Source organism: Phoca vitulina, unplaced genomic scaffold, assembly GCF_004348235.1.
Source record: "Phoca vitulina isolate PV1807 unplaced genomic scaffold, GSC_HSeal_1.0 scaffold39, whole genome shotgun sequence".
Taxonomy (NCBI): domain Eukaryota; kingdom Metazoa; phylum Chordata; class Mammalia; order Carnivora; family Phocidae; genus Phoca; species Phoca vitulina.
In genome coordinates this window covers 15,541,822-15,683,256 of record NW_022589742.1, presented here as the reverse complement: position 1 = coordinate 15,683,256, position 141,435 = coordinate 15,541,822, and the positions used below count along the sequence as shown (strand labels likewise).

At 50.2% G+C, this 141,435-nt stretch overlaps 3 protein-coding genes and 1 long non-coding RNA gene across 5 annotated transcripts; 2 read left to right on the top strand and 2 right to left on the bottom strand.

Moving 5' to 3' along the window:
• Positions 1–7,132: 7,132 nt before the first annotated feature.
• Positions 7,133–16,936, bottom strand: APLN (apelin). Its single transcript, XM_032428299.1, has 3 exons — positions 16,838–16,936; positions 10,411–10,582; positions 7,133–9,719 (listed from the first exon to the last, which is right to left on the bottom strand). The coding sequence occupies exons 1-2, from the start codon at positions 16,902–16,904 to the stop codon at positions 10,416–10,418; spliced, it is 234 nt and encodes a 77-aa protein (XP_032284190.1). The 5' UTR covers positions 16,905–16,936; the 3' UTR covers positions 7,133–9,719; positions 10,411–10,415.
• A 56,452-nt stretch (positions 16,937–73,388) lies between these two features.
• LOC116647146 lies at positions 73,389–88,501 on the bottom strand. 2 transcript variants are annotated; one of them, XR_004302288.1, is made up of 3 exons: positions 88,340–88,501; positions 78,258–78,365; positions 73,389–73,869 (listed from the first exon to the last, which is right to left on the bottom strand). It is a non-coding gene; the product is annotated as an uncharacterized LOC116647146 (long non-coding RNA). The 2 variants fall into 2 exon arrangements; XR_004302289.1 differs by lacking the exon at positions 88,340–88,501 and adding an exon at positions 83,304–83,386.
• Positions 88,502–88,834: 333 nt separating this feature from the next.
• XPNPEP2 (X-prolyl aminopeptidase 2) lies at positions 88,835–114,575 on the top strand. The gene is made up of 21 exons (XM_032428369.1): positions 88,835–88,956; positions 91,392–91,468; positions 93,419–93,529; positions 94,645–94,708; positions 95,611–95,715; positions 95,964–96,050; positions 96,953–97,099; positions 99,791–99,892; positions 100,763–100,844; positions 101,151–101,346; positions 102,106–102,195; positions 103,346–103,455; positions 104,150–104,227; positions 105,365–105,436; positions 107,443–107,503; positions 108,797–108,866; positions 109,383–109,487; positions 109,930–109,989; positions 110,465–110,541; positions 113,639–113,728; positions 114,343–114,575. Exons 1-21 carry the CDS (start codon positions 88,908–88,910, stop codon positions 114,535–114,537), a joined length of 2,028 nt encoding a protein of 675 aa, XP_032284260.1. The 5' UTR covers positions 88,835–88,907; the 3' UTR covers positions 114,538–114,575.
• Positions 114,576–123,901: 9,326 nt separating this feature from the next.
• On the top strand, positions 123,902–137,262 carry SASH3 (SAM and SH3 domain containing 3). The gene is made up of 8 exons (XM_032428300.1): positions 123,902–124,119; positions 130,826–130,921; positions 131,588–131,734; positions 133,117–133,258; positions 134,440–134,588; positions 134,739–134,948; positions 135,087–135,237; positions 135,796–137,262. The coding sequence occupies exons 1-8, from the start codon at positions 124,063–124,065 to the stop codon at positions 135,984–135,986; spliced, it is 1,143 nt and encodes a 380-aa protein (XP_032284191.1). The 5' UTR covers positions 123,902–124,062; the 3' UTR covers positions 135,987–137,262.
• The last annotated feature ends 4,173 nt before the right edge of the window (positions 137,263–141,435 follow it).

Here is a 141,435-nt window from a genome sequence, read left to right as displayed (position 1 = left end):
ATCAGAATGTTTGCAGGCCAGAAACACCCAGGAAGGCCGCACTAGCCCGCAGAGAAAAAGAGCAGAGGCCTCACAGAGGGCCTTGGCAGCGGTGGGGTGCTCCTTTAGGGCTCTCCCATGAGCACACGCAGCAATCAGATTTGCTTATCGCCTCCGGGGGCTATGAGATTTCCCCCAGTAGCTGTGAGGGTACAGGTGTACAGACTTGCTGAATAGAGTATTCTTGCCTGCAGATTTTTCCCCGCCCACGGTTAGCATGCACACAGACTCATGCAGTGCACACCTTGGAGCAAGTATACACACCTGCCCCAGTCAGTGTTCACACACACACACAGCCCGCTACACTCATGACCTGTAGACGCACCCTTGCACCCTCACACTCTCTTTCGTCATGGGACACACATTCACACCCACGAAATCATTCACAGACTCTCATTCGTGCAGCGGAGGCAACTTAGAGTCAGCTTTGACCAACTTCGATCAGCCTCCCCCCCACACCCACCTTGGTCTGCTCTCCCTCACACCTCCTGCTGAACGGGACAGATGAGGGGACCTCAAAAGCTTCCTCCCCCTTCAATGGTCTGGGCCAAGGCGGGGCTCAGGCAGTAAGAAGTTCCTGCAGTCCCCCGGATGCGCCAGCAGGGGGCAGCCTCTCACGCCACAGTGCATTTCACCCAGAGACTAAGGGACGTGGAGGAGGAGGGGAGGCAGAGCAAAACGAAAGTGGAGCATCTGAGTTTTCAAAGTGCCTCTCCAGCCTGCAAGCCGGCCCAGGGCACCCAGCGCCCCGCTCCGGTGGGTGGGAGCCTCGGTCCCTCCCACACAGCTGGTGAAACCGATAGAGCATCGGACAAGTTATCGGAAGAGGATGTCTTAGGTACCATGGCAGGGCCCAGCTCTAGCGCTGCCCAGCCAAGAGCCTGGAAGAGAATCAGCCAGCACACAGGAGTTGAATGGAACCTCTCATCCGGCAGGTCACAGCCCCTCTCGGGGTCCATGCCCCGTCTGTGAAATGGGTTTAAGAATAAATCACACCTGCGGGGCACCTGGATGGCTCAGTTGGTTAAACGTCTGCCTTCGGCTCAGGTCACAATCCCGGGGTCCTGGGATGGAGCCCCACATCGGGCTCCCTGCTCCTCCCTCTCCCTCTGCTTGCCACTCCCCCTGCTTGTGCTCTCTCTCTCTCTCTCTCTCTCTCTGTCAAATAAATAAATAATCTTTAAAAAAAAAAACACAGAATAAATCACACCCGCTCTCTCCCCTCTTGGCGCTTGGACTCAAGCAGCATGCTCCCTCTGCCAGGAATTAATTCCCTTTGTCCTGCTTAACCTCTACTCACCTTGAGGTCTCAGCTCCCACTTCTCCTCAAGGAAGCGTCTCCGAACCCCCTCCCCAACAAGTCTTTGAGCTCTCTCTGTGAGAAACTTCCTAGAGTCCTGTGCTTTCCCCCAGAGCCTTTACCACAGTCACAGTCAGACATTCCTTGTGGTTTTTGAATGACATCGGGTCTCCCTCACCAGGTTGGAAGCAATGTGGCACATAGTAGGCCCTCAACCATTTGTTGAATGTTGGGAAATGAATTTCTATGGCACTTTGCTGATGACAAAGCGTTTTCCCGGGGCAAGCTGGAAGGTAGGCATTTTCCTCCCCGTTCACACAAGCGTGGCACTCTTTAGTGTACCAAGCATTTTAACTTCAAAAACATTTTAACTCCATTTTCACTTCACTTGAGCCTTACTACAAGCCTGTGAGGAAGCTACAAATTATGATTTCTATTGTAGATACAATAAACCTGAGGCCTAGATGGGTGGGGTGACCCAGGCTTAGTACTTAGAGGAGCCAGGGTTTTTTCCCAGATCCCACGCGGGGAGGCGCAATCATTATATTCCCTGGTCATCATCACTGTGGGCATTGTCACCGCCACTGTGGTTACAGCCATGCTCAGTGTGGCAAGAAAGCGTGCGGTTGGCAAGCACACAGGCTTAGGAGGGAGACAAACCTAGGTTCCCATCCGGGCATCTGCTGCCATGACCTTCAGGGTAGAGGAGCATCCTGTAAGATTTCCTGGGGGAGGCCGACTGGGCTGGCACTTGAAGGACTGGGAGAATTTGGAGAGGCCGAGAGCCAAGGGAGGGAAGTCTGGGTAGACTAGAAGAGTACCGGGAAAAGGGGGGTGGGGGGACTTCGGCTGATGCCTTCGCAGTTTCTGCTTCCTGAAAGCTGTGTGTGAAGCTCTCTCCCGCACAGCTCCCGCTGGGGCCAGGGGCGCAGCCAGGGGTACAGAGGGCACTGTGGAAGCCACAGGCAGCAAGGGCTGTCCCACTGTCCCTGCACACCTTTCCCTTCAGCCTCCCAGAGGCGAGGCAGGGAGCAAGTCTTCTCCACTGTGCCTCCTCCACTGTGGCTCACGCTCACGCGGGGTAGGGGCAGGCAAAACGGGCTTTTCTTACGCTTGGGTTCGGAAAATGTTAGCATAAGTGGAAGGGAAACTTGCACAAGACATGGGACCTGAAGCTTGACAGGCAGTTTGGGAGAGGGGATGGGGTGAAGAGGGCTGTGGAGCTGAGCTGGGAGGTGGTCCACAGTCGGGTGGGGAAGGAGGGAAATCAGACTGGAACTCCTGGCCAAACCAGGGTCTGAGATCTCTGAGTGATGGAGGCGAAGGGGCTGAGTGGTGAGTCTTCCCTCACGAGACCCCCTCCTCCTGCCGCTCTGTACCCCTGTGTGATCCTTCCCTCTGCTTTGTGGATCTTTCCGTATCTTTCCACCCAGCCCACACCTGAGGAGTTGGGAGTTCTCTGAGGGAGGTGAGAGAACTCTAGGCTCTGAGAAAGGTTGGGAGCCTACACACAGGGGGATGAAACCTCATAGCTCTGCCCCAGTCACCGGCCCCTGTCCCCACACTTGCTGGGGAGGGAGCCAGAGACTGCCTTTAGGGAAACCTGAGCTTCTTGTGGGGAGGAGGGGGGAGGCGGACCTCCCCTGGTCCCGCACACGCAGCGCTTCTGCTGTCCCGGGCCTGGGGGCGCTCGAGTGAAGCTCTCCCCGCAGCCAGAGGAGACAGCCGCCCTTGACTGAAGGCTTTGCATTTCAACACTGCCTTGGCCTTCCTCTGAAGTGCCTTCTCTTTCGCTTTTTCACACCACAGGGCATCCTCAGACGGACCTAGCTTCTCCGCGCCTCAGGTTCCTCAGCTAGAGAATGGGCTTGCAATGGAGACGAAGTCAGGAGGGGTGATGTGCCAACAACGCTTGGCCTGGCACGTTTGCTAGCACCATCAGGCTGTGCCCCTTAGAGTGGGCCCCTTTCCTCTACGGAGTCCCGCTTTCTTCATCGAAAATCAAAGGGGTTTGGGGGACTGAATGACCTCCCAGTTGCCTGCCAGCTTTCTTCTTCTAGGATTCTCTATGTCTGAGGTGGGGAGAGCAGAGATTGTTGGGCTATGATGATAGGTGATGAGGGGGGACTGGGAGCCCCCCAAAAGATGAACTAACCTGCCGAGGGTCACACAGCCAGTTACTGGCCAAGCTGAGGTGAGGCTCCAGAGTGCCAAACCTCTAGTTTCAGGCCACTGGGCTGGCTAGGCTGCAGCCTGCCCGTTCTTTAGCACCCATGGGGGCATCAGAAAGCATATTTTTTTTAAAGATTTTATTTATTTATTTGACAGAGAGAGACACAGCGAGAGAGGGAACACAAGCAGGGGGAGTGGGAGAGGGAGAAGCAGGCTTCCTGCCGAGCAGGGAGCCTGATGTGGGGCTCAATCCTAGGACGCTGGGACCATGACCTGAGCCGAAGGCAGACGCTTAACAACTGAGCCACCCAGGCGCCCCCAGAAAGCATTTTGTTTGCACAATGAGGGAAGTATGAAATGGAGGTTATGGCAGCCTCTGGGACCAAGGGAAGCTTGTGCAGACCCACAAAACCCAGTGGTGGCCTTCCTCACTGGCCAAGGTTCCCATTTCCTGCTATATGCCTATTTCTTCTCCCAGAGCTCCTCCCTACAGGTCCCTGTGGCAGGCCCTGGACTCCTTCTGGAGGGTGGCCCAAAGCATCCTCACTGTTCGCTGGGAACCCCAACAAGGCCTTATTCACAAGCGGGTGCTTCTCACTCACCCACCCCTTCAAAGAGGCCTGGGCAGGTGAGGAGGCAGAGGCCCAGAAAGGGCCAAGGAGAGACTTTGCCAAGCTACCCAGCAAGCCCTGGGCGGAAACAGATTCAGGACTGGAACTCAGGTTTCTGGGCTCCCGGTTTTGTGTAGAGAAGAACCCAAGGGCCAGGCGAGTCTCCTAGAGCATGAGCCTGGCTTTGAAATCCTAGCCCAGGTGCTTCCCAAACTAATCCTGCCACAAAGGAAAATGCTGAGGGCCTGGTCTGTCCCTGGGGAGGCCCTAAGTGTTGTCTGGGACACTGGAAGTTTCTAGGGGCCAAGGCACACTCATGGTGGGGAAGCAGACCCCTAGCGAGGGCATGGCAGCTGACCCCAGCTGAAGACAGAACCAGGTGGCTCTGTGAATTTGAGCAAGCGCCTTGACCTCCCTGAGCCTGTTTCCCCATCTAGAAATTGGGGATAATGATGGCTGCCCTGTCCACTTCTCAGGGTTAGGGTGAAGCTTAGCAGAGATAACATTAACTCCCACTAGTAAGCTTGTGCCACGGGCTGGGTGCAGTGCCCAACGCTTTCCCTGCATCGTTTCATTCAACCTTGACCACTGTGCTGAAAAGTGGGCATAGCATCCTGCCAGATTTGGAAACAGGGCTCACTGAGATCAAGACACTGCCTTTAAGTTCTCACAGATAAGTGAAGAGTGGTGCTGGGATTTGAACCCTGATCTGACCCAGACTTCCCCCTTCCACTGAAAGCCCTTTGTCAGTATGATTATTATCAGATTAGCATGGCACGGAGGCCAGCTCATAATCAGTTTATTAAATTCCCTTCATTCTAGACCGTACTGTAGAATGTAAGTCTTCTCTTCGGGCCCCAGGCAAGGGTTCAAGGGCTGAGTTGAGACCGGGTTCGGCAAACTGAGACCTGCCACCTGTTTTTATAAATAAAGTTTGGTTGAAACACAGCCACACCCATTCATTTACACTTTGTCTAGGGCTGCTTTTGCAGCAGCTGACTGGGGGAGTCGAGACAGAGACGGAAAGGCCCCGCAAAGTCGAAAATACTATCTGGCCCTTTGCAGAAAAAGTTTGCTGACCCCTGATTTGAAACATTCAAGGAAATATTCTGGATGCGGCTCTGGCTTTTGGCTCAAGTCCACGGGAGCAATGAGGGGAGCTCCTTGCCGGGCTCCCTCTGTGAGCACTGGCCAGTTACATCAGGAATACCAGCTTGTCAAAGGAGCCCTGGAGAGGCCTCCCATTTGGAGGTTCCAGAGTAAGGCTGGCTGAGTCTGCAGCCCCTTCTAGGGCTGGGAGCAGAAGATAGTAAGTCTTCTCTGCTATTCCCTTTCACCGTTAGCTGGCCTGAACTCACTCTGGTCAGAAAGAAACCGTGGATTGAGAAATTTCAGCTGAGTAACCTTTAGGCCTGAAAAAGAAAGTTATACAAGCACTTCCGAATGGCTGCTTGGGCCAGGCCCCATAGTTCCCTCCACAGTGGAGGAGCCCAGCCCCAGTTGGTGGTACCAAGTCAACCAGGGCTTGTGGGAGAGTCTGAAACGTTAGGCTTCGGAGGGCTAGGGCTCGTTTTATACCACACCTGGGGGCCTGAGAAGCCATGTGTCTGGGCCTGGGTCTCTTTGCCTCCCTCATCTCTGTCATTTCGGAGGCTGCCTACTTTCCAGGTGGATTTGAAGCACTGTTGTTTTTCGAGTTCTCTGTCGCCTACCCCCAGCCTTCAACCTCTTGCTCTAGGACTTATGGGCCAGAAACAGTTAAGTGAACCCCTTTTTCTTTTTACCTCTGTGTTTGCAAAAACCACCCCCTACTCTGATCCTACTGTATTTATTTGGTTAAGATATCACCAAAGGGTGGCAACCCATATGTCCTGCCTTCTTTTGGTTTGATGTCTAATTATCTAATTATCTTTCCCTCATTCTCTGCCCCAGGGTCAGACTCGCAGTCACCCACTAGCCTCCAGTTGGTTAGATACACCTGGAGGACACAGGTGGCCGCTCCCCTTCCTGCCCCTACCTCCACTGCCCGCCAGCCTCCTGCCAACTTAACCAAATGTGATCGGGCTGTGGGGGCCGGTGTTAGCGATCCCACCAGTCCACACCATGCCATCCATTTCTTCTGCACTTACTGAGAATACCGAACACGCTTTGTACTTAAGTCTTCCCTCTAATTAGGGGAACGTTCAAAGGACCAGAGAAAGGATTTGCATTCTAGAATTTGAAGTCCAGATTCTAGATTCACTTATTAGCTTCACTTCTCTGAGCCCCTTGTCTCATTTCTCACTGGTAAAACGGGGCTCGGGGACTGTGTCACCTAGTCGTTAGAATGACAAAAGGAGTTATTTTTATAAGGAGCTCTGAAAGCTGCACACTTCTGGGTGGGTATTAAGTTCCCTGGCCCTGCCACCACCCCCTTCTCCTTGGTTTCATGTAAAATTAGAGCTTTGGGGGTGATTAGGGAGGTAACAGACCAATCAGCATAAAGCCAGCCCACCTAAACCTCTTTGCCTAACCAGTTACTCTGACGACCAGTTTGCCTAAAAGTCAAAGTAGTAATTTTGAAAGAAGGCATTTTGTACCAATTTTCTTAAGAGGCACTTCCAGCATAATGTCGTATTTTTAAATCACTGTGTCGCAATCGGCAGCATTTTGTCAATGATGAGATTATTTTGTATGCTTGTGCATGGCTTTTTCTATTTTGTCTCCTACTGAGCAGTTTCATGGCTTTTTAGCAAGTTTGTCTGCAGACCCTTTCTTAAAATTATGTATTTCTAGCACCAAATACCCATCAAATCTGTAGAATATCCCACAAGATTTATTGAACGCGCCTTTTTGATCACTCCTGTCTCCTTCTCGCTGGGTTGTACTCTGCACTGTGTCTGTCTGTGTGCCCCTGATGAGTTGATTAACCAAATTAGCGTGTACCCATGCTCCTTTCTGTTCTGCAAGATATTGGCGTTTCGACAGCAAGCGTGAAGAAGTGAGACAGATGGGGCAGAATTGTATTGAACTCCTTGCATTTTATTTTTCAGCCTTTCTCATTCATCAAGCAGCTCTATTTTGTGGAACATAAAACGATACATACAAAGTCATTACCAAGTGTACTTATTGCAGGAAACAACCATTTTCAGGAAAGGCAAACTGGCTAAAAAGTCCTGAAAGTGTTCAAAAGTAGATAAAATTAGAAGACACCCACCAAGGATATAAAACAAATTTGAGTAGGAATCCCACCTTTAACCAGAATGTCCTTAAATCAATTGCTTTGTAAAAAGCTTTAAATGACACCGAAGGGAGAAAAAAAAAGGACACCCAAACAGATGCCAAAACACTTAAAAGCGGACTGAATGTTATGTGAACCGGTCATTAAGCACAGAGGTTCCTTTTGCGAGTTTGCGGCAAATTGGTTCAAGGCCATTTGACCTGGAATTGATTTGGGATGCAGGCACTTACCTCCGTGCAAGTGCAATATGTGGGCACAGGGACAACCATGGACCTCAGGGGACAGGAATGCCCCTCCTGAACATGACCTCCAAGAGTAAGGGTGAATTGTCAGCTTTTAACTCTTTATTATAAAGACATATTTACACAGAACAATTTTTACAAACACAGTGAACACAATTATGGGAAAGGGACAATTTCTTAATGAAAAGGGCTTTAATATCTTTGTATAAATTAGTATAAGAATCATACACAACCATTTTAAATAAGACAAGCCCCCAGCCCCCCACTGCTCTCTTCTGCCCTGTGCCTCTGGACTTGACCAGCTTTCTCCCCCTACCCCACGGGGCTGGCTGGGCAGCTGATGAGGCAGGAGATGCAGAGAGGAGGAGGGGAAAGAAGGCCCGATCCCTGGTGGGGGCATCAGTGGCAGAAGGGGCTTCCTGGACCCTGGCCAGCCCCCACTCCCAGCCCAAAGGGGGTGGGGGAAGCGGGTGCCCAGCCCGGCTCCTCAGGGTGGGCCTTGAAGCAGCAGTGGAAGTGAGGGGGGAGAGGCGGTTAGGCAATGTCGGGGTTACTGTGGGACTCGGAGGGCCCTGACTCCCCCTGTCCCCACACATACATAGGTGGGCCATCAGGCTCTTGTCTCCCCCTTCCTCCCTCCTGGGAGGCCTCTGGGAAGGAAGCCTGCTCAGACCTGTACTTCCTCCCATCTTTCCTTCCTTCCTTCCTTCTCTCCTTCCTTCCCTCCCTTCCTTCTTCTCCCCCTTGCCACTCCCCTAAGGAAAGGCCACTGGGAAAGAAGGTCCAGTCCACATGAAGGGAAGGCTACCAAGGCCAATTACTTAAGGCTACCTCTGGCTCCCGAAAACCAGTGTTGGGGTTCGAGCAGGAGCCTCAGAACCTGAGCTGCCTCTGCGAGAACACTTGGGCCCTGGAAGTGCTGCAGGAATGGGGGCCACTGGCCAGGGACGGGCCCTTTCAGCCCAGGTCGGGGCGGGGGGGGGAGGCAGGATGGACCAGCAGGGCCAAGCCAGGGAGGCGGGAGCAGCTGCGCCCCCACACCACCGCGGGGCACTTCACAGCCGGCCTGCGCCTCCCTTCCCCGCCACCCCCAGCCCCAACCGTGCGCGGGCAAGGCACTTAGTGTGTTTTGAAAAGATATCATCAAGAGGGAAGAGGACATCATCAAGTGGGAGTGGGGAGACCTGGGTCCTCATTCTGGCTCTGCAGTGACCCCGAATAGGTCCGCTGTCCCTCTCCAAGCCTGGTTTTGCAGGAGTTTGCCTAAGGAGGCGGAGCTAAGTGATCGCCAAGATTCCTTTTGGCTCTGACATTCTGTGATTCTTGGCAAAAAAAAAAAAACCCACTCCTCCTGTTTGGCTTTTGCTGCTGGGAGGGTACAGAGCCATCTCCTGAGCGAGAGCTTGAACTAGCGGGCAAGGGAGGGTTGGAGCGAGTTGGGGGTGAGGTGGGGGGCAGTGTTAGGAGACACAGAGAGGTGACGAAGTACTTCATGGCCCCTCTCCTTCCCCTCTTCGGTAAGCCAAACACGGCAGGAGGAAAAGCCTCCAGCAGCTATTCCTCTTCTCCAATGCTTTCCCTCTCCCCTTCACCAGAGGACCGAGCCCCGTTCCGATACCCCGCAAGGCGCCTGGTCCGCATCCCAATCGATGCCCCAGCCCGTCTAACCAGGGCCTCCTTGCCGGGTGAAGGGTCCGCGTGACTTGAAAGCCTGGGACCTGCCGGAGCCCACTGAAGAAGGGAGTGTTTCCCCTCCAGCCCCCAGGGCACCAGTGAGGTGAGGAAGGAAGGGCTGGGCGAAGCTTGGACTGTTGGACTGGGGGTGGGGGAAGACGACTAAAGGAAGGGGAAGGCCAGGGAGAAGTCCAGCCTTCCAGTGCTGGGTCTCCAAAGTCAGTCCAGGGATGGGCCAGGAAGAGGGGCTGAATGGATCCGTGGGAGAGAAAGGGAATCATCCGAACTAGGGGCAGGATCATGTCATTCGGGGAAGCTGGTGGGTGAGAAGAGCCGGGACCGTCAGCAGCGAGGACAGGTGCGAGAAGAGAGGCGAATGGAAGTGAGGGCTCCAGAGAAGCAGACCAATCTATGGAGTAGCCAGAGTCGCAGGGGGTGGGCACTCAGGGGCCCCTTCCATCCTAAAGAGACAAAAATGACCAGCGAGAAGTCACGGACATGTCTTAGGTCAAAGGAACCAGCCAGGAAAGCAAAGGAGACAGCCTTCGTTCCCCTCTCCCCACAACCCTGAACCTAAAGCCCAAGGTCCCTGAGTTGGTGCCACCTTGTCCAGGCTACAGGGGCGAGACAGCAGGCCAGGCCTCAGGGGCAAGCTTAGGCCTTGCTTTCTCTGCTACTGCCTTGGATTTTTCTTTCTTTCTCATGGCTCTGGGCAACTCTCTTCCTTGTCTCTGCCTGCTGCCCCCCAAGGCTCTCTGCCTCCCTCCCCTTCTCTGGTGAAGATCCACCCTGCACACCGGTAGGATACCCTGAGGCACCCCTCTCCAGCTCAGCAAGGCCCCTCCGGGACTTCTAGAACTCTCCAACTGGGCCAGCCTGCCCAAGCCCGGGCAGCAGAGTGGAGGGGAGCTGACACCCCACTCCTGGGGAGTCAGGAGATTGGCTCCAGGTGTCAAGCCCCTCTCTGGGCCTTGGTCTCCATGTCTGTAAAATGAAGGGGTAAGATGGGTGCTCTGTAAGCACCTACGTTGCGTGCGGGGCCGGAAGGGCTCGGTGCAGGTGTCTGGCCAGCAAGAAGCAGCAGGGTCCCCCAGCTTCCAGGCTGTCCCTCCCCAGCTCCTTCCGCTGCCCACTGACCAAAGGCTCAAGTACCTGCTTCAGAAAGGCATGGGGCCCTTGTGCGAGAGGCGCGGCCGCTGGCGGCGGAATTTCCTCCGACCGCCCTGCCAGGGCCCCGGTCCATTCCTCGATCCTCTGGGCTGCACCAGGTGGCGGACATTGCCCTCCTCCAGCCCCTTGCCATCGGAAGGCTGCAGCAGGGGCCCTGCAGGAAGAGGAAAGCCTGTTAGCCAGGAGGGCTGATGCGGACGGGCAGGGGGCTGCGGGCTCGTGGTAGGGGGCCAAGTCTCCACGAGGTAGTATTCATCAAAGCTTCTCTTTGGTTTTATCTTCCATCTTGGTGAACAGTTTGCAATTTTTACACTGGCCTGGGCCAAAACCTACTACTCACATCTTGCAATTTATGGAGCTGACTTTAGGTCCTTTTGGCAGTTCTACCATGTTTCTGGCAGGCGCAAACATGTTCCCCGTTTAGAACATCGGTGGGGGGTACAGTGTGGGGCATACGTCTGTACTTGGTCAGGGCACAGCAAGCGATAACTCCCCATTGCACCCTTGCAACGGATACACTGAAAACAGTTCACACATACAAGGAAATGAATCCCCGTACCACCATGTACCCAGCACCCGGATTCAACCGTTATCCAGGTGGAGTCCCATAGGCTTTAGTTATCCCTTTTCTTTTTTTCTTTGTGGAAGTATTTTACAGCAAATCCAGAACACCATGTCACTGGACTCTGACATCCTTCAGTATGCAGGTGACCCACTTTTGAGTACTTGAGATCTCATACCTCACCCCTGGGCATCTCCCCGGTGTTTAGGCGTCCCTGAGGCTCCCGTGCTCCTCGTGATCTCCCAGTGGGTGTGGCTGTGCTGGGGGGTTGTAGAGACTCTGTGCGCCTTAAGCTGGGCTCTATCCAGCCTGTGACCACATTTAGAGGCCAGTAAATATTATCTGGATGAATGAGTGAACCAATGAGTGATTGGGCACTTGAGGCGGCAAGTCTGTGCGTCAGGAGGGGCGCGGGCTGCCGCAGCCGGCACCTCCCCACCGCATGCCCTACCTCCTTTCATCCCCACATCACAGCCCGAGCCTGTGTCTGATGTAAATTCCTCCCACTTACATCCCAGGTGGCTTCTCCTCGGCTCTCTGGGGCTCTGCTCTACATCTGCCCACACCTGGTGTAGAGCAGGAGCCTCCTGATGCCAGGCCAAGCCCTGACAATGGAAGCCGAGTGGTGCTGGGTGTTCTGGGGTGCAGTGAGGGAGAAGGCACCTGGGCTGGCTCTCACCAAGGCTGCAGCACAGCCAGGGGAGGGGAGCTTGCACTCCAGAAACAAGCCTGGCCTCTGGAAGCAGGCAGAACAGGGAGACGAGACGGTGCTGGGCAGAAGGCGGACTGCAGGGCACTTGAGCCATGCCCAGTCCAGGGCTGGGCTGGCCTGCAGAAATACGGCTTCTGAGGTCAGCGATCACAAATCCCAGTCTCTCTCCTCCCACACCACCGGATTTGCCTTCAGTTATATCCCTGCCCCTGAAGCTCCATTTCCATCCATCCAGGCATCCCCACAACTAGCTCAGAGTTTCCATATCACCACCCGTTGGCTGCTAGCCCCCCAGTCATACCCCTGGCTGATCTTCCTTTCCCTCCTCCTGCCTCCAGCACCCCCATGCTCTGGGTCCTCTGTTGGCTCCTTGGCTCTAGTGATTCTTCCTCCAGTTGCACACAATTTCCAGGCATTTCTCCTCCTCTTGGGCCAAAAGTAGGCATTTCTCCTCCTCTTGGGCCAAAAGTAGACAAGGTTTGTTCTTCGGGCCCTCCCCACCCAGGCTCCCGGGGCCTGCTGCTCTCTCAAGACATGCAAGCCCTGGGGCGCCTGGGTGGCTCAGTCGTTAGGCATCTGCCTTCGGCTCAGGTCGTAATCCTGGGGTCCTGGGATTGAGCCCCGCATCAGGCTCCCTGCTCAGCGGGGGAGTCTGCTTCTCCCTCTCTCACTCTCCCTGCTTGTGTTCCCTCTCTCACTGTGTCTCTCTCTCTGTCAAATAAATAAATAAAATCTTAAAAAAAAAAGACACACAAGCCCACTGCGCATATGCGCACACTCTAGTCCTCCACCCGCCTTCCCCAAGAAAAGTCATAGGCCGGGCAGGACCCCACTGTTGACCAGCCACATTTCTGTGCTTCTGGTTGGGGTGGGTTAATGTGTCAGCTCCCTCCCCAGTGAGAATTAAAACCCATCATCTAACGAGAATGAAAACACAAATTATATTCACACTTTGGGGCCGTGGGGCAGGAAGCCACTTCTGTCTGTCATAAAGCCATTTGCAAAAGGGCTGGGCCAGGGAAGGAGAGAGGAGGGAAGGACCTTCACTAAGCCCCCACCCCCACCCCTGACCTCAGCTGCTGCAGCTTCTGCCCTGTGTTTCGGGGTCCTCTCAAGGCTCTCCCTGACCACTGAGGGGGCAGGAATGATGCTGATGAGGAGTCCGTATGAGAGGCGCACTCGGGGCGGGAAGGACTGTGCTGAGGGTGTGCCCAGGCACAGGGAAGGACCCTCCTGGGGCCTTGATCCTGCGAGGCCTTGTTCTTGAGGCCGTGCCCTCCACTACTGGGGGTGGAGTGGGAGTGGGCCGATGGCACAGGTTACGGCCCCAGCGGTAGAGTGGGCATGGAGAGGAGAGACATGGTACCCAGATGGGGAGGGCATCACCTCCACATATTCAGCACCCAGGACTGTGAGTGTTGGTGGCAGTAAGGGAGGGAGGACTAGGGGTGAAAGGCCCTAAGTAGGGGGAGGCCGAGAACCAGGATGGGGAACGGGGATGGTAGCTCAGACTCCAGCCAGGGAGACATCTCGACTCCAAGCCAGCAGAGAAGAACTGCCTTGAGCCGACTGAGCACTCAGCCAGGCCCTAGAGAACGGCCACCCAGGAGCCCCTGGCACATTGCATCCCGTTGGGTGGGGGGCTCACTGTCTTCTTTGCAGCCGGAAGTCTGCAGCTCCTCCCACATCCTGATGCCATCACCCTCCTGGCTCCTCCGACTTTGGATTCTGAGTCCGGCTCACCCTCAGATAAGCTGACACCTGAAACCTGGGCTTTATGCCGTCCAGTTTAGAGGCTGTTGATGCGCATCACTGCAGAGGTCCTGGCCGTACAAAAGAATTCCCCTTTCAGAAACGGGGGCCGTCCTCAGTGCACTTAAATATTTTCTTCTAATTCATTCGCTACTTAAAGGAGGCTGGGGGCAATCCCCCCAAAGAATCTGAAGCCTAGAGGGACTGGAGCCTCTGCTCTCTGAAGCGCCGTCGGAATGAAGCCTCAGCGTCTCTACGCTGAGAACGGCAGTCAGGGGTGAACAGGGTTTGACTTTCGTGCAGCCCGAGCTCCAACCCTGCCGGTGCACAAAGAGGTGTGTGTGACTTTTCAGGAACATGCCAACCTCACCAGGAGTGACGCGTCTGCCTCTCGCCTTGCCATCCAGTCTATCTTGTGACTGCTTTAAAAGCCCAGCTCCGGTGGGGCCCCCCGCTGGCTACGCCCCCTCCCGGTATTGCAGGTCTCTCCCCGCTGAGGCACCCGTCCTTGGTCCGCTCAGCCCTCCACCCCAGAGCCCGGAGCTACCTTCCCGGGCCAGTCTTGCTGCCCTTGCACACGTCACGCTCTGGCAGCCTGGCCCTCCACTTCACTTGCATTAGTCTTTTGCCAGAGAGAGGCCGGACTCAGGTTACAAGAGCGCTTAGCACTTAGGGACTGGGGATGGAGTAGAGGTACCCGCTCCCCGAGAGGGTGACATACAGTAGGCTGGCCTCATGCTGTCACTGTAACTGCAGGCTCTGAGCTAGGGCCGAGGAGGGGGAGGAGGAGGAGGAGAGAGGTGCTCAGACAAGACCAAGAGGCACTCGGGCCTGGCCCAGCAGCTCTCAGACTCAGAAGAGCAAGGTCAGGAAGCAGTGGAGGAGTTCGTGTGTGTTCAGTGAACGGGGGGAGGGGCACGGACATTCCAAGTCAGGACAGAGTGTATTGTGGAGGAAGCAAGGTTTTCAGGCCTGGGAATTTTTTTTAATGATTTATTTATTTGAGAGAGAGAGAGAGCAGGAACGGGAGGGGCAGAGGGAGAGGGAGAGAGAATCTCAAGCAGACTTCCCTCTGAGCGCAGAGCCTGATTGGTGGGGGGGGGGGAGCTCAATCTCACGACTCTGAGATCACGACGTGAGCAGAAACCAAGAGTTGGCCACAAAGCCAACTGTGCCACCCAAGCGCCCCTGGGCCTGGGACTTTGACTGGAGACTCTGGCTGGGGAGAGCATGCAAGTCTGGGCCAAGGGCAAGGCGGTTCTGGGGGCCCTGTTTCTGACCCAGGATAGGAGGCAGGAGGAGCAGGACATGAGTACCTGGACCCTTGGCTGGTGGCCACCCACACGGAAGAGGCCCTCCTTGGCTCCTAGAGATGTCATGGGGGTGGAGAAGGCAGTGAGAGCCTAGTGTCCAGTGCTAGGCTTAAGCAAAATGTGAGGGCAACAAATTTACCCAAATAAGGGCACAAAGGTAGATGGCCTAATGAAGAAGGGCAGATTAAAGCAAGAGGTGACAGGGTCTGCACCGAACACAGTGTTCCCTCCCCTTGAAACTAGCTGTCCCCTTTCCCAGCTGGACCCCTAAAGGGTCCTAGTGCTGGTCAGTTGCCCAAGGGTCTCCCCACAGCCTCTGGGGGAGCACCAAGTATGCAGATCAGGAAGCCCCAGCTTCCTCCGGGACACCCTCTCTGTACCCACTCTTTCTCCCCCGACGGTACCACTTTGGACCGTTTGCCAGTGGTGGCGTCCTGCGGGTGTCCTGTCTTGCCGACTGCACCGGATGGTAGGTGCCTGCAGGACAGGCCCATGAGGTGTCCTTCATCCCTGTCTTTTGCTCTCTGTTCGCCTGCCTGACAGGAGTTTCTGAGGAAAAGCCTGCTCCCTTCTTACCGCCCTGCAGGCCGCCCTGGGGCCCTGAGGAAGAAGACCCCTGGACAGCTAGCTGAAGGCAGGGGGTGCCAGAGCTAACTGATGCACCCTCCTGAGAAGCCAGGCGGCGCTCCCAGGGCGAGGGCAGTGCCAAAAGGCAAGAGCAGAGAGAGAAGGCAGCCTCCAAAGAGAGAGAGGTGGAGCCCCGCCGGGCCCCTCAGAGGCTCCTGGGCTGCAGGCCCCCCTCCTGCTCTGGAGGGTCTGGAACTAAGTAGGGCCCCATGCCCTTCATCTAGGAAACCTGCTGCCCTGCCCTCTCCTTCCCTCTGCTCCCACCTTTCTGCGTCTCCAGCCCTGGCACTGGCATTCGTCCACCTGGTCTTGGCCTTGCCCTTCTGTGGTGCCAGGCAGGCAGCAGTGACAGCCAGATCACAGGACTGTGGCAGCTGGAGGCAGGAGGTGACAGCCCCAGGAGACACTGACGCACGGGGGACAGGCAGCCTGCGCTGAGGCTGCCAGGGCATCTGCGGGGACCGGGGCTGGGGAGGGCAAGGGAGCACTGGTGCCAAATATGCCAGGTGGGGGGTGTGGTGCAGGTGGGGCAGAAAGGGGTCCCCCTCCCAGAATTGCATGGAGGTGTCCAGTCAGGCGCACGTTTCCCGGTTTGGCGCCTGGAGACAGCCTGTGCCTGGGGCTCATGAGTAAAGGCCGGAGCCAGGATATCGAAGAACGAGGCCCTGGGCGGGGGGCGCGGGGCGCGGAGTGCGTGGGGCGGGCCTGCTGTGCGGGAGCAGGAGAGCAGACCAGATCGGAGCTCGGGGAAGAGAAGACCAGCCCGGCCCGGCGCTGCCCGGCTCGGCCCGGCTCGGCCCGGGGAAGGCTGCCTCCGCTCACACGCAGGCTGAACCGAGCAACAGCCGGGCTCCACGCCGCCGCCCCCGCCGCGCGCTCCTGCCTATGCAACAAGTGTCACGTCTGCATCTTGGCACATCATCCCGAGTGGCCGGCGCCCCGGCACCCGCGCGCGGCCCCTAACGTCCAGGGGCCGGAAAACCTTCAACTCGGGAGGCCAGGCCACCAGGCTCAGGTCAGGCTCCCTCCACTGATCCACGGGGAGCGGGACATGCTCCCCCCCCGCCCCGCCACACACATACCCTCCACCACGTGGGGTACAGGGCGCGGGACCCTGGACGCACGCCCGCGGCCCTGAGCTCTTCGGACTTCGAGGGGCCGCCGGGAGGGGCAGGGCGCCGGGCGGATGACGCCCGAGACCGAGGCGAGCGCCTTTCCCGGAGGAGGCGGTGGCCCCGGGCCGGCCGGGTCCCCGGCCCAAGGCGCCCTGTCAGTCAGTCGGCGGCCCGGCGCGGCCGGCGCGTGGCTGCTCCCGCTCGGCTCGCGCCCGGGTCCCGGGAGGCGGAGAGCGCGCGAGCTGGGGGCGGAGGGAAGGGAGCGCGTCGGCTGCGGTCCAGGAGGGCTGCGAGGGGCGCGCGGGCGAGCGGCGGGGCACGCACTCACCTCCACACGCCGCAGTCAGGGAGAGCCAGAGCAGCAGGAGCGCCTGCACGCAGCGCCGCAGATCCATGCTGCTCCTCGGCCGCGCCGCAGCGGCCCCGGGGCCGGGGGGCGGGGGAGGCCGGGCGCCCCGAGGCGGGGAAAGGCGCGAGCCGCGGACCGTGCGTGCGTGCGTGCGGGCGCGGAGCTCGCGTGGCTCCCCGGCTGCGCCGCGCGGGCTGGCCGCCTGCCGCGCTCGCTCGCCGCCTCCTCTCCGGCAGCCTCCCTCTCCTGCCGCGGGGCAGCGCCGCCAAGCTGGCCTCCGCGGGCGGCTCCGGGGACGGCGGCGAGCTCTTTCCAGGAGGCTGGCTGCTCGGCAGAGTCTCCGAGTGCCCGTGGCCCAGGCTGCCAGCGAGAATGCTCCCCGCTCACTCCAGGGGCTGCATTTTGTAGCTTGTGGCTTGGCCGCGAGCCCACTTGGTCATGTGGTCATCGGGAGGGCTGGAGTGGGGGGGGGGCAGGAAGAGGGAGAGGGAGCGAGCCTCCCGCACCGCCCCCCTCCCGGCACGCATTCTGCAGCCCCAGCCCGGGCGCGAGAGGGAACCTCGAGGTGGCCCCACAACAAAGGCGGCACGGCCGCTCCGACAACCCACAACCGCTCCCAGGACAATGCCCGCCTGGCCGGGGGCCAGAGGGTTTGGGAGACCTGAAGGATTTCAAACACAGGAAGCATTTGGGGCGGTGGAGGGGCACACTTAACTCTTTCTCACCTCGCTTTCTTAACGGCTGTCAAGGAACCTGGGCGCCCCACTCATCCCCTCCGCCTCTGACCTGCTCCTTCCCGCTGCCACTCCCCAGCCAAGACCCACCCCCCCACTAGCCCTTCTTTCTCCTCTGCATCTTCAACTGGGTTTGTATTGGGGCGTGACTGTCTAGGTTTGTGCCCAAGACTGCTTAACTGTCCGGGGGGCGGGTCCCCAGGAGGCACCCTCTACCTGGAATGCCCACCCCCCCATCCTGCCTCCCAGTTCTTCATTCTTGCAATAGCACCTCGAATCCCATCTCATTCAGAAGACTTGCCGGGGTAACAGTAATCCAGGAAGGGCTGCCCCCCCTATGGGGGGGGGCGCTCCTCCTCGCCTTTGGGACAAGCAGCAACTTCTAGGGTGTTCCCTTTCTTGTTCCCCATCATCATGAGGGGGACAGTTTACCCAACTCTGAACAGTCTAGGCTGGATTCATTTTGCCCCTACTTGGGATTCCCCTTTGTAAGTGGGTCCTGAAGTTTTTTGCCTTCCCAAGCTAGACTGTCAGCTCTTACAGGCTGGGAGCTCCTAAGGCAAGGGACTGCCTCTTTCACCGGGCTGGGAACCCCCTAAGACAGGACCTTGTCTTCTCATTCTTCTGCATCTTTCCAAAGTCCCCAGTATCGGACTCTGCACATAGGTGGCACTCAACACATGTCAAAAGACTACTTCGAAAGGTGTTTCCACATTTCAACTAGCCAGGCAGATTCTTGAAGTGCAGGTCCAGCTTTACACACAAAAATACATTGGACAGTGTGTATGTGTGCCACAAACGATGTGAGAGGCCCTGGTATATTTGAAATGTTTCCGAAATGTTGAAACAATCCAGTATATACACAATTTATTTATTGTCAGTCTCCCCCCCCACAAAACTGTCAGCTCCACAAGAGAGGGAGCTCTGCTTCGTTCACAGCTGTAGCCCCAGACTAGAACGCTGACTGGAACAGGGTTGGTGCTCAGTACATAATTTTGAATATATAAATGGACTTTTCAAAAATATCTCTATTGCCTCAATCAAGGCAGTGGGGAGGGAGTAAAATAAGAGTTCCTGTTACTTGTCTATGGCCCCGTTAGCCACAGTCCAGTAGATAAAAGGCAGACATGTGAAGCAGAGCACCTCTCATCATCCATAATGCCTCGGCCGTGAGCACTGGGCATTTATAATACGACATCATTTCCCCTGGTGCTGCCCCCTGGAAAGGGTCTTCCAATCAGGAGGAAAAACGCCTGGCCTCTGGTCTCTACCCTTCTGTGCTGTAGGACCTTGCTAGTGTCACCTACTTACTGGATTTCATGAGGATGATCATTTCTACCCTCCCCTCTTCAGGGTTGTTATGTGGTTAAATGAGATAACGTACCTGAAGGCACTGTACAAATGGGGAATAAACCCTTGTAGGATCGTTTTTAGGAACCGTGACCCTCCAGCCCCTGATTGATCAAGCCTGTGCAAACCCAAAAGCGGTTTGCCCCCAACACTAGGTTAATAGAAGCATTTATATTTAATCGCACCTTTACCAGGGTGTGTATGAGCTATTTGCTAAGCGGTTAGACCTGCGCTTTCCTATACGGTAGATATGAATAACATTTAAAATAAATTGAAAAAGTCATTTCCTCCGTGGCACCGGCCTCATTTCAATTGCTTAGTAGCAACTTGTGGCCAGTGGCTACTGAACTGGACAGCACAGAACAGAAGCTTCCAATCATGGCAGAAAATGCTATCAGACAGTGCCGGGTTAAAGCACCTCATTCATTCTCCCTTTTTCTGCAATCCTTTTTCCCACTTTACCTAATCTTCAAAATGTGCAAGGGAAAAAAAATACGAAAGCAAACCAATAGTGTTTAAGGCAAGCAGCATTCAGTAAATAGAAGGCATGCATTTAAAAGCAAGACTTAAAGAGCTGAACACATGGGAGAATCATGTCTTAATCTAACCCTTCTCACCATTTAACCAAACTGCATCTATTTTTCCAGTCCCGGATCCAAGATCTCATCTTCCTCCTTTCTCAGGCCACTCTCACCCGCCGAGACTGTGCCCTCTTCGTAACAGCTGTGGCTGTGCCTTTCATTGGCAGTCGCTCCTGCAATGAGTTGGGAGCACTTTTGTATTTGCGTGCCCTGCTTTGCGGGGCTGTGAAGAGGGTCCACCACCAGCACACACCTTCTGGAATTGAGGCACATGAGGCAAGGAATGCAACTCCGATTGCTCACTCTGAAACCCCCACGGGCTCCCATATATCTTAATGTCATATTCAAAGGACGGGTTTTCATATCTGTCTCCACTCACCGGACTTTAAGGTCACGGGGATGATTGTACCTAAGACAGTGCCTAGCATGCAGCTGGTACTTGGAAACTGCTGGTCGAAGACATAAACTGTTGGCATAACTCTGTGCTGCCTTTGTTCATTTGCTCAGGAAGATGAGACTATTGAGTTAATATCAGCAAATAAATGTTTTAAGGTGTTTCTTCAGGGGTGTGGGGAGGTACGTGAAACCAGCCCCACTCCCCTGCCCCGAGGCAGCAAATAGCTGCGACATGCTTTGTTGCACGTAAGGATTGGGTCAGGGCCAAGATTCAGTTTCCAATCAAAGTCAGGGGCAATCCTGGGGGCAGGGGTAGGACTCAGTGTATTACTGGGCACAGAGATGAGATAACTGACCTATGCAAAGCCATTCTGTGACTTGTCACCTTCATCACTGCTGTGCACAAGCTGTTCAGCATTGCTTAGTGTCCTATGTCGTCACCACCACCACCATCGGTTGCTGCCGTTCCGTTGCCTCATCCAGGTCTCTGTCCTCTGGGTTTGAGCGAGCACTGTGCTCTATTAGAAAGAACTCAGCTTTTGGAATTTCAAATAACTGAATTCAAATTCCGCCTCCCCAATCTCATTTGTTAACTGTGTAACTTTGGGAAAGTTATTTAACCTCTCTGAGACTCCGTTTCTTCAGCTGTTAAATGAGGGTAGTAATAGTACCTACCTTATTATGCTTGCGAGATTAAATGAGATAATGCAAGTAAAGAACTTAGCAGCATGGTCCCCTTCCACAGTAATTGCTCCTTCAATGTTAGTTTTCTCTTCTTCCCGAAATGCCCCTCCCACTTAGGGCTCTGGCCTCTGGCCTCTTGAAACTGATCAAGAAGGAAAGGTTCTGTCTTTGCTCTGCTCCATCCACACCTGTCTTTTTAGTAGCCATCACAGCTGCTCACTGTCTTATTCCCCCAAAGCACCAATCTCTGCTGGAGCCAATCTGATGAATGCACTTGACTCAGGGAGTTAATGTGTGATAGTGGTTTGAGGTTTTGCCTCCTAAGTATGGTATTCATTTTAATGGGGGCCTTCGGGAGACAATGTCCTACCCTAGGGTAATATCAAGCTTAGCCCTTTTTAAAAAAAGATTTTATTTATTTATTTGAGGGAGAGAGAAAGCACGACCTGGGCGGGGGGGGGGGGGGGGTTGCGGAGCAGAGGGAGAGGGAGAAGCAGACTCCCCGCTGAGCAGGGAGTCCGATGCCCCCGATCCCAGGACCCTGATATCATGACCTGAACGAAAGGCAGACGCTTAAGCCACCCAGGCGCCCCAAGTTTCACCCTTTTGAGCAAGGGGACACTTTAGTGACTTTTGTTTAGCTGCTCTAAATAGAGCTCATCCTGCTTCAAAGTCAACACAAAAAGGGATTACCTTTGGCAACTTACAACCCAACTTTTAACCTGTAGGTCCAGCCTGTGAAACCAGAGTGCAATCCTGTTGCAGCCCATTCCTCTCTGCCTGTCCCCACAGATGATGATGATGACGATGATAATGATATAGCTAAAATTTATTGACCATGTGCCATGTGTCAAGCACTGTTCTGAATGCTTTACATGTGTTAATTTATTTAAATGAATGAATCACACCTATGAAGTAGCCCTATTCCTTATCATCCCCATTTTACAGATGAGGCATCTGAGGCTTACAGAGGCTAAGTAATTTTCCCAGGCCTGCCTAACCTCAAAGCCCTCACTGAAGGCTCTTCCCTCACTGAGCTTTGAGAAGCAAATTCTCACATTTCTAGCCCCATATATCACTTTATTTGTACTTTTAAAAAAATATATTACAAGTAAAAATGTATTGACCTTGAGAAAGAGTGCTTGTATATTTAATATTGCTTCTAATTTATCACAGGAATTACTTCCCAAAGATGTTAATCACAGCTAGATTGAAAGAGTATTTGGGAGATGTGGCACTGTTGTTTATATAAGTATACCACATTATAAATCTACTGGAGATCCAAAGGGATTTGCCTCTGTGGAATTTGGAACAAAAGAACAAGCAGCAACAGCTATTGAGGTAGGTCTAGAACCTTTGGAAAGAAAGTTTTTCTTAACCTTTCTGAATTGTACTCTCCAAGTGTCCTGTTCTCCTCTTGGAGGCTCACTTTATTTGCACGTATAACACTGAACTCATACTGTCTTGAATCAAGGAAGCAGTGAAGCATAAGGGTTAAGCGTATGGGTTCTGGAGTAAGACAGCTCTGTCACTAAATAGGTAACTTGGGGCAAATTATTTGCTCTTTCTGAGTCTTAGGTTCCTCGTCTGAAAAAAGGGCCAGTGCCTAGCTCCCTGAGTTACTGGAAGGATTAAATAAATCTATAGCTATAAAGTACTTGGTACAGTGCTCAGGTCTCCTAGTAAGGCAAACATTATATAAATGTTATATATTCTCATAGATATTTGTGTCTATGTCTTACCAATACTATGAGATAGTAACACTGTGTCTTACTCATTTTTGTGTTCTCACCAGCAGTGCTGGTGTCCAAAGTAAATACTCAATAAATGTTCACTGAGTGCAGAAAGGAACTGTATAGTCATATTAATAATCACTCTGGGTTTCTGATATATATCAAGTCCTGATTTGGATACTTTCATTTGGGCAAAATCATCACGACTTGTCCAGTGGGTTCTTAGACGGATCAATACCAACAGCAGCAATAACAAAAAGATATGAATGTCCCCCACCCCCAATCGTGTAGTGGTTGTCAGTACTGGAGTAATGTAAAAAGTGCAGTGGGGAGAAGACATCTGGAGAATGATGAGCCTGGCCAGTAATCAATCAGAGGAATCTCATAACAGAAAAAGCCCCAACCTCCTCATTATGCAAATGGAAGGCCCACAAGGGAATAGTGACTTGCCCAGGGCTACCAGAAAGCTGATGGCTAAGTCAGGATGAGGATCTAGGTCCAACCAACTCCTGTCTCCTGCTTTTCCCTCCAAGCCCTCCCAGCAGAGCTCCCACTCACTGGCTGAGCAGAGCCCCAGCTGGCTGTGGAGGCTCTCCGAACTCTGTGGTTCAGCACAGGACCCTCCTTCCACAACCCAGCCCTTCTGGAGCACTCATCGTGCTGTGTCTTTTCAATATCGCTCATCCAGTTTTTTCCCTAAGACAAAAGCTAAATTAATGAGCAAAGAAATTCAGTAGCAGCAACAGTAAAAGGTATTTAAGAAGAGCCTCAAAGCTGCCCCTGTCTCTAGAGCTACTTAATGGGAACTTGAAAAACAGCAGAAGAGGTTGGCGGCTACTTGATGCCTCACTAACTAGCTCCATGACAAACGATTTTTGATTGGTTAAGCACCAGCAGAGAACATGAATGTTCACTGTCTCGTTACTAAGTCTCTGACTTTCGAATTCTATTGGCCAGAGTTGAGCTTTCTAACTCTTCTATATCCACGAGAGCAACCAGCACAGTGCTTGCCACAGAGGAGATGCTTAAGACATATTCAGCGATTAACTTACCCATTGTGGGGGTGAGACCATTTTACTCAGAGAGCATGGTGTTAATTATGCGGAACCTAGCCTGGAACCTACTCTATAAAACAAAAGACCTTCATGACCTTTTGGAGGAAAAAACCCTGGTTGTTGGGATTTGTTGGACTTTGCTATGATTTCTTCTGCATCCACCTGAGTGATTCTCCTCTCACCTTGGTGTCCAACACCTCCTAATCCTGATCATCAGCGGATCCTAACTCTTCCCATAGGCGGAAAGCTTGTCTCTCACACTTGCCCTTTCCCCAAGGGCACAGAGTCAAATACTATTATAAGTTATCACTTTTGCAAAAGTGAGAGAAGTAGCCATGTTGCCGTGTAACTGCCCTACCTGTGTTTCCATCCCCAGTATTTATCACTGCATCTGAGCCCCACTGCGTGCTAAACCCTTCCACAGGGCACCTTGTAGCCACTCCCAAAGGGGCTCCAAATGTCCCAGAAATGCTTATTCCACTTACAGGTGTCTTCCAACTTCTTTGCAAACTACATACATTCTCCAGGTCTCTTAAGAGACAACAGAAGTTCCCTCACAGACACACCTCATTCGACACAATAATCATGTTCCTGAAAAATATGGCAATGGAATTTAGATAATCAGCCATGTCTTTCAAATGTCTCCAAAGGGATCACTGTTTACTAGTGGAATAGGTCCTAATAGAGATCCTCCAAGAAGGTGAAGAACTACTGCTCTGCCCCTGCAGCTGACCCAGCCCCACAGGGTTGCCCCGTTTTCCTTGTCTCCTGCCCAATTCCCTCTGATCCTTTGGCCTGTCCCAGAGCCACACAGGTCCCTGTTCCTCCTGTTGGTCTTTCAGAGCAATTTCATTTCCTCTGCACATCCTCTATGACGTCTCCCAGGGGCCTCCATCCTTCCTCCCCTCCAGGGTCTATAAATACTCTAGGCTCCCAGGGGAACCATGCAAATTCCTTCCTCAGGCAGTAAGGCCCTTGCGAGTGGTCCTAGGATAGCCACTCCTGAACGAGCGGGTTTATCTCCAGGGCTCAGTAGGCCATCGGACCTTTCTTCCTCTTACTTTGCCAGCTAATCTTATTTGGACTTAAATCAGGTGGGATGGTAACTGATCGCACATCTTGTGTACTGAGCCAGAGCAAAGACAGTTAGGGACTAGGTGCTGAGTCTGTGCTGGTTTGGTTATGGGTTTAGAGCTCTGAAATAATGAGGTTAAAGTCAGAGGGACAATCTGGGTCAACTTTGCTCCACCTCAAATCCAAGTTTGTACCCCTAAAGTGATCAGAGAGTGGTACCAATCATCACATGGGTCCTAAACCTAGTCACAGACTGAGATTTTCTTGGCTTCTCTCTTCTTTGCCTTTCATACATTTCCTGAACACGTAAAGAGAGGGTACAATAGTGTACCAACCTTTAAAAAGTAACACGTCAGGGGGAAAAAAAGGAAGAAAAAGAAAAGTAGCCATTTTAAAGAAAAATCCCATGTATTAGTTTCCCAAGACCGCCATAACAAATTACCAAAAATCTTGGTGCCTTAACACAGCAGAAATGTACTCTTTCTCAGTCTTGGAGGCCAGAATTCTGAAATCAGGAGGTCTCTGGGGGAGAATCTTTCCTTGCCTCTTTCAGCTTCTGATGGCTCCAGGCATTCCTTGGCTTGGGGCTGCATCATCATCCCACAACCTTCTCCTCTTCTGGCTGTGTGATCTCCCTTTGCCTCACTCTTATAAAGACACTTATCATTAAATTTAGGGCCCACCTGGATAATTCAGGATGATCTCCTTTTGAGATCCTTAACTTGGTTACATCTGCAAAGACCTTTTTCCAAATAAGATGACATTCACAGGTTCCAGGGTTTATTACGTGGACATATTTCTGGGGGGCCACCAATCAACCCACTATGCCCCACTACCTCCGTTCACATCCCCGGCATGTTGGAATCGAAAGAGCATGAACTTTCTGTCAATTTTACCTATAAATCTCTCTCAAGTCTGTACACTCATCTAGGTTGCTGCTGCCCCATCCTCATTCAGTCTTCGTCATTTCTCACGCATCACTGTCCACAGCAACCAGAATGGTCATGCTGGTCTCGCACTGCTTGTAAACCTTCTGTGGACCCCCATGGCTCTGAGGATCAAGGCCCAATTCTTGGCCGTGGTCTGCAAGGCCCTGCATAATCTAGCCCCTGCCCACCTTGCCAGACTCCTCTCTTACTTCTCACTCTCTCTCTGTCTGTAGTGCCATGTCCCTTCCTGTCACAAAGCCTTCCCAGTACTCTCCCCTCCTCTCAGAAAACTCTCTACCCCACCCTATCATCTCCTGGCTAACACCCATCATCCATCAGCTCGGCTCTAAGGTCAAATAACTCTTCCTCAAGAGATGCTTTCTGGCCTCCAGACTGGTTGAGAGTCCCCTGTAATAGCATCTCTCAGAGTCTGCAATTAGATTTGTGTTGCATTAATGTCTCTCTGCCCCCTCCCCAGCTTAACTAAACTGAGCCTCACAAGGGCAAGGACTGTGGCTGTCTGGCTCCATCACTATGTCTTCAGCCTTTAATCAGTGTCTGATGTGTAGTAGGTGTTCAGTCATGATTTGAATGAATATATGAATGGATGAGTGAATGGATTCGTCTGCACATCTCTGTTCTGATCCCTCAAGTTCCTCTACTAAAAAATGAGAGAAACAATGCCTATCTCATGGGGTTGAATAAGAATCAAAATGAAATAATGGAGAAGGGGCTTTATACACCATGAGATACCTTACTAACTTAAGGAATCGTTATGATATTGGCTGGTGTAACCAGTTTTGGGGGGGGACGGGAAGGTGCAGTGCACATGGTGTAGATGCAGCAGGAGAAATGAGGGTGGAGATGAGGTATGATACTTGATGTCTACATTCCTCTGAATAGCAAGGGTTTTTGTGGCTTTGCTGTGTAAAGCTTGTAAAATTACAAGAACACTCAATTCCCCTGCTCCAGACTTGAAGCTCATAACTTATCACCCCCTGGGATCAAAAGAAAATGCCACTCTCCTCCAGTGTAAACGTTGCCTGGAGTCACCTTGGGTCTTTGGGGTTTTGGTTGTCTTCCTTTCAAGTATCTGCTCCAGGTGCAGTCCGAGGATTGGGCAACAGAGCCTCCTGGGCTGAGTCCATCTTCACCGGGGCTTCCCACGAGGTGATCTATCAGCCATAGCACTGGCTTCAGGAGCTGCCCAGCTGACAAATGACTTTGAAGTGTGCCCCTTGGCTTTCCATTCTTTTCCTTCTTTGCCTTCTTGGCTTTCACTGCTAACAGGGGGCGGGGGAGAGTAGAACCCCCTTCCTTCTGCTCCTCTAGCACGTCCATCTGAAAGGCATCCCTGGAGGCTTGACATTCCAGGTCTTTAGTTTCTTACATTTGATTTCCCCAGACCGCATCAAATCATAATCTCCTTTCCTGCAGGGAAGGGACACTTCCACCTCTTCCTCCATATCCTCTCAGCTCCTTGCATTTGGGTCAAGAGACCTAAAAAGGCCATTTCTCATTTCCATCTTGTCTTCCATTGTTTTCTCCCATGGGATGTCTATGCATTCAAGGACCTGAGATACCTCACTGGTCTGGAATGTCCACGGCGAGCCGATCCTCTGAATCATAGACTTAAAGAAATTGGAAAGAGCAGAGCTCATTAGGCTGTCATTTCCCCAGTTTCCTCCTCTGACTTGCATGCCTTCCCACTGGTTTGCCGGTGTGCTTCCCTGCTCTGTCACTCCACTGGGCTTTGAGGCTCTGTCTACACCATCCGAGAAAGGTGAAGAACAAAGGCATGTTTCTGAATAAACCAAGAAAAAAACCCCAGTTTGGTCTCAATGATTTGGGCATTTTAGCACGAAGCGTTATTTTGATACAGAGCTTCAAGATAATTCCCTCTAATAGGTGCCACAGAACTGGAGCTGGAAAGGACCTTGCAGATCATCTGTTCAAAGGCCTGCTCCTTTTTTATTTATAGCTTTATTGAGGTATAATTGACATAGAGTAACCTGCACACTTTACATGCCATGTACAAAAAGTGTATAATTTGCTAAGTTTTGACATATATATACCTCCGGGAAACCATCGCCCACCATCAAGTTTCCACCATTCCCTATAATTTCCCTTTGGCTCTTTGTAATCCATCTCTTCATCCACTCCCCAGGCCCCCATCCCCAGGCAACCACTGATGGGCTTTCTGTTACTATATAGCTTGCATTTTCTACAATTTTATATAAATGGAATAACACAATAGGCATTTTTATTTTTTTGCTCGCTTCTTTCACTTAGCAAAATTATTTTGAGATTCATTCACATTGTTGTATGTATTAATAGTGTCAATGCATCAGTAGGTTGTTTCTAATTTTTGACCATTGCAAAAGAAAATGCTGCTATGAACACTCATGTACAAATTTTTGTGTATATGAATGCCTTCAGTTTTCTTGGGGATTTGCCTATAAGTATTTACCTGAGTCATATGGTAACTCTATGTTTAACCACCTTTTTAATTTTTTTTAAAGATTTTATCTATTTGACAGAGAGAGAGAGATAGCGAGAGCAGGAACACAAGCAGGGGGAGTAGGAGAGGGAGAAGCAGGCTTCCCGCCGAGCAGGAAGCCTGATGCGGGGCTCGATACCTGTATCCTGGGATCATGACCTGAGCCGAAGGCAGACGCGTAACGACTGAGCCACCCAGGCGCCCCTGGAGAGAGTCTTAAGCCGATTCTGCGTTGAACATGAAGCCCAATGTGGGGCTCCATGCAGGGCTTAAGCTCACAACCCTGAGATCACGACCATGAGATCACCACCTGAGCCAAAACCAAGAGTCTGACGCTTAAATGACTGCACCACCCAGGCACCCCTGTTTAAGTTTTTGAGGAACCACCAAACTATTTTCCAAATCAGCTGTACCATTTTACAATCCCACCAGCAACATACGAGGTTCCTATTTTTCCACATCTTACCAACACTTGTTATTGTCTGTCTTTTTAATTTTAGCCATCCTAGGGATGTGAAGTGATACTGTGGTTTTGATTTGTATTTTCCTAATGACTACCGATATTGAGTATCTTTCAATGTGCTTATTGGCCTTTTATACATCTTCTTTGCAGAAATATCCATTCAAATCGTTTGCCCATTTTAAAAATTGAGATGTAATTCTTTTTTTTTTTTTTAAGATTTTATTTATTTATTTGAGAGAGATAATGAGACAGAGAGAGAGAGCATGAGATGGGGGAGGATCAGAGGGAGAAGCAGACTCCCTGCCGAGCAGGGAGCCCGATGTGGGACTCTATCCCGGGACTCCAGGATCATGACCTGAGCCGAAGGCAGTCGCTTAACCAACTGAGCCACCCAGGCGCCCCGAGATATAATTCTTATAGCATAAAATTCACCATTTTAGGGGCACCTGGCTGGCTCAGCTGGTAGAGCATGTGACCCTTGATCTTGGGGTCGTGAGTTCAAGCCCCACATTGGGTATAGAGATTATATTTTTAAAAATTCACCATTTTAATGTGTACAACTCAGTGGCTATTAGTATATTCACTAAATTGTGCAACCATCTAATTCTAGAACATTTCCATCACCCCCAAAAGAAACTCCATATCTATAAGCAGTCAGTTCCAATTCACCCCTTCTTCTAGCCCCTGGCAACCACTAACCTCCTTTATATCTCTATGGATTTGCCTTTTCCGTACATTTTATATAAATGGAATCCTATAATATGTGACCTTCTATGAATGGCTTCTTTCATTTAGCATAATGTTTCAAGGTTAATCCATGTAGCAGCATGTTCCAGTATTTTGCTAATTTTTACAGCTGAATAATATTCCATCATGTGGATATACTACATTTGTTTACCCGTGCTTCAGTTGATGGACATTTGAGTTGCTACTGTTGTTGGACTGTTATAAATAATGCTGCTATGAGCCTTATGTACAAATTTTTGTGTGAAAGTGTTTCAATTCTCCTGGGATGTATATCCTGAGGAACGGAATTGTTGGGTCATATGGTAAGTCTATGATTAACCTTGTGAGGAATCACTGAAGTGTTTTTTATAGCAGCTGCACCATTTTACAACCCCACCAGGAATGTAGGAGGGTTCTAATCTCTCCACATCCTCCCCCAAACACTTCTTTTCCATTTTTGTTTTTATTATAGCCATTGTAGTAGGTGTGAAGTATTATCTCATTGTGGTTTTGATTTGCATTTTCCTAATGACTAATCATGTTTCATGTGCTGGTTGGCCATTTGTATATTTTCTTTGGAGAAATGTCTATTCAGATCCTTTGCCCATTTTTCACTTGAGGTATTTGTCTTTTTATTGTTAAGTTGTAAGAGTTCTTTATATATTGTGGGATGGTAGAACCTTATCAGACATAAGATTTGCAAATATTTTCTTCCATTCTGTGCATTGTCTTTTCACTGTCTTGATAGTGTCCTTTGATGCACAAAAGTTTTTAATTTTGATGAAGTCCAAATTTATCTATATTTTTTTGGTTGCTTTTGCTTTTGGTGTCATATCTAAGAGACAATTGTCTAATCCAAGGGCATACAGATATACACCTATGTTTCCTTCTAAGAATTTTATAGTGTTACTTCTTACATTTAGATCTATGATCTATTTTGAGTTAATTTTATATATGCTGTAAGAAAGGAGACCAACTTCACTCTTTTGCATGTGGCTGTGCATTTGTCTCAGCACCATTTGTTGAAAATACTTCCAGTAAAATGTTGAATGAGGGCAGACATCTTTGTCTTGCTCCTGATCTTAGGGAGAAAGAATTCCGTAATTGACCATTAAATGTTATGTTACCTGTAGGCTTTTCATAATACCCCTCATCAAGGTGAGGAAGTTTCCTTCTATTTCTAGCTTGCTGAGAGTTTTCCTTAGGAATGGATGCTGGATTTTATCAAATCCTTTTTCTGAATCTATTGAGATAATTATATGATGTTTTTCTTTTTTTAAAATTTATTATTATGGTGAATTACATTGCTTGATTTTCTAAAGGTAAATGAACCCTGTCTTCCTGGGATAAAGCCCACTTGATCATGGATGTAGTCTCCTTTTAATATATTGCTAGATTTGATTTATTAAAATTTTTGTATCCATGAGAGACATTAATCTGTAGTTTTCTTGTTATGAGTTTTTTTGGTTTTGTTATCAGGGTAATGCTGATAACAAACATGGAATTAATGCGGAAGTATTCCATCCTCAAGTTTCTGGAAGACTTTGTATAGAATCGGTATTACTTCTTTAAGTGTTTCATAGAATTCACCAGTGAAGTCATCTGGCCTTGAAGTTATCTTTGTAGTAAGGTGGTTAACTATAAATCCAATTTCCTTAATAGAGGGCTATTCACGTACCTGTTTCTTCTTGAGTGAGCTTTTGTATTTTATGTCTCTTAAGAAGTCTGTCCATTTCATCTAAGTTGTCAAGTTCAGTGTCAGAAAGTTGTTCATAATATTCCCTTAGTATCCTTTTAATATCTGTAGAATCTGTAGTTCTATCACCTCTGCCATTCCTCATATTAGTAATTTGTGTCTTCTTTCTTCTTTTCCTGATGTTCCCTGGCTAGAGATTTATCAATTTTATTGATCTTCTCCAAGAACCAGCTTTGGGTTTCATTTATTTTCTCTATTGTTTATTTCTTGTATAGTTCCTTGATTTCTGCTCTGATCTTTATTATTTCCTTTCTTCTACTTACTTTGGGCTTAATTTGTTCATCTTTCTCTCTAGCCTCTTATGGTAGAAGCTGAAAATCATTGGTTTGAGACCTTTCCTCTTTTCTAATACAGGCACTTAGTGGCGTCCCACAAATTCTGTTATATTGTCTTGTAATTTTCATCCATTTCAAAATACTTTCTAAATTTCCTTTTGATTTTTTCTTTACCCCAAGGATTATTTAGAAGCATATTACTTAGTTTCCAGATATTTGGGAAATTTCCCGAGATCCTTCTCTTATTGGTTTCCAGATTAAATTCACTGTAGTCAGAGAATATACTTTGTGTGACTTGGACTCTTAAAATTTTTGAGACTTGTTTTATGCCCCAGAATATGGCCTGCCAGCCTTAGTAAATGTGCTTTATGCTTTTGGAAAGGATGTATATTCTGCTCTCGTTGAACAGAATGCTCTCATTGAGTCCTATAAATGTTAAGTAGGGTCAAGTTGGTTGATAGTGTTCCTATCTTCTATATCCTTGCTGATTTTCTGCCTACTTATTCTGTCTATCAATTACTGAGAGATGAGTGTTGAAATCTCCAATCACAATTGTGGACTTTTCTGTTTATATTTGAGGTTCTGTCAGCTTTTGCTTCATGTATTTTGAAGCTCTGTTATTAAGGGCATACACATTTAGGATTGTTATATCCTCTTGTTGAATCGAACCCTTTTTCCCTATGAAAGAACCTTCTTTATCTCTGGTAATGATTTTTGCTTTAAAATATACTTCATCTCATATTAATATAACTGTTCCACATCTGAGATCATGACTTGAGCTTAAACCAAGAGTCAGACACTTAACCAACTGTGCCACCCAGGCGCCCCTACTTTTTTAACGTATTTTTAACTTTAGAGTTAAAATACTTTACTTGTAGGGCGCCTGGGTGGCTCAGATGGTTAAGCGTCTGCCTTCGGCTCAGGTCATGATCCCAGGGTCCTGGGATCAAGTCCCACATCGGGCTCCCTGCTAGGTGGGGAGCCTGCTTCTCTCTCTGCCTCTGCCTCTCTGTCTCTCTGACTCTCATGAATAAATAAATAAAATAAAATATTAAAAAAAAAAAAAAAAATACTTTACTTGTAGGTAGCATATGCTTGATTCTTGCTTTCATAACCAATCTGATATAGTTAGGTTTAAATCTGTCATTTTGTTATTTGTTTCTATTTACCCCATCTGTTCTTTGTTTCCTTTTTTCTTCGTTTCTGTCTTTTTTGTGACTAACTGAATTTTTTTATATTTCATTTTGTCTCATTTTTTGGTTTATCAGCTGTAACTCTGTTTTGTTATTCTAGTGGTTACTTTCAGGTTTATAGTAAACATCTTTAACTTAGTCAATCTTCAAGTGATATACCAGATCACATATACTATAAAGACTTCACAATAGTGCATGCCCCTTTCTCACCTCCCCAACCTTTGTGCTATTGTCGTCATATGTTTTATATTTACATATTTATAGACCACACACGTTTTTTCGCTTAAACAGTCCATTATCAAAGATATTTAAATAATTTTTTAAAAATCTTATGTATTTACCCGTGTAGTTGTGATTTTTAGTGTTCTTTCTTCCTTTGTGTAAATCTGTTTTCATCTGTTATCATCTTCCTCCCATTTCTTCTAGTGTGGGTCTGCTTGTGATGAATTCTCTCAGCTTTTGTATGACTGAAATGTCTTTACTTGGACTTCCTTTTTTTTTAAGATTTTATTTATTTATTTGACAGAGAGAGACACAGCGAGAGAGGGAACACAAGCAGGGGGAGTGGGAGAGGGAGAAGCAGGCTTCCCACTGAGCAGGGAGCCCAATGCGGGGCTCGATCCCAGGACCCTGGGATCATGACCTGAGCCGAAGGCAGATGCTTAACCGACTGAGCCACCCAGGAACCCCCCTTTTTTTAAAATAGGCTCCACGCCCAGCGCAGTGCCCAGTGTGTGTGTGTGGTGGGGGGGCTTGAACTCACGACCCTGAGATCAAGACCTGAGTTGAGATCAAGAGTCAGGCGCTTAACTGACTGAGCCACCCCAGCGCCCCTGGCCTTCCCTTTTGAAAGATATATTTGCCTGACATAGAATCCTTGGTTGACGGTTCTTTTCTTTCAGTACTTTAAACATTTTGCTCCTCAGTCTCCTCACTTGCATTGTTTACAATGAGAAATCTTATCTTTGTTTCTCTGTATCTAACATGTCTTTTTTTCAGGCCGCTGTTAGAAAATATTCTCTTTAACACTGGTTTTGAGCGATTTGATTATGATGTGCCTTGATGTAGTTTTCTTCATGTTTCTTGCACTTGGACTTTGCTGAGTTCCTTGGATCTCTGAGTTTCTAATTTGCATCTCATTTGGAAATGTGGGGGGTATCATTTCTTCAAACATTTCTTCCCACTTGTCTCTTTTTCAGGGACTCCAATTATATTTATATTAGGCCACTTGAGTTTTTCCTACAGCTCAATGACGCTCTGTTCATTTCTTTTCATTCTCTTTTTGGTGTGTGTTTCATTTTGAATCATTTCTATTGCTAAGTATTCAAGTTCACTAGTGTTTTTCTCTGCAATGTCTAATCTGTCATTAATCCCACTGAAGGTACTTTCCACCCCACATGTTGGCGTTTTCATCTTTATTAGTTCGATTCAGGCATTTCAAAATATCTTCCATTGTCTCCATTTAATTTTGAGCATGTGGGGATACAGTTATAATAACTTGTAATATCTTTGTTTATTAATTCTACCATCGGGGCCAGTTCTGGTTTAGATTTCAATTAATTGATTTATCTACTCCTTATGGGACATAGTTAACTGCTCTGTCCATGTCGAATAATTTTTTTTGGATGCCAGATATTATGAATTCTACCTTGTTGGGTTCTTTATATGCCTGTATTCCTTTATCAGTGCGATTTTGTTTGTCTGGAAACATTCTTGGTTGTTACAACTGGAGGGTGCTATGGGTATCCAATGCATGGAGGCCAGGCATGATGGTAAACATCCTACAATGTTCAGGACAGCCCCTGCAACGTTTATTATTAAGCTCAAAATGTCAGTTGTTCTGAGGTTGAGAAACTCTGCTATAAATATTCTTGAACTTTGTTCTGGGACTCAATTAAGTTTTTTGGAAATTGTTTGATCCCATTGGGTGTTGCTGTTAAGCTGCGTTAGAAGAACCAGAGTGGTGCTTGGTCTGGGGCTAATGATTCCCCAATACCGAGGTAAGACCCTTCTGTGTACTCTACCCAATGCCCCAGTTTCAGCTGATTGGGAACTGGCCCTATTCTCAGCCTTGTGTGAATTCTGAGCAATCATTTCATATAGTTTTCTCCCCAGTATCAGACAGTGTCCTCATGCATGCTCATGAAAATACATAGAGTTTGTTCCATCCCTTTTTCACCCCCAGCACCCAGCTGATCTCCTCCAGATGTCCTAGAGATACTTCACATTCACTATTTCTGCTCTTACTCGCACCTCAGATCTAATCCTCCTTTTATAGGGGCCAGTGAATGGTGCCAGTCCCCTAAGCTTGAACTCCAAGAGTCACCCTCCACTCCTGTCTCGTCATCACCCCACCATGTAATCAATCAATGTGGTTTTGCCAATGTCGCCTGCATTCTGTTCTTACTTTCCACTTCCACCTTCTCTGCCCTAGCTTCGGCCATTATCATCATAGGAAGGCCCCAAATTGCCCCTCCAGCATTCCCTGCTATTCCTCCTATACCCGTTCACCTCCAGTACCACAGAGATCGTTGCTACTGATCAAGCAGGCCAGGCCCTTTCACAACTCTAAGCTTTTGTACGTGCTATTCTCTTTGCCTGAAATATAGTTCCTCTCTTCTTTGGCCCAAAAACTCCTTCTTGTCCTTCAAGAGCCAGCTCAAAAGACACCTCTCCTTGAGTCATTTATTCACTCCTGCTCCTCTGTTCTCCTACTGAGTTCTGTTCACACTTTGTTCACAGTGCTGATCACATCAGTTTACACTACCGTCTATCTCCCCCACTGGATTCCCCCTAGGAATCTAGTAATCCCTGCAGGTGCTTGCTATGGATGGAATTGTGTCCCTCCCCCAAATTCATATGATGAATCTCTAACCCCCAATGTGACTGTATCTGGAGATAGGGTCTTTAGAAGGTAATTAAGATTAAAGGATGTCATGTGGGTAGGCCCTAAACCCTTAGGACTGTGCCCTCATAAGAGGAAAAGGTATGTGAAAACACAGTGGGAAAGTGGCTGTCTGCAGGCCAGAAAGAGAGGCTCACCAGAATCTGACCATGCTGGCACCCTGATCTTGGACTTCCAGTATCCAGACTGTGATAAAATAAATTACTGTTGTTTAAGCCACCGAGACCATGGCATTTTGTTATGGCAGCCAGGCTGGCTACTACACTGCTTAATACATGATCAATGCATTTTTGAATGAATGAGAAAGAATGCAACAGAAGAGGAAGGGATGGAATGAATGGGAAGAGAAGGTAAAGTAAGAAAGCTAGAGACAACAAGAGGAGAACAAGAAAAATTAAGGAAGCAGGAGAAAGAAGGCAGAGGCTGGACGTGAGCTCACGAGGGATCCTTTTTTCTGTGGAGCCCGCATTGCCCATGCCCCGGGAGCCACTGCCAAGATGGAGGTAGATGGGTACAGACCCCAGGGCCAGGGCTGAGCATCCAGGCACAAGATTTTACATACGCCTGCATGTATATATACATAATTTCCCCCTGGAGGGACCAGGCTGTGCTTTTCTCAGAAGCTATGTGTCCTTTAGGAAAGGACCTGGCACCTGGGGCTTTCGGAGGGAGGCACGTTGGCTCTTTGTCTGGGCAACAGCTGGGTGCCCTTGCTTCCCCAGTCAAAGGTGGCTGCCGTCCACACCCAGCTGCAGGAGCAAGGAGAGTGTTTACCCAATGGCCGGAGTGTCCTCAGAGGACTCGGCTCTCAGTTACACAGCAAACAGCTGGCTCTGGAGGGGCAGCGTCCTGGGCGCTGCGAACTGGCAGCTCCAGCGATGTGTCAGCCTCGCCCAGGAAAAGGCTTCCTTCAACCCCCAACGCTCCCCCCGGGCTGGGAGGGGGGTGTTCTCACTTACGAGCTGGAACCTGACAGGTGGCTTTTTGCAAACGCTGGTTCCGAGAGAACACCCCCCCCCGCCCCCCGCCCCAAGACGAACACAAAGTTTTCTGTCGCCCGGGGCTCGTCGAATTGGTTTCAGACTTCGGCCACCCGCCGCAGCAGACAGCGGCTGTCTTTCCAGTAAGAAGACATTTCCTGGCGGGGAAGCCGGACAGACAGGCGGCGGCGGCGGCGCAGGGCTGTGCCAGCCGCCCGGGAAGCGACGGCCTCCCTCCGCCCCAGGGGGGGCAGTGCAGCGCCCGCCCGCGCTCGGGGGCCCGCAGCCGCCCCTCGGGGCCCGCGCCTCGGGACCCGCCCTTCTCACCGCCCCCCGCAAACTCCACCCCGCCCGCCCAGGCGCCCGGCCGCACGCGCCAGGGCACTAGGGCACCGTGCGTCCCAGCCGCGCTCCCCCGCGCTCGGGGTGGAGGGGGTCCCGGCCCGGTCTGAAGCATCAGGGCTCCGGGTCAAAACAGGGTCCACCTTTAGAAACCAAAGCAATAACAGAATTGGAACACATTTCAACAGCCTTTTCTGCCGGGGTGGGGGAGCTGGACGGATTTTGGGGGGGGGGGAGCTGGTGGAGAGACTTGCAGGGAGGCGCGCATTCGCGAGCGGTCCTTCTGTGCCAGCTCAGTGCTTGCAATGCCAGCGAGCATCGCTAGGCCCAGCCCTGCCGTTCGTTGGGTGCAGGGACGTGACGGGACCGCCGCGAGGGCTGCTTCTTTATTCTATTGTTCCCACTCGTCAGAAAGGGCTCCTAGCGAACATGTCCTGCTAGTCCCAGCTTTCCCGCTGACATGGAGACCTCTGCTTTGCTGTCGCTCTTCAGGACGGCGGTTTGGGCCCATGCTAAGACCTTCTTTACAGTATCTACCCGAGTGGCAAAGCGCTGAGCCAGCCGTTCGGTTGGGATGTGTGGAAGAGTGGAGGGAAGGAGATTTGCTCCTACCCAAGCGGCCGCACACTTCGCTGGAAGCTAGAAGCACCACCGAAGTGTACACTCTCCTGCCTGACTCCTTGGCGGTGCTCTTCAAACACTGTTGCTTGGACGAGTCACTTGGTGCCCTTGTTAAAATACAGATTGTGATTTAGAAGATCTTGGTAGGGCCTGACACTCTGCATGCTTCAGGAGCTCCCAAGGGACACAGCTGCTGTCTGGACCACACTTGGAGGAGCAAGGGGTAGATCATTGCTCTTCACTGCAGCTGCGTATTAAAATCACCTGGGGAGCTTGAAACACTTGAACTTCACTAAGAGCAGAAATCTTCCATGTTCTCACTACAAAAGAAGGTGCCTATGTGAGGCTGGAACTAGATTGTGTTACCATTTCCCAGATATACCTATATCAAATCATCACAGTGTACACCTTTAAAAACATCATGTTGTACAATGTAAATATATACCGTTTTTATTTGTCAATGGTACTGCAGTAAAGATGGGCGGAAAACTAATTAGGCCGGCTCCCCCACCCCCAGATATTTTGATTTAATTGGTCTGCGGTAAGACTGGGCTTTTTTTTTTTTTTTTAAGTAAGCTTTTCATGTGATTTTTATGGGCAGCCAGGATTGAGAACCACTCACCCAAGCAGCTGTGAGGAGGGACATAGGCTGTAGCCAGGGACATTGATTCAATGCTGTAGGGTTATGACCAAGATGAGGAATTCAGTTTGTGATCAGTGAACGTATTTAGTCCATATGGTTTCAAATACTTCATTTTGCCTCACATTCATTCAATCATCAAGTCTTTACTGAGGCATTACATGGTGCTGGGCACTGAGCTAGCTACCAAGGATGCAGCAGTAAGACTGACGTGGAGCTGACAGTCTCGTGATGTAGACGATAGTAATCGAATAATCGCCAAAATCGATGCAGGTGCACAATTGGAAAGAATCTGATTTAACATGTACCTGGGGAGAGTAAGGGCAGGAAAATGACAATCAATCACCTGCAATCTGAAGGATGAATTGTCACTAATAGGTGGAAGGGGATGGGTTCTAGGCAGAGAGACTGGAAGTAGGGCAATGTGGCCAGAATGCAGCCAGGGTGGTCATGGGGCAAGATGGAGCTTGAGAGGTAGAGAGGTATCTATGAAGATCACAGGTTCCCAGAAAATTAAAATCCCCAGGGTACTTTAAAAAAATAGACCCATGCTTGGGTTCCAACCCTGAGGTTCAGTTTTACTGATCTGGGATAAGAGTGTGCACTCAACAGACCCTGGGTAGGAGGGGTCAAGGCTGAGCTCTTCAGTGAGTATGCAGAGGGTAGGCTTCTGTGCTGCGGATTCAGATTCGGGTCTGGGTGCTCTGGATACCAAGACTGATAACACAGGTAGGGGAGCTGGGATTTTTTTTTTTTTTTCCAAAATGGACATGCATGCCTTTCACAGTGCCTAGACAGAAGGCCACTGCCCACCTCAAGCTGATGAACTGCTTGGGAGCAGGGCCAATGCATTGCTTCAAGAAACAGCTGTGGATCAGCTCAAGTGTTTGAGCAAGTATGCAGATGAACTTACAGAATAATGGGCCTTGGAGTGTGAAAACGTGACATTGGGCTGGACGGTTGGAGGATCTGATGTTTGAGTAGCACGACCTTGGGGCTGGGGCTGGAGCCGAACCAGCATTCTAGCTGGAAGGAGGAGGCAAGGTAAAGGCGGGAAGGTGGGAGGGACGTAGCACTCCCAGGGGATAGTGAGCCATCTAGTCTAGCTGGTAGGGGCGTTCAGGAAGGAGTTTGAGACCCCACTGCCTGTTCTGATCCCACTGGTCCTACTGCTCATTTGACAAACCAATTCATAAACACATCATAGTATTAGAAGGTGACACTGTTGGGGAGAGGGGTGCCCTGGTCCAAGAGTGACTAGAAAGGGTCTGCTCTGTTAGACTTAGGCTCAAACTTGCAAATGCATAGGCTCCCCTTGGAAGGAGTCACCTAGGAGGGCTGGCAACCATTGCAACCAGACTGTGTGTACAGCATCACGGGGCATGTGGCCTCATTTTGTGTGCCACGGACCCCTTAGCCGTCTGGTGTTGCCTACGGGCCCCTTCTCAGAATAATGCTTTTAAATGCATAAAATAAAACATAAAGGATTATAATGGAAACCAATTATACTGAAATACAGCTATCAACATATTTTTAAAATGTGTAGTATAGGTGCCTCATTATTAGCACATGAAATAACAAGATCTAGCAGTGGGGCGCCTGGCTGGCTCAGTTGGAAGAGCACGCGACTCTTGATCTTGGGGTTATGAGTTCGAGCCCAATGTTGGGTGTAGAGATTGATTAAATACATAAAACTTAAAAAAAGGGGGGGGATCTAGCAGTAAGTCTTAGAACCATTTCAAAATAGTGATGAACATATTGATATTTGAAGAAGAGATCTACTTCAAAATATGTGTGATTTCTATTGGGGGCCAAGTCACAGGTCCTCGGGAGTTCTGGTGGATTGTTGCCTGCATTCACGATGGAAGGAAGTGCTAAAGTGTAGTTACCAAGAGAGCAGACGTAAACAGGCAGTGTTCCCTATCCAAGTTCATGAACCCTCTGAATTCTAGCCACAGACCCCTTAGAAGACCGGGGACCCAGGCTAAGGACCCACGTAGCCTTCCTGATGCCCTTCTGTGGGAATCACCCTCTGCCTCAAGTGCCCTCACTGGAGCTCTCATTGGTGAGGGGCAGGGGTGGAGCTGCCGCCCTGCCTTCTCTCCTCTACGCTCTTAGAGCCCGCGTCATGTGGTTTTCTCTTGTGGCAGGCGGAGGGCTTTCCATCTCCAGTAGGGTTCCTCTTTCCACACGTGGCAACTGCACATCTGTTGAGCACAGCGCTCTGCACTATGCCTCCGCTGCTGGAACAGCGGCCACAGAGAGCAGAGAGAGAGAGAGAGAGTTATTAGTAATAACACCTACCACTTACCAAACCCTTTTTACATGCCAGGTCCTGCGCGGGCACCTGATTCAGTGAAGATTTCCTGAGCGCCTGCTCCGTACCAGGCACTGTCCTAGGGGCTGTGGGGATGGCAGTGAATAAGACAGCTGAACTCCCAGCTCTCACGAAGCTCACACTCTAGTGGGGAGGACAAATGGCTCTAGAGAGTAAATAGGTAAATGACGCAGCATGCCAGCTTGTGGGAAGTGCTTTGGGGAAAACAAAAGAGAGAAGGGGGAGGTAGAGTACCTCTCGGGAAAGGTGGGTGCAGTGTCAAACGGGGTGACCATGGAAGGTCTCAGTGAGGAGGTGGACATTTGAGACCAGACCTGAAGCGAGTGAGGGGTGAGCCTTTGCAGGCATTTGGAGGAAGAGCATTCTGGGCAGAGAGAGAACAGCTTTGCCAAGACCCCGAGGCCGGAACGCAGAGGAGGCCTGTGGGGCTGGAGGAGAGGAGTGAGCAGAGGAGGAGTAGCAGATAAGGGCAGAGGGGAAGTGGGAGGATTTGAACGGAGCCCCCCCTCCCCAGCAACGCTGCTAGGGGATAATAGCATTATTTCCATTTTCAAATGGGGCATATGGCTCAGGAAAGCTAAGTGCCTTGACCGGTGAGCGACAGAGTGGAAACTTGTAGGGCTCATGCCTTCTCCTCCTCCTGTGGCCCCAGGCTCAGAGAAGGGTCAGCATGTTCTTTACTTCCTTCTGCTGCTTCCAGACTATTGTTCCTTTGTCATTTCCCAAGGACCGTACACCGCTCTGTGTATCAACCCCTCCTTGCTGTCCACCAATTTTATCCAGCAATGCCACTTTATTGAGCACGTGCTAGGTGCCAGGCACTGTTTTAGATGCTGAGAAGAAAATGACAAATAAGAAAAGTCAGCTCCTTGGGCGCGTGGGTGGCTCAGTCTTTGAGCATCTGCCTTTGGCTCAGGTCATGGTCCCAGGGTCCTGGGATCAAGCCCCGCATCGGGCTCCCTGCTCAGCGGGAAGCCGGCTTCTCCCTCTCCCACTCCCCCTGCTTGTGTTCCTTCTCTCACTGTGCCTCTCTCTGTCAAATAAATAAATAAAATCTTTAAAGAAAAAAAGAAAAGAAAAGAAAAGAAAAGTCAGCTCCTTGCTGTCATGGAGCTTTTTATTCTAGTGGGTGGGGGGAGACAGGTGCATAGGAAAATAAAAAAAGAAAATAGTCTTTAGTAATCAGAGCCACGCAGAGAGGAGAGAGTGACTACTTTATAGAAGCTGGGTGGAAATGGCCTCTCTAAGGAGGTGACGTTTAAATTGAGATCTGGGGGAGAACATTCCAGACAGAGGGAGGTACTGAGCAAAGGCAAAGGAGAGTAGGAGCTTGGCACGGTAGAGGAACAGAAAGCAGGAGGACAGGGAGCGATAGAGGCCAGGGCGGCCACGCAGGGGCCAGCTTGGGCAGGGCCTCGTGGGTTAGGAGCACACGGGGGTCCCCTGGAGTGACTGAAGCAGGGGGAAGGACACAGGATGGTTCATATTTTCAGATCGTGCTGACTTCTCTATAGAGAACGCACAGGTGCAGAAAGCGGGGGATGGAGAAAAGTGAAAAGATTCAGGATGTGTTTGGAGATCAAGTCAAGCAGACAGGCTGATGACTGAATGTAGGGCGTGAGGGAAAGCGTGGATTCAAAGACAGCCTCGAGCTTTTCGAGCCCCTGTTGGAGCAGCTGCGTGGCTGGTGATGCCATTTGCAGACCCGAGGAAGGCTTGGGGGAAGCGTCAAGAGTTCTGTTGTGAACAGGTTCGCCTGAGATAGTAATGTCAGACAGGCAGTGGGATTCAGGAACCTGCGGTTCCAGAGAGCAGTCGAAGCTAGAGAGAGTCAGAAATACAGAAGCCATGCCACTGTGCAGAACACAGTGCCTGCCATATGGCACATGGTCTAGAAAACTTTGGTTGGTTGAGTGAATGAATGGATAAAATGTGCTCTTAGAGCTCTGGAATCAGACAGACTTGGGTTCAGATTTAAATCCTGGTTCTGCTACTTACTAGCTGGACCTTGAACATGTTATTAAACGTCCGGGAGCCCCAGCTTCCCCAGCTGTAGAAGGGAGAGAGCAACGATAACCTATCCCGTCGGGCTTACTAAACAAGCCACGTGTGGCGTTTAGCACAGTCCGGGGGCATGCTGAGCACCCAGTAAGGTGGTGGCTGTTTTCATATTCAAAGAAGCATGATGTAGGCCCCGAGAGGGCCAGGCTTGAAGGGACATTTGAGAAGGCAGTCCTAGAGGCTGGGTCAATGGAGCTGGGCTGTCGTGTGACAGGCAGTAGCCTCATGGTTAGGTGTTGCCCTCTTGAGCCAAAACCGTCCGGGTTCATAATCTTGGTTGAGCCACTTACTAGCTTAATTAAACTCTATGTGCCTTGGGGCTTTAAAAAATTATTGATATTTAATCTCTAAAATAGGGATAAAAATAGACCTACCTCATTGAGCTGTTGTGAAGGCTGAAATGAGATAACCCATGGGAAAGGTTGAGGACAGTGCCTGGTGCACACCAAGGCTTCCATAGGAAGGAGCTATTATCACAGGGACACAGGAGACAGAGAGCTGTAAATAGGCTTCAGCTGTGTCCTTGACCTCCCTCCAGAGAAGACAGTATTCAGCCCTGGCCCGACAGCAGAGCCCATTTTAAATAGCTCGGCCCTCCCAACACTATCTTCCTATTTCTCCCCAGCTGCAGCCTTCCAGTCTTTGCAACTCTCTGACTAGCGTGTGAGCCTTTGCCAGGGTTGGTGTGGAAAAGGCCAACTCCTCCACTCGAGGACTGCAGAAACACAGCCCCCTCTCACTCCAGGGGAGGTGCCAGCCACAGGCTACGGGCAAAAGGAGTCCAGGTCCCTGAGCTGCCTGAAGTTGTGTAGGAGCAGAGAGAAATAACCAACTGAGACAGTCCCAGAGGGCCTGCAGGCTTTTCTGCTCAAATGCTCCCTTTGTTGCTAAGAAGCAAACCTACCCCATCCCCGCTGGCACCAGCCTGCCCATTGTTTTCCTAGGAGACCATCCCTAGCCAAGAGCTAGGACTACCTCTGTCTTACAGAAATGGCAGCCTGGAGATGCCGTTGCAGTGGGACTATCATGTAACCCAAATTCTCCACAGCTAAAGACTCGAACAGGGCCTGGGGTCAGGTGTCCTGGGCAGACCCATAAAAGGAAGTCACTGAATGCCTTTGGCCTGGCTTTTCTCCTGCACTCAGCTACCTGTGGTGATTACGGCTCGAGGCCCTGACATCTGAACAATGGGCACAAGGCTAATCTAATCTCAGCTGCATGTGAGCAAAGTGGTGAGCCTTGCGGGTTTGTTCCAGAGGGGGGAAAGCATGAAATATCCCACCAGGAAGACAGAGCAGAGATTTGATAAATAGCTGGTCTTTCAGGTAGGTGGAGGTGGATGGGTCTGAAGTGGAAAGGGCCAGAGGGGCCTGTTTGGTACTTTGCAGCTTTGGGCTCTGAACCTGGCGAATAGACTGTGTGCCTCTGACTTGTCCCCCTCCCCCTCCTGTCTCCTCCCCTTGTCAGGTACCTCCTTGGGGCTTCTCATCACCTCAGTGCTAACCTTTCACTTGGCTGAGAAAGAGGAAGGATTCCCCAACTCTGTCTTCATTCACACATTTTTCTCTCTAGAACCTTCTCTCAGCATGTCTTCCGCTCAATCATTCTCCCTTTGCTTAAGGATAAAGTTCCAACTTCTCTGAGGCATATCACCACAAAGGAATTTTTAGAACTAGAAAGGTCTTTCTAAACCATTTCATCCTAGTATCTTGTCTTTACAAATAATGAAATCAGGGTTCAGAGACAAGTTTCCTGCCCAAGGCCCCACAGCAAGTTGTTGCCAGGGCCAGACCTAGGAACCCAGCTCTCCCGACTCCCAAACCAGTGTTCTTTGCACAACAGTACCCTGCTTTCACCAACCTCACTTGTCACAAAGCCAAACGTTAGTGACTTAAGACGACAGCAGTCATTTTATTAGTCTCATGGTTTCTGTGGGTCAGGAATGGGTGGCTCAGGCTCAGGGTCCCTCAAAAGGCTGCAGTAGGAGAGTGACTGGGGCTGGAGGAGTAGGGGCTGGGGAGGATGGGGCTGGGGCAGCTGGGAACAACCAGGCATCTCTCTCTCCATGCAGTCTCAGAGACTCTTCCTGTGATTTCTCCATGGAAGTTAGTTTGGGCTTCCTCCCAGCATGGTGGCTGTCCAGTGAATCACACAGTGGCTCAAGGCTTCAGGAGTGAGTGTGGCAACAAACAAGGCGGAAGCTGTAACCCCTTTTACGACCTAGCCTCCAAAGTCACTTAGCCTCATTTCGGCCATAATCATGAGCCTACCCAGCTTTGAGGGGAAGGACCATGGCCCCTGTGTCTCAGTGGGGGCGGTGTCAGAGTCGCACTGTAAGAAGTGCCTGTGGGATGAGAGATCTGGTTGCAGCCATCTTGGAAAAATACTACCTGCCACCCCAATCTTACTTCCCACTTTTCCCTCAGACGAACCTTCTGCTTCAGCCCGCCGGGCTCCTCCAGTCCCTTCAGACAAGCCTTCTGCTGTCTTGGTTTTTTTCCTAAAGACTCCCTTGAGCATCACAAGCTGCAGTTTCACCCATTCAAGGCTATAGACACTTTCGTGTTTAATAGGCCAAAGAGTTGCTCCACACCCGGTCGGGGCCAGTCTGACCAGAGGCTGTGGGTTTCCACATCTGGGCCCTAACCATCTGGCTTCTGTTGGCCAAACTGTCCTCCTCATTCTTCCAGGGTCACAGACTGTCAGGTTCACATGGCTTCTGGACATAAAAGGCTAGACATAGTGCAGTGTCTCTTCCGAGGTGGGCGCAGGTGTGCGCCCGATGCTGATCACAAGGCCCTGGCAGTCTGGGCAGCAGTGGCAATCAAATGTGTTGGCAAAAGCCTTTGGCTGGGAATCAGGGAAGCAGGGTCCCTCCACCAGCATTCTGGCCAATTTGATGCACGCATGACCTGAAGCAAACCCCTTGATCTCTCAGTGGGCCTCAGTTTCTGCATTTCTGCAATATGAAACCTAGAGCTTGCCCTTCCTACTTTGTGATGAGCAGATAAAATATAGGAAGGCCCCTTGAGAGCGGAAAATGCTTTTAAATGCTCATGATTCTTGTGTTTGTTTCTTCTCTCAACTACCTCTTCTTTCTTCACCAGCATGGAGACTCCAGGAAGTGGCTGAGTTGGTGGGTGAATGGTTCTGGAACTGGTATTGGTCAACAGCCTTTCCCTAGACACATATGGTAGGATTCAGGAGGGCGGGGTTTTGCAATATGACCATTCCCCAGTCTCTGAAGGGCTCATCCTGGGCAGGAGCTGAGGCTGAGCAAAGGGCTCAATTCAGAGCTAACAATTTCTCCCTGTCCTGCTCCAAAACCCCCCAGCCTATTCACACTCCCAGGGAACATGCCACATCTGGAAGAAGGTGCTGTCTCTACCCCCCAGTTAGAAAGTGAGGCTACTAATTAGCTGTGTGGCCTTGGGTGAATTCCTTCCCCTCTCTGAGCCTTCATTTCCTTAGAAAACAATGGTCTCGTCACCACCCCTGCTGCTAGAGAAGAGTTTATTTCTTGGCTTCATCATATCTATTGTGCAGGGGTGGCATGTGGTCTCTCTGGAGCTGGAAAGCATTAAGTCAGAACAGTCTTCATCAAAACAATACACAGTTTCCTCCAAATAAGAGGGCCCCCCCCCCCAGGCTCCTTCACCTCGTGGGACCTAAGAGAGCTGGCTGAAGCAGAGTGTGGGCCCAGGAGTTAGCAGTTCTGGTCATGTGATGTGACCTTGGCTAAATCAGACAATCTCAAACCCTTGGAGCTAGAAGGCACCTACCAAAATCCTCAAGCAGAGCAGTTGTCAGCCTCCAGAATGAACTTCCCAGATGACATTCACATGGGGGACCCACTGCCATTCCAAGGTTCGGGGCAGTTCTCTGTTAGCTGAAACTTCACCTCTCTTCCTCCTACTCTAGAAAGCATACCACATCTCTCAATTTATGAGACTGGTGCAAGTGCACAAAGGCTGGTTGTCACAGCATTGTTTGTAACGTGAAAACTCAAAGCCACCTAAATATCCACCAGCAGGGGATCGGTTAAATAAATTACAAGACAGCCATTATTATGGAATGTTATGCAGAGATTTTTTTTAAGTGCACATAACAATATGTATGATACAATAGATATGTTACACGCAACTATCTTATTTTTTAAAGATTTTTAAAAATTTATTTGAGAGAGAGAGAGTGAGAGAGAGAGAGAGCGTGCGTGCAGTGGGCAGGCAGAGGGAGAGGGAGAAGCAGACTCCGAACTGAGCAGGGAGCCCGATGCGGGGCTGATCCCAGGACCCTGAGATCATGACCTGAGCCAAAATCAGACACTCAACCAACCGCGCCACCCAGGGGCCCTGCAACTATCTATTATTACAAGTAGGTTCATATACATGTAATGTATGTACTGTATATAAGTTAGAGTCCTCCAGAAAAACAGAACCAATAGAATATAGAGATAGAGAGACAGAGATAGAGAGATACAGAGATTTATTGTGAGGAACTGGCTCACACAATTATGGAGGCTGAGAAGTGCCACAGACTGCCATCTGCAAGTTGGAGACCCAAGAGAGCTTGTAGTATAATTCCAGTCTGAGTCCAAAGGCCCGACAACCAGGGGAGCCCATTAATGGTCTAAGTCCCAGTCCCAGGGCAGGAGAAGACCAATGTCCCAGCTCAAGCAGGCAGGCAGAAAGGGAACAAGTTGGCCCCTTCTCCACTTTTTATTTTATTCAGGTTTCTTCAGGATGATACCCACCCACATTGAGGAGGGCGATTTACTTTGCTAGGTCCACCAATCCAAGGACCAATCTCATCTGGAAACACCCTCACAAATGCACCCAGAAATGATGTTTAATCTGGGCACCGCTTAGCCCGGTCAAGTTGACATAAACAATGAACTATCACAGTAAGCAAGTACATAGACAAAAGCTTAGGATACCCAAAACCCTTAAAAGTGATTGCCTTCAGAAAAGGGCCTGGGATGAGAAAGGAAGCTCAAGGAGTTCTTCTAAAATACCTGAATAGTTTGGATTTTTCCATCGTGAATTTATTCATCAGTTTATTCTCTAATTAAAAATGCAATTCCGGGGCACCTGGCCAGCTCAGTAGGTAGAGCATGTGACTCTTGAGCTTGGGGTGGTGAGTTCGAGCCCCATGATGGGTGTGGAGATTACTTAAAAATAAAATCTTTAAAAAAAGGCAATTTAACAATAAAGCAGATGAAAAGGGACACAGAAACAGATTAGTGGTCCCCAGGGTAGGGATGGCAGGAGGGAGGGGTGGGTGCAACACTGAAGGAGCCGCGCCAGGGAGCTCTTTTATGGTGGCAGGTACGCAAAACTACACACGTGATAAAATTGCCCAGAACTATACACACGAACATGCACATGCACAGGAGGGCATGGAGAGACCTCATGAAATCTGAATAAAGTCTGTAGTCCCGCCACTGATATTGCGCCAATGTCTCTAACTTCGCTGGATTTGACATTGTGCTATAGTTATGTGAGATGTTATCATTGGGGACGGCTGTGTGAAGGGTACATGGGGCCTCTTTGTACTGTTTTTGCAACTTGTGAGTCTATAATTATTTGAAAATAAACAAGAAAGGAGAGACACAGAGATCTCTTTGAATTTTTTAAGGTGATGGAAATGTTTCCTCTCTTGAATGTGGTGGTGGTGGTTACGTGACTATACATTTGTTAAAACTTATTGAACTGTACATGTGAAAGGATGAACTTTAATGAATGCAGATTATGCCTAAAACCCAATTTTTATAAAAAACTCACACCAGAGGACAAATGGATGGGAGTGATACTACTGTAGGAAGAACTGCTCTAACTTATTATTTTTTTAGTGGTTTTTTTTTTTTTTAAGATTTTATCTATTTATTTGACAGAGAGAGACACAGCGAGAGAGGGAACACAAGCAGGGGGAGTAGGAGAGGGAGAAGCAGGCTCCCCGCTGAGCAGAGAGCCCGATGCGGGGCTCGATCCCAGGACCCTGGGATCATGACCTGAGCCGAAGGCAGACGCTTAACGACTGAGCCACCCAGGCGCCCCAGAACTGCTCTAACTTATTAACACAAGTAAATTGTTCACAAACTTTTGCATTTTGTGTTTAATAAAAACTTACCTCAACACGCTCCACAGTGACCAGCAATGCTCACACTGGGGTCCCCATCAGATGATCAGCTTCCCCCAGGGACGGGGAAGCCCTCACTAATACTGGAGCCCATACCAACTATAATAGAGAGTTCTGTGTGAGGTGACTGATTAGCTGTGAGGCCTTGGCTGGATTACTTCCCCTCTCTGGGCCTTGGTTTCCTTAGAAGCAGATGGACTAGATGACCTCTCAGGTCCCCTCTGGCTCTAACATTTGAGTTGTTAGAAATTGGAATTTGCCTCCTTGTGACTATTGACCTGGTTCTGCCTTCTGGAGTCCCCCAGAACCTGGCCTCATGTGACAGTAATAGCCAGTCCATCACACGCCAGAGGTCGGCTCCCCTGCCCTGCACATTATCTTCATAGCACATGGAGAGACAGCATGGGGCAGGAACGATGATCACAGGATCTGCAGTCAGGCGGCCTGGAGTCTGACTCTGGATCTGCCACTTCCCAGAGCCTCAGCATCCTCTCTGTATGAAGGGATTAATAGTACCAACTCGGAGGGGAGGGGATATGGGAGTAAATGACGTAATGTATGTAAATCCAGATGTGGGGTTGGCAGAACAATGGCTCCCCAAAGATGTCCACATCCTAATCCCCACCACCTGTGAATGTGTTAGGTTACATGGCAAGGGGGTATTACGGTAGCTAATCAGCTAACTTTAAAAGAGGGAGATTAGGAAATTGGTCCAGTTTGTGCAGATGGCTTCAATATAATCATGACAGTCTTTATAAGTGAAAGGAGGAGGCAGGGGACTCAGATTCAGAGTTGATGGGACATGAGAAAGTTTCTATCAGCCAATGCTGGCTTTGAAGATGGAAAGGCATCAGGAGCCAAGGAATGTGGGCAGCCTCTAGAAGCCAGAGGAGGCGAGGAAATGGATTCTTCCCTAGAGCCTCCAGAAGGAACACAGCCCTGCTGACACCTTGGTTTTAGCCTAGTGAGACCCATTTTGGACTTCTGACCTCCAGAATTGTAAGAGGACACATCTGTATTGTTTTAAGCCACTTAGTTCATGGTATTTTGTTAGAATGGCAATAGGAAACTAACATGGGGTGGCTATGACCCCCTCCTGACTGGTCTGCCTATACCCACCTTTGCCTTGCTCCAATCTGTTCCTTACAATGCAGCCAAAACGATGTTTCCAAGACCCTTATCTAACCAAACCACATCTTTTTTTAAAGATTTTACTTATTTATTTGAGAAAGAGAGAGAGCATGAGCAGGGGGAGGGGCAGAGGGAGAAGCAGACTCCCTGCTGAGCAGGGAGCCCGACACGGGGCTCGATTCCAGGACCCCGGGATCATGACCTGAGCTGAAGGCAGACAGACACTTAACCAACTGAGCCACCCAGGCGCCCCAAAACCACCTCTCTTAATACAACTCTTCTCCCTGGTCTTCAAATGTGCCCCAGGACCTTTGAACCTGCTGTCCTGTTTGTTTAAAAGGTGTCATGGTCCCCTGCGTAACATTTAGTTAGCCTTCATAAATTGGTGTAGAGATGAAAATGCCTTTTCGTCCAGGCAGGCTGCCCTGATCCTTGGTCTGGATCAGGTTCTCTGGGCAACTGCCCTCAGAGCACATTGCACACCTCTGCAGTATTTGTGGGTTTTAAAGCAAATACCTGTGTTTATCTGCCTTGGGATGTATTGCCTGTCTTTGCCCAGCAGGCTATAAGCTTCCCAAGGGCAGGGACAATGTCCGTCTTACCTGGTCTTGCCAGCATCTGGCACATAGGAAACACTCAGTAAATGGCGACATTTATCACTGTTTTATTTCTGTATTCTCACCATTGTAGTCACTCTGTAGTTGGCAGTCCTCTTTAAAACGTGGTGCCCCTGCCGTGACCTAGTCCTCCAGGTGGCAAGAGTATCACAAAATGGAAGCTGAATATGCTGTCCCTGCTTATGGGGGGCATCCCATTTCTAGTAATGCAGCTGAAATCTCTGTTCCTGTATCACCAACCACAGTACACTCAGCTTCAGCTGAGCTTGAGGCCACCCACCCGCACGCCCCAATATTTGCTTCCATCAGAACATCTGTCAAGCTAGCTTTCCCTGTCCTGTTTCTGTCCGGTTGCTCCTTGTCACCTAAACGTGGAACTTTCCTCTCGTCCCTGTGGGGTTCTGTCGTCTGGCGTTGGGGTCCATGTTCTAACCCGTCTAACTCTTCCTCAGTCCCCATTCAGCCGTCCGCCATGTTAACCAGCCCTCTCAGCCCCATGTCAGCTGCGCCCCTGAGCAATGTGCTCCTGTGCCTGCCTCCAAGTCCTGGGTGACAACGCAGAGCAGGGCAGGGCTAAGCACATGGCCCTGGAAATGTTGCCAGAGACCCCCGGGGCCTGACACCCATCGCAGGGTGTTGAATCAGCAACAAAAACTGCCTGGGTCAAGTTCTGGCTTTACCTAGCTTTTGTGGCTGAGAACTTGGCAATAACAGTATATTCGTTTCTTAGGGCCACTGTAATGAAATAGCACAAACTTGGTGGCTTGAAACAACAGACATTTCTGCTCGTACAGGTTTGGAGGTTAGAAGTCCAAAACCAAGGCGCCGGCAGCGCACACTGCGCCTGAAGCCTCCAGTGGAGGATCCTTCCTTGCCTCTTCTAGCTCCTGGTGGCTCCTTGGCTGATGGTGGCATAACCCCAACCTCTGCCATGTGGTCTTCCTCTCTGTGTGTATCCGCGTGTCCTCTCCTCTTTTTATAAGGATATCCGTCATTGAATTTAGGGCCCGCTCTACTCCAGTATGACTTCATTTTAACTAATTACATCTGCAAGGACCCCATGTCCAAATAAGGCCATATTCTGAAGTTCTGGGTGGACAGGAATTCGGTGGGGGGACACAATTCAACCCACTATAGGTAGCAATACTTTCTCCTAACCCCTTTGTGAGAGCCCAGGAAGATAGCATGGGGCGGGGCTTCTCAAACAGTAAAGTGCACCGAACCACCTGGAGATCTTGTTGAAGGGCCGACTCAGATTCTGCCAGCCTGGGGTGGGTCTGCATTTCTCACAAGCTCCCAGGCGATGCCCTTGCTGCTCCTCCATGCTTTGAACAGCAAGGATGTAGGTGAGAGAAAGTGCTTTTAAAAACAGGTGTCTGTAGGCTTATCCATTTCTTTTGTAATGAGCTTTTCTGAAGCTCCCCGGTTTCCCCACCCACCTGGCTGTCCTGCAAACTGCAGAAGGTAGAATATAAGTTTTCCTTTGGGCTTCCCCCCCCCGCCCCCGCCAAAAGCAGACTCAGAGACAAGGACTGGGGTTTAGGTAGTTTTGGAGGAGTGAGGTGGTCATGTGAAGCACACATTTGGAAGTAGGGAACAAGAAAAGGAAGAGAAGCCAACAAAGAGAGAGCTAAATAGCACGTGGCCCTGGGGGCAACAGGGGCCCCATCCGGATGGGGATTGGCTCTTCAGAATTGGCTGGCGGGATGACTGGAATGGGGTAGGGGGCAAGGGCATTTTCCCAGTGATTCCCATCCCCCCCCCCTCCGCCCCGTGGCCCTGAGGGTCGGGTTCCTGTGTCCAGCTGGGCAAGCTCCCCAGGCTGCAGGCACTGGAGGTCTGATGCTCGGGCACGCTGGAAGCAGCCTTCTCCTGCAGCTGCAGGTGACCTCAGCTAGGCCGTGGGGGAGGGCAGGATCATCATCTTCGGCTCCAGAAGCCTTCCAGGTTTGCATGTCACTTGTGTCTCTACCGTTCTATTTTGAGTGCATGAGCTGCCCAAGTGAGCTCTCACTTACAGTTAAGATTATGACTGTCACCCAGCCCCAGCGGACACCTTGCCCACAAGGGTGTCATGGAAGAATCTGTCGATGGCCTGCCGAAACCCACATGTGCTTCCCCTCCCCCCCAGGGCCCTGCTTTTGCGTGGGTACAATCCTTTACCCTGTGGGTATGTGGTGTGAGGTAGTGGAATTATGCTTCAGAGTCCCCTTAGGAAGGGAATACTTCCCTCTCTCACAGTCCCTACCTTCACCTAATCCAATCAATCCCCGCCCTTGACATTCAGTGTCACATTTCACGCACACCACAACCCTACAAGCTAGTTGCTATGATTGTCTTCATTTTATAGCCAAGGAAACTGAAGGCCAGAAAAGCTAAGTCACTTGCTCAAGGTCACTCAGTAAGTGGCAGAAGTGGGATCCAAATACGGTCTCTCTGATTCACTGTGTTCTGTGGATTCCATAGGTGAAACTAGGTAGCAGGCCCCAATGAGATTTAAATATAAATGTAAAGTACACTTCTCTAACAGTCTGTCAAATGAGAACAGTGAGAAGAATCACTTTTATTTGTACACAACTTTTTAAAAAAGATTTTATTTATTTAGTTTTGTGAGAGAGAGAGAGAAAGAGAGAACAAGCCGGGGGGGGCAGTGGAAGAGGGAGAAGCAGACTCCCCGCTGAGGGAGTCCAATGTGGGACTCGATCCCGGGCACCCTGTACACAACTTCTAAGTCTTTGTATAATCCAATGGGTCCATTAGGGTGTGACTCTTCATTTTGAAAAATAAGTTACTGCAAGTAACATACATTTATTCCCTTTTATAAGTTAGTGTCTATTTACTTTCTTCTGTGTTGGTATTCACTGGGATAGATGCATTTTTCTTAGGTAATTGGTCAATGAATAGATCCAGACTCTAATAAGCAAATGATGCCATGGAGAAATGAAATAAATATTCAATGATTCAAAATCATTAGTTTAAAAATTTTCACCAAAGAATTTCCTCAACCAGTGATTTTTCACAGTGCATCAAATACAGGATTCCACTCCCACACACATTTCAGGAATACACTTACTCACAAAATAAGAGAGCTCCACCCTCCTGTGTGTTTGGGGCCATTTTCCTCCCCTTTCCAGGCAGCGAACTCCCTGAGAGTGGGGATGGTGGAGATTCTTTCCCACATCGATTTCCCTGCACATCACACGGACAGGGCCATAGGTATGAGCACAGAGAGGTTTTGAACCCCTGAGTTTGGGTAAGCCAGCCCTTGGAAAATGAGCCCATAAGCTCTCGGAGAAGAAGGAAAAGAGAGAATGTGGGGTGGGAAATGTGAGCTTTTATGCATTTCCTCACCTCTCGCTTCTTTCTTTCTTTTTGCACACTTGATCACTCACTGCAGAGAACGCGGAAAAGAAGAGGCCCCACTCTCTGCCTTGAAGGAGCGGACAGTCCAGTTAGAGAGACCAGTGGAACACACTGGGAAGAATTCATGTACACTACAAGAGAGCTGAAGAACAGTGCGAGAGCAGGAGGCTCTGATGGAAGTGCTGAAGGGGCTCCAGGGAATGGAGAGATAGGTGTGGGCTGAGAGCAAAGTAGATGGCGTGAAAAGAGCACCAGGCTGGGAGTCAGGAGACCTGGGTTCTAGCTCAGTTCATCGCTCAGTCCTCTGTCACCCTGCACAGTCACTCCTCTCTCGCAGTGCCACCTTCCACCAGCTTGCAGTGTGGCAGGGGACAGGGGGCCAGAACTCCTACAGATGCATCTGATACCGCAGGATCAAGGAGGTGCTGTCATGCACCCAACCAACGTCTCCTGAGCGCCGTGCCGGGCACTGGGAGGCCGAAGTCAAGCAGCCGTGCCGAGACAGCTGTAGGTCCCCAAACCCGCCCGCTTACCCTTGCTTTTGCACCTTTGCTTGTGCTGTTCCATCCTCCAGCATCACTGGCTTCATTTTATCCACCTGGAAAACTCTTGACCCTTCAAACACCTGGTCAGGAATCAACTCCTTTGGGAAGACTTCCATCGGAGTTCGGGCCGCTATAACAGAATACCAGAGGCTGCACGTCTTAAACAACGAATTTTGTCCCTCATAGTTCTGGAGGCTGGAAGTCTGAGGTCAGAGCACCGTCGTGGGCCAAGTCTTGAGGACTCTGTCCCCAGTTTGCAGGTGGCCATCTTCTTGTTGCATCCTCACATGGCAGAGAGGAGGGAGAAACAGGAAGCAAGCTCCCTCTTGTCTCTTCTTGTAAGGACGCTAATCCCCTCATGAGGGCTCCATTCTTGTGAACGCATCACCTCCCAAAGGCTTTACTTCCTAATACCATCATATGAGGGGTTATGATTTCAAAATATGAATTTGGGGAGAACAAAACCTTCGGTCCGTAATGACTTCCAAGCTCCCTTTCTACCCTCATGCCCCAGTGAGACTACTTACCTCCCCTTCTGAGCTCCTAACACTGAGTTCTATCAGTGTCCCCTTACACTGGACTGAAATGGTCTCTGGGCCTCCCACCTAGCTCTCCAACTCAACTGCAAGCCCCCCGAGGACAGGAACCAAGAGTTATCTTTGTACCCCGTAGTGCCATAGTGATGGGCCTAGAGCAGTAGCTCCTTCAGTGAATGTTGAATCTCACAGAATCAAAATCAAACTGAAAATAGGATCTTCAGCTCCATTAGACAGTCACCCTTGGTAGAGAGGGAGCTGGGAAGCATGACCAGCTGGTGGGCTTTGCTAACTGTGGCAGACCAAGAGGTTCTGAGAGACATTTTACCAAATGGCGTATTAGAGAAGAGTCTATAATGGAGACCAGTGCTCTGTTGCCACCCCCTTTCTCAGGCTCTGGGTTGAAAACCTAAACTCCGGAGGGGCCCATTTTCAAAACCAGGACCAGCCATAGTTTGGCCGCTGCAAAGCCCACTGGGCTGAGGATCCCCATTGTCTTAGTTCAGGCTGCTACGACAAAAAGACCGTAGACTGGGTGCCTAACAAACATTTCTTTCCCAGAGTTCTGGAGCTGGAAGTCCAAGATCAAGGTGCTGGCAGTTCAGGCCTTCTCCACACTGTATCACCACATGGCAGAGAGCAGGGGGAGGGAGACAAGAAACAAACTCTCTCCTGCCTCTCCTTATAAGGGCACTAATCCCATCATGATGGGTCCACCCTCGTGACCTAATCACCTCCCAAAGGCCCCATCTCCCAATATCATCACATTGAGGACTAGAGTTTTAACGTATGAATTGCAGGAGAGACACAAACATGCAGTCCATAGCACCCATCATGTTGCACATAGGCCATGCCCCCCCACCCCGAAATTGTGCCACGCAGTGGCCTAGCACCACAGACGAGCAGAGGGATGAGGCTGACCGGCCCTTGGTGGAGTGGCCTTCAGCTTCTGCTGTCTGTCTCCCTTATATTCAACCCCTGCTCTGTGCAGAGGGAGGAAGCAGAGGAAAATAAAAATAGAAAGATCATGAACAGAAGAGAAGGTATAGTCTACACGCTTTCAGAACCTGCAAAATAAACAGAACACTCCAGAACTCAGGGTCCCTTTGATTGGTTAAGGGAGAAGTCCAGGCTAATGAGGACAACAGTGTGGACCCAGCATGGACCCAGCCAGTGTGCTTTCCACTGTTTTCCAGCCACAGGCTTTACTTTTCAGGGCCTTGTACATAAGCACAGGGGATAGCTTGTGACAGCTCAGCGGCAGCCCAGCCATTTCCACCACTAGAGCAGAAATCTGGGCATACGGGACAACACAGTCACCATGTTTTGGTCCCACCTTTCTGTGCTATCTTGGGAGTGAGGCAAATGTGACCCTTCCCAACCGGAGACGTCATAAACACCACAGGTCAGCCCTCTGGATTCCTCTAGAGGCCAGCTGGGGTCAGTTCAGCTAGCATAAGGAGGAAGAGCAGAGAAGAGAGCTCCGATGGAGGCCTGGCAGGAAAGAGACCCCCCACCCCAAGAGAGACACCATGACATTGTGGCCAGGGCCAGAGACCAGGGCAGGGATAGGGAGAGGGGTCCGGAACAGCACCCTTCTGCACACAATCACTACCCCACCTTCACAATGCAGGAAGGCCCGGGTCGGCATCAAAGCCTGTGACGGGGACAACAAGCAGGTGAGAGAGGGAGCAAACATCTGGGATAAGCTTCTAGAGCAGTGTCTTTGCAAGTGCCGTGGCTTGTTTATTAGTATGACTTTCCATGCCCACTGCCACCCTGGAGCTCAGGGCCCTAGAGTTGGCCTGTGGATAGGATCTGGGCTTAATCTGCAATAGTCTGGGGGCAGCCTCAGTCTGTGGCCGGCAGCCCAGCGCAGGCCCCATCTCCAAGGCCAGGCTGCCTGGGCCCACAGGCTCAGCTTCATTAACACCAAGCTCTGACCGACCAGAGTGACCAACCCCAGGCTCAATCTCCAGGAACAGCTTCATTTAAATCTTTGTCAGATGCCAGTAAACTGCACACTAATGAAATCCACAGATGAGCTAAAACTGGCCTGTTCAGAATCAGCCAAGACTGAGACTGAGTCTCCAGAGGGCCTGAGAGGTTAGAAATATGGTGAGGAAATAACCCAGTGAAATTCGGCCTGGACAGGAGCCAGCTAACCTCGTGTGCACACTGCCAGATTCTCCCACAGCTATCGGGAGGCGGGACGGTGTGGAGAGCAATAGGGCTCAGGGAGACAGAAGGGTGGGCTGCGGCAGGGGTTTGGGGTAGGTGGCCCCACCCCAGTCATTTGGGGGTAAGTCTGTAGAGATAGCACATGGGCCGGAGGGATTCTGAGGAGGCCCAGGTCGACCAAGGGGTTCCAGGGGGAGCAGAGCTTTAGGGGCGCTGGGCAGGAAGGATATTTTGGGTGACTCATGCTTGGGATAGTTTTGCATCAGGAATACCAAGATCTCTGGTACCCGCCTGTCCCCTGGGGAGCCCCACAGCTAGCCTAGACCCCAGGAAGAACTTAAGGCAGCAGAAGATGGCAGTGATAAAGCCTCTAGAGTCAGACAGACCTGGGTCCCACTCCTAGCCCTGTTCTGAGCTTGGAGACTAGTTATCTAACTTCCTTCAGCTTCAGTTTCATCTGTAAAATGGGATGATATTTGACCTTCCTCACAGAGTGTCCCGAGGACAAATTAACATAATGCTTGTGGGGGCACCTGGGTGGCTGAGTTGGTTAAGCGTCCGACTCTCGGTTTCGGTTCACGTCAAGATCTCAGGGTCATGAGATTGAGCCCTGGGATGGGCTCTATGCTGGGCATGGAGCCTGCTTAAGATTCTCTCTCTCCCTCTGCCCCTCCCCCCTCTCTCTCTAAAAAAAAAAAAGATAACGCTTGTGAAGTGATAAGCACAGGTCTTAGGACCCAGGGTCAGTCAAGAAGAGGAGGTGGAGGAAACCAAGATTGTGCTGCGAGAGCCCTCACCATGGTGTCCTTCCATATTTCTTCCACTGACAGCCTGTCCCCTGGGGCTCCAGACCAACCCATTCTCTCCTTAGCTTGAAGATAACTGCCCCCTCCAAACGCTGCTCTCTGCCAAGCCTCAGTTGCTGAAAAAACGGACACTGCCACATTCATGGCCGATCATAGTTGAATCTCTTACTTCATTCATAACTCCTGCATTCATGGAGTCCACCAGACCTTTAGCTAACACCCGAATTTTGAACTTCGAGCTTTTCCTCAAAGATTCATAAAACAAGTCCTAGTGTGTCGCTTGGGAGTAACAGACAATATCTAAATGTCTGGGCTTATTGACTTCGGTTGATGTGGCCCAGTGAGGACCAAGTCTGTGGATTCCATCCCAGTATGGACCACTTGCTTTCATTCTAGCCCTAGCCATGGACTAAGCCCTAATTGAACCCTAACTCTGGCCTTAACCTGAGCTTCCAACTTTCATCTGCCTGCGTCAGATGGAGTATGAGAAAGCCTCAAGCCAAAGCCATCCTCAGTGATGGAAAAACAACCTAAAGACATCTCATGGGAAAGGTACTGGCTTATTAGTTTGTTCTCTCCCATTTACGAGCCCTCACTGAATCTGAAGTTGCACAAAATAATCTTCCCCAAAAAACGATAGAGCCTTGGAACCTTCCCTCTGGGCACTTGTAGTCCCTAGGTGGTCACGACAACAGCTAGGAGTGCAAAGGCAATGCATTAATGGATAAGGTGTTCTCTCGTGTTGGATCAAGACTCAGGGACCTGAAGGGGTTGATGCCACAGTGAGGATGATCCTGTGGGGGGTGCCCGGGCTGAGCTGGGTGTAGAAAATATGTTGCTGCTCTCTTTATTATTTCTTTCTTTCTTTTGAGAGCGAGCAGGAGGAGGGGCAGAGGGAGAGGAAGAGAGAGAATCCCAGGCAGTTTTCATGACCAGTGTGAGCCCAACACAGAGCTCGATCTCACAACCCTGAGACCATAACCTGAGCCAAAATCAAGAGTCAGACGCTCAACCATCTGAGCCACCCAGGCGCCCCTGTTGCTGCTCTCTTATAGGCCCATGAAGTCTTTCTCCTTTCTCAGTGCACTCGGGTTATGCCAACCTCCAACAAGAGGGCCAGAGGTAGGCCTGCTGGTAAGACCCACTGCCTGGGAACTTGGCCCCGCCCCCAGGAGAGAGACTTGGCCTCCATTTGGGCTGTCCCTTACCATGAGCAGTCCCAGCATGAGGCTAGGAAGTGTCCTGTTGGATTTCCCAGGCCAGTTCCACTTTCCAATATGCAGGCCCTTGGTCAGACCATGTGTCCAGAGTTCTGGGCCAGAACATGTGTTCCCCATAAACAAGAAGCCTAGAAATGAAATGTGGAGCAGTTGGCTCCAGCCAGCTCTTGTCACCTCAGTTATTCCAATGTCCCCCTCAGTGTCAAAAGTCTTCTCCAGCCAGCTGCAGCCGGCTATGTTCTTGCTCATAACTTCTTTTAAATGAGTCCTTATGTCTAACTATTTCAGAGTCAATCCTGGCTCCCACCTGCTGCCTAAGGAGCTGTGTCTCACCCTCAGGTTGGGAGCTCCTATGGGCAGGGCCTACGCTTTCCTCCTCTTTGTGCACCTCCCAGATGCTCTTTGTTGAGTGCTTACTACGTAGTAGGCTCTGAGCTAGGGTGTTGCAATAAACAAAACAAAGTTCCAGCCCTCATGAACCTGACATTCCAGTGGCAGGCAAAGGAGATCACTGGGAGGGGAAACCAGGAGAAGACATTTGTTCAACCAACAGGTATTGGACACCCGCTGTGCCCCAGGCTTTAGACTAGGTCCTAGAGGCACAATAGCACAGCAGACCTGGTGGTTGGCCAGAAGCCAGCAGCCAGGTGAGGGCTGTGGCCACCCTTCGGAGGGAAGGTTTTCTCCTGGGATCCTGGCTGAAGGTGGCTCCACTGGCCCTGTTCAGCTACCCACTACCCCCGCCCCGTTCCTTCGCCCCTTTCCCCGCCACCAGCAACACAGGTCAGCTGAGGGCTCACAGGGAGTCATTCACCCATACATCTACAAGGAACCAGACTTGGCATGTCCTTGAAGGCCAAGGGGGAGGAAGAGTTCATTTCCAGGCCCAGAGCAAAGGGAGCAGAGCAGGGAGAGAAGCAGCTGTGGCCTTCCTTTGGGGGGTGTTGTTAATGTCTCTACCACCTGCATTGACCACCTGATGGGTGGGTGAATCAAAGCCCACAGCCCTTCCCCAGTGCCCCCCGCAACCTACCTGCTCTAAGCAGACACTCCATTAAGGTGGGGGGCTGGGAGCCAGCACCCTACTCTGGAGCTTGAGGAGGCCCAGGCAGATCGTCTGGCTTGGAGGTTCGCTGAAAGGGGAGAAACAGTTGCCTTGGGAACAAACCAGTGAGGACTGGTCCCAGGCAAGGGAGCAAGGGGACAAGCTAGAGATCCCAGGAGGCCCCAGGGCTGGTGTAGGGGGCACGAAGATGCACTGCTCAAATTGCCCTCTGAGAGTCGGCCACGGGGAGCAGAGTTCACTGACAGGCCCAGCTGCTGTGCTTTTGTATCTGTGGTGGTGTTCACACAAGGCCATGTTTCCCCCCGGTTGCTCCCAGTCAATGGCTGAGTCTGGCAGGGATGCCAGTCTCAGCCCATTCCTGCAACATGGGACTCCTCCAGCAGGCAAACCTTGCTCAGGGATTTCCCATCAATCTGGCCAAGATTTTCTCAGAACTGTGCTGCAGTCCGAGACTCTTCCTACCCAGGCCTCCTTCCTTGTCACTCTCTTTTCTCGTCAGTCCCTCATGGTGGTAGGAAGGCTCTTCCTGCCTACCCCTGCTTCTGCCCCTGTATCCTTCACGGGTGTTCCCCCTCATAAGTCACTTGCACATTTAACCCCATCTTGACATCTGCCTCTCAGAGGACCCACTCTGACAGAAGGCAAAGATCCTGTTGGTGGGGACAAGTAGCCTCATAGATAGAGATGCCCCTTGCGGCCCAGAAAGTCCAGTACCTACTAGCAAGAGAGCACTGTTTTCCCAAGTCTGGGGAAGGAAGAGGAGCACAGGCTCTTTTCTGATGGCCTAGAAGGGATCTCAGCCTCACACAGCTCTGTCCTGCTGAGAAGAACCTCAGCTGAGAGGCCTCCAATTTCCTCAAGTAGAAGTCTTGGAAAACTCTCCCCCAACATGTTAAAATATTTTTTCATTTGAACTCAAAAAAAGAAATCCAGATGTACCTCGCTTTACCCAAGAACTGTGTCCTTGAGAAGTTGAGAGCAAATTAAATTGGGGGGAACCAGATCCTATTGTCCATGCCCCAGGAGGCTCACCATTATAAAAGAACTCTGCAGTCCATCAAAGTCCATCAGCATGCCACACAGCTGAGCTGACAGCAGAGATGACAGTAAAGCTGATGAAGAAGGGTCCCCTTTGACCTGCCCCAAGGCATTTTTCCAAGGTGGGTAGGTATCCTGTCGAGAAGCCAAGCAAACAGTAATTGCGGCAGGTCCCTGGCCTTGGGGAGCTCCCAGCCCATCGGGGAGAGAGACAGCATCCAAATGGAGAACAATAGACCACAAAGGATAAATTTGAGTCCTATCTGCGTGGTGACACCACTGCTAGTTCACTAGTCCTGAGAAGTGGCAGTGAATTTAGGCAAGAAGAGTCCGGGAGGACACTGAAGTTGGGCACCTGGCACAGGGCTCCAGGCCTCCCTACCACTACTCTACAGAGTGGTCCCCTTCCTGCCCCTCTCTGTCTATCCCAGTTGCTCCGGAGTCCTCCCACTCCACTCCCTGAGCCTGGCCACATGGTTGGCTGCCCCGGGGAGGCCCTGGCAGGGTTCCCAGTGCCAGAGGTGGGGGTGAAGATGTGCAGGCTGGTTGGAGCGTGGCCAGCCCACAGGGCCCAGCTGCCGGGCTCGGGACCAAGTTGACGATGCTGGCCTGGCAGAGACAGGGTGGCAACTGCTGCTGCCGCCTCCAAGATACCAGCGGAGGTTTGCTCCTACTTGGGGGTTTAGAAACTATTTCCACTTCTATTATGCCTTTGTTTGTCCTCCTTTTCCTTTTCTTTGTAATAATGTTAATGGTTGTGCCTGGAGGTGAAACAGGGAGGGCAGGCCAGAGCCAAAAGAACAGTGAAGGCAGTAGAATGTGCCCTGGGGCCCCACACCTTCTCTTCCAGCAACTTGTCCTCCCATCCCAGGGGTCTGTGCCTCCTCCCCAGGCCCTCCCAGGGCTTGTTCTCCATGGATGAAGACCAACAGGGCTCTCACTCGATCCCATTTTCTCCCCCATCACAACTTCCCTAGACTGTGGCCCCTTCTCTTAGCATCTAGCTCTCTGTGGCCATTGACTCCGTCCTGAACCACCTTCTCCTCTCATTGGACACCCTCTCCCTGGACAGTCTCACCTAGTCCCATGGCGCAGTTGTCATGTATATGTCATAAACTCCTAATTTATTTCTCCAGTCCCCAGCTCCCCTCTGAATCCCAGATCTACATATCCAATACCCTCTCCATTTGTGTGGCTCATAAGCACCTCAAATTCCACATGGCTGCAACTGAACTCACCATCTCCACTCCACCCATCCACCAAATAAACAACACACCCCTCCAGGAAAGAAAAAAAAAAATCTTCTCCTGCCTCAGTCTCAGTGAATGACACTAGCATCCTTCTAGTTGTTCAAGCCAGAAAACTGGGGGGTCATCCCAAACTCCGCCCTTTACTTCACCTACTACCCACATCCAATCTATCATTAAGTCTCATCAATCCCACCTCCTAAATAGCCCTCAAATGTTTTCACATCTCTCCAGTCTCACTGCCTCTCTTTTAGTTATAACCACTATCAGGTGATTCAGAGCAACTTAAATAACCTTTTAATTTGTTTTTCTGCCTCAGTATTTACCTCTTGTGCATCCAAGGGACCAGCAGGTGGCCACCAGCTTTTCCTTAAAAACAAGTATGATCGTGTCTCTCCCCTGCTTGAAAAATCTCTACTGTGACTTCTGCTTCCATTCACGTTGGAGTAACTTGTATCAGACTTTGTCTGCTGTCACTAAAAAAACTGGAAAATTGAACAAAATAAATGAAAGAGCTGTTTTTAGACATTGAACAACAGTCAGTACAGGACTGTGATCCATGAGAAAAGAGAAACAAATGAGGTGAAGTCTATGATAGCCCTTGGATTCTGCCTGAAGGCACTTTCCAGACCATGGTATGGCACAGGAAAACTCCAGAAAAGCATAGTGGTCTCCCTGAGTTAAAGAGAAAAACATTGGAGTTTAGGGGACTGAGGTCCCTGGAATTTGCAGGGCAGAGTTCTGGAAAAGAAAGAGCAACACAGAAAAAGAGTTCTAGAAATCTATGTAGGGATCCTCTTGATTAGATTGCTGGATACTAAGCTATACATATGTAGGGTGAAACTCCACAAAACAGGCAAGAACTACCAAAAAACTGTAAGCTGAAGTTCCCAGAGCTCTCACAGGTTTGGGAGACATTCAATTTCCCAAGAGCCAGAGAAACTTTATGAAAACCCAGGGCAGGGGCACCTGGGTGGCTCAGTCAGTTGAGCGTCTGCCTTGGGCTCAGGTCATGATCTCAGGGTCCTGGGATCGAGCCCTGCGTCGGGCTCCCCGCTCTCCCTCTGCCCCTTCCCCCTGCTTTGTGCTCACTCTCTTTCTCTCTCTCCCCCAAATAAATAAATAAAATATTTTTTTTAAAAAGATAAAAGAAAACCCAGGGCATTCAGTAGAAGCCCCAAGAAAAGTCCTATCTTAGCAGTAAGGGTAAACCCACCCTAGAATAAATGCTACTCTAGACCTGTCCTGATGAACTTTAAAAACAAGTCTGGAAAGGCTCCTGGTGAAGTGCAAGTAACTTCATTGCCTTCCAGAACATAGTTAAAGGAAGACAGAAAATCTAGACACTTGACAATGAAACATTCACAGTATCTAGGATTCAACAAAAAATTATTAGACATATAAGGAAGCGAGAAAATGTGCTCTTCCATAACCAGGGAGGAGGGGAAATCAGTCAACAGAAGCAGCCAGAAATGACAGAGATGATAAAATTAGCAAACAAAGACTCTTAAAAGAGCTATTATAAATACGCTGAAGGATTTAAAGAAAATGGGAATATAGTGAGGAAAGAAATTAATATATACTTAGGTTTATATACACACCAAATAGAATTTTTAGAGGTGGAAAATATAATATTTGAAATCATCAATTCACGAGATGGGCGCAACAGCAGATTAGACAATGCAGAAGAAAAGGTCAGTGAGTTAGAAAAATTAGCAAAAGAAGCTATATTCAAAATGGCTGATGGGGGGAAAAAAGGCTGGTAAAAAGTTAACAAAATGAATGGGTAAGTGAAGAGTGGTACCCATACGATGGAATATTATTTGTCCATAAGAAGGACTGAAGCACTGACATGTGCTACCTCATGGATGAAACTGGAAACAGTATGCTAAGTGAAAGAAGCCAGACACAGAAGACCAGAATTTATATGATTCCACTTAGGTGAAATTTCCAGAATAGGCAAAACTATAGAGACAGAGGTGGATTAATGGTTGCTTAAGGATGGGGCAATAGCTAATGGGGGTGGGGTTTCTTTGGAGGTGATGAAAATATTCTAGAATTGACTGTGGTGATGGTTGCACCTATCTATGAAAATACTGAAAGCCATTGAATCATGCTCTCTAAATGGGCAAATTGTATGACATATGAATTATAGCTCAATCAAACTGTTATTTAAAAAACTTAACAGAGCCTCAGTGACCTGTGATTCAATATCACACAGTATAAACATATGTATCATTAGAGTTCCAGGAGAAGCTGGGGGCAGAAAAAAAATATTTGAATAAACAATGACTAAAATTTTGACAGATCTGATGAAAACTATTAACTACAGATCCAAGAAGCTCAACAAACCTCAAGAAGGGTAAAAATGAAGAAAACTAAACCAAGGCACATCATGAGAAAGTTGCCAAAAACCACAGATAAAGAGGAAATGCCAACACCAGCCCTAGAAAAAAGATGCCTTATATATGGGGGCGCCAAGCTAAGGATTATCACGGACTTCTCAACCAAAATGTTGTAAACCAGAAGAGAATAGAGCAATGTCTTTTATGTATTCAAAGACCAAGGGGCGCCTGGGTGGCTCAGTCATTAAGTGACTGCCTTCGGCTCAGGTCATGATCCCAGGGTCCTGGGATCGAGCCCCGCATCGGGCTCCCTGCTCCACGGGAAGCCTGCTTCTCCCCTCCCACTCCCCCTGCTTGTGTCCCCTCTCTCACTGTGCCTCTCTCTGTCAAATAAATAAATAAAATCTTTAAAAACAAATAAAGTATTCAGAGACCTTACTATAAGAAATGTTAAAGGAAATTCTTCAAGTTGAAGAATGATCCTGGATGGAAACTCAGAACGTACAAAAAGCACTGATGGGCACCAGAAATGGTAAACATGTAGGTAAATATTAAAAGACTTCTTTTCCATTTAAAAATTTTTCTGTAAAAGATAGTTGACTACCAGGGGTGCCTGGCTGGCTCAGTCAGTGGAGTTTGTGACTGTTGATCCTGGGATTATGAGTTCGAGCCCCACGTTGGGTGTAGAGATTACTTAAAAATAAAATCTTAAAAAAAAAATAATAATAATCGACTACTAGATGCCACTGAATTGTTCACTTTAAAACATTAATTTTATGTTCTGTGAATGTCACTGTAATAAGTTATTTCAAAAAAATAGAAATGACTATTTAAAGCAAAAATAACAACAATGTATTTGACGGTTTGTAATATATGTAGAAGCAAAATATATTACAATAATACCACAAAGGACAGGAGTATAGAAATCAAAGTATGCTGTTTTAAGGTTCTTGTATATGAAGTCACATAACTGTATTTGAAGGTAGATTGTGATATGTTAAAAAGGCTTTTTAAAAACCAGAGAGCAACTGCAAAAAAAACAAAAACAAAATAAAAAACCAAACCAAACCAAACCAAAACAAAACAAAACAAAAAACCTAGCTATAGCTAAACAGCTAATGTTGGAGATAGAATATTACAAGATTTCAATTATCTCTTGATACTTGTCCCCCTAGGAAGTGGAGCTTAATTCCCCTCCCATTGAGTGTGGGCTGAATGCAAATAGTCACTTGCATATAACAAATACAATTTGAAAAGGGAAAAACGGAAGTTTACAGTGGAGAAATCTGCCTGACACCACTTTGACCAAGTACTCAAGGTTAAAATCACCAGTAAGTCATGTTGATGTCACATACCCCCCTGATATGATGGGATGACAAGGGCACATCACCTCAGTGGTATCCATCCCCGAAATCCACAACCACAGACTAATCAAGAGAGAACACCAGACAAACATAAATTCTACAAAATCTCGACTAGCATTCCTCAAAACTGTCCAGGTCATCAAAAACCAGGAAAGTCTAAGAAACTGTCACAGCTAAGGGAAACCTAAGGAGACATGATGACTAATTGAAATGTAGTATCCTGGATGAGGCCTTGGAACAGAAAAAGGCATTAATGGGAAAATCCAAATGAAGTCTCTAGTTAATCATATTATAACAATGTGAATTTCTTAGTTTTGATAAATATGCCACGTTTATGTAAGATGTTAACATTAAAGAAAATTGGATAAAAAGTGTATGGAAACACTCTATACTATCTTTGCAACTCTTCTGTAAATCTAAAATTATTTTAAAATAAAAAGTTTCTAAAGGAAATACTCAGTGCAAAAGAGGGCAGAAAAAGAAAAGTTGGTGAAGTATAAATGGGAAGAATAGAAAACAAATAGAGAAATGGATGACATCACCAGTAACCACATCAATAACTATGTTAAATGTAAATGTACTCTAAACAGTACAATTAAAAGTCAGAGATTATCCTAATGTATGAAAAACAAAATTGGCTTCAAATATTTTTTGCTGTCTATAAGAAACATCTTTTAAGTATAAAGACAGATAGTATAAAACTAAAATGATGGATAAAGATATCCCAGGGAAAAGAGTGCCCCACTGACTCAGTTGAAAGAGCATGTGACTCTTGATCTCAGGGTCATGAGTTCAAGCCCCACACTGGGGGTAGAGATTACTATAAACAAACAAACAAACAAACAAAAATGATATACCAGGGATGGTTATATTAATTCCAAAGTAAGCTTCAAGACACAGAATATTACCAAGAGTAAAGGCATTTATAATGATAAAGGGGTCACTTCATCAGAACACTATAGCAATCTTAAATGTGTATGTACCTAAAAAAAAGCTTCAAAATACATGAAGCCCAAACTGACAGAACTAAAAGAAGAAATAGACAAAGTCACAATTATAGTCGAAGAGTTCAACAGTCCTTTCTCAGTAACTGATAAAACAAGTAAACAGAAGATCAATAAGACATAGGAGACTTGAACAGTACTATCAATCAACTTGACCTAATTGACATGAATAGAACATTACACGCAACATCTGCAGAAAACACATTCTTCTTAAGCACACGTGGAATACTCACCAAGAAAGACAATATGCTGGGCCATAAAATGAGGCTCAGTAAATTTTAAAGGACTGAAATCATAGAGAATATGTTCTCTGACCTCAACAAAATTAAATTAGAAATCAATAACAAAAAGATGTTGGAAAATCCTTAAATATTTGGAAATGAAATGACACACTTCTAAAGAATCCACGGGTCAAAGAATAAATCAAAAGGGAGTTGGAAAGGGGGACCCGGCTGCCTTCGGCTCATGATCCCGGGATCTTGGGACAGAGCTCCACATCTGGCTCCCTGCTCAGTGGGAAGTCTGCTTCTCCCTCTGCCCCTCCCCTCACTCAAGCGTGCTCTCTCTCTCTCTCTGATAAATAAATAAAATATTTTTTAAAAAGGATTTGGTAAGTATTTTTAAATGAGAGAAAACAAAAACATATAAACATTTGTGGGATGCCTCTAAAGCAGTACTTAGGGGGAAGTTTATAGCACTCAATATCTGTATTAGAAAAGAATGGTCTCAGATCAGTGACTCAGGTTCACATCTAAGAAGCTAGAAAAAAAAAGAGCAAATTAAGCCCAAGGTAAGTAGAGGGAAGGGAATAATAAACGTAAGAGCAGAAATCAATGAAATAGCAAAAAAAAAAAAAAAGAGAGAGAGAGAGAGAAAATCAGTGAAACCAAAAGCTGGTGCGTTGAAAAGACTAAATTCATTGAATTGCACACTTTTAATGGGTGCATTTTATTGTCTGTAAATTATACCCAAAGAATGGACACTTCACAAAGGATGACATACAAATGGCCACTAAACATATGAAAAGATGCTCAACATCATTAGTCATCAGTGACATGCAAATTAAAACTATCATGAGATACTAGTACATACCCACAAGAATACCTGAAATTTTAAAAAATAACAATATCAAGTAGATATGAAGCAATAGGAACGCTCTTAAATTGCTGATGGGAGTATAAAATGGTACAATCATAGGAAATCAGGCCATAGTTTCTCATAAAATTAAATATAAGCCAAAGTTTTGGCTCAGTAATTCCACTCCCAGGTATTTTTACCCAAGAGAAATGAAAACATACACCCATAAAAAGCTTTGTACAAAAATATTCAGAGCAGTTTTATTTATAAAAACCCCAAACTAGAAATAGCCCCAGTGTCCAGCAACGGGTGAATAGATAAACAAATTGTGGTATATCCATATAATGGACCAATGGTATATTAATACAATGGTATATTAATATACAATATAGTCTGTACCAATATGCAACATATACTATGGTATGTTGCAATAAAGAGGAACAAACTACTGATACCCGCTACAACATGGAGAACCTCAAAAGCGTTATGCTAATTGAAAGAAACCAGACACAAAAGGCTAGATACTGTAATATTTCATTTATTTGAAATTCTAAAAAAGGTAAAACTAACCTAATAGTGAAAGAAAGCAAGACGGTGGTAGTCAAGGGTGGGGCATGGGAGTAAAACTGGCTGCAAGACCCTTCAAGGTAACTTTTCGCCATGAGGCACATGGTGTAAATCGACTGCACGGGTGGTCTTACGTACACAGCCACTTGTAGGGCTCAGAACCTGGGAAAATGCACTTTAGGTGGCCCTTGTCTGTAGGCAATATTTGAATCATCCACAATCGGTGTGTCAGTATCATTCTGGTGACCCAACTTCATGCAATTGTGTCTAAGAAATACTACATTGCCACACGGCCCTCTTGGAACTAGGTACCAACCAGGAGTCCCATAGGTGAGAGTCCTGGAGTTATCTGGAACAGCTGGTGGGCCCCAAGCACGGTGGGGGAGGAGTCTAGAGGTTCAAAGAGCACCTTGAAGGGAAGAAACATGGATCACATCCCCTTGTCAACCTGGGACCCACTCTGTACTCTGGGCAGCCCACCCTGATGGTATTGCTGGCCCTGTCTGCTCCCAGGGACTAAAAGGGAACTTTGACAATTTTAAGGAAGGCGTTACAAAGCACAGGACACACACACCCCCACCCCCACGCCCAGATGTAGGCCACAGGGCAGGAGCTCCATTTGCCCAGGCCTAAGGTGGTACTGATTACCTAATCTGAAAATTACCTAATACCTAAGTATATGTATTTGTCAAAACTCATTGAACTGTACACTTACAATAGGTTCACTTTATTATATGTAAATTATACCTCAATAAAGCTGAGAATAATTACTAACAATAAAAAAAAACCCTCTATCTCAGATTCCCAAGACCCACTTCAGATAAAATCAGGTTGTTTTTTGTCTGGATACTCTGGGAAACCCTTATCTTTGGTTCTCATTTACCTATAGGATCATGTCCAAGTCCCTTAGGTTGGCATACTGTGTACTTCCTAACTCAATCCTGACCTATCCCATCAGCCTCAGCTCCTGATACTCCTTTTCCTGCCCCATACTCCAGACACACTGAACTTCAAACCAATCCCTATCACTGAACTTTGAACCAATCCCAATCACTCTCCTTTGCAAATCTGTGCCTCTACATATTAGATTTCCCCTGCTTTAAATGTTCTTCTTTTTTTATAAGATTTTATTTATTTATTTGACAGAGAGAGACACAGCGAGAGAGGGAACACAAGCAGGGGGAGTGGGAGAGGGGGAAGCAGGCTTCCCGCTGAGTAGGGAGCCCGATGTGGGGCTCGATCCCAGAACCCTGGGATCATGACCTGAGCCGAAGGCAGACGCTTAACGACTGAGCCACCCAGGCGCCCCTTGAAATGTTCTTCTAGAGCCACGTCTTCTCCATCCAAGGAATTCTTTCAAGGTCCATCTGCTATGTCACTTTTTTCTGTGGAGCCTTCCCTAACCCCCAAACAGTGCTGGATGATCCCTCCCCGGTACCGCCACAAGTCTTGGGACACAGTTTTTATGACTATGACACTTGTCAACAATGGACTTTCGGCACCTGTCTTGGGGTTTTTCCCATACCAAATTGCAAATTCCTCCAGGGCAGAGACCGTACCTTCTTCAACCCAGCACCTAGCACAGTGCCTCTCCTGCCCTAGACTCTCAATACAAGCTGCTGAATGAGTGAGTGGATCAGCGAGCCAATGATTGAATCTGTTCCCTTTTGTGACTCTTCAGTGGGAAGCTTTGTTGGACAGTGTCTTCACCACAAAGAGTGACCTCTAAGCAAGAAATTTTAAGAGCTGACCCAGTCCAGAGAGGAGGAGTATTTGGCCAAGGGTCCATTTTAACCCCTCAGATGATGTCGGTGACGTTTTTCAGGTGGCCCAGGACCTGTATTTGTGAGATAGCCAGCCTTTGTTAGATACCCGCCGTCATCACCGTCGTCATCATCTACTCTTTAGTGGGTCCTTGTTATGTGTCAGGTGCTGACACTTCTTTCTATTACCTCATTTAACCTGCACAAGACCCCTGGGAGAAAGATGCTGTTGGGTTGAACCAATAGGAAATTGGCAATATTCAACCTTTCTTAACTTACAAAATAGCATTTTTGTATGGTTCAACCTGATATTACCATTCCTTTTTTGGAGCTGAGGAAACCGAGGTTCAAGGTGAAGTCCCTCACATACGTTTGATTATCTAGTGAGTGGCTGAGCCCAGAGTTGAATGTCCATGCATCTGACTCCAGAGGCCCGGCTTTCTCCCTCACACTGCTCGCTTCCATCAGCTGTGAAATTCCTGCTTTGTCAGTCCACAGAGGCCAAGAAGTCAGACAGGGGGAACCTGGCTAGGGTTTCAAACACTCTTTTGCAGGAGGGATGAGCTGGCTTGGGCTGCAAATGTTAGCCTTTTAGTGGTCATGTTTTCAATTTCTTTTCATTCGCTCTGTCCTCCAGAAATCCATCTCCTCCACCGTGTGTGCATGTGCGCACGTGCACGCTCTCTTGCTCTCTCTGTCTCTCTCCGTCTCCCTGTCTCTCTCCCTATCTCCCTCCCCCTGCCCCCTCCCTCTCTCTCCCTCAAGTGAAGAGCCAAGCAGCTGACTCACACACTACACCACAGTTGTCCTGACTTTGTTCACGTAGGCTCAGCCTCTGGAGACCCCCACTAGCCTCAGCACTGTCATTTGGCACCCAGAGAAGCCACTGCATTTTCCCCTCCATGTGGAGATGACTGGACTGAGTGCTGTTGCCCTGGGGAAAACAACCACAAGAGGTTGGCAGCAGCTCAAGTCTGAGGTCAAAGGTGATACCCGGCATCTGAAAAAGCAGTCGGGGAAGTCCGATTAGCTGAGACTTTGGGCCTCGGGCAGAATCGGCAGCGGGCAGTACAGACTTCAATCCCGCCGACGTCTCCCCTGCTCACTTGCTGAGCCCTGTGAGCCACCTGCTGGAACCATAGGCTTGGCAGAGTGTTGGGGGCTGGGAAGGGAGGAGACCTGGTACAGAAGGCAAGGATACCCGCCCCCCCAAGAGAGGTTCACGATGATCCCAGGTCCTGGTGTGATAACAATGACTGAGCATTGCCTGGCATGGAGTTGGGTAAAGAATGGAGACCAGGGCACTGTAGACTTGGGCAGAGCCTCAGACATCAGGTGGGCACGAGAGGCCAGGCTGGGAGTTCAGGCAGACCTCCACGATGTTCCACCTTGAGATGAATGCTGGTGGTTGGTGGGGGGAGTCAGGCTGGCTGGGAGGTGGTCTGGGACTTCAAGCCCCGGGCCACAGGAGGAGAGAGGAAACCAAAAGGGCTACCTCCAAGAACCTTAGAAGCCTCTGGCCTTTCCCAGTATAACTAGAAAGAGAAGCAGGCTGCCTCCGGGATCTTAATGAAATATAGCTCAAAGGCTTGTCTTCCTGTTTCTTCTCTCATGTGGGGGCTGCCCGAGATGCCTCAAAGCACCCTGGGCCAAAAGTTAGGAGGCCTGGATTCTAGTCCCATCCTTGCTTCCTGGAGCCTTCCCCTTTCTGGGCTTCAGCGTCCGCATCCATATTGGTGATGAGGCAGGATAGGTAGAGTGAAGTTACAGTTTTCAAACTTTTTCCGTTTGGAGCACTTTCTTGAAACCAGGCCTGAGGTGGCAGCTCAACATGTGAGGCAGATGAAAACAGAGCTGTTCAAGCCCCTTCCCCTCCCCAGGGGTTTCCCCAGAACCTTCATGGCACCTCAGATCGCTGGGTTAAGGGGTTTTTTAAAATTTGAATTCAATGAATTAACATATAGCGTATTATTAGTTTCAGAGGTTGAGTTCAGTGATTCATCAGTTGCATATCACACCCAGTGCTCCGCACATCACATGCCCTCCTTAATGCCCCTCACCCGGTTACCCCCTCCCCCAAGCCCTCTCCCCTCTGAAACCCTCAGTTTGTTTCTTAGAGTTAAGGGTCTCTTATGGGTCGCCTCCCTCTCTGATTCCATCCTAAAGGGTTTTAAAGATCACCGGGTTAGGGCAGTGGTCCTGTCTTGAGCCTGCCCCAGCATCCCCTGGAGGGCCAGATTGTTGGGCCCACCCCCGGGGTTTCTGATGTTGTGCATATGGGATGGGGCTGAGAATCTGCATTTCTTTTTTTTTTTTTTTTTTAAAGATTTTATTTATTTATTTGAGAGAGAGAATGAGACAGAGAGAGCATGAGAGGGTCAGAGGGAGAAGCAGACTCCCTGCCGAGCAGGGAGCCCGATGTGGGACTCGATCCTGGGACTCCAGGATCATGACCTGAGCCGAAGGCAGTCGCTTAACCAACTGAGCCACCCAGGCGCCCGAGAATCTGCATTTCTAACAAGTTCCCAGGTGAAGTTGATGTCACTTGTCCAGAGACCACACTGTGAGGACCACTGGGCCATATTACAGCTACAGGCCTTTCTATGATTCATGCCAAATCACTCAATTATGTACGTTAATCTACCTCAGACATACTTTCTATGATATTCAAGCGTGGGGGAGCACGTGGCATTGTGCCTGGCACAGAGTTCTCAGTCAGAGCTGGTGGGATCTAATTCTAAATGCCCTGCCTAGAAGTCTCTTTAAGTGTAAAGCCAGCTAGTGACTGGTCAAGGGATAGACAGAGGCAGAAACCTTTCCTTTAATGAATTTACAGTCTGTCAGGTCCCTCTACCCACCAGGAAATAACACCTCCGCACTAATTCCACCAACAGAGGTTATTTCATGTTAAGCATTATCCTTTCCAGACGTTCTCTTTTTTCCATGTAAACTCCCTAGCAAAGGGGTAACAGTTTGGTCCCTGACCCCTCCGTGTTTCTATCCTCTCTGAGTTCTTCCAGGCCAAAGACCTTACCTGTACCACTCTTCCCAGCATCCCCCATGGCTCCTAGCCCACTACCGGGCAGAGAAGGCGCTTGCTACAAGTTTGCCAAATCGAATCAAGGAAGCACGGGGGCCCCAACTGGACTCCCCCTCACACACCCATGCAGACCACCAATCCTCGTATCGTGCCTGGCTCAAAGTCCCCAGTCCCAGCCTCTGGTCAAGGCTGCTCGCTCGGGGACGTTGGAAAGGATGAAATGGGGCGGGGGGGATGCTTCTCCGGCCACATTCACCTGGCACTGCCACCCCTGGGGGGTTTTGTGAACGAGCTCCAGGAATGTATGGGGCCTCCCATTCCCCACATCCTCCTCTTCAGCCTTGCCACTTTCTTAAATAAATTGGCACTGACCCTGATGACAGACTTGATCATTTCCTTTTGCTTCGTGATTGTGTTAAGTGACTGCCAAAGGCCTGTTCCTGAACAGTCAGCACATTCCTCGGGACAGCGAGTGGGAGCCCATCTGCTTCCTTTCCTTTATTGTGCTATTTTAGCTTCAATTTCCCATTTGGACAGGAGCGTCTTCCAGCCGGGGGTGGGGAAGGGGAGAGGGTGGGGAGGAGTGCCACAGCTTTCCTTCATTTTTTCATTCATCTTCCGGTTTCTCTGGAAATAAATCAACAATAATCATCCTACGTGCCAGGCACTACTCTAAGCTCTCTACACGTGTTCACACCCTTAATCTTGATAACACCATGGTGAAGAAGGTACGACTATGATCTCCATTTCTCATGTGGGGAAACTGAGGCACGGAGAGACAAAATGCCCTGCCCAAGGTCGCACAATATGTGCTAGAGCTGGGATTGAGCCCAGGTAGGTCTGGCTCTGGAGGCTGGGCTCTTCCCCATCGGCTCTACCACCTTGCAGGGCTTGGATTCTTGAGGCTCTCGACCTGGGCCCAGGGATATCTGAGGCCATGGCCTCTTGCCCTCTTCACTGTCTGTCAGCAGGACCTAAGGTCACGTGCATTAAAAATGGAATTCCTTGCATAGCACAAGGTGTACCCCACCCCTTGCCAATGACCCACTCATCTAGTATCTAAACTCCCAGATCCTAGGCCAACAGGAGAATGTGGACTCTACCCTAGGGTTAGTTGCACAGGGCTGATGTAATAGTGCAAAATGGCGTTGGGAATCTAGTACTCACTGTGTGCTCTTCTCTTCAGATATCACCTCAACATCCCACAGGAACCCTCAAGCAGGTTTCAGGGAGGAACTGAGGCTCACAGAGCTCCCAGGCAACCACAGACCTACCACTTGCGCACTTCGTCACTACGTTAGATATTAAATAAGTAAGTCGCATTCACTGAGTGTTGGGTGGTACCTAAACATCCTCTTGCATTGATTCATTCAATCTTCACAAGAACCCTATGAAGTGGGTACAATGATTACCCCTATTTCCCTATTTCACAGATGAGGAAGCTGAGGCATGGAGAGGTCAAATAACTGGCCCAAGGTCACACAGTCAGGAAGTGGTAGATCTGGGATTTGAACCCAGACTGTTAACTTACACTGTTGGACCCCTGATGTATGGTCTTAACCACTACACTAAGCTACCTCCTGGCATTGAGGCCACCTCAGGGCCCTTGAGGGGTCGTGTTACCATAACCCCCTCCACCTCTTCTTCTCCATCTCTCCCTGTTATCCCAGGTATATTTCCAAATAACCATAACTGGAGGCTCTGGAGTCAGACAATCTGGGGTTCAAATTGCAGCTCTGCAATTCACTAGCCCTGTGACCTCTCTTTTTTTCTGTGCCTCAGTTTCCTGACCTGTAACACAGGGATAATAATGGTAATGACCTCATAGGGTGGTTGCAAGCCTTTAGGTCAAATAGGGTAGATTCTCCCAGCCCCACCACCACCTCCTCTTCTCTAGGCCAGCTTCAGTGTCCTGCGGAGGGAAGTGGTGCTTCACGCCCTTGCACTTATCAGTCTCACCCTCCGTGTCGTCTCTTCCTGTCCCAAATGAAAGACAGCCTTCAGTTACAGATTCCCTAGGCTTTTCAAAACTTGTGATTACAATTCCTCCCAGGAGATCAGAGAAACCCATTTCCCTAGCAGTCTAAGCAGGAATTCTATTGTCGTTTGGTAACTCAAACATGGCCTAGGTGGCCCAGCCCATCTCCTTTCCTCCCTGCCCTTAGTATAAGGAAAGAAGAGACACTTCACTGAAACATAATCACCCGCATGTCATGGCCAGAGTCTCCCAGAGAGAAATTCACAGCAAAGAAAGACATCCCTTTCAGCTATCTATTCGGAATCCGAGAATGCCTTGCTACACCAGTGGCTCTGGAAGCGAGCTTCTCCTTCTTGCCTTCTTTACAGAAAGTGTAGAAGTACTGGGCGGGGAATATGAATGACCCAGTATCTTTCCCCACCTTCCTCAATGTCTTTGTCCTATAATTCTAGTCTTCTCTAGTTGTCTAGTGTCTCGTGTCTTTAGCTCAGTGGGTAGAGCACAGGGCTACCTATAAGCAGTCAAGACAGTCAGGATTAGAAACGGAAAGCCCCTTCACTTAGTTCTTCATTCCCAGTCGGAGCCCTGACCCTGATCTCTGACTGTCCTTAATCTTTTTCATGGGCTGAGTATACGATTGCAGGATGAGGCAACTCAAACCTAGAGAGATAAAGCAACTTGGGCTGCATCACACAGAAGCAGTCCTCCAGTCCAGCCATATCCCGACCATGAACCTTCAGCCCATGTTTTTTAGCCACAGAGGACAGACTGCAAGCATGTGGATGTAAAGTGCAAAGGGATCCCTAAGTCTAAGGTTCCAACTCAAGGACAGGTGAGTGGACAGCACATTTTTATCTCCGAGGGAGAGCCCACTGCTCCAGTCTTCCTAGAGTGCTGGGGATGTTAAAAAGAATTCTTGCCTAGGGAGAATGATTTGAATGATGAAAGAAATCAATAAATTGTTATTGAATGTAGTCTAATCTCACTTACTCAAACTAATGGAGGTAACCCTTCAAATTAGTGAGCCATTTGTATTGTAGGTTACTTGTAAAGAAATGAAGTTTTATTGCTTTGAATAATTCACAGTTACTCCAAGTAAGCTAACAAATTGTAGCCTAATCGAGACTTGCCTTAATGAAAAAAAAAAAAAAAAAGAATCCCCAGCATCAATCAGTTGTATGCAAATGGTGCTTCCAAAGGAGTGATAAGATTTGTTGCCTAGAGTATGGAAATACAGTGCATGGAGTCCATTTATTCAGATGGCTCTTTCTGCCAAGAGTGGGCAAAGTAGGGCCAGGTAGGGCCCAAGACTACTCATGGTACTCATGGAGTGTCTTCTAAATGAGGTTTTACTGAAAAAGGAAATGATCGGAGAGTGACCTTAGATGTAGCAGGTGCAATCTGTCTACTGATGGAATAAAAGATGGTTTTGGAATACTGTCACTTCCTTTCATTTTTTTTTCCCTAAGAAGACATTAGACCAAAAAAAAGAAAAGTTACCAAGGCAAGTCTAGTACCTCAGTGTTTTGTTAAAACCCGGAACAAACATTAAGGGGAAAAAAATCTGAAGGTCGCGGAAGGGAAATAAACAAGAAGAGTAAGTAAAGCATGAATCATCCGTTACCACCTGATGGCTCCTTAAAAATAAAAATAAAACCTTGGAAGGAAATAAAGTCCATGCCACAGTTTGGCATTTTGCTAGAGGACCTGGCACAGACTCTGTGCTCTTTTATTTCACAGAAGGAATTGGCCTTTGGCTTCTGACTTGGATTGCCTTTTTCCTCAAGGCCTCACAGAGCTCAGGGTTAGGGGATGGTTGCCTAGCACCGGCACCCACTTCTCTCTTGGACACTCGGAGGGAAGATACAAGAAGTGCATTTTATCTGCATGTATTTAATTACTTTCGCCTCGTTTCCCAAAAGCTTGGAAGGGGCTTACAACAATAAAAAATGATAAGATAGAAACAGAGAGTCATGACCAGGAGAAATATCAATAGAACTTTTAAAAATCAAGTGTAAAAAAACCTCAAAGGCCATATAGAGGTGAACTACGGGGAACTAAACAAAACAAAACAAAACAACCCAAAAAACAAAAGCAGAATTGAGATTCAACCTAGCTCAGTCCAATGGACCATCTCCTGAAAGAACACGGCTCCCCAGATGGACCTATTTATAAGTGTGATCTTGGGCCAGATATCTAACTTCTCTGAGCCGCAGTTCCTCATCTGAATGATGGACCGAATAATAGATATTATCTATTCCGTAGAGTGTTATGAGGATTCCATGTCTGTAAACCATTGATCCCCACTATCTGGCAGAGATAGTAATGGTAGTAAAAGGTAGATATGAGAATCGATACAAAGACAACTTCATTATGTGATACAAAGCATTTGCCCATGATGGTATCTTGTTTGATCCTCACACCAGCCAGGATTTGGGCCCACGGTTATAGGGAAGGAAGAGTGGAGGAAGGGGGCAGTCTTTACTGGAAAGCTTCCAGCAGGAGGTGGTATTCTAGTTGGATCTTCTGAAGGACAGGTAGGACTTGAGGAGATGGAACTGAAGTACAGATTAAGAATGAGACGGCAGTGTATAGGAACAGTAGGAAGACCCTCCCTACTAGAGCAGAGGGACAGGTAGGAAATAAGGGTAGGGAGGGGAAGATAGGGCAGGATGGGCTCACGGAATTGCTTGGCTCTAGCCAGATGGTGAAGGAATTTGGGCCGCATTTGACAGGAAATGGAGAGTCATTGAAGGATTCTGAGCAGGTTGAGCAGGGGAAGGATGTGACATGTTGAAAGGGATGTTTTCAAAGGTGGAGTCAGTCTGCTGCTGTCTGCTATGTGCAGGCTGGGGTTGGGGGTTGGGAGGAGGCAGAGACTGGCAGACCAGCTGCAGTGACCCAAGGAAGGGACAGATGGTGAGAGCGCGAGCTAAAGCAACAGGGATGGAGAAGACAGGAGATTGCACGAAGGAACACCTGAGAGGCAATGATTTGCAATTGATGCACTTTCCTTCTAGACTCAAACTGTGCATACCTTGTTCATCCTTGCGTCCACCAGGATTTAGCATAGTGTTTGACACATAGTAGGTGCTCAGGGAGTACTGAATGAATGTATTCACGCATGCCTCCATGCAGACAAACACTGAATAAGAATAAGAATGGTTGCTTGGTCAACAATAAGCAATAGTACAAGAAAAACAAAATAGAGGACTGCCCCTGAAATCTCATTGCCTTAACTTTCTTTCACTGTCCCTGGACTTACACTGACAGTCTGGGGTAGGAAGGCAGCCCAGAAAAGAGCCAGAGCAGGCTGGGAAAGATGACCCCTAAAGCAGAACACAGATAGGCATGAATGCTCTGTAGGAAGCTCATCCCTCGGATAGTTCACACAATACAGGAACACCCCAAAGCAGGTAAATTATGGATGAGAGGAGGTTTTTTTTAAATGGGGATATTTACCTTACAAGAGAATTAACTGAGAATCCATTTGAAGTAGCAAACTGCCTTGCTTTTATATATAATTTGGGACCAGGATTTGACCTACTGAAACTGTGTTTCCATCCAACATAAAGTACAGTAGTGATTTAAAAAAAACAAAAACAACCTGATTTGGGAGTCCAGAGACCTAATCTTGGGTCTAGGCTAGTAGCAGAGGGTACGGTGGTTAATCGCATAGGTGCTGGAGTCAGGCTGGGTTTACATCCTCGTGCACCTTGGACAAGTGGCTTAGGCTTTCTGAGCTGCCGTTTCCTCATTTGTAAAATGTGTTGATACAACATCTGATTCTGCCCCATAAGGTTATTGTGAGGACTAAGTGGGGGTAATGTATGTAATGTGTTCAGCAGTACCCATAAGGTTTCGGTAAGTGTTGACTTTTACTTTGAATCCTAACTATATGACCCTAGGCAAGTCATTTCTCCTCCCCTGGGCCTTGGATTCCTCCTGAGCCTGAGGCTTTTTTCATTCGGACCTTAGGGACATATTCCTTACCTGTATCACAAATTCATCATCTAACACACATAAGGGTATCCACCCTCTAGGGTCCCCAGTTGATAACTCTGCCCTTAGAAGGACCATTGGGACTCCAAGAAAAGTGAGAAAGCCCAAACACATACAAGACTAGGATAGATGTATTTTCTTTAATATACTTTGTAAATATCGCAACTCAGTCAGCTATCACCCCTAAATTCTAGCCCCTTCTGCCCCTCCCAAGCCGCCCTACTTCCTTAATCATCTTCATCCCAGGCCCCGAGGGAGAGGAAGCCGAAGAGTACTCCTCTGCTCTGGACAGCTTCCCTAGCCCACCCTGCATTTGGAATTAGGACCCCAAGTTCTTCCTTTAGGTTTCTCTTCCCCACCCCCACCCCCACGCCAACCCAGGGAACTGCAATCACATCAACCTCTGCTGCCCTCTGCTGTCTGGATCCAGATGTGCTGGCTCCAGTTAGGTTAAGTCAGCATCCATGCACCTACCAGTTTCTCCAGCCCCTATCTGCCTCCCTGACCTTAGGGATAAAAGGCGGTGTCTTCTGCACCACCCACACTCTGCCCTAATCAACACAAATACACACACAGTCGTCCCTATTCAGACCCAACATATCAAAGCCACAGCTGGTGTGGTCCGTGAGTGTGGAGCTGTCGTCTTCAGCAAAGAAGGTGAGCTGCTAGAGCCAGCCAGATTCTAAGTCTCCTTCTTAAGCATTCCCCAACCATTTATTGAGCGTTTGCTGTGTGCAGGGCACTATGCTAAGCGTTGCACGTGCATTATCTTACTGAATCCTGGCAACGGCCTTGCAAGTAGGGAAAATTATTATTATCCCCATCCTACAGATGAACTGAGACTCAGAGAAGTGAATATCTTGCTTAAGGTCACAAAGCTAGTGAGTGGCAGAGATGTGGCAGTTGTCACAGATGCTGGTTGGTTTGTCTGCCTCCGTTCTCCTGTTACAAAACTAGCCCCCGCACCGTGGCCAGTGGTGAAGACATAGACTCTGGAGCTAGAGGGATCTGGCTGGCTCGAGCAGCTCACCTTCTTCAGCGAAGCCAACAGCTCCACACTCATGGACCACACCAGCTGTGCTTCGGTATGGTGAGTCTGAATGGGAAAGACTGCGTGTGCACTTGTGTTGATTAGGGGGAGAATGCAGGTGTGGAAGACACCCACAATGACCTTTAGATGTACTTACGAGGTGGATATGACAAAATATGTCGATCAATTGCAAGTGAAGACAGGAGAAAGGGAAGGGTCTGAAATAACTCTCAGGATTCTGGCTCAGACAACTGGGTGGATAGGGGCGTCCATCATTGAGATAGGAACAGTGAAGATGATTGGATGAGGAAAGTGATGGGCTGCGGGAGAAATGAAGAGATCCATTTTGGCCATGGTGAGCGTGAGATATCCAGGTGGAGGTGGTCAGTGGGCGTTTGGTTTTACAAGTTGAGAGCTTAGGAAAGAGGTCCGGGTTGGCATCACCTTGTAGATGGGAGATTTTCCAGGGAGAGTGAGATGCAACAGAAAAAAAGAGGGCCGAGGTAAGAGCATCCACATTTGAGGGGAAGGTAGAATAAAAGGAGTGTAGGTAGGGGACTAAGAAGCAGCGCCATGGATAGAGGAAGAAAACCAGGAAAAACTGTGAAGGAAGTCAGTGAAAGAGAAAGTTTCAAGGAGGGAACAGTCCTACCAGATCATCTACCACAGAGAGGTCAGTGCGCTCAAAATGGTCCTTTAGATTTTGTCATTAGAAGACGGTTCTGTTTATCTATTGCTATATAAAAAAAAAAAGTCACCTTAAAACCTAGTGGCTTCAAACAACAAAAATCTGTGTATTATTCTATTATCTCTCATGGTTTTTATGGGTTAGGAATTTGGGGGACTAGACAGTCTGGCTCAGGGTCTCTCACACAGTTGTAAGTGAGAGTGGCCCGAGCTGGAACACTATGGGGAGGGAGGTGGCTGGAGCAGCTGGAAGCTGCCTGAGCATCAATCTCAATCTCTCTCTCTCTCTCTCTCTCTCCAGATGGTCTCAGGGCCTCTCCAAAATGCCTCCAGAATGGGCTACTTTGAGCTTCCTCATAGCCTAGAGGTCTCAGGGTAGGTTTCCATACACCAACAACAAACAAGCCACAAAGAACTTAAGAAAATAATTTCATTTATAATAGCATGAGAAGATCTCTATCAATAAATATATAAACAAGGAAGTGAAATTCTTATATACTGAAAAGTACAAAACATCGCTTACCAAAACAAATGAAAGAAGGCCTTGGAAAGACATCCTTTGCTCATGGACTGGAAGACTTAATATTGTGAAGATGGTAGTATTGCCCAAAGTGAGCTAAAAATTCAATGCAATCCCTATCAAAATTCCAATGGCCTTTTTGTGCAGAAAAGGAAGCTGAGCATCTAATTCATATGAAATTACAAGGGGGTTTGATGGCCCAAACAATCTTGAAAAAGACGAATAACGCTGTAGGACTCACACTTTCTGGTTTCAAAGCTTACCACAAAGCTACAGTAACCAAAACAGTGTGGTACTGGAATAAAGACAGACAGAAAAGCCAATGGAATAGAACAGAGTCCAGAAATAAACACTAACACTTATGGCCAATTGATTTCTGACAAGGGTGCTCAGGTCATTATACAAAAATTAACTCAAAATGAGCCAATGACCTAAATATAAGAGAAAAAAATTATAAAACCCTTAGAAGAAAGCATGGAGGTAAATCTTTATGACCTTGGATTTGGCAAAGGGTTCTTAGATATGACACCAAAAGCCAAGCAACAAAAGAACAAAAAATAGATAAACTGGATTTCATCAAAATGATAAACTTTTGTTCATCAAAGGGCATTATCAAGAAAGTGAAAAGATAACCTACAGAATGGGAAAAGATATTTGAAAACCATGTCTCCGATAAGGGCCTAGTGTCCAGGATATATAAATAACTCTCACAAATCAAACCAATTTTAAAACGGGCAAGGGACTTGAATAAACATTTCTCCAAAGAAGATATCCAAATGGCCAAAAAGGGCATGAAAAGATGCTCAGCATTAATAATCCTTAGGAAAATTCAAATCATAACCATGAGATAACACTTCATACCTATTAGTATGGCTATCGTTTAAAAAAAAAAAAAGGAAAAGAACAAGCATTAGCAAGGGCATGGGGAAATTGAAGCCCTTGTACATTGCTGGTAGGAATTTAAAATGGTGTGGAAAATAGTTCAGTGATTCTTCAAAAAGTTAAACATAGAATTACCCTATGACCCAGCAATTCCACTTCTAGGTATATACTCCAAAGAATTGAAAACAGATGTTAAAACAAAAACTCATACATGAATGTTCATAGCAGCACTCTTCACAATGGCCAAAAGGTGGAAACAGCCCAAATTTCCATCAGTGGATGAATGGGTGAACAAATTGTGATATATCCATACAACGGCATATGATTCAGCCATAAAAAGAATGAAGTACTGAAACATGGGTGAACCTTGAAGACATTATGCCAGGTGAAAGAAGCCAGAAAGGAAAGGTCACATAGTGTATGATTCCACGTATTCGGAAATGTCCAGAATTGGTAATTCTACAGAGACAGAAGGTAGATTAGTTGCTGCCAGGGGCAGGGAGAAGGGGGAGGAAATGAGTACGGGGTTTCATTGTGGAGTGATGGAAATGTTTTGGAACTACACAGGGGTGGTGGTTGCACAACACTGTGAATATATTAAATGTCACTGAATTGTTCACTTTAAAATGGCTGATTTTATGTTATGTAAATTTCACCTCATTTTTTTTTTTTTAAGAAAAAGGAGTATTTTGGCAAGCAAGGCAGGAGCCGTACCGACTTTTCTGATCTAGCCTCAGAAGCCACATGGTGTCACTTTCACCATACGTTATTGGTCAAAACAGTCACAAAAATCCACCCAGCTTCAAAGGGAGTAGACATAGTCCCCCACTCCCAAGGGGAGAACACCTCAAAGATCATTGCTGACTCTAACAAGAGCACCTGTGGTGGAGTCATAGGGGCTGAAATCAGGCCACGGTGGGTGAGGGTGAGGGTGGAAAACTTGACAGAAAGGCATAAAATACCTGAATCAATGAAGAGACATGGTATGTTCCAGAATAAGAAGGCCCAGTCTTAGAAAGATAGACATTCTCTCCAGATTAATTCATACATTTAATACAATCTCAACTTGAATCAATAACAGAATTTTGTCGGGCTTGAGGAGCTGATCTTGAGATCACCTAAAGAAAAAACTGCAATTATGACAAAGTAATATTTGGGTTTTTGTTTGTTTGTTTTTGGTTTAGGTTTTTTTTTTTTTTTTTGACCATTTGTTTATTTCTAAAACGTGACTAGAGGACCTTTTTTTCTTTTTTAAAGAGAGAGAGCGGGGAGGGGCAGAGGGAGAGGGAGAGAGAGAGAATCTTTAAGCAGGCTCCATGGAGCCCGAGGTGGGGCTCGATCTCAAAACCAAGAGTTGGATGCTCACCCGGCTGAGCCACCCAGGCGCCCTGACAAAGAAGTACTTCTAAAGGGGGAGGAAGGCTTTTACTAGCAGCTCTCAAAACAAAACATAGACTATATTAATTAAAACAGTGGGATGTTGGCACAAATCAATCCATTGGACAAAATAGAGTCTAGTACAGCCCCGTGAAGGCATATTGTAAATCGGTGAGAAAGCTGTACTAGTCAATAAGTGATGTTGGGATGATTAATTGTCCAAATTAGAAAAAGAAACCCCAAATCACGTTGGATCTGTACCTCTTACCATATCCAAATATGAATTCTAGATGAAATAATGAGCTAAATACACATGCACTCTCTTTCTCTCTCTCTCTCTCACACATACACACACATGCACACAAATAAAAAACTCTATAAGAAAATGTGGGATAATATTTCCTTTTCAAGTAGATCACAAATCCTAGAAATCATAAAATAATACCTTGATAGATTTTTTTTTTACTACATAAAAAACTATGTCTTTAAAAGACAAAGCTAAAAGGGAGAAAATATTTGTGGCATACGAATATTTGTAATATGTCAAATCTATAATGGAGAAATATGTAAAATATATGAAGATCTTTTTAAACCAATAAGAAAGACAAACAACCCAACAAGAAACTGGGCTAAGGAAAGGAACAGGTATTCAGAGATGTAAAAATAAAAGACAAATAAAACATACAGAAACATAGTCAACCTTTAGTAGCAATAGGGTAAATACAAATAAAACAACAAGAAACGAATTTTCACCCATCAAGTTGAAAAAAATCTTTTAAAATTGATGACATCCGTGTTGATTAGGTTGTGGAAACAGTTATTTTCATACCCTGTTGGTATCAATGTGACCTGGCATAGCTTTTCTTGGATGGCAGTTTGATAGAATCTACTGACATGAGAAATGCATACTTTCTACTTCTAGATGTGGCTCCTAGAGAAATCTTTCTACGTGTGCAAAGATTTTCAGTGCACTTGTTTGAAATAATGCAAAGTCAGAAACAACTAGAAGATCCATCGGTCATGGAATGCAGGCAGGTTAGGGGTCTGAGGACCAGGGTAAAAGTCTGGAATTGCCTACGAGGGCAGCAGGAAAGGGAGCTGACCCAGGACAAGTAAAAGGATTGCCGGGTAGCATCAAGAGGCCTGCTGACATGGGGCACCATGAATCTGGAGTGACTCCAACCCACAGAGGTGTGATATTTTCTCCTATGAAGAAGGCAAATAGTTCAAATGCCCTGGGGTTTATTCATTCATTCAACAAATATTTACAAGTGCCTACTAAGTGCCAGGCAGCGTTTCTAGGCTCTGGGATACAGCAGTGAACAAAATAAACAGTCCCTACTTTCATGGAGCTTGCATACTAGTGAGAGAGAAATAGGCAAACAGATAATGTATTGTCAGGTAAATGCTCTGAAGGTAAATAAAGCAGAATAAGAAGATAAAGAATGACAGAGGCACTCTTCAAATAAGATCAGGGAAGGTCTTTCCGTAGAGGTAACATTTGAATAGAGGTCTGAAGGAAGTAAAGTGAGCCACGTTGATATCTGGAAAAAGAGCATTCCTATTAGTGGGAACAGTGTGTGCAAAGGCCTTGGGGTAGGAGTGTGGTTTACTTGAAGATGGAGATTGGCAGGATGGATGTAGTGGAAGGACAGAGGTACAGAAAAGTTAAATGTGCTAATTAAAGGGAAGTTGGAGTGATGGATTAGGTTACCTGGACCAAATAGGGAGGGAAGTGAGACTGGGGATGCTGATAAATGGATAGGAAGAGCGTAAGGTAAATGACAGGAAATTTTGGTGAGGTAAAAAAAGCAGGTATGATAGGAGTAAGGAAGAGAGGACTATTGACAGAAGGATAAGAGGATGTGGCCAGAGAATGGGAAGCTGGAGTTCACTGTATCAGAGAATGGCAATCCCAAGCAATGACAAGGCTCAAGATGCTGTTTTTGGTGTGGGAGGTTGAGGAGAAGTGGAAGAGAAAGGCTTTGAATTGAGGGGCTTGAACTTGAAGAACCAGGACATCAGGTAGATTGTTGAAAGGAAACTTGATGTCACGCAGGGTAACAGCAGACGTGAGGGGAAGAGGCAGCCATGAACCACGATCCTCTCCACGACTGAGGAAGTGTTGGGAGGCAGATGGTGGGATCTATGACAAAAGCAGTAAGAGGACTGATAGGGAAATTCAACCTAGCAAGGGGGTCAGGGCAAGCTTCCCAGATGAAGTGACACTTGAGGTGAGACTTGAAGGAGAAGGAGTTCATGGGGCAAGAGAGGAAGGAAGGGCATTCCAGGTGGAGAAAAAAGAACAAGCAAAGGCCCTGTGGCTAGATGGGGCATGATGAATATTCGAGACTGATGGAAGGGCAGTGTGGTTGACATGGACCCAGTGAGGAGAGAGGCATAAGCTGACAGAGAAGTAAAAAGGGATCAGGCTACCAAAGACAGATGGTTGGGAGAGTGCCCAAGGACCACCAAATAGAGGCTTTATGTGGAATTGACTGGAACCTTGGTGAGCCACGGTGGTACTCTAACCACACGTAGTGCAAGGCCTCTGAGGGGGCAGCATAGGTTTGCACCATGACTTACTGAGCTTAGCGCTCAGCCAGGGCTCAGGATCTGACCCACTCTGTGCCCACAGAACCAAACCAAACTAACTGGCTCACAAGGGGCTCCAGCCAGGCGCACTGTGCCTCGCTAACAAAGTTCCTGGACCATAACCACCACCTTATTCCATGAGGAGAAGGAGCCTCCTGCTGGAAGGGAGCTGCCCACTGCATCCTCTAATCACGGCAAAGGGAAGCCCAACCCTCGCTCTGAGGGGATAAACCCCCTTCCTGCTGCCTGGCCAGCTGGGGGGTGAGGTTCTGGGTCTCATCACGGCAAAGACCAGCTTCTATGAAACTGACTCATGCCTCCACCCCCTGTGACCACCCCTATATTTATACACATGCGCCCGCACACACCCTCCCCGGGGCAGAGTCCAGAAGATGGGGGAGGGGTGCCTGCTTGGTTTATTTGCTTCCAGGGTTGACACTTCAACCCAGCTGATCTTTGCTATATTAACTGCCATTTCAGCAGTGCTGGATGCCAGGGGCAGAGAGGTCAAGGTACAGACGACACCCGTTTTCGCTGTAGTTACCTATTTGACTTCACCCACCCTCATACCGCATTGACTCTTTATGGCAAGCATGTTCTGAGATCTTCACAAACATGAACTCATTTAGTCCTCATCATCTTGCTAAGAAATTAGTCCTAGGGACGCCTGGGTGGCTCAGTTGGTTAAGCGACTGCCTTCGTCTCAGGTCATGATCCCGGGGTCCTGGGATCGAGCCCCGCATCGGGCTCCCCCTGCCCTGCAGGGAGCCTGCTTCTCCCTCTCCCTCTGCCTGCCACTCCCCCAGCTTGTGCTCTCTCTCTCTGTGTCAAATAAATAAATAAAGTCTTAAAAAAAAAAAAGAACTGAGTCCTAGTATTACCGCATTTCACAGGTGAGGAAACTGTGGGCTCAAAGAAGCGAAGTCACTTGCCCGAGACCACGAAGCCAGTGGGTGACAGAGCTGGGACTGAAACCCCGGCAGTCTGGCTCCACTGGGGAAGGCAGGGCTGTCTGACCTAAAAGGCTGTCTTCGGGGTCCCTCCTCGGCATGACCCCATCAAGTCCACCTGCTCGCCCTTCAGGATGGCTATCACAGTGCACAAGGGGCTATAGGGCGTCTGGGGGGACATTTCCCCCATCCTCTGGTCTCTGGGAATCATGTCATTCCCAGTCCTGGAATGGGGCTGAAGGGGACAGAGAAAAGACAGCGGGAGGGTCAGCGGTCCCAGAGCCACACAGGGTTCTCACAGTCCTCGTCCCTGGCCTATCCTCTAAGGCTGTGCCCTCTGCCTTTACTCCTGGAGGTGGAGTTCACTGAAGCTCCTCACTCATTTCAGTTCCCCTCCTTCAGGGAGTCCCATGAAGACCCCCTTCCCCTCTTCCAAATGGGTCTATTTTATTGTATTTGGATGGATTACTTGAAAGCCACCTTACACTTAAACTTGTGGATGGAAGCAGAGTGTAAATACACTAAAAATAAAATCAAAAGTTTGCCTCTGGGGCCCCTCATTGGGACCTTGCCAATGGCTAGGTAAGTACCTGTCCATTGGGTCTGTTTGGCTCTCGGAAGTATTGCTTTCTGGCCGAGCGTTCTAGAGGCATTTACTGGGAGCTGCCTATAGGCGCTGGTGCAGCGAGCTGCCCGCTGGTGCCCTGCGTGTGGAGACGAGGCTGGGCCCGTATTCCCCACTTCCCCTGTAGGGACTCATGCTGGTTAGGAGTGATCCATACTTCAGGGGAACCAAAGCCTTGTTCTAGAAGCTGTGGCAGAAAGGACATGTCCAGTTCACCAAATGCATCTTCTGGGAGCCCCCAAACTCCCCTTTTTCAGTCTTTTTCCCTCGTCAGTGGCATGCCCTGATCCCTCCAAATGGGGCCTTCATTCCCTCCCACGTAGGAATGGCTCCAAGGGCTGAGTGGTGAGTGGGCGCCCCCCCCATCCCAGCCATCCCGGGAGAAGGGCGGGCTTCCTCAGCCAGTGGCTGGCGGCTCTTTTACAGAGTGGGCTCTCCTGAGGGGACTCACCCCAGCTGAAGAAAGTAGCTCCCCAGCTGTAACCAGCTTCCCCGAGGCGTGCAGTGGGGCTTCCCAAACACTAGGGAGAGAGGACACTGGCTTTTTCCGAGACAGGCCAGCTCAGAGGAGGAGGAAGGATAAACATTCCTCTCGGAGCCAGAGCCTGGGGTGGGGGAGCTAATGGGAAACAGCTTGCTGGAAGGAGGGGGACAGAATTCGGGAATGACGGGGGCAGGCTGCTGAAGAGGGGGCGGGGGGAGGAGCAGGCTGATGGAGTCCAGCGGCTGCTCTTCTGCCCTGGGGATCTTTGGACTTCGCACCGGGCAGGCTCGGAGAGCGCGAGCTTTCCCACCCACCCGGACTCCCGGACTCCCGACGCCCGACTCCCCGGAGCCCTCAGATACAGGAGACCAGAGCAGGACTCTCCATCCCCTGGCCGGACGCCTCCTCCCCATCGCCAGCCCCAGCCCCCTGGCTGCTCCTGTCCTGGGAAGGCCTGGAGGAAGAGGCCAGGGAAACAGCCCTGCCCCTTCTCCCCCGTCCCTCCATCCACCCAGCACCAGCATCTGGAGACCCCATGGCCCGGGCTCGCTGGGGCTGCTGCCCCTGGCTTGTCCTCCTCTGTGGTATGTGCATCCTGGTCCCTCCCTCCCACGCCGGGAGGGCAGGTCCAGCTGGAGAGCAGCTCTGGCCTCTCCCCTCTGGGCTCAGAAAGGGTTGGAGGAAGGGCTGGGGCCCAGGTTCTCTCTTTCTCTCTTGGTCCTCCTCTCTGTCTTGAGAAAGAGGAACCCCGGGGCCAGTCCTTGGGGCCCTCCAGACTCAGGTCAAGTCTGGCTTGGCACCTTTGCATTCCCACCTGTTAAAGAAAAGATGATTCTGGTACTTGTTAAGAGTAGGGAAGACTTTATTCAAAACTATTGCAATAAGGGCACTGCAATAGGGGAGAAAGATCAGGCTCAACTCTGAACATAGCAAAGATGGCTGAGGACTTACAGCCAAGGAACAGAGGGAGGGGGACGGTGGATGGAAAATTACTAAGAGGAGACATCAGGGGTGGGGGGGTTCTCACTAAGCCAACTTAATAGGATTCTTGCTGGAGGCAGGCCAGGGTGAACAGATACGAAGGGTGAAGGATGAGGAATTTGATCAGATAGCAAAGGTGATCAGATATTAAGGGTGGGGGATTGTCTCTAAACTGGCTTAGCAAGATTCTTATTGAGGACTGGGTGACGCAGGCCCAGCAAGGACAGGATGGACATGGACCAAGTCAAATCCAAGTAAAGAAGAGGTTCGAAGGAGCCTAACTCCTCTGGTGCCCTGTTTTCCTCTTTGGTCACAACGAGATGCCCAGCTCAGTGCCCTCCACACCCACTCCACCCCCAGCCTTAGGGAAGCCTCCCTTCCCTTCCTTCTCCGTCAGCAGGACCCAGCTCATTCAGTCAGCACCCAATTCCTGAGCACCTCCCCAATGCCAGGCCCTGTGTCAGGGAGCACAGAGAGATTCAGCTGCACAGCCTGCCCTTGGGAGCCACAGCCCCGGCGTCAGAGAACAGCAATCTGGGTGTCCCGAGGGACACAGGTTGGCGGAGTCTTGCTTCTCGTGTTGGCATCTCAGCATCACCATTTTGCCAACGATCTGTTCCTACAGAAACGGGATCATTTTCTTAGATCAACAGTATGGGTCTCATCTCCCCGCTGAGTTTATGAGACCAGGACAGCCGGGCAGGGTATTTATGGTGTTAGATGCTAGCCACCCTCCTCTCCGTAGCTCAGCCCACTCAGAAGGTAAAAGCACAGTGTCTCCCCATACCCAGGCCCCCATTACGCTCTGAGGAGATCCCGCCAGAGGCGGGGGCTGGAGGGCAGGACTAGCAGAGACCACAGGACTTCCGGGGCTGGAAGGCCCCGAGCCTGTAGGACTTGGCCCAGTGTCTGACACGCAGTAGGTACTCAGGAAATGTTTGCCAGTGGATGCTGGGTCACTCTCCTTGGGTCACACCGAATTTGGGGCAGAGCCCAAATTGGAAACTAAGTCTTCATATACTCTGTCCTTTCCGTGGAAGGGTTGACTTTTTGTACTCAGACGGCCCGGGTTCAAATCCCTGCTTTACCACTGACTCACTGTGGCAAACTTGGACGAGTTACCAAACCTATCTGGGCTTTAGCCTTCTCCTCTATAGAAAACAGACGGTAATACCCACCTCACGGGCTTGTTGCAAGTACAGAATAAGATACTATAGATAAATTACCGAGCTCTGGCACATAGTAGAAGATCTTTAAATGCTAACCTACCTTTCTCCACCAGGCGACGGTGTCAGACTGGGATCAACTGTTTTATGTATTTAAAATGGGCCTGGAATGAGAGCCAGAGATTTGGATTGTAATAAATGGCACAAGTGGGCCTTGAATTTAAGTAAACCCAATATATATAAAATTAGATTTATAGAGGGTAAAATGAAGGTGGGGTGATTATTTAGCGAGATCCTCTAGAGCATTTCAAAGAAAATTTGATTACAACAATTTAATTTACACACAACAGTTCGGTAAACCCCGAAAAGACCCAATTAGATTAGAAGGGAAAAATTGATTTAATGAGCACTAAAACCCCTGCAAAAGTGGCAATCACTTGTCGATGAAACAGGTTTCCTTGATTGTGACCCAGGGTGCCAACCCATTCCGCCTAATTTCCTATGAAATGTGATTTTTTTTTTTTAAAGATTTTACTTATTTGTCAGAGAGAGAGACACAGCGAGAGAGGGAACACAAGCAGGGGGAGTGGGAGAGGGAGAAGCAGGCTTCCCGCTGAGCAGGGAGCCCGACGCGGGGCTCGATCCCAGGACACTGGGATCATGACCTGAGCCGAAGGCAGACGCCCAACGACTGAGCCACCCAGGTGCCCCGAAATGTGATTATTTTTATCCTCGAGTTGGGACAGCACTGCTTGTTTAAAAGGATGGAGGCCCGGTGGGAACGGGGAGTGCGATTTAGGAGACCAAGTCCCTGTGCTCTCTAGAAGCTAACTGGTCTCCAAGTGACCCTGAATTTTTTCCCCGGTTTCTAGCTTTGGGTGCCTGGGGCCACCCAAAACAAGTGGACCTGAGAGGAGAGGATGTGAGAAACTGTTCCCTCAGCCCTCCGGTAAGGCCCCGCCCCGGCCCCGCCCCTCAGCTCCCATCTCCTCCCAACGCCCATTGGCTCAGTTGCTGGCCTTTCCCTCTACGAGCCTTTCTCCTGACTTCCGGACTCTGGGGCCCCTGTTTCTGATTAACATCCCTCAGGGCGAGCAGCACATTCTCAGGTGTCTGACATCCCCCATCCCTCCCTCCTACCCACCCACCTATCCCTCAGCAGGTTATCTACTTCCGTCCTGGCCTGGGCCGCCCCACTGTGGGGGGAGGGCGGGAAGGAGGGTGGAGGCCCCTAGCTAGCCTTTGGCGGAGGCTAGGCAGAGGCAAGCAGGAGGATGGGAGGAAAGAAAACAAAAGTTCTAAAGGAACAGCGCAGAGGGAGGCACAGAAGGGAGGAGGGAGGAAGACAGAGAACTAGAAAAGCCGGTGGAAAGGAGGAGAGCGAGGCCTAGGGTGTGACTGGGGAGAAGGCCAGGCATATTGGAGCTGAAAGGTCAGCAGCTTCCTACCTGGAGACCAGAAGATTCTTTCCACAACCAGATTAGGGCGAAAGAGCTTCCTCAGGCCGGGGCAGGCCAGAGGTGAAAGCTGGTGGGCTGCCAGCAGTCCCCTAAGCCTCAGGCCCAATGGGGTACATCTGCTTGCAGCGTCAACTTTATGAGACCACTGGGGCAGGCAGGTGGGTAGGCTTTTATATGAAAACAAACATGGCTATGTCATTGAGCAGAAGGTAAAACAAAACAAAAAACCCACACTTTTTTTTAATTAATTAAATTTTTAAAAATTTAAAATTTTTTTTTTTTTAAATATTTTATTTATTTGACAGAGAGAGACACAGCGAGAGAGGGAACACAAGCAGGGGGAGTGGGAGAGGGAGAAGCAGGCTTCCCGCGGAGCAGGGAGCCCGATGCGGGGCTCGATCCCAGGACCCTGGGATCATGACCTGAGCCGAAGGCAGACGCTTAACGACTGAGCCACCCAGGCGCCCCAAAAATTTTAAAATTTTTTAAAAATTAAAAAAATTTAAAAATAAAATAATTTTAAAAAATAAATTTTAAAAAATAATTTTTAAATTTTTTTTAAAGATTTTATTTCTTTATTTGACAGAGAGACACAACAAGAGAGGGAACACAAGCAGGGGGAGCGGGAGAGGGAGAAGCAGACTTCCCGCTGAGCAGGGAGCCCGATGCCGGGCTCCATCCCAGGACCCCGGGATCATGACCCGAGCCAAAGGCAGACGCTTAACGACTGAACCACCCAGGCGCCCCACACATTTTTCATTTTAAAGATAAACCAGCCTTTAAAGAAATGTCTGGCTTAGAGGGGGATCTTTCTGGATAATGTCCCAAACTCCTGGGGGTACTCATTCACTCCCCTCTGCCATTTGGGACCAGTGAGTGGAAACTCGAAAAAGTCCCCAACGTAGGATTGCCAGATGAAATACAAGGAGCCCAGTTACATCTGAATTTCAAATAATGAATATGTGTTTTAGTTTAAGTATGCCCCAAATAGCACATGGGACATACTTATTCTAAAACATTGTATGTTGCTTATCTGAAATTCAAATGTGACTGGATGGATATCCTGTATTTTGATTTGCTAAATTGGCACCTCTGCCTCCAAGGTATCCCGAGAAAGACCGTCCCTCTAACCTGGCCCAGTGCCAGGGCTCGGCTTCCCACAGTTCTCAGCCATGCCCCCATCCCAGACTCAGGTCCCTTTTTTGTCACAAGGAGTTCCTCTCCAAGTTCTTCAACACCTCCATCTCTGCTCAGCCCAGGCCCCTTAATCTAGACTAACCCGTAACATCAGCTGCCGCCCCGTTCCCCTCCGGGCTGGCCCAGCCTACCTACCCCCAGCACCTGCCTAAGGAGAAGGTGGCAGCCCCTCCACACGCTGGGGCCTGGGCATGATTCTCTCTAAACAGTGTGTGTCTTGGTGTCTTCCTGTCACCTGTCAGTACCTTCCAGTTACTGCGGTCAATACCACGGCGCAGCTCACAGCCCTCCGCCAGCAGATGCACGTCCACAATCTTTCTGCCTACATCATCCCCGAAACGGATGCCCACATGGTGAGGGACAGCTCCTCCCCCACCCTTGCCCTCTGCTATCCTGGGTCGACCACCAATGAGAACAGGTCACAAACCAGAGGCACTTAAGTCTCAGAAGATGAAGGCAGAGAAAGGATTCAAAAGGCAAAGGGAAGGAAGGAGGTGGCTTGGACATGGGAGTTTTAAGGCAGCTGAGAGAATGTATTCCTTTACATGACTTCGGGCAATGAAACTGCCAACAAGTTCAGAATCGATTTTGATCAATTCTTAGATGGCAGATCCAGAATGAATGTTTAGGGTACTCTGGCCCTAGGAGGTTAGAGTGTGGGCTAGGAATTGGACTGGAGGAATTCGAACCTTCCCATAACCTGATGGATGGAGCATTGGAATGATCCAGAGGCCCGGGCGACACGAGTTTGAGGTGTAGGTTGGGGGAGGGGGGCAGACAGGAAACAAGATTGTCTGAGTAAGAACTGCTTTCCCCCAAGCAGCGCCCCTGCGCACCCAACCCACCCTTTCCCCACCACTGGTCCCACCTCCATCCCATCCACCTTCCCAGCACTAGCCTGTTGGGAAGAGAAGGCATTGTCAGTGTTAATAAGATGGTTTGAGTTTGTTTTCCCACCTCGGGAAACTTCTCTGTTTCCCACCTGTCTCAACGTCTCTGAGCCTCAGTTTCCTCTTCTGCAAAATGGAAATATTGAGATCTGTCTCGAAGGATGATGATCAAAATACAATAATGTGTGAAGCCCTCTGCAGAAGTTCTTGATGATGTACCCAGTGTACTGTACTGGGGAAGGGCGGGACAGCTGGAGGGGAGAACCCAGAAGAACCAGAAGACATGATCTCAGACTGCACAGAATTTGCGTTCTGGCCAGGGAGATGAGATTCTTTGGCTGTTCTGCCCAGTGCTGGACTATGGGATTTAGACTCCGAGAAATACAGCTGTCCAAAGGAAGGGGAGATCTGAGGTCCGGAGGAGTGACAGAGGACTTCCTGGAAGAGGTGCCCAGTGTGCCTGGGCTTGGATTCAACCAGACAGAAAGAACTGGGATGTGGTTGGGGGAGTCTTCCATGGGGTGCGGGGGGGTCTAACTCCATGAAAACAGCTAACGATGGTGTTACTGATTTCCTAGAGTGAGTACATCGGCAATCGCGACAAGAGGCGTGCGTGGATTACGGGCTTTACGGGGTCTGCCGGTGAGAGCCATTTCCCAGCCCCTCTTGCTTCTGTGGGTAGACCCAGACGTGGTCACAGAGGCTCTGATATGGCCGGTTCTCAGAAGCCAGGACGCCAGGACCTAGTGTCCAGAGGCTCTGCCTGCCCTCCACCACTCTGAAAAGGGTTGCCAGGGCACACATCATAGCCCACCAGTCACACTTCTGCACGAGGCAGATGGCCCTCCCCGCTTTGTTCCTGCGCTTACTGTCCCTGCGGCAGCCAGGCCTAGCTTAGCACACCCTGGGCGCCATTTCTGGAACAGATGCTATGTCCACATCCAGCCACTAGGGGCCCGCTGATTCCCTTCACACATGGCTCACTTGGGGACACCTCCCGTAGCCAAATGAGATGCAAACACAGAGGCCCTTTATGGGGTCCCAGTTTCTGAAGGGGCCTTCCAGCCTGATCCCGGCCCCTTGAATGAAATCCAAGCTTCCCTTGCTGATCCTTAAACATTCTTCCCCTGGGCTTCACGCTCCCTTGCCTTACCCATCCCTGCCGAAATCCCTGGGTTTGGCTCCTCTGCCTGTCTTCAGCTAAGCCCCTGGTTTAGTGGCCCTATCAGCCACCGAGTCTTGATACTAGCTACCACACCATCTTTCCTGAGAGCACCTACATGCAGCATTGACTCTTTGGGACTGCCAGAAGTGGACCCCACTCGTCCCTCCTTAGGAGAGGCCCTCAACACAAAGCAGAGATGCCCAGGCTGGCTTCCCCCAGGGCTCCCCTTAATGTCACCTGCCTCACTTCTTTGCAACGGAGGAGAGAAGTTCTTTCCAGAGGCCCCTTGTGACATTCTCAGAGCCAGCACCATATTGCCCATGCATTACCACCTTCCCCACCTTCATCCTCACCTCCAAGTTTCTCTGTTCTGCCCCAGGAACTGCAGTGGTGACCATGGGGAAGGCAGGTCTCTGGACTGACAGTCGTTACTGGACCCAGGCTGAGCGGCAGATGGACTGCAACTGGGAGCTACATAAAGAAGGTAAAAGGGTCGCATGTCCCCCAAACTCTGAAACCTGGACTAGGTTCAAGAAGGCACAGGTAAGAGGATGCATGCAAAGCCATGATGGGCCTCTATGGGAGACTCTGGAAATCTGAAGCCATCCCTAACCTTTGAGGCTAACATCAAGGAGGACAGATATGGTAGGACTGTCATAGACAGAAATCTGACTGGAAGGCCTGGGGCTGGCTCTGGAGGTGACTCTACGTTCTTTCCTGTCTTCCTCTCAGTTGACATAGCTTCCATCACCACCTGGCTCCTCACTGAGGTTCCTGCTGGAGGGAGTGTGGGCTTCGACCCCTTTCTCTTCTCCGTTGGTATGTTCTTCCCTCATCCCTGCATTTGTCCACACCAACAAGGGTGACTCAGCCCCTCTGGGATGTAAAGAAGCATACCTTGGTAGAAGGAGGGACAGGATGACTCTAAAGATAGAGTGTCTGAAGCTGTAGTTGCCAAATATTTTGCAACAAAAATTTGTTCATGGATTGTGAAATGAAAATACATTTAAAAGAATGAATGCAGATTTTTTTTTTTTTTTAAAGTCATGAGTACAGAGACCCAACCTAGAAGACTTGGGGAATCGTTAAGATCTAGCAGACAATAGGCCAGGATGTTCTTGAACCCAGAACCGTCCTCTGTGCTCTGGAGCTCTACCAATTATGGCACTGGAATCATTTGGGAGCCCTCTTCTGGAAGGCAGCTTGGAAGGTCAAAGGAGTTCAGTGGGTTTCTGAGCAAAGGAGCATGGTCCCCTCCCCGCCCTAGGAATACAGCTCCCTGAGCTCTGGGGTCCCAGCCAGTTGGCCAGCCTGCCCCCAAGGGTGGAGTCTTCATGAATATGTACCTAAAGGCTCCCCCTTCAGAACTGGCTTCTTTGCCAGCCTTTCTGATGATGTGAACATCGCCATTCCTTTGGGCCGTGGCACTGATGCTCAGTTAAAATGGATAGTCCTGAGAAGAGGGCCCCACAGCCATTGGCACTTGAAAAGATAGGCCTAGCCAGTTGGCTGTGGGCAGTGTTGGGGTGGGCCCCAGGCAATGAGAGGCGGCTGGGAGGCCACACCCCAGGAGGACCAGCCTGCTTGGGCCTGCTCTGGGCCGCTGAGGTAGCAGCAGTGGAGTGGAAGGCAGAGCAGACAAGGACTAATTTTGCCGGAGTCACAGTTTTTCCTGAGGTGTAAATAGACAGGGGACAAGTGACGGCTTCCTGTCTCTGCAGGTTCCTGGGAGAGTTATGACATGGCCCTCAAAAACTCTAACATACAACTGGTGTCCATCACAGCCAACCTTGTGGACCTGGCGTGGGGGTCACAGAAGCCTCTGGTTCCAAGCCAGCCCATTTATGCCCTGAAGGACGCATTCACAGGTGCTTCCCTAAGCTCCTTCTTCCCAGCTTGAAGCAACACGGGTCCCCACTGCTGCTCCTTGGCTGAAAATGTTGTCCTGGGAATTACCCGAGCAGCGCCTCTCAAACCTTCCTGTGCACCCGAATTGCCTGGGATGCTTATTTAAAAAGCAGACGTCTGGGCCCCCTCATCTCAAAGAGTCTGAATCGAAAGGTCCTCAGACCATATTTAGAAAATGCTGGAATAGATAGTGTTAGGATTTGAAGCAAGAGGGAGCAGGAAGGGAAGAAACAAGGGAGTCGGAGCAAGATTAAAAAAACAACAAACAAAACCCTACCCCTTTGAAGAGAGAGAAAAAAAAACATGGTACGAGTTGCTTGTCTGGTAGTGGAGACCGGTTTGTATTGATTCATTCAAACCTTGACTTCCGGCCCTCCTGTAGTAAGATGATTGGGGTCAGGTGGGCCGGCTGACAAAGGAAGCATACCACTAAGCTCAGGGTCAATCCATGGCACAAATTAGGGTTCAGGTTTTGGCCAGACCACAAACAAAAGTTAACTGACCCCCCCAAATTCTAACATCGATAATCTTCATCTTGACGTCGTTGATACCATCTAAATACATCATAAAAGAACAGCATGCTCTATGATTCTGGTAAGTAGTAACTAAAATCCTGACCAGGACCAGGCTACTGATGATGAATCACCATCCTGGCCACCACCACCCGCTACCTCCCCAGGAATTCCGAAAGAGCCAACGGACATGGATTCCTAGGAATATTGGGCAATCCGAGAGGCCCCTTTCCGCACGCAGGTCCGTGCACATTTCTTGTTTGAAAAGGAGTCAAGAAAGCAGGAGGGAAATTTCAAAAAAGCAAGGATGATGAAACAAGCTAAAATTGTGCCCAATTTTCTTTATCCATTCTGATAGAACTTGCAGAATCATTCTGCATCTCGAAAAAGTTTTTAAAGAAACTTGCTATCCAAGACTGTGTAATCATAAATAAAACTCATCCCTTTCAGATAAAGAAGGGCGAAGTTATGTCGGGAAGGGGAGGGGATAAAGGGGGGAAACCTTCCAGGGACTGAGGGAGAATTCATATGGGATTTGTCACTGCCCACAAGTGAGGGAATGCTGAGCCTTCATAGGCTGCTAGTCTTCAAGGAAAAGCCATCCAGAGCCGGAACTGGGCCTGGAAGCCCAAGCATAGAGTTCTTGAGTCTATAAGCTTACAGAGACAGGCGAGACTTTCTCTCCAGCAACTGATAGGCTTTAAAGGGGACAAAGGGCAAAGAGAAGAATGTGAAAAGTTAATTATTCAAAGATACCTGTGTGCATCAGGCAATTTAAATTGGCTTTCATTTGTTGTCGCAGATTCAGGAAACTTGATAACAGGATTCTAAGCAAAAGAATCCAGAGAAGCCCCCATAGTGTATGATTCCATTTGTATGAAATATCCAGTATAGGCAAATCCATAGAGACGGAAAGCTGATGAATGGTTTCCAGGGGCTGAGCGGGGAGGGGAATGGGGAGTGACTGCTTCTGGCTGCAAGGTTTCCTTTCTGGATGATGAAAATGTTCTGGAATTAGATAGTGATGGTGGTTGCACAATCGTGTGAATGTTCTTAAAGCCACTGAATGAATTTTAGCCACTTTAAAATGGCTAAAATGATAAAATTTTACTGTATGTGTATTTTACCACAATAAAATAAAATAATCCTTAAAAAGTATCATACCCAAAGCTCTGGCTCTGGTTGAGTAGTTTTTCCCTGTTTGCATAAAGCTTTTTTAAATGGCGTTAAGTTACTTATGCCTAATCTCTGAGCCCAACTGGGGCCCTTAATGTTTATGACCTTCTGCCAGCAAATTCTGAGCCCTGCCTAGGGGCAGACTCTTCATCTGCATTGCAGAGAGTAGGAATAAAAGATGAAAACTAGAACCAGGGTATAAGCATCCTAGAAAGGACAGCTCTGTGACACAGAGTTTCAGGACAAGTCTGGGGACTGACTGTGTTAGCAAGGGAGCCCAGAGTCCATATAGAGTAAGAGGGTGGGCCATGTAGTCAAACAGACCCGTGTGGAAATCTCAGCTCTATCCCTTGCTAGCTACGAAAACCTAGACGAGTCACTTTTCCTTCCCGAAGTCTTAATATCTATAAAATGGGTCAAAGAGGGATTAAAACCATGTTCAAGGACCTGTGGCTAATTAGGCACCAGGTTATTTCAGAAAAGAGGCTTGAACATGACCTAGCCTGATCCCTTCGCCCTTCAACTAAGGCTGCTCTCTTGATCTCTGTTCTGCATGCTTATTTATTGATCAGAAAGTTACACCGGGCTTACCATACACCAAGACACCGTTCTGTGTGCATTACAAATATTAATTCATTTGATCCCCATAACAACCCTACTGACTAGATACTATCATATGACAATCCATCCTCATTTTACGGGCATGCAAAATAAGACACAGAGAGGTTAAGTAATTTGTCCAAGATCGCACAGCTAGTAATGGCAGGGCCAGAACTGGAACGCAGACAGTCGGTCCAGAGAGTCCATGTCCTTAACAGCTACACAGTGAGAGTTTGTTTGGAGGAAGGTTTCTGTTGCTTTGAGAGACATGGAAAACGGTTGCCCTAAGGAAGCCCTCTCAGGAACAGCGCACCAAAGGGAAAGCACGTCGCTTATGCTTTCTTTGGGCTCCTTTGCTTCCAGGGAGCCCCTGGCAGGAGAAGGTAGCTGGCATCCGCAGCCAGATGCAGAAGCATCGCAAGGGCCCAACTGCCGTCCTTCTGTCGGCACTCGATGAGACGGCCTGTGAGTATGGACTCGTGGACACGGGGTGGGCACCTGGGTCCCCCCAACCCCGATGCCTCCTGGGCCCTGCAGCCCAGGACTCCGCCCCCAGTCACCATATACCCCGGCTTCACTCCGTGGCCATGGCCTATGGGAACTGAGAAAGCTAGGAGGCAGGAGATCACGTCTGTGGAATAAGAAAACCAGGAGGCCCGGAGCAAGCTGACCACAGCAGCAAAATCTGTCTCACTAAGGGAAAGGGGCCCAGCTGACACCTGCCATCAGCCTGGCCACCAGCCCGGGGCGTTCATACCCCCAGCTTTAGCAGCCAGTGCCGCCCGATTCTGTCGCAGTGTGGCTCAGGGCTTCTGACCTGACCCCAGCTCTGGGCTTCAGATTTGCTGGGAACCCACTGAAACTATGCTGACTGCTGGCTGGGTATCTTCATTTTTCTTTTCTTTTTTTTTTTTTCTTTTTTTTTTTTTAAAGATTTTATTTATTTGACAGAGAGAGATAGCGAGAGCAGGAACACAAGCAGGGGGAGTGGGAGAGGGAGAAGCAGGCCTCCTGCGGAGCAGGGAGCCCAATGCGGGGCTCGATTCCAGGACCCTGGGATCATGACCTGAGCCGAAGGCAGACGCTTAACGACTGAGCCACCCAGGCGCCCCTGGGTATCTTCATTTTTCTGGGAGAAGGGTCTGTAACTCTCATCAGCGCCTCAGAGACCTCCCCCCGCCAAAAAAAAATACCTGAGAAACATTCAGAGGCAGATGTGCAGGCTTACTGCTGGGAATCTTTGGTGGGCCGGAGCAAACGGTGGGCCAAAGGTGGGACATGGACTTGCCTCAGGCAGATCAGCCTCAAAAAGTGCCCATCAATTCTCTTCCCCAGGGCTCTTCAACCTCCGCGGCAGTGACATCCCTTATAACCCCTTCTTCTATTCCTACACACTGCTCACGGACTCCTCTATCAGGTATGGCTCTTCCTCGGCTTGCTCTCCGGGACTTCCCCCAACTTCCGCCCCTCACCTGCCCCACCGCTTACCCTGCCCCAACATGCAGCCCTCCCAGGAGCCTGCTGCCTGCCGCCTGCCCCCAAGCGGGGAAGCTTCCAGTCGGCTTTTCCTGACCCCTTGACCTCTGTTCCCACCCACTCCAAATCTGGTCTGCTTGGCTCCTTGGTGGGGTTCCTCTGACCTCCAAGAACGAAGGGATCCTTGTCCTTTGCACCGTCCTGAGAGACCCTCAGGACCCCCTCCTGGTCTCTCCTCCCCACCCAGGTTATTTGTAAACAAGAGTTGCCTTGACTCTGAGACCCGGAAGTACCTGAACTCCAGCTGCACGGGCTCCCTGTGTGTGCAACTCGAAGACTACAGCCAGGCCCGCAGCAGTGTCCGGACCTACGCCTCCGGAGACGTGAGGATCTGGATCGGGACCAGCTATACTACATACGGGCTCTACGAAGTGATACCTACGGTAGGTTTGCCAGGCCCCCGCCTGGGCCGGGCATCACCCCCCGCCCCCGCTCCAGCCCTGGTAAGTCTCAACCTAAAGTGGGGCCACAGCCCCTCGGCCATTCAGGCAGTTGGTCAGTCCCCTTCTAGGCCTCCCTGGGAAGAGATGGAAAAAGAGGAAGCAGGTGTCTATCCACAGAGAGCTCAGAGGTTGTCAAGGAGACTAGACGGAGTACAGCTTGTAGGGCAGAGGCTCTGAGGTCGCCACACCTGAGACTGAGGCCTGGTTCTGCCCCGAACTGACTGCGTCATGACCTTGGGCAAGTGACTTAGCTAGTCTGGACCTCTGTTTCCTCACCTGCAAAATGGCAGTACGAGCCCTGACGTCAGAGGAGTTGCTCTGGAGAGATTAGAGGAGATGGTGCATGTGAAGCCCGGTGCCTGGCACCCAGCAGGCGCTCCATAAATGTTCTCTCTTATGATATGGTATGTGCAGGAAACTCACGTTGTTAGAATAGCCCACTGAGTGGCAGGGGCTAGGCTCTGATCCATCCCAGAGCGCTGCTGGGATCCAGGGGCAGGGACGGAGGGAGGGAGGTAAGATTCAGCTGGACACAGAGACAGGGAGAGACCTAGGCAGCCAGAAAGCACAGGAAGGAAAGGTCATTGCCACTGTAGGGAATGGTAAGCCTCGCCTTAGCTGGGCCTTCCGGCCAATCCTTCTCAAACCCCACTGTGTCCTGGAGATGCTCCCCGACCTCCTCCTCTCTGCCCATGACAGGAGAAGCTCATAGGAGACACCTACTCCCCAGTGATGGTGACCAAGGCGGTGAAAAACAGCAAGGAGCAGGCCCTCCTCAGGGCCAGCCATGTAAGTCACGGGCAGGCGGCCTAGCCTGTTGGGAACTCCTGGTCTGATGAGTTAGAAAGGAGACCCTGCCAAGGAACCCGAAGAAGCTCTATGAAACAGAGAAGTGGACACCAGACTCCTGAGCACCCACCTGAGCTTCACCCCCTTATTCCCAGCCTGGTACCGTGGTCTAGAGCCTGGGCCCCAAAGCTAGAGTGTCTGAATTCGAATCCCAGCTCCTCTACCCACCTCCCAGCTGGGTGGCTTTGGGCAAGTTGCTTCACCTCCCTGGGCCTCAGTTACTTCATCTGCGAAATGAGTATCGTAACGGGAATCTACAGCGTAGGGTTGTGGTGAGGATTAAATTGATAGATAAACATACATGTTATATAATATATAATATCTATAAAATATATAAGTAATATTAATATTTTAATACATATAATAACTCTATACATATAAATAGAAATATGTACTTATATAAGTATATAATGAGTTTATAAATATATAATTATATACATATAAACAGAATTATATACTTATGTAAGTATAATTATATTGAATTTTATATATATATATACACATATTGCTTTGATCACTGCCTGGCACATTCCAAGTGTTAAGTAAGTGTTTGCTGTCCTGATTTCCCCACCCTGGCAAGAGGATGGCTTGCTCTTTTGGATATTCCTGTTGAAACGAGAAGAAATCGCCTCACTTTACCAAACTTTTTCTTATAGAAAAGTGTAAACATATACGAAAGTAGAGAAACCAGCCTAATGATCGCCCGCCCCCTCACTCGGCTTCACCGCTTTGCGGCTTGTGGCCGGTTGGCCCACGTAAGGCCACATTCCTTGCCTACACACCCAGCCTCTGTTGCTGGATGGTTTTAAAGCAAATCCCAGGTATCAGAAGGTTTCTTCTGTAGACACTTTAGCATCTCTAAAAGATAGCACTTCAGTAAGTATCTCTGAAAGATAAGAACTCTTTTCAAAACCTAACCACACTGTGATCATATATAAACTTGCGCAAGAATCCCTTAACATCATCAAACAGTCGGGGACACCCTTGAGTGTGTGGAGCTCAGCTCCCGGGGCAGCCAGCTGATCCCCTTGATCCCGGAGCCCCGGCTGTGAGCACTCAGCCCGCCCCTCTGCTCTGCTCGCCTGCTCAGGTACGGGACGCAGTGGCTGTGATCCGCTACTTGGTCTGGCTGGAGAAGAACGTGCCCAAGGGCACGGTGGATGAGTTCTCAGGGGCAGAGCTGCTGGACCAGTTCCGCGGGTGAAGAACCACCTCCTTGTATTGCAGGGCGCGGGGAGGGGGGCTCTCTGGAACAAGGAGTAATAGGTCCTTGGGTAGTCGGGCAGCTGGACAGGGCGTGTTCCACGACAGTCCCCGGCCCCCTGCTGAAAGCGGGACAACTAGAAGGGCCACAACCCATCAGTGCCCCCTAGTGTCTGCTTCAGGCACAGACCCTCTCTCGGTGGGGGGGGGGGGGGGTTGCGTGGAGGCTGGGTCAGGCCAAGTGGGGCTCCTGGACCACTTGAAAATATCAAGTTGGGGAGGGACGTTCCCGGAGGGCACGCTTGGCCCAGGCCATAAGCATAGTGTAGGTTTGAGGCGCAGGATGCTGCTCTGGGGCTGGGGAAGCTTTCAGACACGAGGAGTTAGGTTTCTTTACTCTGGCTTTACCACGAACTTGCTGTGGGACAATGGGCCTTGGCTTCCCCATCTGAGAAATGGAGGTGGAGGGGGATAATTGGTGTCTACAGTCCCTCCTTCTCTGACCTTGAAGGCTCCGTCACCGACAGACTGGAGCCTGGGAAGATGGCACCGGGAGGTGGCGCTGGGAGCGCCAAACGGAGTCTGGCTGAGGTAGAGGCAGCCATGACCTTCATTTGCCCTGGTTCGATATCCTGGGCCCAGCCTAGCTTCTGAGCCCGTCTGTTGACCGTTCCTGCCTTGTACTTTCTAGAGAGGAAGCATTCTCCTCGGGACCCAGTTTCGAAACCATCTCTGCTAGTGGCCTGAACGCTGCCTTGGCCCACTACAGGTACTTCAGGAGAAGGAATCTTCTAGGGCCCTGTGGGGCAGGATCCTGGGGTATGTGCAGGGGGGTAGGGGGGTGTGAAGGAGGGAATGCTCGGGGACCCAAGTCCACATGTAAGGTCTGAGGCCTTCAGTACTGTGGGGGCTACTGGTGGGCAGTGGAGCTCAGTCAGGGATCAGGAGTCTTCTGGAAATGAAAAGGCCCAAGCAGTTTTCTACCACAAAAGGCTGAGACTTTGTGAGCACACAGGGCTGAGGGATCTGGAAGGGAGGCAGGGCTGCTGTTGGTTTTCCTTGGCTTCCTGTGAGTTATTTATATTAGCTAATTCTTAAAGCTCTCGAATACACAGGGAGAAAGGCCTGTTTACTCAGCCTGGGCCAACAAAGGTGGGCCCAGAGGTGGGCCCAAAGGTGGGCTAACCAGATGTTTGGCTCCATAGAAAACAAACACCTGCAGGCCTGCCTGATGGAATTTGGGGACCCAAGCTGACCAGAATGCCTCAGCCTGGCACAAGCACAGCAGGAAGAGATCAGACGCCCTCCATGGGCCAGCCTGGCCTCTCCCAGAATTCCCTCCCCTAGAGTCTCCCAAGCCTACAGCTGCGTTGGCCCAGCCTGTTTTGCCTCCTAGAGAGTAGCAGGGGAGGAACTCCTTGGCCCTACCAACTCTTGCTCTCCAGCCCCACCCTCGAGGACCCCCCTTCCCCTTCCTGTGTCTTGGCTTCTCAGGGCCCTCTGCTCTCAGGGGCCACAGAAAGTTAGAGAGAGAGCACTGGACTGAGCATCTGGGTCCAGGCCCAGCTCCTTCCCAGCTTTACCACACAGGCCTCTACAAGCCCCCGAGCCTCTGCAGGCCTGCGGCTCCTTACGTAGGGGGAGATGGCAGCCTTGGATGCTCTCTGAGGCTCTCCAGGCTCCCGCATTCCGGGCTCCTTCCTTTCTCCCCTTCCTGGGATCCTTGCTCGGTGAGGTACCAGATCAACAGTTGTGCACTGAGTACGTTTGCGGCATCAACCGAGTACTCCCCCAGGGCCCTTGGGGAAATAAGGGATGAGGGGTTCCCCTGCTTCCACTCAGGGCCCCCTACCCTGCACAGTGCAGGCTTAGGCTGCCCCCTTCTCAGTGGCTCTCCCCTTCCTAGTCCGACCAAGGAGCAGCACCAGAAGCTGTCTTCAGATGAGATGTACCTGCTGGATTCTGGGGGGCAATACTGGTATGTATTCCCCACCCTGCCCTGGCCGACTACCTCAGCTCAGACATCCGGGGCTTCCCAAGAGCCGGCCGCAGCTCCCCTTCCTGGGTGTGAATCCTCTGTCTGAGAACGGAGAGCCCTGGTGGAATGAGCCTGAGCATTGTTCCCATTTGCGCACCCGGGGACCCCTGCACAGTGGGAAACACACGGAAGCCAAAATGGTGGGGCTGCCCGTGCAGCAGCTCTGTGTGAATCAGGAAACACCTCTCCTTGCTCAAGTAAAATGTTCTTGGAGCCCGCATATCATGACACAGTCCGAGCGGCCATGCTTAGCAGCCCTGCCTGGCCCCACAGGGGCCGCACGCACATTCTCACCTACTCACACGCACCCCGGACATGGTCCCCACACCACCAGCAGCAGGCATTCTCCCCGCACCGCACAGACCAGGTGACCACGTCGGCTTGGGGTGGGGGGGCAAGATCAGGCCTCTGAGAGCAGCAAGCAGTCTCAGGGGATGCCTGGAGCCCAGCCGGAACAGGGCACACCTAGCCGCACGGGCGTGCGTCTGTGAGTAGATATGCGTGAGTGTGTGCGTGACCATGCCGGGTTATGTAGGAGGGCCCTCTCCCCCTGCTCCGAGACCCCACGATCTATGTGTCCACCCGTGTGCCCTCATTGGCATTCCTATATAACCACGAAGTGCCTGTGCTACCCTTGTACAGTGCACAATCTGAACACCTAGACAGGACAGCCATGCAGAATAGGCTAACCCCAGTTTTTCCAAATGTGTGACCAATCGTTCACACAGAAGTTGAGATGAGATGAGCCAGTAGATTCTCTTTTTCCCCTTCTCAGCTAGGAAGCAAGTGGACTGCGGAAAGCTTGGGCAGGGCTGGTGGGGGGAGGAAGGGGTGTGCTGAACTGATGGAGGAGCAAGGAGTCCTTTCAAACCGGTTCCCCTTCTCTATCCTGCGGAGATGGTAAATGTGCTAATGACAACGGCTCTTCGCTTGTTCCGAGCGCAGCTCTGGGAGCTAATGCGAGAGCTTAGCCTAGCAGCCTTTGCAGTTTGGCGTTGTGCGTACTGTGTACTTGAGATGGCCAGTGTGCAAAGAGGAAGTGGATTTGTGGGGCGTTGCTGGATTGGGGCACGCTCTGAGCAGGGTGAGGCCGGGGAAATGGTCACCTCACTTCCTCTTCTCTCCTTCTTTAAGAAGTCTGCCACGCCCTGTGACCTGTTCCCAGGGAGGAATCCCCAGGGCCCTGGGACCATTTCTCCCCTCCCCCTCCCTGGTGGTGGCCACAGGGGCCATCTGGGGGCACAGCTGCCGCTGGTGGTTGGGAGTCAGACTTTTTGGCTTCTGGCTTCAGTTCCCTAGGACTCTGAGCAAGTCCTTGGGTCAGATCCATGTTTACAAGGAGAGGACTGTGGGGAGAGTCATTGTTTGCTCCAGGCCTGGCTTCACTGAGGCTCAGAAAGGGAGATGGCTCATGGCCTCAATTGCCTCATCTGGGAAATGAGGATAATGTGGCCTCTTCTGCTACCCTTCCCAGGGAGCTGCAAAAGTGTTCTAGAAATGGTAAATATATGAATGTGTAGGAGTGTGATGATCTCTCTGAACCTCAGTTTCTCCACTGGTAAAAATGGGACGTTCCCCTCCCTCCTGCCTCCCTGAAAGCCTGGAAGAAACTTTGCTTTGAAAGCCAGGCTGACCCAAGAAACTCAGATTTATAAAACAGCCAAAATAAGTGGTATGGGGGTGGAGTATGCATGTGGGGGATCAGGATTGTCAGACAATACAGCGATTTTGAACTTAATAGCTTTGCAGAGTCCCTTTATGCACAGATGCGGAGGATGGGAACTTGATGGTAGCATCTATGTTCTTCCTTTACCCCTAACCCACCTCACCCCCACCCCATTCCTGCCACTCAAACCCCGGTGGAAAGCACACGGGAAGCACACAGCCACGATCCCAACCCCCAAGTATTCAGCAGAGCTGTATATGTTGATTTTCCTTGCCCGCAGGGATGGAACCACAGACATCACCAGAACAGTCCACTGGGGTACCCCCTCTGCTTTCCAAAAGGTAAGCATTGGACCCAGAATTCCCCTACCCACCTTTACCCAAGGGACATCCAAGCAATCACTCCAGCAAGAGCCTTTCATTTTACAGAGGCTAAAACTGAGGCCCAGAGAGGTTAAGTAGTTTGCCCGGAGTCACACAGCAAGTTAGAACCAGAAAACCCAATGCTCCTGGCTACTTCCCCAGAGATCTTTCAGCCCTCCAACAGGGCTCAGCTGAAGCTCTTCATCATCCCATTTCAGTAAATCAGTGAACAAATGCCGCTGTCTGCGTACCTAGCCCTGTGCGCAGCAGAAAGGAGGGAAACAGGCGTTCCGGGCAGAGAGAAACAGCACAGGCAGGCTCAGACGTGGAGGTGGAAAGGTGCTGGAGGTTTTCAGAAAGCAGCGAGGACTGGTCCACCTGGCGCTGAGGCTGGGACATCCTCTGTGTGCACCGGGGGCCTCTGGGTGGGTGAGGAGCAGGGGGCCGCATTCGTGCATTCAGCAAGCAGACTGTGGCTTGGATGTGGTGCTGGAAAGAGAGAAAAAACAAAAGCTGGCCAGGCCTCGAGGAGCTCACAATTTAGTGGGTTGAGTCTCCAGGCTGTCCTGCACAGGACGACAAGCCTGTGTGTGTGTGTGTGTGTGTGTGTGTGTGTGTGTGTGTGTGTGATGAAAGGGACTGACCACATTGCCACAAGGAGTGAAGAGGTCGCTGTCAGCCCACCTCCCTCCCTTTATCCACAAGGTGAACCAGCCCAAGTAAGCAAGGCTGACCTGCCAGATTATGAGGCCCCAACCCAAACATAAGGCCTTAAGAAAACGGAAGGATGATCGTAACAGTAATAAGGGCGCTGACCTCTATTTGAACATTTACTCTGTTTGAAGCACCTTATGTGCATGAGTCTACCTACTCCTCCCAACAGCCTTATGAGCTGGTACTGTGAGCATTCCATTACAAATGAGGAAACTGAGGCACAGAGCGGTTAAAGTTGCTTACCCAAGGTCTCAGAGTTTGTGAGTGGCCAAGTCAGGACTCTAGCTCAGGGAGTTTGCCTCCCAACTCCCTTCTGTCAGGCCTCAGCCCACCACCATATATAAGCATCCCTTGTGGACCAGCCAAAGAGAATCACATGGACCAAACTCCAGCTTTCAACAGGTACCCCTCAGCTGCCTCTGACCATTTTCCAGAACCTGGATGACCACACATGACCATGCACCTCCCCCCCAACACAGCCCCCCTGTAGGCCTGGGAGCTGGAAACTCCCAAGATCCTCCTCTTACGCAGCATGTTACCTCTCCCTCTCCCCATCAGGAGGCATATACCCGCGTGTTGATAGGAAATATCGATCTGTCCAGACTCGTCTTTCCTGCTAGTACATCAGGTGGGTTTTAGAAACCAGGCTGGACCCAGAGACTCAGGCCCTGGTTTCACTGGACCCAGACAGCCACCCTGGGAGGCTAGTGGGGCAGGGATTATATCATCATCCCATCCATTATATAGATGAGAAAATCCAGCCCAGAGAGTGAAAGCAACTTGTCCAAGGTCACACAGAGGGGTCACTGGGAGAGCCAAGCCTTGAACCCAGGCCTCCTGCCTCCTAATCTAATACTATAGCTCATTGGGGAGGGGGAGGTCACTGTGGGTTATAGCAGTCATGGGAGGATTTCTGGGGGAAGCAGGTATCCTGATAGATGGGGAGAAACTATAGTAGAGTCATCAGTGCAGGTAATGTAGGTACGATGTAGAATGTGCTAGAAAAAGTGCTTGCTAACCTGCCTCTCAGGAGCGACTCTCCACAGGTACCATCTTGGTAGTTGGCTCTGGGACAAGAGAGCAGGAAGGGGCAAAGCAGACTGTCTGGGGTCCAGCCGACTGATTAGGCCCATCTCTCTTCCAGGGAGAATGATGGAGATCTTTGCCCGCAGAGCCTTGTGGGATGTTGGGCTCAATTATGGTCACGGGACAGGCCATGGCATTGGCAACTTCCTGGGTGTGCACGAGTGTAGGTGTCTCTTCTACACTTCCCTGGGGTCCCCCCTCTTATGAAGGAGGTAGAGCATTTCACAGGTATGGAAATGACTAAGACCCGCAGAGATGAAGTGACCCACCCAGGGTTACCCAGCTTGTGGGAGGTGATGCTCCACAAGGTGAGTGAGAAATGGTAGCAACTGGCCCTTCCTGCTGCCTGCTTGGCATCAGGGAGGGCCTCAGAGGGAAGAGTGGCAGGTCAAGGCCTAGCGGTTGGCTGGCATAGACTTCAGAGTAATAAAAAGCAGAGCCAATCTGGTCTCCATACCAGCCCCAGGTAGACAATGATGTGGTGGATAAGTGCTGCTAGAGATGCCCCAGGGTTCCCCCAGTTACCTGCCCCTCCCCAGAGCCTGCTAGTTTCCAAGCTGGTGAGTATGGGAGAGTTGACACCATGCCTACATCTCTTTTTCCAGGGCCAGTGGGATTCCAGTCTGGCAATATCCCCATGGCCAAGGGCATGTTCACTTCCATCGGTATGGCTCTTGGGCTCTTCTACCCCCCTCCCCACCCTAAGACCAGCCCAGGACTGCAGTCTAGGGAGCACCAGTCTTCAGGGAGCATGCCAGGCACAGGCCCCCTGGGCTCCAGCACTCCCAGCCCCAAATGCATTGTCCCACCCTAATCCTAAAACCCTTCGGCTCAAACCCTCATTTTGCCTTTGGGAGTTGGTTCCTGGCTGTACATCCAAACTCTGGAGTCTCCAGTCAAACGCTGGGGTAACAAGATAGTAGCACACCAGGAGATGGGAGTGCCTCCAGGATCCAAGTGAGCCTTTATGTCTTCCCTGCTGGGCCACAAGGCCTGGCCTCCCCCATGGTCAGTGGTGAGTCTGCCCGAGCCTGGGGCAGCCAGGCAGCTGGGCCTCCAGCCACTCCTCGACTGGTACAGGAAACAACGGGCTTGGGTCCTCCTCCTGATTAATACCACCAGCATCTCTGTATCTCCTAGAACCTGGTTACTATCAGGATGGAGAATTCGGGATACGTCTTGAAGATGTGGCCCTTGTGGTAGAAGCAAAGACCAAGGTAAAGTGCTGCTGGGACAGGCTAGAGCTGTAGACAGCATGGCGGTGACTTTGGGCTGTATGGGGTATGAGGAAGGTCCAAGGAGAAGGGCATTTAATAGGCAGACATGAATTGATTTGGAGTTTTCCTCTGCTCCAGAAAAATTCCATAACTCAGAGTTTCTCAAGCCTGTTTGCACATTAGAGTATCAGCATCATCAGAAGAGCTTTTTAGTTTTAATGCCAATGCCCAGGTCCCACTCTAGACCAAATGAATCAGTATCCCTGCTCTAAATCATTGGTCTTCGATGCCCATAATAATCACCAGGGGAGCTTATTAGATACGAAGATTCCCTATAATAGCAACCAACAGGATAAAATACCTACATAAAAACTTAAAAAGACTTATATGGAGAAAATCTCTACTGAGGGACATAAAAAAAGATTTAAGTAAATGGTGCTCTCTGCAAAGAAGCCTCAATATTATGGAGATGTCATTTCTCTGGAAATTTATCTATAAATTCAAGACAACCTCAATTTCAGTGCTAACTGGATGCTTTTGTAACTTCACAAAATGGTAGTAAAGTTTGTAGAAATAAACAGGCAAAAATAGCTAGGTAGCTAGGAAAATTCTGGAAAAGAAGAGCAATAAGGGAAACTAGCCTTTTCAGATATTAGCACATATGATGAAGCTACTGTAACAAAACAGTATGGCACCAGAGATGGGAGAGATAGATGTAACAGTGGAATAGAACAGCTAATCCAGAAATACACCCTCTAATTTATTATTTTCTTGGGGGGGTGGGGCAGAGGGAGAGAGAGAGAGAGAATCTTAAGCAGGCTCCATGCTGGGGGTGGAACCTGACGTGGGCAATCTCACGACCCTGAGATCATGACCTGAGCCCAAATCAAGAGTGCAATGCTTAGCCGACTAAGCCACCCAGGCGCCCCTCTAATTTCTATAAACAAAATGGGAATTTAATTTATAATAAAGCTGGTGTTTCAAAACAGTAAAGACAAGAGAGATTTAATAAATGGGTGGGGGGGGGGCAAATGGCTAATCATTTGGGGGGCTATTAAAGTGAAGAACCTTACTGTTACCCCAAAATAAAATTCTGAATGGATCAACATTTAAAGGTAAAACCATAAAAGATCTGGAAGAAAATCTATATAAATTCATTTATAATCCCAGGGTGGAAATGAGCCTTTCTATGCAAGACCCAGAAGCCGTGAAGAAAAAGATTGATAAATTAAATGTAAAACTGTCTATATGGAGGGACACCTGGGTGGCTCAGTCAGTTAACTGTCTGCCTTCAGCTCAGGTCATGGTCCCAGGGTCCTGAGATCAAGCCCCGCATTGGGCTCCCTGCTCAGCGGGGAGTCTGCTTCTCCCCTGCCCCTCCCCCTGCTCATGTTCTTGTGCTCTCTCTCTCTCTCTCTCTCTCAAATAAGTAAAATCTTAAAAAAAAACCCGCCTATATGGAAACAATACCATAAACAAAGTCAAAAGATGTATGACAAATAGAGCACATACAACAAGGAAAGCACGCATTTCCTTCTTTTGCCCCATGAGCTTTTTACAAATCAATAAGACAAAAATAGGGAAAACAGAAAAAAACAGGCAAAGGACATGAAGAGGCAACTCTCTAAGATCAACACAAATGATCCATAAGCATGCAAAGATGCTTGACTTTATTCTTAAACACAAATCAAAACAATAGATTACCATGTTTCACCGATCTGATTGGCAAACAATGAGGGATTTTAATGATACCCAGTACTGGTGAATCTATGAGGAAATGGGCCCTCTCACACACTGTTGGAGGAAGCACAAATTGATACAATCTTTCTAGAGGGCAGTTTGACAATATCTATCAAAATATCTATTCAAAATGCCTTGGGGCACCTGGGTGGCTCAGTTGGTTAAGCATCTGCCTTCTGCTCAGGTCATGATCCTGGAGTCTGGGGATCGAGCCCCAAGCCCCACATGTGGGCTCCCTACTCAGCGGGGAGTCTGCTTCTCCTTCTCCCTCTGCCCCTTCCCCTGCTCCTTCTCTCTCTCTCTCACTCACTCTCGCAAATAAATAAAATCTTTAAAAAATAAAATAAAAATAACATAAAATAAAATGCCTATACCTTTTGTCTCAGCAATCCCTCTGCCAGATATATGTCTTCTGGATCTACTCCCAAAAGGTCACCAAGATGTTTTATACATTGATGTGTTTTGTAGCATCAATAGTCACAGTAAAAAAAGAAGTGGAAACAGCCTACGTATCCCACTGATTAAATAAATCATCATGCATACTATGGACCATTACACAGCCCTTAAAAAAGAGTGAGGTAGATATTCTTGTGCTAATACGCAGCGCTCTCCTACATTTACTATTAACAGGGTGGAGAGAGATGCAGAAAAGCATGTGGTAGGATCCATTTTGTGTGGATTAAAATAATTAATTAATGGATTAATTACTGTATATGTCTTAAATGTTTTCAGGAAGGAACCTGGGCAGGGAGGAGACTTTCCATTTTTATTGTGTATCTTTTTGTAGTTTGAATTTTCTAAGCACACCCATGCAAGGGATCCCTGGGAAACGGGAATTATGGACTATTTTGTCTTCTTTATACTTATTTCTATGGGTAGGTCAATCGAGAGATACAAAGAGATTTGGATAGAGATATATAAAGATATAGATTAGATAGATAGATAGATAGATAGATAGATAGATAGATAGATAGATAGATGATAGATATAAAAACCTAATAACTTATCTTAAAATTATGAAAATGTGTGTTCCCAGCCCTGTGCTAGAAGTTCTCACTCCAGTGGTCTGGGGGGTGGACCCGGGAATCTACATATTTAACAAGGCCCCCGCAGTGCTATAGATGCACGCACTTTGAGAAATACAGACCTAATAAGCACCAAAGGTGAGGTGCTGACTGGCAGACCAGGGTGTGGGGGTGGACAAGGGGACTGTAGGACGTTCAGCCTACCTGGAGTCTCGGCCTTGACAAGGGCCAGTTCCCTGTGCTTCTGAGTGGAGCGCTGCCTCCCGCCCTTCAGCCAGGCCCCTTCTCCTCACTCATTCTCCTGCTTTCCCGCCTTTCCTGTGGCATCCCAGTACCCAGGGTCCTACCTGACCTTTGAAGTGGTGTCCTTGGTGCCCTATGACCGGAACCTCATTGATGTCAGCCTGCTGTCTCCCGAGCACGTAAGTGACCCTCAGCACCGTCCATCTTTCGGCCCGTGAACCACTGACTGCCTTCTTCCCAACCCTGGGCCTCTCTCGCCTCTGCTCCCCCTACCCCAAGACCCTCTGCCACTTCTGCTCCCCTGGGAAGGTCCACGCTGTTGGCTTGTAGGCACACACCGGGGCATCCCTCCCTGACCTCACCAGTAACTCCAAAGCTTCTAGAACTTTCTGGTCAGACCAACCTGCCCAACCCCAGGTAGTGAACTCCTGGGGAGTCTGAGTCTCTGGACTCTGCCACCTCAAGTCCTAATATAAGCCTCAGTCCCTTCTTCTGTAAAATGGGGATAATGATGCTTGCCCAACTTTCATTCCACTCCCGTCCCCCACACACCCCACGAAAGTGTCACTGTGACACTAAAGGGCCACTGTGGTGAGCTGCCTCTGAAAAGCCCCCAGGGCATATGCCTGTGGCCTGATGATGGCTGGGGAGCTGTGGGTATCTGTGGGGTACCTGTGGGCCCCTGCGCCAGGGCGGGCAGCCGGAGTACCATCGCCGGGGACTGGCTGGCACCAAGACCTCACCTCGTGGCGGCTTGGCCGGGGGAGGCCCTCACCCCTCCTTCCCTTGGCAGCTCCAGCACCTGAACCACTATCACCAGACCATCCGCGAGAAGGTGGGCCCGGAGCTGCGGCAGCGCCAGCTGCTGGAGGAGCTCGAGTGGCTGTGGGAGCACACCGAGCCCCTGCCCGCAAGGGCACCGCGTACGGCCTCCTTGGCCTGTGTGTGGGCAGTCGCCTCTCTTACCGTCCTCGGCTGGAGTGTCTAGACGCTCAGACTCTCCGGCCAACCCTTGAGCTCGGCTCCCCTCACCCTGCACCACCCGCGCCCCCAGAGCCCCTGCCGGCCCATTGCCCGGAGACCATTGCCCTCAGCTTCCTTCTCCAGGACTAAGCCCCAGGGACACAGGGCTTCTTGGCCCCAGGCTGGCCCCCTCTGGGCCTGTACACCGCCCCCTGGGCCAGCTAGTCCCTTTCCTCCTGTGAGCCCAGGAGGCCCAACCTGTTAGCTGGCAGAGCCTCCTACCACTGCCCCGCCCCCCACGACCAATATGAGGCGGTACCCTACCCCCAGGGGCACCATGGCCCCCCGGAGAGCCCCACCCTATCGCCACCTGCTGGATGTAGTCAGAGCTCTTCCCACCCCCTCGGGCTCCTGACTTGGTCTTTCCACACCCTCGAAGCTGCTTCCGACCACCGCAACCTGCCCCTGGCCCTACAAGGCCCTCCTGGCTGCACCCACAGGCTGAAGGAACGAGGGCTGCCTCTAGGCTCCCTGCTGAGCCTGTGGAGGGAGAGGAAGGGAAGGTGGCCGAGGCTTCTGCAACCAGGACGGCCAGCCAGAAAGGGGCACGTATGCCAGCCTGCCCGCCATGTGAGCTCATCACCTCTAAACCCTGGGTGGGTTCCACGCCAATGGACAGGACAGGGAGTTCAGCCATAGGAATTTGGCCGTGGGGGAGGAGGGAATGTGGGGAGCATTCTGGAATATGACCCTACCCAAAGTTGGGAACAACCTCAGCAGCAGTGTCCAATCACCATCCCAGACTTCCCAGCGCGTGGGTAGCCCTTTTAACTCTCCAAAGTGCAGCTACAGTGACAATGCTGTCGAATCCTCCAGCATCTTCGGATGGGCTTGAACCTATGTGGGCTGGTTTAACTTGTGTGACTCTGCTTTCCCCATTTTACAGATAGGAAAACTGAGCTCCAGACCGGGGGTACCTCTCCAAGAACACACAGTGTTCGGTTGGGATGTGGCGGGGCCAGAATGGGCCGGCAGTCCAGCTATTTTGCCCTTTGGCCCCATGTGAAATCCCTTAGCGTACCTCCCAGCCCCTTCCAAGTTCATTGAGCCCGCTGTTGGGGGCAGGGCGGAGGGGAGGGAGGGAGCTTTCTTTGGTCAGCCCTGCCGTTAGCCACCTGGGCTCACATCCTGCTAGATGCTTAAAACAGCATGGCAACGAAGCCTGCCTCTGGGTTTTGCATTGTGTCTTCTGTGTTGCTGGGGACTGCTGTTACCTGTGGCTTTTGTGGTGGGGGAGAAAGGGGAGGGGGTGAGATGGGGGGAGGGATGTGAGGCTCCCAGAAGCTCGGCTGGGGAGCACATGTGCTTGAGAATGGGCATGTGAGCATGCGTGCGTGTACGTGTGTGAACATTCACGTATTCGCGTGCATGCCACGCCCAGCCAACCAGCGCCCGTGCTGAAGGTCACAGCCTTCTGGAGAGCATGGAAGGGAGCCCCATGCCGTGGGACTTGTCCAGTGTAGTCCAGGAAAGTTGGAAGCAGCACCTGTGCTCTGCTGAGCAGGGTCAGGGAGAGGAGAGAACCAAGCCTCCAAGGCAGAGTGCTGGGGAGAGGCGCCAGGCAGAGGAGTCCCCCCCTCCCCCGCCTGGGACCACCAGACCTGGTTGGCTGAGTGAGGGTGACCTGTGACAGTTATCACCACTGAGGCTTGTATCCAAAGGCCCCTGCTCTGAGCCATCCTCACTGCGAGCCTATGGCACCCAACAGTGGGCCTCAACTTGCTGATTCATTTACTCTCTCACCTGGTCACCCCACAAAGACAGCTACTAACAATAAAATTAAAGTTATCACCGTCATCATCATCATCACGATCATCATCATCACTGCCATTCACTGAGTGTTTCATATATTTGAGGCACTGTGCTTTATATGCACTTTAAAAATATTTTTTATTTTATTGTGATAAGAACGGTAAACATGAGATCTACCCTCTCATACATTAAGTGTACAATACATTATTGCATTTTCCCACTTAATCTCCACAACCTCTGAGAAGGTACTTTTACTGTTCCCGTTTTGCAAGTGAAGAAAATGAGTGAGGCTCATAGAGATTAGCCAACTCGCTCAAGGTCACTCCTCAAGGAAATGATAAAAGCGGGACTCAAACCAGTCCGATGATTCCAGAACCCGCCCTCTCAGAAAAGGGCAGGTGGTACGGCTCTCACGTACCTCAGAAAACTGAGGCTCGGCCAGGATCACACAGCCGGTGAGCTGGGCCTCAGACCCGACTGTTGTTCTCCACACCAGCCTGCTTTCCCAGGGCCTGCCCACCCAGGTCTTTCCCTTTGATCCCTGATGCTTGCTCCTGGGGTTCAGGCAGGCCATAACCTGACCAGGACCTGCTCACAGGCCTCTCAGCCCAGGGCAGCTCACGTGCTCCCCCTTCCTCCTTCGGTGCAAGACCCAGGGCTCTGCCTCATCGCTTCCCTTAACTACCCCTTCCAATCCACCAGCACGGGGTGGGGTTGACAGCATGGCTGCGGGGCGGGGGGGGGGGGGGGGGGGGGCCCCCCCCCCCCCCCCCCCCCCGGGGGGGGGGGGGGGGGGGGGGGGGGGGGGGGGGGGGGGGGGGGGGGGGGGGGGGGGGCTGCCACCTCAGCTCCTCCCTCCTTGGGGCCCAGATCATCGGCACACTGAGCAGCGCTCTTGAAGGGTTCCACTCTGCACCAGGCAGGGCAACATTCAAGCATACACAGCAAGGCGAACCCACGCAGGAGCACTTGGAGACGTCAGTAGGAACTGAAGATAACTGAATGCCCCCTTGGAAAAGCCTCTTTTTCCAGGAGTTCGGATTCTGGGGTTCCAGTTCCAGCTGGGCCAGCTTGTGTCTATAGGCAAGTCACTTCACCTCGCTGGTCTTCAGTTACCTCTTCTGTAAACTACCTGTACCACCTTCCGCATGAGGTGACAGTGAGAGGCTCCTAAGATCCGGATGTGACAGCACTCTGTGAGCCAGGAAGCCACACAGACAGGAGATGATAATGCTATTATCCGCTCAGCACGAGTTCAACTCTTGCCTCACCTTTGGAGGTAGGTAAGGCAAAAACGGGGGATCCAAATTTTATATATACATCATCGAAACTACACAGGCTTTTGACCAAGTATCTAATTTGTGTTTTTCCAGCTGTGCTTCCTAAGAGCCCGAGGCTCCTTAGAAATGCCACAAGGACTGCCACGAAAAGCAGAGCTCCAGCCAGAAGCAGCCTGCGTGGGCTTCCCATAAAATTGTATCGGAAGTAGTTGCAAGGCCAACTTCTGGGTGATGGGCCTGTGCAGTCTCGCAGGGCCTGGTGCTTAGAAGAGCCCCATACAGGGGCGCCTGGGTGGCTCAGTCGATTAAGCGTCTGCCTTTGGTTCAGGTCATGATCCGGGGGCCCTGGGCTCCTGGCTCAGTGGGGAGTCTGCAGCTCCCTCTGCCTCTGCCCCTCCCCCCAACTCGTGCGCTCTCTCTCTCTCTTGCTAATAAATAAATAAAATCTTTAAAAAAAGAAGAGCTCCGCTGTCACCGTTTTGAAATTTTTAAAAATGTTTGAACAAGGGGTCCTGCCTTTTCACTTTGTACCAGGTCCCACAAATCCCATAGCCAGCCTGGACTAGGAGCTGCATGACCAAAACCAAAACCAAAACCAAGCCAAAACAAAACAAAACAAAAACTAAGAAAAAAACGTGTTTCATGCTTTGATGTACAGATGGGGAAACGCCACAGCAGCCCAGAAAAAGGAGGGACTGGTCCAAGGGCACACAGCCCATTGGGGCCAAAGCGAGGATTAAATCCCCAGCATCCTGATTCAACTGTGCGGGCTCCTCTCTTGCTTTCAGTGTGTTCTGTCACTCCCTACTGCCTCGAAGGAGCAAACTGAAGCCCAAGGGGACCCGTTGCCGGTCACACGGCCACGGTAACAGCGGGGATGATGGGCTTGAGCTACATTTTTTTGATGCTTTAAATCCTTTTTGGAATAGGAAAGAGCCTGGGTGAGATCATACATATATACTTACGTATATACACAAAGAGTCTAAATGGTTCGTTTTTAAAACGACAATGAAGCCAGTCCTCTGTCATTTGCCAGCCAGCTGGCTCGGGGGCTTCATGAGCTGGGGCCACAGGAGGGCTGGAGCTGGCTGCCTTCAGCCCCCCAAACCACGTCAGCAGTGCAGTTTACCAACTCACCGCGCACTTCCTCATATCTGGAAATATGAAAGAATCAGTAGCGACTGTTTCCCCCGCGTGCATCCCTGCCCTCCAAGGCTCTCTTAGCTGGAAGTGGGAGGCGCTCCCCGACCACACCCAGCCTGCCCTTGCCCTCAGGCTGGCCCACCTCCTCACTTCCTTGTTTCTTTGTGAAACAGGAACTGAGCGAGCAGCTCAAGTAGGGTAGGACGGGTGGTTGAGAAAACCCCAGTGGTCCATAGCAAGGCCATGAAGCTGAAAAGTTAATTTCCCTCCCAGCGGGTCCCGAGTAGTTCTAGATTCTCTCGCTTGTCACACCTTCTATGTTCTAGAATAGCCTGGCCTGAGGGACCCTGCCCTGGCGAGGTGGAGACACACAGCATATGGGACAGAGTCCCGTAGCAGAGATTCAGATGGGGTCCAGATGAGCTGTAGAAGCAGGTGCCAAGGCAAGAGGAGACACTGTGGGTGGAGCCTGGAGTGAGCGGATCTAGTCCCCCACCAGGTACCAAGCATTTTGCATGAGCTATGCCCTGGACTGACGGCATTCTGTCTAACATGTCATCTGGGTAACTCTGGTTACTTACACACACACACACACACACACACACACACACAATCTCCCCAAACGAGGCCCACATTATCACTGTCTCCACAAGAGCTCATTGCTCAAGGTCACTTGCCCAAGGTCACGCAGCCTCTAAGCGATTTGAATCCAGTTCTACCTGACCTGATTTCTGGGAGGGGTCTCCTGCCCTTCCTCTTCCCTAGACACTTGTCCCCTAGACTGCTCAGCGACCTTTGTCCTTGTAACCTTGGGACACAGTCCTAGGCAGAGCAGCCTGGTCCTCCCGGTCTCCATAGAAAGGCCCTGCAGTGAGTAGTGAGGGTTTTTATCTGAGCACTAAAGCCCGGCCTCTTCTTTGCGGTCATTGCCACAGCTGCCTGCAGGTGTTCTTTGTTTTTAAACCAAGAGTTCAGAGATTCAGAGATGACTTTCCCTCCCATCAGCCCCTGCTGCCAGGGACTCCCCAATGCTCCTAGAGCTGAGCGTTCTGCATGTACTGTCTGTGTGCCCGAGGAATGGATGCTTCCCGCCCAGGTTCTTGCCCTCCTCTGCCCTTCTCCTACCTGCGCTTTTACTCTTCTCGTCCTCCCTGCCTAAGACTACCACCATGAAATCTGCTAATGGGCTGGGCCTTCCAAAGTGGACTTCACCTCGGAAATGCCCAAGTGTTTCCAAGTGACTGTGTGGTCTCTGCTTGAACGTTTCCAGAGACAGGAAGTTCTACTACTTAACCAGGGCTGAACTAGTACCATCTAAATATCAAAAGTGTCCGGGCACCTGGGTGGCTCAGTTAAACCTCCGACTCTTGCTACTTGCTCAGGTCACAAACTCAGGGTTGTGAGATCAAGCCCCGCGTCGAGCCCTGCGTTGAGCCCTGTGTGGGGCTCCACAATGGGTGTGGAGCCTGCTTAAGATTCTCTCTCCTTCCCTCTGCCCCTCTCCCTCCCACTCACTCTCTGTCTCTTTCTCAAAAAAAAAAAAAAAAAATATATATATGTGTGTGTGTGTATATATATATATATGTGTGTGTGTGTGTATATATATATATATATATATATATATAATGTCTTCCTAGGAAGGGACCCAAACCTTCCATTTATGTTTCCCGTCATTCCTGACCACCAGAATACATCCCTTCCTCTCTATGGCAGCTCTTCAAAGTCAACTTGCTTCCCCACCCCAACCCTCTAAGCCAAATATTACAGGTGTTGAGTACTCCTCAGGTTGGTGGGGCTTCCCTACAGATCACACACACACACACACACACACACGCAGCCCTAGCTATTCAGCTTCTGTGCATGGGATCAGACTTCCAGATGCCCTCCCCTTTCTCTTCATTCCCACCACCTGCCACAGTGTATTATTTTCCACGGGATATGCGTGTGTGGCTGGGAGAGGTGAGAATAAGAATCATTTGGGAGGTTTATCCAAATATAGATCCCTCGATAGCCAAACTCTTACTCTCTCAAACCAGGATTGTACCCATTCGGAGAGTGAAGGACACTTTCACACGTATCTGGGTCCCAACTGCCCCAAATATCCCACCCATGATCTTCTACCAAATTAGAATCTCTTCAGGGGTGCAAGTGGGGGGCTGCTCTGTGTGAATGCAGCCTACGATAACCGTTGTGTCTTTGGCAGCCCTATTGTCTACCCTCTGAGGGTTCAGACGGATCTCACTTATCTGTGGCACCTTGCACCCCAAAACACACAATAGCAATATTGCTGCTAAATCAAAGCTTTGCCGTCCCACATTTATACTGGACACATCTTTGCGATAATAATCCCAATTTAAACTGCTTACCTCAGGGGGTTGTGTTGGGATTAACGTAGTGCTTGGCAAAGAACAATGCTGCGCAAATGTAAGCTTGCCTCCCTGCCAAGACGGAAGCTCCCAGGTGCAAGGGACTTGGACAACTATTTATTTTGCATCTCTTCATAGTGCTTAGCACAAGGCTCTGCCCAGAGCTACTCCTAGGTCCTGTCTACCAGCCCATTATCAAGTTTGAGGTGGCCTCGTTCACTGCACTACTGATCTGGATCACCTCTTTAGCTGAGGGCTCTGTGTACCTGGGAAGTGACCTATAAAATGCTGATGTGTGGCCCAGAAGGGGAACCTGTTTAAAAGGTGTTTAAGGCCCATTAGCCAGCTGGGGCCTGACCTCAAGGGACTCAGGCCAGGGCAATGTGCTAGGAGGGATAAGTTGGGGGAAGGCGAGTCCAAATGGGGGAGCCCCTGGACCCCCAGAGCGGGGGTGGGGAGGAGGCACATCTGAAAAGGAGACAGAAGGGCAGCGCTGAACACGCTCGCTCCCTTCTGTCCTGGGCGCGTTGGGGACCTCTCTGTACTTTACTAGAGGTTCCTCTCCAGCCCTGCCGCCTTTTCCCAGGCCTGGGCGAGGTGGCCGCCCAGCACCCTGGTTAGCTGGCTGCCTTTGAAGGCTCTGCGGTTAGCGTGTGAGCTGCGCCCGCGGCCGGGGCTGAGCAAACAGGAAGCGGGGCACATCCTGCACGCCGGTCCACGGACGTGCCGTCACGGCGCAGGCCCAGAAGGTTCTGTGGGGGGCTCCGGCTCCGACTGCTCCCGCTGCCCGAGCCCCGAGTGCCCAGAGCCCCTGCAGCCCTGTGCCCGCCCCTCGCCTCCCGCGGGGTCACCCTCCCGCCCCTGCTCCCGCCACCTCGTCCCCAACCTGGGCAGGCTCCTTCCCAGGCCTCCAAGCCCGGGCAGTGGGAGCCCTGGCGCCAGCCCCTCCCCCCGGCTGCCAACGAGGGGAGCGTGGCCCGTGGGGGAGCGAACTGGGGTGCTGGCACCCCCGGCCTGGCCGGCTGAGGAGGACAGAGCCAAAGAAGTATGGCTTCAGCTTGGGGGAGAAGGACCTTGTCTTCCCTGAGCTCAGCCCGACGGATGGATGGTCAAAGGGCGTGGGGCAGGCTGGGGGACAGCGGGGAGGAAGTCACAAGAACATCTTGGGAACAGGGGAGGGCCAGCCCAGGATTTCACAAGTGCCACAGAAAGGAAAGCCTTAAAAAGATGCACACCTTTTACTCCAGGATTCCCCTTCTGGAAATCTATCCAAAGGAAAAAATTGTGGATGTGAATATTTGCCTTAAGGATGTACCACGAAGAGTAAAAAAAAAAAAAAAAATGAAGCCATCCTAAGTTCATCGGTGGGGGCCTGTTGAAATCATCATGGTACCCGCGTGCCGTGGGTTGCTCGGCAGCCATTACGAATGGCATTAGTTGACAAATAGCTCACAGCGTGAGAAAATCTCAATGATACTGTATTCAGTTTGACAAGCGAATATCAACACAGTTTGTGAAGTATGACTTTTTTTAATTTTTAAAAATTTAAAAATGGTTCTGTTTAGGTGTAATTGGCCTACAAGAAACTGCACATTTTTAAAATGTATGATTTGTTTTAACATACGTATGCACCCATGAAACCATCACGGCAACCAAGATAGTGAACATATCTATCACCCCCGAAAGGGTCCTTGTGCCCTTTCTGACCTCTCAAACCACAGGTCTGCTTTCTGCGCAGTATGATTTTTGTAAAATGGGGGGGAGGGTAGTTAAATGTTAAAAAATAGAAAAAGATATTTATCCAAACAGTATAATTATGGAAAATATTTTAATTTTCTTCTTTTTGTGTATTTGTGTTTGCTAAATTATGTTATGAATACGAATTGCTTCTGTAATAAGAAGATCATTGAAGTTATTAAAATATCTGTTACAGATAACCCACAAAGCAAACATTCTAAACCATACACGCATTTAAGAAATGCCTCTTGCCTAGGACATTTGCTGATGGCATGCAGTTGCTTGCGAGAACATGCCTTTTTCGTGGTGACGGCTGTTGTGATGATAAATATACGGGGGGGGGGGCCCGGGGGAGGCAAGGTGTTTTGACTGCAAGCATGACTGCTCTGGTGAGAATGGCTATGGGCATGCTGGTGGCAGTGGGGATGACTGCCCCAGTGACCCCTGCAAGGATGTCGTGATGGCTGTAAGGATGATGACTGTAGGGCTGATGGTTGTAGGGGTCAGATCACTGTCGGTGACTAGCTGGAATGTCCATAAGGGTGACAGCCATGAGGCTGCTGATTGTGAGGGTGCTAGCAGCAATGATGATGACTGTGGGGGTGACGTCCGAGGCTGCTGGCTGTAGGGTGCTTGCTGTCGTGACGACAGGCTGTAGGGGATGACTGTAGGGTCATGGTTGTAGGGGTGGTAGTGGTGGTAGTGATGACCTTGGTGATGCAAGACGACCAGGAGCATTGGCCTAACGGGCAGAGATGGCCCCGCTTCTGGCTTCTGGCTTCTGGTCGGCGGGAGAAGAGGCTTGAGTAGGCCATATCATGTCAAGTCGATGGGCCACCTCCAAGGAGATGGAGCAGGGCAGGTAATGATTGACACGAGATGGCAGGGTAGGGACTTTTCTCTGCTTGTTCAACCTAAGAGCCGTCTGTATCAGAATCTCTGGAGACTGAAGTTGGGACTTCCTTCCTCCCTCGGGGCCGGCAGGGGCTGCGATTGCTGTAAGAGCAGGTCACGTGGCCGGGTTTCCTGTATGCTGCTGCCGCTGGGTGTCCATGGCCCGTGCCCCCAAGCTGCCACTCCAGCACGCAGAGTGGCAGCCAGAGGCTCGGTCCATGCCGTGCCCCCTGGACGGTGCTCGTGAGGCTGAGCAAGAGGCCTCGGCATCTCAACACCTAAGATTGCAGGGACAGAGTGTCACCAGGGCAGAGGACCATGTTGCGCCGCAAACCCTCCAACGCCAGCGATAAGGAGCCCACTCAGAAGAGAAAGGTGAGGAGCATCTCTGGGAATTCGCGTCTTCCTTCCCTCTGCTCTCTCAACCCACCCCCTCCGGGACTCTTAGAAGTGGGAAGAGCCAAAGGCCGGACATTGTGTCTGTAGGCAAGGGCCATTCTCCCAAGGGCATTGGGACAGGGCCCCAAAGTTTACTGGAGTAACAAAAGTACAGAAGAGACTTTCAAAATCTAGAGAGTCAGGGCTCCAGACCCTTAGAAGTCTAGAGTTACAGAATTCAACCCTACAATGATGGGATAGAGATCTAAAATCAGGGGCTAGAATCCTAGACTAGAATTCAAGAATCACAAAATATACTTCTCGAGTTGCATCCCAAGACTGTACTCAATTCTCTCTCCCCTATGCCGGTCCTGCCACTGCTTCTGCCCAAGCACGGCCTCTCAGGAGACATCTCACTCAAAGGGACCTGCTGGGCCACCCAGATAGACGCCATGATGCTCCTGGGGCCTCTGCCCTCTAGCCATAGCCAGACTCTGCCCACTCGGCTCAGCTCTGTTGCAGCTCCCCAGGCCCTCAGGAGAGGCGGCCAACCTGGAGAGGGGGCCCAGGGGATTTCTAGACTCAGGAAAAGGCTCTCCAAACCTGCAGCAGGATGCAGGGGGCATGCAGGTTCTTCCCAGGCGGGGAGAAATTATTTGTGAAGAATGAGAAATGAAGCTGGCGAGATGGGAAATAGGGGCTGAGGAGGAAAAATTCAGTGGAGGGACTCTAAAGACCAAGAGGAAAAGCAGCTATCGTGGACAGCTGAAATATTCCTCTTCCTGGAGCAGAGACCAGACCAGAAGATTCCTTGAAGACTGCCAGATCTAGATTTCTCTAGTTGGGTTTGAGAATTTCTAGACTTATTCTTTGAATTGATTATAGGACTCTCCCAGGACACCAGCTAAGTACATTCCACACATCCAGCGGGATCCTAGGACCATCCCCAAGCAGGCCTGAACCGGGTCCAAGAGACCTAGGCCTAGCCCCAGGCCACACTTGGGGGACCTCCAGGCCCTCAGTGTGTCCTGCTGTTTTCCCCGGGAGCTCAGCCCAGGTGCCCTGTGGGGGAGCCCCTTTGTCAGGGGAGCAGCTCCCAAACGGAGGCCAAGCCAGCTGAAAGGCTGAGCCCCTGGGCACTGGGGTGTGCATCCTGCCCCATCTCAGGTCCTGGGGTAGCTGCCACTTCCGGCTGTACTCTCCCCACCCCAGATGCTTCTCTAAGTTGCAGTGGAGGTAGGCAGAGGGGGGTAGAGATTCATGAGTCTTCACACGGGCTTCATCACCCCCATCTAAGCCCTGCTTGGTGCTAGGCCCAGCAGATTTACCATTGGCTGCCGCTCCGGGGTGAGCAGGTCCCACTTCCCCTTGCTCTCTGGCTGATGGGGGTGGGAAGCAGAGACTACTGTAGACATTGCTGGGCCCCAAACCACAGGGGAGCTGAGCTGGGGGAAAGAGCCTGAGAAAGAGCTGACACTTTGACACTGGGACCCTATGCCATCTCAGGCGGAGGTGCCCAGGGGCACACAGAAGCCGGAAGTCCCTGTCTTCTTCCCTGACTTCCGTTATCTGGATTCTGTATTTGGTGGCTAGGCCTCTGGGATTGTCCCCCCAGGCTTCTCCCAGGAGAAGCAAAGCCTGTGTGGCACTCTGAGGTCCATGTCCCTCCCTCCAGGGAAGATCATCCAGGCAAATCCCGCCCCACCCCTGCCTGAGTCTGGGCCAGCCTCAAGAGCCACTCTCCAAGCCCCAATACTGTGGAAATGGCCTTGGAGAAGCCAAGTTTCCAGAAGGTAGAGATAGCATCTTCCCCACGCCCAGAGACAGCAGCCTAGCTCCAGCACCGTGACCTTGGGCAAGTCCCTTCTTCTCAGTGGCTGAGGTGACACGGTGGAGGGAAAGCAAAAAAGCAAGTGAGGCCTCTCTCACCTCTCTCACCTGCCCCTGCTCCTCCTCCCAGGGCTGCCAGAATGAATGTGCTGAGCGGGAGGCAAGACAGAGGAGTTGAAATCCTATGGGTTCTAGCAGTAGGACCTTGGACAGTTCATTGACCTTCTTTGGGCCTCGGTTCCTTCACCTTGGAAAAAGAGGCTAGCTCTTGATCTGCCCATCTCAGGAGGTTGTGCAGATGGCCTGGGACAATAAACATGAGAGTGCTCCCTCACGAGCAGGCATGTGCACACGAGTAGGGTGCATGCTGTAGGCGTGGGCGGGCGCGGGGCGCGCACTGCAGAGAAGACCAAGCCTGGGTCCCAGCCCTGAGGTGGAGGAAATGAGACTTAAAAGCACTAAGAGCGTGCACTAAGGGAGGACTCGTCAGGCGCCAGGTGCCGCGCACTCTACCTGTATTGGAGCTCGTTGGCTCCTCATGAGAACCTTGTGAAGCAGGGGCAGATATTGCCTCTATCTATTTTATGCCCAAGTCTCAGAGAGGTGAAGTGACTCACCCAAGTGCACACAGCTAGTAAGCTGCAGAGCAGGGATCCAAGCCAAGACTTATCAGTCTCCAGAGTCTTAACCCTTTCTCCCTCTACTCTCTTGTCCCCCTACTGATCCCAGAAGCACTAGAAGAATCTGATGAACATAAGAGACTCAACCCATGAGTAGGAAAGCACACCTCTGGATGACCCCCCCACCAGCATACACGTTGCATTTCCAGTGGCTCCTCGTTGCCACTGGGCCTTCCATGGCCTTTTCTGCTCCACCTCGCACCACACCGACTATGCTTAGATTGTTTCTAACTCTCATTCTTGTTTAAACCCTTCCCAGTTCCTCCCAGAGAAATCCTGGCTCCCTTGCATAGCTCAGCTTAAATGTGTCTCCTCCTCCTTGAAGCCCTCCTGAGCCCTTCCTCCTCCATGCTCCCGCTCACTCTCCAGGAGGCTCCCTCCAAACACCACCCACAGTTTCCATTACACTCAATGCATTTCTATACTGGGAGACAACTTAGTGAGCTCTGAGCACAGCAACACACACAGGCTTCCAGAGTCACAGAACGGGGTTCAAACCCCTGCTCTTGCTGCTGCTCGCTGTGTAACTCTGCCTCGGACACTTCATTTCTGAGTCTCAGGCTCCTCAGCTGGGCAGGAAGGGTGTTAAGACGGGGCTGTGGTGAGGCTGGAGTGAGCTGGCACACACGAAGGGGTGGACAGGGTGCAGGGCACATGGGAGGTGTTTAACCCCTTTCTTCCCAGATCCCCACACACGCACAGGCCAGTGCCTGGAGCTCAGAGGGTGCCAGGTATGTGACTGGTCCGCTGAAGGAGCTGGGGGGCTAGTTGCAGAGACACCCGGTGAAAGCCAAGCTTGCTTAGGAAGCAGGGGAAGAAGATGCCAACGGGGGGCAGTGTGAGGCTCTGAGGGGGTGATCAGGGGAGGCTTCCTACAGGAGGCAGCACCTTTGAAACTGGATTTGGAAAGCCTTTCTCTGGATGTATAATATCTGTCCAAAGAAGTGGATAAATTACAAGTGTTCCACTCAATGAATTTCCATAAGGCGAGCATTCCCTCATAGGCAACACCCAGATCAAGAAACAAAGCACTTTGGAGGACCTGGCTGCTTCAGTCGGTATAGCATGCAACTCTTGATCTCGGAGTGATGAGTTCAAGCCCCATGCTGGGCATAGCGCTTACTTAAAAAAAAAAAAAGCACTCCCAACACTCCAGAAGCTTCTCTCATGCCCCTGCTGGTCACTACATGCTCCCTTTCCCTAAGGGTAACCACTCCCTTGACTTCCAATGGCATAACTTAGTTTTGCCGGGTTTTGAACTTTCTATACAAGGAACCATATAATGTACTCTGGTGGCTGGCCCCTTCTGCTCAGCAGTGTATCTGCAAGATTCATCCATATTGTTAGGGGAAGCTGTACAAGCTCATCGCTCTGCACTAGTCCCTCCAATGACTGCTGCAATTCCTATATCCATTCTACAGTTGGTGCGCACGTGGGCTGTTTCCAGTTCCATTGGATTTTGAAGGAAGGGAGAAACTATGGTTGACAGAGAAGGGTGGCGTGTTCCAGGTGGGGCACGCCCTGGGTAAGAGTCTGGAGGGGGTCAGAGGAAAGGCTAAGCACACTTGGACATTCGTTGAGGGGTTGCTGTGTTAGCAGTCGGGCCTTCTATCCTCACAGCAACCAACCAGGTAGGTGCCTTTGTCTTCGTTTTACCCACGAGGAAATGGAAGCCCAGAGAAGTTGTGGAACTCTCCCCACTTTACACAGCTGGTCAATGGCAGAACCAAGATGTGACCACCTGTCAGCTCACAGACACTGAAGGTCAGGAGGTTAAATAACTCCCCGAAGGTCACACATCCCAAAGTTGAACTCACCAACGTCTGATGCCAGAAAAGTAGCTCTTTCCAAGAGGCCCACATACTCCCCTTGGACATGGAAAAGGGGCCAACAGTGTAGGGTACTACGTGCTGCCTTGTGCAGGACCCCCAGGAAGGCCTGGCTCCAAAGGGAAACCAGGTGGAAAATCCAAGGGGACCCAAGGATTTTAACTCATACCTGGGAGGGGGATCATTTCAGGGTCACTAAAGACTTTCAGGATATTTGGGGTTGGCCCCGAGGTTGGAGGTAGGCCGGGCAAAAGGCCACCCTGGCTGGCCCCAACCCTTGTCACCCGAAGCACATGTCTAGTCCTTTCCATAACCCTGGGCCGAGGAGTGGCCAGCAGGGCCCAAGTCCCAGCGCCACCCCACGGCATTTTTGGATTGTTTCCTCCCGCTTTGAGCGAAAGCTGGAACAGAGGGGCCCTGACATAAGGTCCCTGGGGGCCAAAGGCCCCCCTCCCAGCCCCCAGCCTGCAGATTAATGACAGGAAAAGGAAAGAACTGGGGCCTGGTGGTGAGTTTACTCTCCCCAACAAAGCCCACTTCCAGCGCCGGGGCTGCCCTCTTGCATGCTTTCCAGGCTCGGAGTCCCTGGGGCTTCTGGGGCGACTCCCAGCCTCCCGGTCTGCAGACCAAGCTGAGGGGCGGTGAAGGGAAGGCCGTAATAGGTCCCATCGGTCTATAAATAGCAGCCCAGCCTGCCCTCCTTGGGCCCAGGCCAGCCTGGTGCCCACCCTCTCTCTTTTCCAGGCAATAAGAGGAGGAAGTCACCCAGGCAGCTGCATCCTAGCCATTCAAGAGGAGGAAATAAACAAAAGGTGGAGGAAAGAAGGGGAGAGAAAGGGGGAAAAAGAGGAAAGAATAGTGGGTGGGGAAAACCAAAGAAGGAGGATGGAGGAGACGCACGAGAATCCGAGCGGTCGCCCCACGGTCATGCTCTCCCCTGCCTATGCCCACTCATGGCCTCCCCTTCTCCAACTCCCCAGTGTAGCACAGAAGAGGCTTTCTGACGGAGGCCGTAGGTGCCCCATCCGGGAGGCCCCTGTGGCGGCAGCATCTGATGGCCTGACCGCTGACCTAGTTTTGGGCCCACTAGCTTGCCGCAACCTCTAGGAAAGTGTAGCCCCTGACCCTGAGTGCTGACTTGCCTTGGTCAAGACCCACCAGGAGAACCAAAGTCTCCAGGAGTCCCCACTGGAGTCCCCAGGAGTTGGGGCCAATTGTGTGCGTGTTGGGGGGCAGGTGATATTGCCCCGGCCCTGGGGGGTTGTCACTGGACCCCCCTTTCATAGGAAAGAGGATGTGAAACTTTCAGCTTTCTGTGGCTTTGGGGCTTCGGTTCCTCAAGCCCTTATCTCTGGTGTCTGCAGTCTATCCCGCTCTATCTGTCTGGCCATCTGTGAACCCTGGTTCCTGTGTGTATCTCTCTCCGGTCTTGACTGCTGATCTTATGCGGGCTCAGCCTCACCTCTTGCGTGTAAAGCCTGACTCCTTACCTGCCGGGCCCTGGCTTCTGGCTGCTATCTTGCCATGCGCATGCATATGCAGTTAAGAAAGCTCATTTCCTGAAAACAGTCTCAGCAGCGCAAACAATCGGCGGGGTTTAAAAGTCCAAGCTCTGGCACATGTCATCAGCAGTAGCCAGCTCATCACGTTAGTGGCTAAGGTTAAAAGCCGAGATGGAGGAATTTAAAACAGCAACTTTCTTTTACTAAATGAGCCCCAGTCATTCATGTCCCAAATCTGTTGGCACCTTCTCTTAATAAGCCTCTCCCGAGGGTTTCCAGAAAGCGGAATGCCAGGTCTTACTGACTCCTGGGGGGATTGCCTTGCTCTTCTGGGGACACAGATTCATCAGGCTGGCGACCTCAGTGTGTTCAGCTCTATCACCGCGACAGGGACACCATGCTTGCCTCAGGTCCAGAGCAAAGAAGCGGCGGCGGGGTTGGGGAAGGTTTGCTCTATTAGGTAAAGGTGATGCTATCGTCCTGCTGAGGTACGTCTCTAGTAGGAGATATGCTTTTGCTCAGACTCGTTTAGTCTTTGCCTCCAGAATTCTGGGGACCAAACTGCAGGTGCTGGTGGTCATGTGGGCTTTGTGTGAGGCCTGGCTGAGGTTGGAAGCTCCTGAGGTCCGGAGCTTGCTCTGGGGCCTGCATTAGGGGCTACCCTCGGCTGAAGGAGAGCAGGAAGCCAGGTGGCTCCAAGGACACCTTGACGCTTCCGCTCAGTAGCCCTGGCTCCTCAGGGCAACTGCGTGCTGCCTAGCCCTGCGGGGTGTGCCCATGCCCGGAGCCGGGGACAGCTCCTGGCTCCTCACTCCGCCAGCCATTTTCCAGCCACTGAGGGCCACACCTCTGCTTCTTCCAGCTCTCACTTCAGCGCTCCAGCAGCTTCAAGGATTTTGCCAAATCCAAACCCAGCTCCCCCGTGGTGAGCGAGAAGGAATTTAATCTGGATGATAATGTGAGTTGCAGAGCCTCCCAGGGGGGTCTGGCTGCAGGCCCTGGGTGGGGGGAAGAGGAGATCTGGGGATTGTTGAGGAAAGCCTGCTTACACACAGAAGGCCAACCCTCCCACCCGTCAAAATTCTGGGCCCCCTAGAAATCACCCACATTGTTTTCAATTACAAATTACAGTTGACCCTTGAACAACACGGGTTTGAACAGCATGGGTCCACTTACGCGCAGATTTATTTTTTTTCAACAAATACAGTACAGGACTGTAAATGTATTTTCTCCTCCTTATAATTTTCTTAGTAATGTTTTCTTTTCTCTAGCTTACTTTATAGTAAGAATATAGTACATATACACACAAAATATGTATTAACCCCCTGTTATCAGTAAGCCTTCTGGTTAACAGTTGGCTATGAATAGTTAAGTTTTGGGGGAGTCAAATGTTATATGTGGATTTTTATCTGCGCAGGGCGGGGGTAGTCGGCGCCACTAACCCGCACGTTGTTCAAGGGTCACCTGTAATTGTCAAATTAATTACAGATTAATGGGGCTGAGTACGGGACTGGGGCTAGGAGGGAAGGGGATGGGAGCCTCTCATTCCCACCCCCATCCTCTGCCAGGACCTGAAGGCCTCCTTCTGCCCCTAAATCCCGGACCTCCTCCTTTGTTGTCACAGATTCCAGAAGATGAGTCAGGTGTCCCTACCACAGAAGATGCTGGGAAGAGTGGCAAAAAGCTGGGGAAAAAGTGGAGGGCCGTGATTTCCCGAACCATGAACAGGAAGATGGGCAAGATGATGGTGAAGGCCCTGTCAGAAGAGATGGTAAGGCCTGGGGGAGGGGTGGGGGGCAGGGAGGGCAGGCAGTGCTCTGGCCGCCTGTGAGCATGGCCACCTTGACGGCCATAGCTCGGGTACTGGGCCTGAGGGCCTGATTCACTATGAGAAGGAAGGTCATAAGGGAAGAGAGCTCACTCAGCCATGAGCCTGGCAGCAAGGCATGGTCCTGAGGGAGCAGGAGTGGGGTCTGAGGAGGGATGAAAGTCTGGGTAACAGAAGCTTCCGAGGAAGCCTGGCCTGAGGAGGGGGGGCGGCGCTTGAAAGGGAGATGCAATTGCCTGAAGCAAATTCATCCACCTCAAAGTTTTGCTTGGAACTAGCCTCTGGGATTGGGAAGACTGGATTGGAAGAGGGGCCCCTAGGAGAGAAAATAGAGAAGGCTGGCTTGGGCCCAGGGAGAGAGGATGGGACAGACAGCTGTGGGGCAGGCACGTGCAAGTAGTTGACGTCACACAGTGAGCCGGCTGTGGCCATGGCTCTGACCGAAGGTTCGCGGGGCGGGGGGGGGGGGGGGGGGGGGGGGCGGTGGGGGGAGAGTGCCCGAGTCAGCTCTTACTGGCTCCTACCAGCTCAGGACAGCAACTGGTCAAATTTTGAGGAATTTGGTGTGCCAGGGGTGAAAGCCAACCATTACCAAAAATTACGTTCTATAAACTTAGAATTAAGTAAGTTCCATTGAAAATAAAGAGACTACGGTCAACCTTCAAAACTCATAATTTCCTGAATCTTATACTACGTTTCACTGTTCTCTGGGCTCTTGAGGTTATTTGCCTCTGTAGCCTCCGCGTGGCGGCATTGGCCCCCAGGGTGTGCGGCTCGGTGAGCGACTCCACGGAGGGGAGTCTGTAGGACGCAGGAATCGGGCCTTTGGTTCCTAGAGAGCCGGGCCGCTTGTGAAAGGGTGGCCCCCGCCCTGAGGTGTGTGGTGAGGCGGAGGAGCTCTGGAGTCAGGCCAGCTCAGCTCGGTTGTGGGTTCCTGTGCGGCCTTGGGGACGTTCCTCCGTGACTGCTCCTCTGTGAACTGGGGACCATCAGAGCGCTTACCCTGAAGTGTCACTGTGAGGGTGCAAGGACCTGACAGGCCCGCCTGGCACGCAGGAGCATGGCCGAAGGTAGCTCGGCCCTGGTGGCCCCTCTGAGCCCCAGCTCGGGCGCCGCAGCCCTCTCCGCGCGGACCCCGCACATTCCTGCTGCAGGAGGTCGCTGCCTGAGGACGGTCATTCCCACATCAGCGAAGCGGGAGCTTGCGCAGCCTCGGAGCCCCCACCCCCACCCCCACCCCCCGGAGAGCCCAGGCCCATTTCCTCTGAGCCCCTGGGCGCCCCAGCCAGGGCTGCTCAGAGTCCCCTGCCTCCCGTCCCCTGCAGGGAGACACTCTGGAGGAGGGCTCCGCCTCCCCGACATCTCCAGACTGCAGCCTGGACAGCCCCGGCCCCGAGAAGATGGCACTGGCCTTTTCTGAGCAGGAGGAGCGTGAGCTCCCGGCACTTAGCCGCCAGGCCTCCACGGGTGAGTAGGCGACCGAAGGGGACATCTGCTGAGTCTGGAGAAAAGGACTGGGTTAGGGCCTCGAAGCTGGCTGTGTGGGAGGGAGGTAAGAGGAATGAACCTTAGCAGTTTGCCTTCGGGGAACTTTCCCGGCCGTCTTCACATTACATTTTCACAATAACTTCACAGTGCTGGCACTATCATCCCCACTTTATTGATGTGAAAACTGAGACTCAGGGAGGTTTTTCACTTTGCCCAAGATGACCCAGTCTTGAACTGAGGTCTACCCTGGAGGGGCTGCCACTTGCTGTCGCCAGGCCCTGGAGGGGCCCAAGGGAGACGATGAGCCCCACTGCGCTCTTGGACTAGCCCAACGCCACCCTTCCAAGGGGAGCTAGAGGCTCCAGCCACCTGGGCCTCTGACATCCCAGACTGGGGGTGGGGCTAGAGGGTCTCCCGCGGGGAGGTCTCAGCCTCTTAGACTGCAGCCCTTGGTTTGCTGGGCTCAGGGTGCCATTTGGCATCTTCTAGGTGCCTATGAGGTTGGACAGGAGGTTCTAGCAGCCCCTCCTGGAGGAGGGGCTGCAGGCTCTGAGCTGCAGACCCACAGAGGCACTGGCCTTCTCACCCCTCAGGCTAGTTCTAAGTTCCGTGCTCTTTCTCTGGCTCCACAGACACCTCCCTGCCCCCACTGAAAGCCACTTATAATGCCCTTCATCCCACCCTTCCCAGAGAGAAAGAGCCCTTCTGAGTTTCCATGTGATGTTGTAACTAGATGCTGAGTCTTATTACATACAGAAAGTAAAATACTAGTTTAGGGTGTGGTTTCCTGTGTGGAAGGTGGCTTCCAGGAGCACTGGACTGGGAGTCAGGAGACCTGGAGTCAAATGGACCCAGGGCTACCAATTATAAGGTGAGAGGTCTTGGGCGCTCAGTTGGCCTGTCTGGCTTCAGTTTTCCTTATCTGTTCATTGGGCCCAGATGGTCTGTAGAGGTCCTCCCAATTTGCTCATTCTTTGGTCTGTGAGCCCTTTCTCCTTCTGTGGTCAACTGTTTTCATGTCTGAGGCCCCAAAGGTGAAGCTGGGCTCCTGCAGGGTGGCCTTGGGATTTCTAGCCACAGCCCCTGGCAGCTACCTGCTGGGTACTCCTCCAGCTGTCTTGCGACAAAGGTGACCCTCCTCCCTGCCCCATCTCCTGCAGGCAGTGAGCTCTGCAGCCCCAGCCCAGGTTCTAGCAGCTTCGGAGAGGAACCACCTGCCCCCCAGTACACAGGGCCCTTCTGTGGCAGGGCACGAGTCCACACCGACTTCACTCCCAGCCCCTACGACCGTGACTCGCTGAAACTGCAGGTAAGGTTGGCATCTAGGCCCCTCCTGAGCCTGGCAGGCTGGGCCCATAAAGAAGGCTGTACTGAGCCAGGATAGGACGGTGTCCATGGAAGCCAAGGGAATACCCTTCTCCTCTCCCCTGCTCCACTCTGCTCTCCTGTCCTCCCACAGAAAGGAGATGTGATCCAGATCATTGAAAAGCCACCTGTGGGCACGTGGCTGGGCCTGCTCAATGGCAGGCTGGGATCTTTCAAGTTCATCTACGTGGATGTGCTGCCTGAGGAGGCTGCGGGGCCCGCCCGCCCCAGTCGCCGACAAAGCAAGGGCAAGAGGCCCAAGCCCAAGACTCTGCATGAGCTGCTGGAGCGCATAGGCCTGGAGGTTGGAGCTGGGACCTCCAGGGAGGCACACTTGCCCCAGGGACGGAGGCTAGGGCGTGGTCAGCTATGTGGGAAGGGAGGGATCCCAAGCGGGGGTGGCTTGTATGTGGCCCCACTGGGGGTCTGCCTTTGCCTGCAGGAACACACGTCCACCCTGCTGCTCAATGGCTACCAGACGCTGGAGGACTTCAAGGAGCTGCGGGAAACACACCTCAATGAGCTGAACATCATGGACCCACAGCACCGGGCCAAGCTGCTCACGGCTGCCGAGCTGCTGCTGGACTACGACAGTGAGTGGGTTTAGGAGCCAGGTTTGGGGGGGGTGCCTCCAGGTATTCCGGGGAGGGAAGGCCTGCCCCAGCCCGGCCCAATGACCACACTCAGCCCCGGCACCCCTCTGCAGTGGGAAGGCACTTTCCACACTTGAATTCCAGTCTCAGGCAAAGTTTGCGGACAGAGGGGCCTTAGGGATGATGGGGTCCAACTCCCTTTGGGATGAAAGGGGAGACTTAAGGCCGGAGAAGGTAAGGCATGTACTCGAGGCCTCCAAGCTGGGTCATAGCAGAGCCAGCAATCAAGCGCAGGTTTCCCGGCCCCTAGCTGGCTGCTAAAGAAGTTGGGCTCCGGGGCTGGGTTGCTGGCTTGGAAACCACCCCACCTGGTTCTAAGCCGGGAAGGGTGAGAGGGGCAGGGGTGGTAGTGGGTGCCCAGAGGGAAAGACTGCCCACAGTGGACTTCCCAGAGTCCCTACCCCCCCCACACACAGGGGCTTCCTGGGGCCTCTGAGCCCCTTCCCAGCTAAGGCCCAAGCCCCCCCCCATATTCCATCCCCTCCTTTGGCCCGGCAGCCGGCAGCGAGGAGGCGGAAGAGGGTGCGGAAAGCAGCCAGGAGCCAGCTGCAAACACAGTGTCTGGACCCAAGGTGGACATTCCTCGAGACTCTGGCTGCTTCGAGGGCTCGGAGAGCGGACGTGATGAGGCCGAGTTGGCAGGCGCTGAGGAGCAGCTGCAAGGCCTCTCCCTGGCCGGGGCGCCTTGAGGCAGAGGTGGAGGCGCGGGCCTAGGTCAGGGCCCCAGCAGCAAAGACTGCAGGGACGGGCCCGGCCTCCCACGGTGGCGCACTCCCTGGAGGACTGGTGCTGAGCCGGGCCCTGCTCCCCTAGGAGCGCCCAGGGCAGCAGGGGCCAGCCGGGGCGCCGTAGGCTTGGCTGGCGTGGATGGGGAGCCACCCAAGGCACATCCCACCCGCGCAGCCTCCTCCCTCCACCAGCTACTGACAGCACAGAACTTCCAGGCCCCACCTGCTCCCAGCCACAGCAAGTGGGACACTGAGGGGCCGCCCTACCCATGTCCCTCACCACCGAGGCCCCCAAACCCTCCTCAGCCCCACACCACTTTCCCCTGGCACACTGCTCCTGAAAGGGAGGCCAAGTCAGTGTTTCGGGTCGGTTTCAAAACCCTAGGGAAGCTGGCCCTTTAAAAGGACCCTAACTGATCATGGGTAGGTACAGATTTCCCCAAATAAGGCTTGAGGAAAGCCGCATGTACCTTTCCCACATTCCTTCTCCTTAACCTTTTTGGAGGTTTGGCCACTAACTGGTGGGGATTAGAATGGATACTGCTGGGGGCCTTGCCAGCTCTGACATTCTGGGACATTAAATGTCTGCTCTCCTGTTACCTGTGGCCCAGGACACCAGTGGGGTTGACTGAGGGAGCTGAAGGGGCCTTGGGCTCCCAAGTGAAATGGCTCCTCCCGCTCATTCATTCCATACCTCCCCACATAACTCAAGCCAAGCTGCAGCTCCCCCCAGCTTAAAACAATGCCCAGACCTCATGCAACATGCACTCCCCCCTTCCACTCCTGGCTCCGTCCAATGACACTTCCCCTGAACGCTGATGGCAGATGGTCAGATCTGGCTTCCAAGGACAGAACTGCCCCTCGGAAGTCACATGCAAGTCTGAACTCAGACTTGGCCACCTGTATGGGTTCTTACAAGCAAAGAAAGCACAAAGCTTGACACTGGGGAGTCTGTTACCCCAACTTTGCTTTGCAAAAGGTTTTGATGTACCCTGAGCTCCAGAAAGGGAGGAAGTGTATCTGTTGGTGGGGGCCTCCCTTGATCTCAGTACCAAGTCTGTGCCCTGAATTCGCAGAGTAACCCTTCCCCAGGGCCCAGCTGGCCTGGGGACAGTGCCCACTACATCTAGGACTGCCTGCTTAGTGAACACACTTCTGGACCTACTACGAGGAACTTTGGTAAAAGCTAGCTTGGGGGAAGGGTTTGGGTGTACATATGAGGGGATGGAGGGGGATAAGCTGGCAGCAATAAACATAGGTAGAACTAATTACAGTCTCCAGTTATCTTTCTTATGGAGAGAGGGCTGGGGGAGGGTCAGACCAATATCCTTTGAAGCTGGACTTGGCAAAATGACCTCCATTGTCCTTTCAGGGCCATCTGCCCCTTCCCTGCAGATGCCCAGTGCCCTTGATCCTGCTGACCTAAAGCTCCAGTTTGAAGCGCTAATGGTCTCTGCTCTTCCCACTAACCAGCTGTCCCCTGGGTACAGGCTCCCAGGGCCACAGGCCTTGCTGGGCTCTGAGAGTGGTCTCTTCCTAGAATGATTATTTAAGAAGAGCCTTGAGGGCCTCCCCAGTGAGGAAGGGCCGGCACTAGGGCCTGTCCAGTGTCCAAAAGGGAGAGATTTGGATTCGGCCGGGCCTTCCCTCTAAGGCCACCTCCTCCTGGGCCCCACCTCGTGCCCACTGAAGCTACACCATCTCCCAGGAGGTGGGACAGAGACGAAGACCCCTGGCTTCCTTTGTTTCTGCCGGCATTAACTGCATCAGGGAGGGCAGACTGGAGTGAGAGCTGCCCCCAGAGCGAAGACAAGGCCACTGTGCTTCCAGGCCTTGTTCTCAGCTGCACTCATCCCACTGCCCTTAGTGGCTGTGGGCAGTAGGAAACGGCCAGCATTATCCTCACCAAAGAAACAAGGAGAAGCCAGCCTCAAAGCTCCAATGGCACCGAGTAACTGTTGTCACTTAGTGGGCACCGACACTGGGGCCTGAAACCAAGCATTCTGCATTGACTCCCTCAGATAATCTGCACAGCACCCCGCTGAGGTACATACCATCATCTTTCCATTTTACAGAGGAGGAAACCGTAGCTCAGACAGGTTGAGGAAGTTGAGTAGGGAGTCCAACAAGCTTTCAGAGGCCCCCGGCCCTCCGGAGGGCAATCCGACCCTCTGTAACGTGCCTTTGACACCTTTTGACCCAGCCATTCCCCTCCTAGGATTTGATCCGCAGAAAGAGCCGCACAAGTGCACACAGATAGGGACAAAGATACAACAGCTTTGTCTGTAAGAGTAGGAAACTGGAAACAACACAAATGGGGAATTAGTTAGATACATTATAGTTTGTTCACACAATACTGTGTAGCCGTTAATCATGATGTAGAAAAATATATAATGACACAGGGAAAATCTTCATGATTTTTTATTAATTAAAACTTTTTTTAAATTACACAAATAATGTACAAACATTCTTGTTGTAAAAGAAGTCTGTGCTATATCATGGGTGGGAACAAATACTAAAACATTATTTATAGGGTGATTCCATTTTTATTTAAAAAAAGGAAAGCATACAAAAGAATAAAGACTGGAAAGATCTGCACCAAATGGTTACCAGTGAGAAAAGTGGGGTGGGACTGGGGGAGTGAGGGAGAGAAACACTCACTTTCTATATTCTTCTTTTGTTTGAATTTCAAAAGTATCTATTATTCTACATCTATTTAAAAAGGAACAACATTTTAATTTTTGAAAAAAATAAAACCAAATAAATAAATAGGCCCAAACCTCTGGCCTACAATTTGGGGCAGTGGCAAAGTCATTACCCTGCTATCTTTTGGCACAGGCTTCTGGAAAGGTGGTGAGTGGGGGATGAATAATGCCCAAAGTACTTAAAAGTCACACACAGCAAGAGGACTTTATCAGAGGAGATTCCTAAACCTTTCAAAATCCCTGGGTACTATCTATCTATTAGGTCTAAGCTGGGGAAAGGAAAATATCAGAGAAAGCAAAATCAGACTGAGAAAGTAATTTGAACTCCCCTCCCAGCCTAGGGAGGAGGGTGGGAGCATCTCAGAACTATCCGGCCCCAGCTGGGTCTATAGGCTGGATACAGGCTAGAAGTAGGTAGTCATACAAAGACTCCAGTGACCACAGGACTTTGGGAGGGGCAAGTGAGGAGGGGCAACAAGGAAATGTACTCTACAGGCCAGGGCCTGAGGGATGAGAAAGGTAGTGCCAGGTGAGGCTACAGCCCATGGCCCGAAGCTCCTCCTCCAGGCAGGGCTGCCAGGACCTCTTCTCCAGCCCATGGACATCTAGAAGATGCCAAGAGGTACCCTAAGTCCAGCAAACCGAGGGCTGCAGTCCAAGAGGCTGAGTCTTCCCAGCTGGAGACCCCCTACCCCAACCCCCAACCTAGTATGTCAGAAGCCCAGGCAGCTGTAGCCTCTAGCTCCCCTTGGAAGGGTAGGGGTGGGCTAGTCCAAGAGGACAATGGGCCCCTCTGATCTTGGGCCCCTCCAGGGCCTGGGGACAGCAAGTGGTAGCTCCTCTAGGTCAGGCAAAGCCTAGCAATTAAGAGTCAGGGCCCACCTGAGTTCAAGTCTTGGCTTTGTCCCTTAGCAGGGTTATCCTGGACAAGCCACCTAACCTCCTTGAGCCTCACTTTCCAAATCAATAAGGTAAGGATAATAGTACTAGCCCCATGCAGTTGTTACAAAGATTGAATGAACTAGTGTATGTAAAACTTAGCAGAGTGTCCAGGACAAAATCAATGCCTAATGAATAATAATGTGTCTGATCCCCTAAATCCACATCACCTTGCTCCCTCCATTTCACTCCCTTGAAGGCCCATCTCACCTTGAACCCTTAGTTCATGTAGTGACCAAGAGCAAAGGCTTTGGAGTTAAACTAAAGTGCCTTCAAATCCTGGCTCCACCACTTACTGATTACATGACTTTGGGTAATTACATACATACACATTTCTTTTCTGTAAAATAAGAATAATAATCTATATTGCAATATATAAATGTATCAAGCCAACACACTGCACACCCTAAACGTACACAATGTTATATGTTAATAATATCTCAATAAAAAACTAATTAAAAAAATAAAAATTAAATTTAAAAAAGAATAATGATCTAATAATATTCTTCCTCTTTGGGTTGTTAGAGATACAAATGAGATCATGCATATAAAGTTCCCGGCCCAAGGTAACAATAAATGGTGGCCTTCTGACTCTCTTGTAACCTCCAGGGTACTGAGCTCAAGAATGGGCACAAAGGCCATGTCCAAATGTGCTTGTCTGCAGCCTAACTGCTACAGCCTAGAGACAAACTGATAACCAAGCTCCCAGAGAGGCTGGTGATGGAGAGAAAGACCACCTGAGGAGTGGGGGGAAGCCCTGGACCTGCCCCGTTCACAATAGGATGATCAGCCCTGAAAGTTACACTTATTTCAGGCAATTCCCTTGGACATCCACGGGCTACCAGAAGGAAGAGGATATAGGCCAGATTCAAGAAGAAAGAGTTAGAGCCCAGCCAGCTCCTCCCCAATTCAAGGTTAGGAGCAACTTCCTCCTCCCTGGCTCATCAGGGAAGCAGCTGGGGGAATCAGCACATCCCACTGGAATGAACTTGTTCTCCCTATTTCTCACAAGCTTCCCTTAGACTTCCCCAGGTAGGTTCAGATCAGCTCCCCTAAAACCCCGCAATGAAGGCTGTCAACTCCACAAATTCTCTCTCCTACCCGCCAAACCCTATAGCAGTGTGGTTCGTCACTGGCCCCAGCCGTGGCTTCCAACTCTCACTCATAAAGACCCCCATACCCAGGTCTTTCGCATAAGTGGAGGCCGTGGTGGGGCCAGCCAAGACCAAGGGCATTAAAACAAAAGCTAAAAGACGGTTTTAAAAGGAAAAAAGGGCACTGATCACTGTTGTCTCAGTAAGGTCCAACACCTTCCCCCCACCTAAGTCAGCAAATTCAGGATGAAGTATGAGGTTTCCCAGCTGGGGAAAAGAAGTGGCTCTCCCACCTCTCCTTCACAATAGAGGCTACCTTAGCTTCTCACACAACGTCGGCCACATTCTATATTATTCAGCCAACAACACAATCAAGTGGGAAGGAACTGCCTCCCTTCTAGACTCAGCCAAGACTCCTCCTCCAGGAAGGCCCTAAATAAATGGAATTCTATAGCACTTGATATGTAGGCTTCACCTTTTCCTACAACTTCACAGTTACCAATATAGCATTTGTATACCATTGCCTCTGGGACCTGCCAAGGATAGCGTCAGAAGGAGCCCAGGGCAATGGCCCTCACAAAGGGACAGCCAACTTAACTGTGGGAACCAGGCAAGGCAACTTCCTGACTTTCTGTGCTAAAGAAACCCCACCATCAGTTCAACCTAAGTGCA

What these genes read in the sequence shown, in the direction of transcription:
- APLN (XM_032428299.1), bottom strand. Translation starts at nt 16,904, where the DNA reads ATGGATCTGCGGCGCTGCGTGCAGGCGCTCCTGCTGCTCTGGCTCTCC. An exon ending in CCTGACTGCGGCGTGTGGAG is followed by an intron (nt 10,583 to 16,837) that starts GTGAGTGCGTGC and finishes CTCTTCCTGCAG; the next exon opens with GGCCCCTGCTGCAGCCTTCC.
- XPNPEP2 (XM_032428369.1), top strand. Translation starts at nt 88,908, where the DNA reads ATGGCCCGGGCTCGCTGGGGCTGCTGCCCCTGGCTTGTCCTCCTCTGT. An exon ending in CCGAAACGGATGCCCACATG is followed by an intron (nt 93,530 to 94,644) that starts GTGAGGGACAGC and finishes CTGATTTCCTAG; the next exon opens with AGTGAGTACATCGGCAATCG. An exon ending in GCTGCCTTGGCCCACTACAG is followed by an intron (nt 104,228 to 105,364) that starts GTACTTCAGGAG and finishes TCCCCTTCCTAG; the next exon opens with TCCGACCAAGGAGCAGCACC.
- SASH3 (XM_032428300.1), top strand. Translation starts at nt 124,063, where the DNA reads ATGTTGCGCCGCAAACCCTCCAACGCCAGCGATAAGGAGCCCACTCAG. An exon ending in AATTTAATCTGGATGATAAT is followed by an intron (nt 130,922 to 131,587) that starts GTGAGTTGCAGA and finishes TTGTTGTCACAG; the next exon opens with ATTCCAGAAGATGAGTCAGG. An exon ending in TGGAGCGCATAGGCCTGGAG is followed by an intron (nt 134,949 to 135,086) that starts GTTGGAGCTGGG and finishes CTTTGCCTGCAG; the next exon opens with GAACACACGTCCACCCTGCT.